This window comes from Bos javanicus, chromosome 5 (genome assembly GCF_032452875.1).
Source record: "Bos javanicus breed banteng chromosome 5, ARS-OSU_banteng_1.0, whole genome shotgun sequence".
Taxonomy (NCBI): domain Eukaryota; kingdom Metazoa; phylum Chordata; class Mammalia; order Artiodactyla; family Bovidae; genus Bos; species Bos javanicus.
Genome location: NC_083872.1, coordinates 28,017,418 through 28,155,277, shown reverse-complemented (window position 1 = coordinate 28,155,277; position 137,860 = coordinate 28,017,418). Strand labels below are relative to the sequence as shown.

The 137,860-nt window shown below is 48.7% G+C and overlaps 6 protein-coding genes across 8 annotated transcripts; 2 read left to right on the top strand and 4 right to left on the bottom strand.

Annotated features, from left to right (window-relative positions):
* The first annotated feature begins 11,781 nt into the window (after nucleotides 1–11,781).
* LOC133248653 (keratin, type II cuticular Hb5-like) lies at nucleotides 11,782–15,094 on the top strand. Its single transcript, XM_061419025.1, has 3 exons — nucleotides 11,782–11,811; nucleotides 12,211–12,240; nucleotides 14,280–15,094. Exons 1-3 carry the CDS (start codon nucleotides 11,782–11,784, stop codon nucleotides 14,718–14,720), a joined length of 501 nt encoding a protein of 166 aa, XP_061275009.1. The 3' UTR covers nucleotides 14,721–15,094.
* A 496-nt stretch (nucleotides 15,095–15,590) lies between these two features.
* Nucleotides 15,591–21,556, top strand: LOC133248652 (keratin, type II microfibrillar-like). Its single transcript, XM_061419024.1, has 5 exons — nucleotides 15,591–15,596; nucleotides 17,163–17,371; nucleotides 19,753–19,813; nucleotides 20,732–20,827; nucleotides 21,500–21,556. The coding sequence occupies exons 1-5, from the start codon at nucleotides 15,591–15,593 to the stop codon at nucleotides 21,554–21,556; spliced, it is 429 nt and encodes a 142-aa protein (XP_061275008.1).
* A 16,239-nt stretch (nucleotides 21,557–37,795) lies between these two features.
* LOC133247337 (keratin, type II microfibrillar, component 5) lies at nucleotides 37,796–113,958 on the bottom strand. 3 transcript variants are annotated; one of them, XM_061415991.1, is made up of 9 exons: nucleotides 113,212–113,808; nucleotides 42,940–43,148; nucleotides 42,306–42,366; nucleotides 42,067–42,162; nucleotides 41,245–41,409; nucleotides 40,857–40,982; nucleotides 40,245–40,465; nucleotides 39,485–39,516; nucleotides 37,796–38,797 (listed from the first exon to the last, which is right to left on the bottom strand). In XM_061415991.1, the coding sequence occupies exons 1-9, from the start codon at nucleotides 113,686–113,688 to the stop codon at nucleotides 38,604–38,606; spliced, it is 1,581 nt and encodes a 526-aa protein (XP_061271975.1). In that variant the 5' UTR covers nucleotides 113,689–113,808; the 3' UTR covers nucleotides 37,796–38,603. The 3 variants fall into 3 exon arrangements, with proteins under 3 accessions (XP_061271975.1, XP_061271976.1, XP_061271973.1); XM_061415992.1 differs by lacking the exon at nucleotides 113,212–113,808 and adding an exon at nucleotides 44,851–45,360; XM_061415989.1 differs by lacking the exons at nucleotides 37,796–38,797; nucleotides 39,485–39,516; nucleotides 40,245–40,465; ... (3 more) ...; nucleotides 42,306–42,366; nucleotides 42,940–43,148 and adding exons at nucleotides 103,514–104,189; nucleotides 106,071–106,105; nucleotides 107,649–107,869; ... (3 more) ...; nucleotides 111,486–111,546; nucleotides 112,464–112,678 and having other exon boundaries at nucleotides 113,212–113,958.
* On the bottom strand, nucleotides 56,766–63,756 carry KRT84 (keratin 84). Its single transcript, XM_061415988.1, has 9 exons — nucleotides 63,154–63,756; nucleotides 61,740–61,948; nucleotides 61,076–61,136; nucleotides 60,514–60,609; nucleotides 59,424–59,588; nucleotides 59,181–59,306; nucleotides 58,463–58,683; nucleotides 58,003–58,034; nucleotides 56,766–57,214 (listed from the first exon to the last, which is right to left on the bottom strand). The coding sequence occupies exons 1-9, from the start codon at nucleotides 63,673–63,675 to the stop codon at nucleotides 56,865–56,867; spliced, it is 1,782 nt and encodes a 593-aa protein (XP_061271972.1). The 5' UTR covers nucleotides 63,676–63,756; the 3' UTR covers nucleotides 56,766–56,864.
* KRT82 (keratin 82) lies at nucleotides 72,390–84,699 on the bottom strand. Its single transcript, XM_061415987.1, has 9 exons — nucleotides 84,263–84,699; nucleotides 82,406–82,614; nucleotides 79,795–79,855; nucleotides 79,132–79,227; nucleotides 78,600–78,764; nucleotides 75,971–76,096; nucleotides 73,979–74,199; nucleotides 73,738–73,769; nucleotides 72,390–72,770 (listed from the first exon to the last, which is right to left on the bottom strand). Exons 1-9 carry the CDS (start codon nucleotides 84,665–84,667, stop codon nucleotides 72,541–72,543), a joined length of 1,545 nt encoding a protein of 514 aa, XP_061271971.1. The 5' UTR covers nucleotides 84,668–84,699; the 3' UTR covers nucleotides 72,390–72,540.
* LOC133247351 (keratin, type II cytoskeletal 5-like) lies at nucleotides 88,775–102,267 on the bottom strand. The gene is made up of 9 exons (XM_061416006.1): nucleotides 101,360–102,267; nucleotides 98,811–99,019; nucleotides 96,134–96,194; nucleotides 95,209–95,304; nucleotides 92,829–92,993; nucleotides 91,927–92,052; nucleotides 91,260–91,480; nucleotides 90,625–90,659; nucleotides 88,775–89,444 (listed from the first exon to the last, which is right to left on the bottom strand). The coding sequence occupies exons 1-9, from the start codon at nucleotides 101,837–101,839 to the stop codon at nucleotides 89,242–89,244; spliced, it is 1,596 nt and encodes a 531-aa protein (XP_061271990.1). The 5' UTR covers nucleotides 101,840–102,267; the 3' UTR covers nucleotides 88,775–89,241.
* Nucleotides 113,959–137,860: the final 23,902 nt, after the last annotated feature.

Sequence of the window (137,860 nt, the reverse complement as noted above, 5' to 3'; positions counted from 1 at the left end):
TCCTGGAAATCCAGCAGAGACTGGAGGTATTTGGAGGCAGGAGAGGGTTGGCGTGGACACAGGGATGCCAAGGCTTGTCCACTGTGGGAAGGGGAGAGGTCACAGGTAGGAGGAAGCCCCTAATGCCCAGATTGAGTTGGGGTCAGATGTTGGTGGGGTGGAAGTCCTTCGGTTTCCTAGCAGGGAAGCTGAGTGATGACTGTCAGTGTGTATGTGCCCACTTGGAAGACTGAAAGGTGTTGGAGGTAGGGGAGGTCACCAGAGTCCTGAAATGGTGTCACTTCCTCCCTCAGAGGATCCTTGGGTGAGCAGAGGTGGGGGTTCATGTGGCTGTCCTGAAAGCCAGATTCCCTTATTTTGCCCACCTCCTTTTGAACATGGACCACTGATGACTTTGATGGGTGGACTATGGGACTGAGCCAGGAGGTTTCCCTAATCTGAGACTTTGAGCCTATAAACCCTTCCAAGCGTATGTCTCTTGAGCACCTTTGTACTTGAGGATGACTCCTCTGATGAACCTGTTTCCTGACCCACTACCACCAAATGCTGACCCAGTCTGGGCTAAAAATAGCCTTCCAAGCATCCTCCCAGAGCCTCACCTTTCGCCCTCCCTACCACCTCTCAGGTGAGTGGTCAGTTATGTCCCAGGGAGGGGCCATCTTTTCTGGGAGGGCAGGGAATGGGTGGAATGTGGAAATCTGGCAGGGAGCTGGGCAACATACACATGGAGCTGAAAACAGACCTTCCCAGCCCCTCCTCTTGAGCCCTAGGCACAGATATCCACAGACTCCTATGCCTGGAGTGGGCTCTGTGGGATAGGGGCATCAGCTGTGAGACACACAGGAGGCAACCTGGGAGTTTGGGGGTGACTGAGTCCAGCTGAATGGCCAGTGGGACTTTGGGGGCGCTTCTGTGGGAGGCATGCTGGTTGGTACTTTCTTGCTCAGCCCTTGCTGGATCAAACATCTGCCAAGACAGAACCAGATATTTCTCTCCTCTTGTCTCAGCTGGAACTGGTGAGCTTCTGGAAGTTTCTCACTGTATGTCCAGTGGTTATGTGAGATTAATTCTTGGTCAAACGCTGTGGATCCTCCATCTGTCGCCACACTCCTAATTGCCTCTGTCCTCTGATCCTGCTTACCTACCTGGATCCAGTGGGCTCGGTATCCAAATTGGACTCTTCACTGAGGGTCTCTGTGTAGACACACCCATCTCCTTGGGTTGGGGGAGCCATGAGTGTTCCCAGGTCCTGGTCCTGATGGGCACGTAGACTCTGGAGATGAAAAGCACGGTTGGAAGCTCGGCTCTGCCACTTACTAGCTTTGTGACCTGTGATAAGTTATGTTTCCCCAGATTCCTTATCTGTAAAATATGAATGCAATCCAGATCTTGCTGGACTGTTGGGAGGATGAGGAGCGTGCTTGGAGGCAGGAGGTGCTGCCCCCTACACTGTATACTAACAGGGGCCAGCAGGACCTTGCAAAGGGTCAGTGAGCATTGGCTGTGAAGTGTCATCCTTGTGTGAGCAGAAAATAGCCAGGCAGCTTTATGAGGCAATCAAGGCCACCCCAGCAAGCTTTAATTAAAGCACTTATGTGTAAGTGGTCCAGAACAAAGAGAACTGAGCCCTGGTGATCCCCTTAGAGAGGAGGCTGACAAAGGGACAGCCGCATCCTGCCAGGCTGCTTCCAGCTGGGCTCCAGGCTGGATTGGGCCCCGCCCTCACCCTGGGCTATAAAGGTTCTGGCTGAGTCCCAGGCTGGTTCGGTCGCCAAGGCTTGTGCCCTGTGTCTCCCCTTCACACAGCTGGCCTGGTTCTGCCTGGGGACTGATCTGCCTCTGCTGTCTGGAATTGCAGCTCACCCTGTAGCTCTGATTCCTGCCTACCACCCTGGGATGGCTAGCATCACCCAGCCTTATTTATAACTGTGCAGTTTTCTGGTGGTCACCTGCCTGTCTGCCTGGCCTTTGACCCATGGATGCCCTGACTTTGGTCCTTTCTTCTTGCCTTTATACCCATGAGTCCTTTAATTCTTTTTACTTTAGGTAAAATCACTAGGCGCAAGAGGACCATCCTGGCTCGGGCTGTGCCTGTGTGCTGCCGGTCTGGAAGTGACGAGGCTGTTACGGTGAAGCCGAGGATGTGAGAGTCAGGAGATGTGGATACAAATCCCATCTCTGCCTCTGACTAGCTGTGTGACAAGTAAGTCCATCTGTGTGCCTTGTTTCTTCGTCTGTAAAGTGAGGATTGGAATGCTGGCCTCCTAGACCTCCCTGAGGATGAAATGAGATGGTCTCTATGAAAGCCCCTGAGGCTAAGCCTGCATTGCCTGCGGTCCAGGAGGGAACTGCGTCCCCTCCCCTTTGCCTGCTTTGTTCTCCAGTCTTGCCGCCTCCAGTTTTGCCTTCCGGCCTTGAACTTGCAATACACTGAGGCAGAGCGGCTGGAGCTGATAAATCGTCACAGACTCTACAACTGTTTATTCAGCGAGTACTGTGTCCTGTAAGAGATGAGGAGACATTTTCCGTACTTCCCTGTCTTCCAAAAGCTGACTGTTTAATCAGGTAGGTTTGGAAATAAGTACATGTTAAATGGATAGTAGATATAGTCCTTTTTCCAAGGTAGTTTGCGATCGATTATGATTGATTGTCAATTGCCTGATAAAGTGCATCTGTTTCAGGGACTGAGCTCACCATAGGTTGGTGCAGTCAGGGCGGCTCTGTGGGAAAGGCCAGACTTGAGCTGGGTTTTGAAGGGTGGGTAGGGCTTGGGGCAGTCAGAATGGTAGAAAACGGCAGAAAAGCACAGAAATATTCAAAGAGCACTGGTGGATCTCAAAGGGTGTCATACCTAAAGGGTGAACTTTGGGTTCATTCCAATGAAGGTTGGGACCAAGACAAGCACACGGGCTCTCAAAGCCATGATTGCTTGACATACTGGAGTTCCTGGCCGAGAAAATAAATATATGCAATTAATGTAGAAGAGAAAGGAATGGTATTATCTGTAGACAGTGGGATCAGCTGCGTAAAAAACTCAACAAAAATCAACCAAAAAACTCTAGAAATGACAGGATGTGTTGAGCAGTGCTGCTGGTTTAACAAGATCAACTTACAAAAATTAAACGTGTGTTTCTATGTCAGTGTCACCAATGAGAAAATAAATAGAAATTAAAGACACCATTCTTAAGAGTGATAAAAACAGCGCAGTAGTTGCCACGTAACAATAAACTATTCATACAATCTTTATGGAAGAGGTTAGACTCTTATAAAAGAATACAAGAAAATCTAAGTAGAATTATATCATATTCAGAAATAATCTGACCTAATATTTTAAAGATATCAATTCTCTCTAATTTTAAGTATAATGCAATATAATTCCAGCTGAATTTCTTTTGAGGGGCTTGATAAAATCAATCTAATTTTTATGCAAAAGAATAAAGTCCATTTACAGTAAAGTTAGTTATGAAAAAAGGAAAGTAAAGAGAAAATCTGAGGATAGAGAATCACAGTAATTAAAAAGCCTAGTACCTGTGTAGGGGCAGGTAAATGGACCATTGGAACAGAAGAGAGAGCTCACAACAGGCCCTTTAATGTAAGATAAATTTGGTATTTGATGATGGTGGCAACAAGAGTTATTTATTCAGCTGGTGATATAAGTAAAAATAGACCCACTACACGGAAAGCATAGAGCTGGTGTCCAGTTTGTAGCATATGCCGTGGGAGACCTCAATGAATGCAAGGTCTGGACATGAAACATGCAAGTATAAAGCAAACAGAAGATATTAAAAAAAAAAATCCTTGTAACTTAGGGATGGGAAAAGACCTCTTAAGCAAACTTTAAAAGTCAAAATAACACAAAAAAAGAAAAAATCAAAACAACAGGAAAAAATAGATGGACATGATCACATCAAAATTAAGAATTCTACTTCAATGAAAGACTATAGAGAAAAAGTGGAGAGCCTGGGAAAAGCTTAATATCTGCAATATATAAGGAGCCCTACAGAACAACAAGTGAAGGACAGGAAATCCAGTGGAAAGCTAGCCAGAGTCTGCACAGACAGCCCCCCAAAGGGAAAGACCAAATGGCTTTGAGGATGCTCTTGCCAGTCCTTAGAGGATGCAGACCAGAAACATGAGATATCCTTCTACCATCAGAATGGCAAGGGTTAAAAAGCAGGTAGTACCAACAGTGAGTGGGGAGTTGGGAGAATGGGGACCCTAGGGCACTGGGGGTGGAATAAGAGCTGTTGCAGGCATTCTGGAAAGCAGGGTAGCACTGTGCATGTATTTAGGCACGTGTAAAGCCTAGGACCCAGCAACTCCACTTCTGAGGGAAGTCCGACCCCACATCTGAGAGCAGCCCCTCTGCCAGCACCAGACAATTCATGGTGGCCTTGCTTGTAGCAGAAGGAAGTGGGAGTCAGCCTAGTTGACATAAAAGGTGATAAAGGTGTATTATGGAAGTTAGAAGCAACAGAACTGATGTACTTACAGACAACACAGTGTTGAGTTAAACAGTGTCAAAACCATACCATTTATGTAAATAAAATGTACACTGTCCAGAAGCACTGCTACTTACTTCACAGTGTGTGTGTGAATGCTTAGTTGCTCAGTCGTGTCCAACTCTTTGCGACCCCATGGATTGTAGCCCACCAGGCTCCTCTGTCCATGGGATTCTCCAGGCAAGAATACTGGAGTGGGTAGCCATTCCCTTCTCCAGGGGATCTTCCCAACTCAAGGAGCAAACCCAAGCCTCTGGCAACAAAGGCAGATTCTTTATCATCTGAGCCACCAGGAAAGCCCCACTTTACACTAATAAGGCTATAATACTTTATACAATTTGGAGACATCATCACATGCATTACAGTTGGGTGCCTTTGGTGAGGAGAGTGAGAGGAGGGATAAGAAATGAGGGGGAACAGATGAGTAAAAGAGGGAAGAGCCTTCTATGGGCTGGTGAAGACACTCTGCCAAGAACTGGGAAGTGTGATGGACTCAACTCTGGCCAAGAGGTCTAAAAGAAAAACCAGAAATGAAACAAAGAAAGTGGGAAAGACCTAGGAGATAAGAAAGAGAGCTTCCTTACGGCCAACCTGAGCTGGGCTGAGGAGCCTTCAGACATCTTCTTCTGAGTCTTTGGTGCCTAGGCAGATGTATCTTGGAAGCAGATTTTTAAGGAGCTGAAATTGACAAGGCATAGGAAGGACCAGAGGAAGGAGGCCTGGTACTCAAGATCTGTTAGAAAGTTAACATGTCGGGGTGATGACTGTGGGTTGTCCAAGGAGGTTACACCATGAGGTACTGAGCACTCAGAGGGAAGCTTCTGGGACAGTGAAAAAATCCAGGCTGGGAAGAGTCAGGGAAGCTGCACTTTGTGTCCATCTACCTTTGAAGGCTTCATGGAGGAAAATGGCTTTTCCCCAATCATGGCATTGGGTGCCTTTGGTAGCCAGACTAGGATGCCCTCTAGTGGGGAAGCATGGCAATGCCGGCAGTCCAGGAGCATCTTCTCTAAGGTACCTCAGGTCCCAGAGTGGGCCTCATGCATCTCTGTCGGATGGTCTGAACCACAGAGCTCAGAGCTGTGAAATGGATTGCACATCAGGCTAATATGATGCAGCTGGATGAGAGCCTGGAAGTAGATAGGAAAGGGCTAGTTATAAGTGTTTCTGGGCCAATTTTTTTTTTTTTTTTTGGCTCCTGAAATTTCTCCTTTGGGAAGCCTCCTGAGCTGTGGGGGTTGGGGAACTCCGGAGGACACTGAGTCCCACCACATCCTCCAGGCAGCTAGCTCCTCCCTGTCTCGTGACCAGCTTGAGCAACCCCTAAGTGGAACCCGAAGCTGAGTCCTCTGTCAGTGCAGCCCCCTGGGTGTCCTCACCTCTTTGGGAGCCAAAACATCAGTCCTGTCCCCTAGCAGCCTGACAGCATCTGGGGGTACAGCTGCCTCTCATGTTCCCGTCAACTTTCCCTCACCCCAACACAGACACAAAACCTCTTCTTCTTCAGGACTCCTCAGTTGCCCTCGACCCCCATGTGCTACTGTCTTGGCCACCACTGTTTCTCCAGAAGCAGCGAGGGGGCTGGGACTGGGCACTCTTCCTCCTGTGTGGTCTGAGCAGCAGAGGGCAAGGATGGCTGCCACTCTGGGCTCAGAGCATCCGTGGGTGCTGCCTGAGAATTCGGGAGCTCCTTGAGACAGAACGTGAGCTGACCCTGCTGATTACTGCCCAGACCACAGACTCATAAGTAAAACAAATGTTGGCTTTTAAAACTGCTGTGTGTTAGACCTACAGACTTTGTGAACAAGCTTATGGTTGCTGGGGGTGGGGAGGATGGAGGAAGGGATAGGTAGGGAGTTTGGGATGGACATGTACACACTGCTATGTTTAAAATGGATAACCAACTGGGACCTACTGTATAGCACGTGAACTTTGCTCAATGTTAAGTGGCAGCCTAGATGGGAGGGGAGTTTTGGGGAGAATGGATATAGGTATTAATATAAGTAAGGCTGCATCCCTTTGCTGTTCAACTGAAACTATCACAACATTGCTTGTTAATTGGCTATACCTCAATACAAAATAAAAAGTTTTTTTAAATGCTCCTATGTTTTGGGGTGATTTACTACACTGGCTGGATTCAGTAATTTGCAACCACTCTTCATGATTAGAATCATCTCATTTCAGAATTTAAGATATTTTAAATTCATTTTAAGATTTCGGTTTTAAGCTCTGCTCAAACCTATTCTCTCACTCCACTTTTAAACCACCTCCCCAGGGCCCAGCCAGTCTGCTTACAGCTATAACGGCTTGGCTGGGTGGGGCAGGTCTCTCATAACACACCTCCACCTCCTTCTTTGAGGAGATTTTCAATGTGTGTTGCATCAAGGGGAAGCACTGTTGAGCAGGCCTCTGCCTAGGTGACAGCTGGTGGGGTGCGGGCTCCATGGTTGCCTACAGTTGAGTAGCAGTCCCACAAGCTCGTTGAGGGTTGATTCCTGTGAGGTCCCTCAATACTGGTGGGAAAACATTTGGCCACACTTTGCCTTCTGTGCTGCTGGGCACTGGGAAGACTGTGGACTTTCCACCTCGGCTTCCTCCCAGAACATCTCTGGGGCCTGTGACCATGAGGAGTAAAGGGCAGGTCCAATATGCAGCTCTCTTAGACCCTGGGGACTAACATCCTTTGGTGCTGAGCTTTGGGACTTGGCTGCCATTCTGGGGTCTCTGGAAAAATCCCCTGGATCTCCATTCCTCATGCAAAACCATAATGGATAACTTAGTTTTTTTGGACATCTGAATCATAGCCTTTTAGCAGCTATTTCACCCCAGAAATCAGAACAGCCTGTTTCTCCCTCTGGCATCAGATTCAGGAGACTCAAAGCTGTTCCCCCAGGTCCCGTCCTGTTTTCTCCAGTGATATGATGTTCTTCTGATAACCCCGAACCTCAGAAACACTGCTCCGGCCTTCCACCTGCCTAGGGCATGAGCGGGCCATGCCCTTCTTGTCCTGGATCCAGGCTCTTATTCTGTGCCCGTCTGCCTGTCCTCTCTCCATCTCAGCACATCTCACTTAGCTTGAAAACCTCTTAGAAATAGGGATCTAATCCGCAGGCAGGAACCTTCTGCTGACCTGGGATTGTGAGGGAAGGAGGTGTTACACTTAGTAAAACACTAAACACTTGAGGGTTGACCGAAAACTTCTGCATGTATGGAAGGATTTCTAAGTCTGTTACATTAAAGTCTATCTAAGGTGATGTGGGAGAAGGCAATGGCAGCCCACTCCAGTACTCTTGCCTGGCAAATCCCATGGACCGAGGAGCCTGGTAGGCTGCAGTCCATTGGGTCGCTAAGAGTCGGACACGACTGAGCGACTTCACTTTTACTTTTCACTTTTATGCATTGGAGAAGGAAATGGCAACCCACTCCAGTGTTCTTGCCTGGAGAATCCCAGGGACGGCGGAGCCTGGTGGGCTGCCATCTATGGGGTTGCACAGAATCAGACATGACTGAAGCGACTTAGCAAGGTGATGTGAGGTTGACCCAGCCCAAGGCCAAGATGGAATCGGAAATGCCCTCCAGGCTGTGAGGTCAGGCCACCTCATTTCACATCGGGCAGCAGGAGTGACTAGTAACTGTATTCCTTGGTGATTAATGCAGCATCCAACACCCACATGTCTCAGCCAGGCGAGAACTGCAACACTGATCAGAGCCTGGGTCTCTGATTTCCTGTGTGGAGGGCTATCCTACTGACCAGGTTAGACCCTCAATGGTGCTAAGCGATCAAGGAATCAACTCTTACTGTATTTGAGCCATTTGATGATGTATGGGGTGGGGTGAAGGATACAATGAGACTGATCTCCCCTGGGTGTAGGCCATAGGGGTGCATTTTTGGGTAAGGAATTAAAAAACCAATAGTAAAACTGACTAAAAATCAGTTTGTTCTTATCACCAAGCACGAGCAATTCTAAACAATGTCAGTGACAAATACTCTTCCCCACCAGAGCACACTGCTGCCACTCACCGCCCCCACCCCTCACCTTGGGGATACATCACTGGCATGATTATACACATTTCCCTTCAGCCCCGGAAGCTAACCTTCTTTACAATACAGGAATACAGGGATGCACCCAGTAATCCTGGAAGTTCTGCCTTCCCTGCCTTTAGGTCCTTCTGGGGCAAGAAGGCTCATCTCTGTGTCCTTTGGCTGCAAGATTAACGAGATTAGGTCAGAATTTGTAATTGGGCCAAAGGTATCATATATCAGGGAGCAAGCCAGGCTCCACAAGAAACTCCGCCCAAGGGATGCTCCATGTGAGATGCTGATGAACTAGCCTAATCTTCTCTACCTTTGAGAGTAAACGCGTGAGGCCCCCTGACAGAAGGCAGCAGGGACCACTTCTGAGATGCCATCATGCCTGGGTCACCATTGGTCTTGAACAGTGGGAAGCCTTCTGCCCCAAGTCCCTGCATACCCCGGAGCGACTCGGTGCCGCTGCTGACGTGCAGCCTGCCCCCCTCTAACGTCCTCCTAGGAAGTCACCATCGCCCAGACCGCTGGGACACGCATTTTCCTTAAGTCCTGAACAAGCACAACAGATACAGGGAATTAACCTAGACGGAATGTTAACAAAAGGAGATAATTGTGAGTTCATCAATTGTTGAGATGGAACTAGGACTTAAAGGGCAGTGGAAGAAACAGCTTTATATGGAAGAAACAGCTTTATGTGGAAGAAACAGCTTTAATGTAAAGGGAGGAAGTCACACTGTGCATAAAGCATTAAAAAACTCCTTGGAGTTAAGGAAGGATGTATTTCAGTGAAAAGGAAAGAGGAAAAGAAGCAAAGCTGGATGGAACCAGCCATTTCATCAGATGGTGGAGATGATGCTTTAGAAACACAGATGGAAAGATTTGAATATTGTTGAGTGAAGAATTTCATGTGTTGGACCCCAGCCAGGTGCATGAACACAGATGCTAAGATGAGAGCGTCTGTGATTTTTGGGGTCCCTCCTCAACAGTTCTGTCTCCAGAGGGTAGAGGAAACCATAGGCTTAGTTTTCTTGGTCCGGGAAGCCCTGGTTGGTGTGTGAACAAAGCTAGCAGGAAGAGATCTTGCCCCTTGCCAGTCCATGAAAGCAATGGAAGGACATTTTTTTTAAAAACACACTCATCATTTAACGAAGCTCTAGAAAAGTATATTGTAAAATTAAATTTCAAGAAATTATTGGTATGAATACATACTCAGAGCCCTAAGAAGGAATAGAAAATGAAATTCTGACAATATTGTCACGAATAATGTTAATGAAAAGAGACAGAGCTAGGCATTCAAAGAAATCAGTGTCGCTAAAGAGAGAGCTATTTTAACTCAGATTTTTTCATGTTTTTATTATTTATTTTTTGCATGAGATCAGCTGTTTTTCAAAAAAACACTTTTTATTGTATATTGAGGTACAGCCGATTAACAAACAATATTGTGATCATTTCAGGTGAAACTTAGATTTTAAGAGATTAGCTTCACAAGGATTTGAGGAGAGGTCACGTGGTTTCAATTCCAAAGACGACAAAGTAGGTTTGCTCTTGTTTCTCCCAAGCAATGCTTGGGGCCAGAAGCAGCTCAGGTGCACACAGGTAAGGGATGGGACACAGCAGAAACAGGCCTGTTGGCTGGAGAAGAGAGTTCAGCATCTGTCTATCTATCTGTCTATCATCTAAGTATTCATTATCTATCTACTTATCTATCATCTATCCAGTGTACTTAGCACGGGCCCTGTGGAATGATGAACTCTAATGGATTCCCAACAAAACTGAGATCCCAAGGCTTCCCTAGGAAATGTTGAGGCCATCCAGTCTGACCCTGGCATGCTCTGTTGGGAACACGGGGGACCAGATAGGGTGGGTGACTTGTGCCAGGCTATAGCGTCAGCAGAGCCAGGATGAGTGTCTGGGGCACTGATCTTGGCATTTTTCTCACTGCTTCACTGCTTTTCTTTGTTGTGGAGACAGGTTTGCGTGCACATGAGCTCAGTCACCTCAGTCATGTCCGACTCTTTGCGAACCTATAGACTATAGCCCGCCCGGTTCCTCTGTCCTTGGGATTCTCCAGGCAAGAATATAGAAGTGGGATGCCATGCCCTCCTCCAGAGGATCTTCCTGATGGAGGAATCAAACCCACATCTCCTGCACTGTAGACGGATTCTTTACTGCTGAGCCACTGGGGAAGCCCAGGGACAGGTTTACCCCACCTGAAAACATGGAGACATCCTTGACTCTTCCCTTTCTCTCACATCCTGAATCCAATCTGTCAAGAAATCTGCTTGGCTCTTTCTTCAGATTCCACCCAAAGCTGGCCACTTGCACACTCTCTGGGGCTTCCTCCCTGGCATGAGTCTCTGCTGTCTCCCAGGGGTCCCAATGACCCTTCCCCCTCCTTAGTCCATTGCCTCCCTCTGCAGTCTGCTTTCCAGGCTGCCATCATGTCATGGAGGTCATCTAACACTTCAGCTCATGTCCATCAAGCCCTCGATAGGAGCCCACCGGCTCCATAATTAGGGTGGAACCCTCTGCTCCCTGTATCTCCTAGGCTTGCCCACACTCAGAACTTGCTCCTTCCCCTCAAACCACACTGGCCTCCTTGTTCCTGGAGGGAACCAGCCAGGCCTGTTTGCACCTTGAGCAGCTGCCCTGACTCTTCCTCTGCCCTCATGGCTCATCCCCTTACCTCCTCAAAACCTTGGCTCAAAGTCACCTTCTCAGTGCAGCCCACTCAGACCACCCTGCTGCGAACAGCCCTGTCTTTCTCCCTACTCTCCTGATTTCTCTTGTCTTGTTATGTTTATTCTTTCCATAAGACTTATCATCTAGGGTAGTCAGTCAGTCATGTTCGACTCTTTGCGACCCTATGAACTGTATCCCACCAGGCTCCTCTGTTCATGGAATTCTTCAGGTAAGAATACTGGAGTGGGTTGCTATTCCCTTCTCCAGGGGATCTTCCCGACCCAGGGATCCAACCCGGGTCCCCCACATTGCAGGCAGATTCTTTACCATCTGAACCACCAAGTTTATTGTCAATCTCTTTCCACGGAATGGAAACTTAAAAAAAACACACGTTGTTGTGTGCTTTATTCACGGGTGTATCCCAAGTTCAAAGAATGGTGACTGGCACTGGTGCTCAGTAAATTCTTGCTGAATGTGAGAAACATACAGAGACCAGCATGAGACCCTTCCAGAGCATCCGTGTTGTATTGCAGTTTCTATTTTGTTTCCCTTAATCGGCGAGTCCACATGGAGGAGCAGCCTGGCCTTCTGGCCCAGGCAAGTCTCCTCCCACCAGTCAGGGTTGGTGCGGGAACTGTGCAGCAAGTGGGGAGGCGGAGGCAGTCTTGTGGCCACAAGAGCAAAAGACTGGAGTCGGTTGTTTCTGTAGGAATTCAGTTTGTAGGGTCTCCTTATCCCATCACTGACTGGGTTCACCCTGGGGACTCTGCACCTATGCTCCTGGGGCACGAACTGCTCCCTCTGGATATATCCCTGTGCTCCTCACATAGAGTAGGACTCTGCTTCCTGCTGTGCGGTGGGGTGGGGGTGGCGTGTATGTGTGTGTGTGTGTGTGTGTGAGAGAGAGAGAGAGAGAGAGAGGGAGAGAAAGAGAGAGAGCAGAGAGGACTCCCCCCTTATTCCCCTTGTCCTGTTTCTCTTATGCCCCTTCCCCAGGCCTGCTTCCTGAAGAGGGCGTTCTGGAAGGTTAGTCCTTGTTCTCGGAGAAGGCAATGGCACCCCACTCCAGTACTCTTGCCTGGAAAATCCATGGACAGAGGAGCCTGGTAGGCTGCAGTCCATGGGGTCGCTAAGAGTCGGGAACAACTGAGCGACTTCACTTTCATTTTTCACTTTCATGCATTGGAGAAGGAAATGGTAACCCACTCCAGTGTTCTTGCCTGGAGAATCCCAGGGACGGGGAAGCCTGGTGGGCTGCCGTCTCTGGGGTCGCACAGAGTCGGACACGACTGAAGCGACTTAGCAGTCCTTGTTCTTGGCTTTGTGCATAGGGATTTTTGTAATGAGTGTTTTACTCAAGACCCTGGTGAGCTGAGGGCTTTGGCATCATAGCAGTCAGGGCCGCCAATGGCACTTGATCCAAGAGGCAGGCACCTCCCCACTGGGCCCATTTCCCCACTGTTCTTCTGGGAGGTGTCATCTTATGAGGTGGGGGCGGGAGGCCAGGGCTGAAGGTCTTGGTTTGTTGAGGGGCCTCAAGTACTGAGCAATTTCTCTGGGTGTCTGGCTTGCCCAGTGCCTCTGCCTGGCACCCCTGCCTCTGTTCTCTCTGCCAAATCTTACTGTCTTCCAGGACCTGCCTTGGCTCCCACCTCCTTTGTGGCCCCCCCACCCCACCCCAGCCTACCATAAGTAAATGGCCCTCCTCAGAATGCCAGAAGCACCCCCTTTGCCTGATCGGTCATCTTTCCCTCTCTTGCCATCCGTCTTTCCTGCCTCTGTCTGGTCTTCCCGTGAGAATGAGGTTCCTCACGGCAAACTCTGTCTACTCTCCTTATTTCCCACAGCATCTAGACCTGGGTCCTGCTCTGGTGGGACATCAGCACTCACCCCCAAGAAGGAAGGCACCTCCTCCAGGCTGGCTCCCAGGCTTGGCACACAGCGGAGGGTCAGCCAGTGTCTGTGGACTAGATGGAGGAGCTCTCCACACATTGGCCCTTCCCTCTGTGTCCGGGCTATTCAAGCAATGCTTCCTGAGGAGCTAGTATGTGCTGGTTGCCATGAGGGCTATAAAAGTGGATAAGGCATGATGTCTGAATCGAGAGGCCACTACTAGCTTCAGTAACTCTACTATAAGGGGATGTGGCTGTGCACTACTAGCTTCAGTAACCCTACTATAAGGGGATGTGGCTGTGCACTACTAGCTTCAGTAACCCTACTATAAGGGGGATGTGGCTGTGCACTGAATGACCTGCATGACCCCGCAGTTGTCTTCCTTGTGTCAATGGAAGGGATTAGTGGCTGGCCAGCCAGCGGCACCTAAGAAGAGAGGCCAGCACCTTCATCCACGCCGGGCTTCCCTGGTGGCTCAGCTGGTAAAGAATCCGCCTGCAATGCAGGAGACCTGGTTCGATCTCTCTAGGTTGGGAAGATCTAGAGAAGGAAATGGCTACCCACTCCAGTATTCTGGCCTGGAGGATTCCATGGACTCTATAGTCCATGGGGTCACAAAGATTCGGACATGACTGAGAGATTTTCACTTTCATCCATGCCAGGCAAAGGCTCGAAGATGACCCCTCACCCGCGCTCACCCGGAAGGATGTTCCAGGCATCGAGTGCTCTGCTGGGAAGGACAGGCCCAGGGACCTTAGTGGGACATGGGACCCTTCGAGTCTCAAGAATGCACTGGTACAGGCCTCCACTCGCCCATGTGGGATCATGATATCAGGTCTGACCCCAGGGCTGCAGGGGAATTAGGGGCTTCATGGATGTGTCTAGGCCTGTGGGGCTGAAAAGGCAGGGGCAGGTTTATTGTGATGCAGGGTCTCCTTGATACATCTATTAAGGGAGGCAAGTTTCAGCTTTCTTCTCAGCCTGCCTAGCGGGAGATTCCCACGCTCGTAAATGATGTTAATGACTTTCTCCTGACTTTTATGTTGTCTGGAGGCCTGCTGTCTGCCTGATAAAAGGCAGGAGGGGTAGCGGGTCCTAGTATCCTTGGATTCTCCCCACTTCCCCATCCTGGCTCTGGCCTGGCGAGCAGAGGCATGGCGAGCCATTCCTAGCACAACAGCTCCAGCTACAGGGTCAGGGACTTCAGCTCCTGCTCAGCTGTTGTGCCCAAGCCTGGGGTGCATGGCTTTGCCAATGGCCTGGCCTTCCACGGGGGCAGCCCCGGGGGCCCCGGCTACCGGCGTCTCGGGGGCTTCGGCAGCAGGAGCCTGTGTGCAGTGGGGTCCCCACGGATCGCAGTGAGTTATGCGTGGCCCCTCCGAGGAGGGGGCAGCTTTGGTTACCGGGCAGGGGGCCTCTACGGGCCTATCCCACCCTGTATCACCACTGTGTCGGTTAACGAGAGCCTCCTCACGCCCCTCAACCTGGAGATCGACCCCAAGGCGCAGTGCGTGAAGCATGAGGAGAAGGAGCAGATCAAGCGTCTCAACAACAAGTTTGCTGCCTTCATCGACAAGGTGGGTGTCTGGGTTGTCCCCTGGGCTGCGGCTTAGGAAGGGAAAGGTACTTGGAACCTGGTGACAGACTGGGTTCAAATACCTGGGGACTGCCTTTTCCGAATTAGCACATGGCCCTGAGAACATGACTGAATCAGGGTCTCAGTTTTCAAAAGTTGCCATGAGACTCCAACGTAATCATGGATGTGAAACCACCAGAGAGAAAAGAAAGGCTTATCGCTGCTGCTCACCTTGCCCAGCAGGAGCTGACTGTGTGTCTGGGGCCCCATCTTCTGGATCTCAGCCATCAAGGGGGTTGGGCGGGGTGGGCCTCTCTACTGAGGCTGGTGTCTCACCCTCTCCTAGAGGAGATGCTGCCATCTCCCTTGTGGACAGGGGAACCACGACAGAGAGAGAGGCCAGAAGCTCCTGTCCTGCTCCTGTCTGGTGGGCACCTTGTGGGAAGCCTGGGAATTTCTAGGACTTCAGGCCCTGATGCACTCCCCTACTCAAAATATGCACAGATTAAAGACAGTGAGGTGAGAAACAGGAGATCCATGGGGGCCAGGTTGGGGGATGTAGCACGGTGCTCTTCCGATGTTGCAGTCTCCAAGCCGGACTTCTGGTTGGATATGTAGCTCTGGTTTCTCAGTGAAGCTCCCTCTGTGAGTCTGATGGCTCTGGGAAGGATAGCCACCCATGTCCATTGGAGGAAAGCCCCCCTTTCCAGGGTGATTCCTGTGCACATCTGCACCTTGGACTTTGTAGTAAGGTGCATTCCAAGGGGATGGGGGCGGGAGGGGTGGAAACTTTGTTCTTAGACAAATGCTCTCATCAGGAATAGGCAGGTCTGTAAGCAAAAGTCCTGGACACCCGTTCTTAACATGCTGTTGGCTGTCCAAACCATTCTTCCCTCACATCGGCAAGATGAAGGTGACGTTGGATCATGCAGGTCACTCTTTGCCCAAGGCCACCCACCAGGGGTTGGGCAAGGTTGAAATCCAGCTCATACCCAGCATTGTCCAAGTTTCAGGGTTGTTAAGGTGAGGTAAAGCTAGATTCTTGCCCCAAATCACTCTCTTATTAGATGCTGGTGATGAATCGAATTTTTATAAAACAGTGTGAAGGCCAAATAAAACATGCCTCTGGGCCAGATCACACCTGGGGGCTGCCAGTGTGCCATTGCTGATGTGTTCTCACTGCCTCAATTTAAAATGAGGCTCAGAGGACTTCCCTGGTGATCCAGTGGTTAAGAACCTGCCTGCGAGTCCTGGGGACAGAGGTTCGATCCCTGGTCCAGGAAAATTTCACATGTCTCAGCACAGCTAAGCCCGTGTGCCACAACTACTGAGCTCAGACTGTGGAGCCCATGCTTTGCAACAAGAGAAGCCACCGCAAGGAGAAACCACACACCGCAACTAGAAAGGAGCCTCTGCTCACCACAACTAGAGAAAGTCCTCGAGCGGCAGCGAAGACTGAAGGCAGCCATAAATAAATAAATAAAAATTTAAAAAATGAATTGAGGCTCAGAAAACATGAGGCACAATGACGTGGTGAATGGCAGAGTTAAGCAATGAAAAATCTTCAGATTCCTGATGCAGTCCCTCTGGACCCCTTGCCTTGGGGTCAGAGCGAAGGAGAGTCATGGTAGGTGCAGTTTTGAATCACTGCCATAAAAATGTCCACAAACTTAGCAACTTAGAGGAACACAAACCTATTACCTAATGAGGCCAAAATCAAGGGGTCAACAGGGTTGTACTTCCTCTGGAGGTCCTGGGAAAACTTACTTTCAGGGCCATGCAGACGTTGTACAGAATTGAGGTCTGTGACTGGAGGACTGGAGGCCCTGTTCCTTGCTGGCTGACTGCCAGAGGTTGGTCTCAGTGTCTAGGGGCCGCCATATTCCTTGACTCAAGGCCTGATCTCTATCTTCAAAGATGATAGTGGTCCAGAGCTTCTCATGGTTCAAATCTCTCCTCTGCTTCCTTCTTTTGAGGGTATCTTTTACGCTTCTGCCTTCCCTTCCAGTTTAAAAGGCCTGTGTGACTATCTTGGAGCCACCTGGATAATTCAGGCTCATTTCTTGATCTTCAGTTTCATAACCTTAATTCCACCTGCAAGGTCCTCTTGCATGTAATGTGACCTATTTACAGGTTCTGAGGATTGAGACATAAACATCTTTGAGGGGCCATTTTTTGTCTTGTCACATGAGGTCTGGGATATTTTTGCAGGATGAGGAGTTATTTCATTCTGTGCAGAATAAATAAGTCACAAATAAATTGTGTATTCTTCCTGGAAGGAGAGATGGAGTGAAGGGAAGTTTTTTGGGGGAACAATTGTGTCTTTCATTTTCTGACTTGGCCAGATCATTTGGCCTCTGGGGGAAGGTCATGGGCTGCTGCGGGTCAGAGATCCATCCCCAAGGGCAGAGGGAGCTCTAGGGGACCAGTCACCTCCTGGGGCTCCTCCTGAATCTCTTTCTACCACTCTGGATGGCAGGTGCGCTTCCTAGAGCAGCAGAACAAGCTGCTGGAGACCAAGCTACAGTTCTACCAGAATCGCCAGTGCTGTGAGAGCAACCTGGAGCCCCTGTTCAATGGCTACATCGAGACACTGAGGCGGGAGGCCGAGTGTGTGGAGGCCAACAGCGGGAGGCTGGCCTCAGAGCTCAACCACGTGGAGGAAGTTCTGGAGGGCTACAAGAAGAAGTGAGTGTGGCCAGGCTGGGAGTGGTTATAGGTGTGCAGTGGGTCTTGACTGAGTTCATACAACCTTCCTGGAGATGGAGGTGGCTGAAGATTAGGGTCATCCCAGCCTACTTACCAAGGTGCTTCTGCTTTATTAGTCTGCTCTGTCTTGTCTCAGCTCTCAACACTTGCAGCCCCATTCGGGGAAAGGGGGAAAGCTTTGCAGGGAAGAAGAGCTCCCAGCCTGGGAGAGGTGGGCACACATCCAGAGCACAGACTGACCCAAAGATGGAGAAAGTGACAGTGAAAGTGTTAGTCACTCAGTCGTGTCCAACTCTGTGTGACCCCTGGGCTGTAGCCTGCCAGGATTCTCTGTCCATGGAATTCTTCAAGCAAGAATCCTGGACTGGGTAGCCATTCCTTTCTCCAGGGGATCTTCCTGACCCAGGGATTGAACCCCGGCTTTCTGCATTGCAGACAGATTCCTTACCATCTGAGTCACCAGGGAAGCCCAAGAGAGATGGAGAGTGAGGAACAAAGGAAGCAGGAGGATGGAGAACAGACACTTGGGAGCAGTCAGCACTAGGACGGGAGGAAAGGAGAGGTCTCTGGGGAGTTACCTTGAAGATGATTTGGCAGATACCATTCAAGTGTCTGATGACCTTGGATCATTCTTCTATTTATTCTGCAGAGAAGTTATCAGCTCTTGTTCTGCCAGGCTCCACAATTCAAAGGTCCATGTAAATCTTTTGTTTTCAGACCAGATCAGATCAGATTAGTCGCTCAGTCGTGTCCGACTCTTTGCTACCCCATGAATCGCAGCACGCCAGGCCTCCCTGTCCATCACCAACGCCTGGAGTTCACCCAGACTCACGTCCATCGAGTCAGTGATGCCATCCAGCCATCTCATCCTCTGTCATCCCCTTCTCCTCTTGCCCCCAATCCCTCCCAGCATCAGAGTCTTTTCCAGTGAGTCAACTCTTCACATGAGGTGGCCAAAGTACTGGAGTTTCAGCTTTAGCATCATTCCTTCCAAAGAAATCCCAGGGCTGATCTCCTTCAGAATGGACTGGTTGGAGCTCCTTGCAGTCCAAGGGACTCTCAAGAGTCTTCTCCAACACCACAGTTCAAAAGCATCAATTCTTCGGCGCTCAGCCTTCTTCACAGTCCAACTCTCACATCCATACATGACCACAGGAAAAACCATAGCCTTGACTAGATGAACCTTTGTTGGCAAAGTAATGTCTCTGCTTTTGAATATGCTATCTAGGTTGGTCATAACTTTCCTTCCAAGGAGTAAGCGTCTTTTAATTTCATGGCTGCAGTCACCATCTGCAGTGATTTTGGAGCCCAGAAAAATAAAGTCTGACACTGTTTCCACTGTTTCCCCATCTATTTCCCATGAAGTGATGGGACCGGATGCCATGATCTTCGTTTTCTGAATGTTGAGCTTCTTTTGTTTTAATTCGATTTATTTAGTCTGGCCATTACCTTGTTTAAACTTACTGGGTCACTTGCTCATCTTTACATGGCAGATATGGACAGAGTGATGAGTGATTTTGACATAACCGGTGCTGGTAATTTCACCGGGAAGTACTTGAAATTCTGGTCTTGGAAGATCAGGCTCTACCATCCAGATGGATCCAGCAATGGGTTTTTAAACTTTGCCTGGGGGGATGCAAATGCAGACACAATTGTGTTTGCAGGTGTCAGGGTCTGTCTCCCACTCTGGGGGTGTGAGGGCTGGTAATTATAGAGCTCAGAGTTTATAGCAGTCCCAATTACCCTGTCATTAAAAAGTTGTGAAAACCATGTTCTGGGAACTCTGGTGCTCCTTGTCAGGTTGGGGCAGGACTGCTCCAGGGATAAAACCTCACAGGCAAGACAGAGAGACTAGACCAGGCTGGCAGAGGAAGGCTGTGGAAATGCTCCCAGCAATCTGGGCACCATAGATGACTTCTCTGATTTCAAGGTCTTGGATGGTGGGGGAGGAGGGAGAGAATGGCCTCCTGGTCGCTACATTTTTTACAGTTTTAGAGTTGAAAGGCCCCCTGGAGCATCTTTCATTCATTTGAAATGAACAAATAATTACTGTGTACCTGATCACACATCGGGCAATTTATCCCAAGACCAGAGAGATTCAGTGACTTGCCTGAGGTTTTGCAGCAACTAAAGCCCAAACTTGGACCAGAAATCAGGTATCTAGACTCCATATCCGGTGTCCTTTGGTGGGTTCTTTGTGGCTGAGAAACAGAAGTATAGAGAGGCCCAGACGCTTCTCCTAAGACACACAGAAAGTCCAGGGCAGGACCAGGGAGTTTTGATAACCTAGGACTCGGCTGGCTAGCCCGAGGCCCTTACCCCTTGGGTGGGGCCTCTCCAACTGTGCTGTCTCTCCTCAGGTATGAAGAAGAGGTGGCTCTCAAGACTATGGCCGAGAATGAGTTTGTGGTGCTGAAGAAGGTGAGTGACTCGTTGCACGTGGAAAGGAATTAAATATTGGATGCTGCATGCTTGGACACTGGGCATCTTGCTAATTTCGAGTCAGTCCAGTTGTGGTCAGACCAGGTTCCTCGGCAAACGGATGCTTGTCGGTGGGTCAGGCTGCCAAAGCCATCTTGGTGCCATGCAGGAACCCAGCCTGTGCTGATGGAAGCTTCTTAAAAAGAGACCTCATCATGCTGCTGTTTGGCTTTTTGTAAACTTCCCGAAAGCTGAAATGGTCGCTTTCAAATCAGTTTCACTCTCCTATGGCCTTTGCTTCCCAGATTGGGAAGTATTAGTTCTCAGCTTGGTAGTGACTATGGGAGCTGTGGTCCTTATTCAGTGCAAGTGGAGACGGTGTAAAAACCAGGGGAGAAAACTATTAATGATTTCTCTTTGATTTCAAATTGGTGAGTTGAAGTGTATGCTAATGCTCTTCATAAATACTGTGCTTACCTTACACACCTCATTTGTTAGTAATCACAGAATGGAGAGAAGGCTGGTAGAAAATCTGCCAGGACAGGTGTGGCCTTGGTTTCAGATGGGAGAGCCAGCTGCTTGGGTGCTGAGTGGTGCCTGACCTGGGCGCCAAGGACCACCCCTGGCTCTGTGCTCACCACACGGCCATGCTCTATGGACCAGTTTGGCTTGGCGGCTGCAGCCTGACATGTTGGGTTGTCATCTTAGGCTACCTGCTTCTGCGGGATCCCTAGTTCCGGAGGAAGTGGAAAGAAGTCTCTAGGAGTCTGACTCCTCCCCACTTCTATCCCAGGGGGTCCCACTGATGTTTGTGTGATGGCAAAGGGGTGGGCTGGGAGATGACCTCAGGGCCTCCACAGAGGCTGACGGCTCCCCTGGCCCACTCTCCTGTCCCACCCTCCCGTGTGTCTCCACCAGGACATTGACTGTGCCTATCTGCGCAAGGCTGACCTGGAAGCCAACGTGGAGGCCCTGAAGGAGGAGATGAGCTTCCTGCAGTCGCTGTACGATGAGGTGAGCCTCTTCCCATCTCCAGAAGGGCAAGGGAAGGAGAGGGCAGAGGAGGGTTTTCTAGGTTTTCTGTCATGGTTCCTTGGTTCTAGGAAAAGTTATGCATTCCTTACTCTTCTAGGGCCTCAATATCCTTTCCTTTTATGACAAGAGATTTTTCTCTTGCTCAGATCTTTCAAAATAGAAATGAGTAATGCCCTACCTTTTTGGAGTGAACAGATATACACTACTATATCTAAAATAGATAACCAACAAAGACCTACCATAGAGCACAGGAAACTAAACTCAACATTTTGTAATAACCTATAAGAAAAAAAAATCTGAAAAAAGATATATATGTATGTATAACTGAATCAGTTTGCTATACATATGAAGTGATCATAACATTGTAGATGAACTATACTGCAATTAAAAAAGACAAGAAACAAAAAATAATTTGAAAGACTGATTCATTGCCTATCTACACAGCATGACATGGAGATCTGACACTGTAAGTTTAGGTATATGAATATAATAATCATATCTTATTAATTCAAATAGTATGAAAGCCCAATTAGAAAATTCAGGACTCCAAACCTATCTGTTATTTGGTGGATTAGGTTTATACAGACAGTCACAGCTGATCTGGGTAGTTGGGGCCCCAAGTGGAGTGACCCAATTTGACTTTATCCACAGAAATCTACCTCTGTTGATCTAGGCATTAATGAAATTCCACCTTACTCACTGCCTTGATATTATGATTCGAATTCTAGCCTTTTATTCTTAAAGCAGCATTTAAAAAATTTTCCTGACTTGTCAGAAGTTTCCTAATTAATTTTATAAAATTTCAGAGTTGGGGTTTGTGTTTTGAATTACCTGTGGAGAGGAGAATCGGTGAGGGCTTTGGAGATGAGGGCAATGGTTGTTGTCTCCTACAGGAAATTTACCTCCTTCAGTCGCAAATCTCTGACACCTCGGTGGTGGTCAAGATGGACAACAGCCGGGAGCTCAACATGGACTCGGTTGTGGCTGAGATCAAGGCTCAGTATGATGGCATCGCCAGCCGCAGCCGGGCCGAGGTTGAGTCCTGGTATCAAACCAAGGTGAGCTGAAGGGCAGACTTCCCCACTGGGCAGAGAGGACCACTGGAGCTGGAGCTTCCCTGGAAAATGCACCCATGCACTCAGAGGGGCTATGGTGGAGGTCCACGCAGAGCAGGGCAGGAGGTGGGACAATCCCAGAAGAAATGTGGGTTGACTCTGCATGACAACATCTCAGTACCTGCAGCCACCTTGTAGTCATTGGTGCTTTCCTCCTGTCTGTCTCCCAACCTGCAGTGCGAGGAGATGAAGGTCACAGTAACACAGCAGGGTGAGAACCTCCGCAGAACCAAGGAGGAGATCAACGAGCTGAACCGTGTGATCCAGAGGCTGACGGCCGAGGTGGAGAACGCCAAGCAGCAGGTCGGTGGGCTGCTGCTGGGGTCTGCTCTCTGCTTTCCTCCTGCTGCTGCTAATTTTGGAGGGGCAAAGCCTATATATAGGCTTTCCAGGTGGCGCTAGTGGTAAAGAACTCGCCTGCCAAAGCAGGAGACGTAAGAGATATGACCTCGATCCCTGGGTTGTTAAGATCCTCTGGAGGAGGGCATGAAAACCCACTCCAGTATCCTTGCCTGGAGAATCCCATGGACAGAGGAGCCTGGCAGGCTATAGTCCATAGGGTCGCAAAAGAGTTGAACTGAAGCAACTTAGCTCACATGCACAAGCATATAGATTTCATTTCCATTATGGTTTATTAAAGGATATTGAGTATAACTTCCTGCACTATACAGTAAGACCTTGGTGTTTATCTATTTGATACACAGTTGTTTGTATCTGCTAATCCCAAATTTCTAACTTATCCCCTTCCCCATCCTCTTCCCTTTTTGGTAACCAGAGTTTGTTCTCTATGTCTGTGACTCTTTTGTAGATAAGTTCACTTGTGTCATATCTTTGATTCCACATGTAAGTGATATCACATGGGATTTGTTTTTGTCTGACTGACTTCACTCAGTGTATAGCCTCTACGTCCATTCATGTTGCTACAGGTATTATTTTACTCCTTTTTTATGGCTGAGTAATATCCCGCCCCTCCCGCCCCCCACCCCGCCCCCCGTATGTATGCCACATCTTTATCCACTCATCTGTCGATAGACATTGAGGTTGCTTCCATGTCTTGGCAATTGTAAATAGTGCTGCAATGAACATTGGGGTGCATGTATCTTTTCAAATTAGGGTTTTCTCCAGATACATACCCAGGACCGGGATTGCTGGATCACATGGTAACTCTATGTTTTGTCTTTTAAAGGTGTCTGCATACTATTTTGGGCTTCCCTGATGGTAAAGAATCTGCCTGCAATGCAGGAGTCCTGGGTTTGATCTCTGGGTTGGGAAGATCCCCTGGAGAAGAGAATGGCTTCCCACTCCAGTATTTTGGCCAGGAGAATTCCATGGACCGTTTAGTCCATGGGTTGCAAACAGCTGGACACAACTGAGCAACTTTCACTTTCCGTACTGTTTTCCATGATGGCTGCACCAACTTACATTCCCACCAACAGTGCAGGAGTGTTCCCTTTTGAAGAGTCTTGTGTTTTAACAACCTGCATCTGAATGACCAAGAGTGCCTAAGACTTCAAAGACAGGATGCTTGGTCTCCCTTCTCTGAATTCTGTTCTCATTGCCCTCTATATCCCTTCACAGTTCCTTTCCTCTAAACACACCTTAGACAACACAGTCTAGTGCTGTGCTTGCCTCCTGCTTTTTCTCTCTCCCCCCACTTCTCTTGCCGGACTTGGGGTGCACAGGCCTGAACTAGTGACACACCACTCTGTTCAAACGGAGCACTACCACCCTCTGCGCATTTCTCTCATTTAAAACTGTCCATCCTTTATCTTCAGTTCCATTCCCTTTCATCCCAGCACTCATTCTCATGCATTTAATATAGTTCTTTATAGTCTCTCTTTCCTCTATATATTTCATATGTATATTAGATTCATTTAAATCTCTTAGCGTTTTAAGTTTACAAAATGATATTATAACATAAATCTCATTCAAATTCTGCCACTTTCCAGTTGGAAGTTTTTGAAATCCATGCACATCACTATAAATTGTCTGTTTCATTATTTCTGTCCTATTTATAAATCATGGTTTCCTATCCATTCCCTTATTGATGGATGCTTGCTGAGTTTGCCTCCAAGACTTTGCTGTTACAATCAGTTGTATCATGAACATTTATACATATCTCTAAAGGTTTCCATGTGTAACCACATGAGGGATGTTTTGAAGGTGTAAAGCAAGAAATGGAATTGTTGAGTTGTAAGATATTCACTAATTTACTTTCCATAAGTGCCCTCGGAGTTCTGGGCCAGAGTGTGCTCCCAATATGGGCAAGCGAGGACTTCTGTTTCAGCATTTGCTGTTACCAGACTTTGGAACTCTTGTGGATCTAATAATGTGTAAATGGCATCTAACTGTTAATTTTCATTTCTGTCATTAACTAGAATGACTGTCTCTTCATTCACTTACTACTCATTTGCATTTTCCTTTCTGAGAGCTGCCTGTTCAGATCATCTGCCCATTTTTTATTGATTTTTTTTTCTTCTCAGTGATCTCCAGTAGTTCCTTGCCCATTCTATGTAGACGTTACCCTTTATATTTATACATTTTCCAGTTAATCTTCTCTCAACCTGTCACTTGTCTGTTTTGTTCTGATTTCCTTCACTGAATAGAAATCTTTAAACTGGATGTAGCCAAATCCATCACTTTTTGCTTTAACAGTTAATACTTAAAAGGTTTGAGGTCATAGAGACCTCCTGTTACAATTTTGTCTTCTACTGATTTTATACTTTTACTTCTCAGATTTAGGTCTTTAATCCATCTGACCTTTATTTTTGGTATATACAAGGAGTAGGTTTTTAATTAAAATTTTCTACATATAGTAAGAAAATGTGTTCTGTAATCATTTCTTACTCACTGGTTTGTGATACCACCTGTATCATAATACTGAGTTCCCACATATTCCTGGTTTAAATTCTGTCCTCTCCCCTCAGTTTAGCTGTTCTCAGCCACTGTGTAAGAGGTATCAGAAGTAATTTGTTACTATTAGTAGCCAAATAATGGAATATGAGAATGATTTATTTTCCAGAAGTGAAGTTAGAGAAAGTTAGAAGTTTTCCTCACTTGCATTCTGATATGCTTTTAAAAAATATTTAATGTGGTTAGAATAAAAATTTATAGGTTTCCTGAAAGCTCAGATGGTAAAGAATCCACCTGATATGCAGGAGACCCTATCTTGATTCCTGGGTGGGGAAAATCCCCTGGAGAAGGGAATGGCCACCCGCTCCAGTATTCCTGCCTGGAGAGTTCCATGGACAGAGGAGCCTGGTGGGCTACAGTCCATGGGGTCACAAGAATTGGACATGGCCAAGTGACTAACAACAAGAACACTTAATATGAGATATATCCTCTTAACACAGTTTTAAGGTGTACAATACATTATTGTTGATTCTAGGTACAATGTTTTATAATGGATCTCTAGAGCTTATTTGTCCTGCTTTATGCCCTGCTACTGCTAAGTCACTTCAGTCGTGTCCGACTCTGTGTGACCCCAAAGATGGCAGCCCACCAGGCTCCACCATCCCTGGGATTCTCCAGGCAAGAACATGGAGTGGGTTGCCATTTCCTTCTCCAATGCATGAAAGTGAAAATTGAAAGTGAAGTAGCTCAGTCGTGGCGGACCCTCAGCGACCCCATGGACTTCAGTCTTCCAGGCTCCTCCGTCCATGGGAATTTCCAGGCAAGAGTACTGGAGTGGGGTGTGATTGCCTTCTATGCCCACTTATTTGTGATTCCCTATTTCCTCCTCCTCCTAGCCCCTGGAAACCATTACTCCACTCTTTATTTATTTTTTAATATGTATTTATTTGACTGCTTCAGGTCTTAGTTGCCGCACGTGGAATCTTCGTTGCCTCATTCAGGGTCTTGCGCTGCATGGACTCTCTAGTGTGTTTTGCAGGCTTAGTTGCTCAAGACATATGGAATCTTAGTTCCCCAACCAGGGATTGAACTCACTCCCCTTGCATGAGAAGGCGGATTCTTGACCGCTAAACCACCAGGGAAATCCCCACTCCACTCTAATTCTATGATTTGACTATTTTAGATACGTAATATAAGCTGAATTGTGCAGTGTTTGTCTTTCTGTGTCTGGCTTATTCAGTTCAGTTCAGTCGCTCAGTCATGTCCAACTCTTTGTGACCCCATGAACCGCAGCACACCAGGCCTCCCTGTCCATCACCAACTCCCAGAGTCCACCCAAACTCATGTCCATTGAGTCGGTGATGCCATCCAGCCATCTCATCCTCTATCGCCCCCTTCTTCTTCTGCCCTCAATCTTTCCCAGCATCAGGGTCTTTTCAAATGAGTCAGTTCTTCATATCAGGTGGCCAAAGTATTGGAATTTCAGCTTCAACATCAGTCCTTCCAATGAACACCCAGGACTGATCTCCTTTAGGATGGACCAGATGGATCTTCTTGCAGTCCAAGGAGCTCTCAAGAGTCTTCTCCAACACCACAGTTCAAAAGCATCAATTCTTCAGCACTCATTACACTTAGCATAATGTCCTCAGGGTACATCCGCATTGTCACACATTGGAGAATTTCCTTTTTTTAAAAGGCTCAATAATATTCCATTGTATGTATATACCATGATTTCTTTATCCATTCACCTGTTGATGGACATTACACTGTTTTCATTCTTGGCTATTGTGAATAATACAAACATGGGAGAGCTAATATCTCTTCGAAATCCTGCTTTAGATTCTTTGGGATAAAATACCCAGAAGCGCAATTGCTGGATCATATGATAATCCCATTTTTTTAAGTTTTTGAGGAACCTTTAAACTGTTTTCCAGAGCAGCTACATTATTTTGCATTCCCACCAAAAGTATACCAGAGGTTCAATTTCTCCACATCCTTAACACTTGTCTTGATTTTATAATAGCCAAACTGACAGGTATCAGGTGATTCTCACTGTGGATTGGATTGCATTTCCTTGATGATGGGTGATGTTGAATGTCTTTTTCATGTATCTATTAGTTGTTTATTAGTCTTGTCTGGAGAGATGTCTCTTTATGTCCTTAGCCCATTTAAAAAATTGGGTTACTTTTGTTTTCTGCTATTGAGTTGTAGAAGTTCCTTATACTTTCTTAAGTTGGACAAAAGGAAGGCGCTATAGTTAGTGGACAAAAGCATTGGAATGGGAGCTTCTTCCAGCATGCTGATCTCAGGGGACCAAAAATGAGATTCCCATACAGAAGCCTCTGAAAATCTGGGCTGCTGCTGCTGCTACTGCTAAGTCACTTCAGTCGTGTCCGACTCTGTGTGACCCCAAAGATGGCAGCCCACCAGGCTCCACCATCCCTGGGATTCTCAAGGCAAGAACACTGGAGTGGGTTGCCATTTCCTTCTCCAATGCATGAAAGTGAAAGGTGAAAGTGAAGTCGCTCAGTCGTGTCCGACTCCTAGTGACCCCATGGACTGCAGCCTACCAGACTCCAATGTCCATGGGATTTTCCAGGCAAGAGTACCGGAGTGGGTTGCCATTGCCTCCTCCAGAAAATCTGGGCTTGGCTCTCACTAATTGGGTAGCTCGGAGCAAGTCACAGCCTCTCCGACTGAGGTTCAATGTCTTCATCTGAATAATGGAAATAACCACACCTGTTATCTGATAAGCTCAGGAGTAACTTCAAGGTCAAATTAGATACCATCTGTGAAAGTGACTTGTAAACTAACAGCAGTATAAAAATGTGAGATAATTATCTAATATTAGCATTAGTCTGATTCTGCTAACATTTCCTTCCCCTAACAGCTCACCATGGACTTGAGTCTTATAAGATAGTTTTAAAAAATGAAGAGAGAACGCTCCAAATTGCTGTGATTTCCCTGCCTAGTTAATTTAAAAATTGACCATTTTAAATTGAGGTAAACAGTCCATGGGGTCTCGGAGAGTCGGATGCGACTGAGCGACTTTACTTTCACTTTTCATTTTCATGCATTGGAGAAGGAAATGGCAACCCACTCCAGTGTTCTTGCCTGGAGAATCCCAGGGACGGGGGAGCCTGGTGGGCTGCCGTCTATGGGGTCGCACAGAGTCGGACACGACTGAAGTGACTTAGCAGCAGCAGCAGCAGCAGGATGACCAAGGCCATGGGAGACCTTAGTCCCCACAGAGACCCAGAGTCCCCACAGCCTGCACTCTTCTTAAGCTCCTTTTCTCCTTTCCTCCCCACAGCGCTGCAAGCTGGAGACCGCCCTGGCCGAGGCGGAGCAGCAGGGTGAGGCGGCCCTTAACGATGCCAAGTGCAAGCTGGCCGGGCTGGAGGAGGCCCTGCAGAAGGCCAAGCAGGACATGGCTTGCCTGCTCAAGGAGTACCAGGAGGTGATGAACTCCAAGCTGGGCCTGGACGTGGAAATCGCCACTTATCGCAAACTGCTGGAGGGCGAGGAGAGCCGGTGAGGACGGGCCCAGGGCCACTTCATATCACCACATGGGGCTAGAAGAATGTCTCACTGACTCACCTCCAGGCAGAGAGCATTCAAACTGGTCAAATCTCTAGAGACCTAGAGAGACTAGCCATTGTCCTATTCCCAGATAGGGAAACTGAAGCTCAGAGAGGAGAAAGGCTTGTCCAAGACCATAGTTTGTTGTTGAGTCGCTTAGTCGTGTCTGACTCTTTGCTACCCCATAGACTGCAGTATGCCAGGCTTCCCTGTCCTTTACCATCTCCAGGAGTTTGCTCAAACTCATGTCCACTGAGTCGGTGACGTCATCCAACCATCTCATCCTCTGTCATCCCCTTCTCCTCCTGCCTTCAATCTTTCCCAGCATCAGGGTTTTCTCTAATGACTTGGCTTTTTGCATCAAGTGGCCAAAGTATTGGAGCTTCAGCTTTAGCATCAGATTGCAGCTAGTTAATGGCTAAGCTAGAACTACACCAGCCTCCTGGCTAGCACTCCAGTGATCTCTCTCCCTTCCTGTGCTGTCCCTCCAGTACACCTCATTCCCAGGCAACTTTTCATCTGTTGGGTGAAAGCATGTTTTTGCAGTCATATCTCTTTTGCTGCTTCTACTAAGTTGCTTCAGTCGTGTCTGACTCTGTGTGACTCCATAGATGGCAGTCCACCAGGCTCCTCTGTCCCTGGGATTCTCCAGGCAAGAATACTGGAGTGGGTTGCCATTTCCTTCTCCAAGTCATATCTCAGTGGGTTGTGAAAGCTGAATCATTCAGAAGCTTTGTTAAAGGCCATTCCACTCAGTTTGGGATGCACAGAATGCAAGGAATTCTCTCAGCCCAGACAGTCTGGTGTTCAGAACGGCGAATAGAAGCAGCACTGCATCCTTGCCCAGCAGAGAAGACAGGGGCAGGCATGCATCCACCCATCCTCTAGGTGATTGGGCTTAGTGTCCCAGGAAGACTGTCAGAGGCTTCTCAGGGGAGGAGGCAGAGGAGCCGAGGTGGGGTGGGAAAGGGATAGGTCACCTCAGGCGGTGCTGACAGTTTGAGCCAAGAATTGGGGCCAGGGGATGTCAGCATGGGAGGGAGCAATGCAGGTTTACTTCTCAGGTGGTACAAGGGTCCCTAGCCTTGAGATGGCCATGTCACCATTGCCTCTGCGCTGGGTCCTATCGTGGGGAGCAGGCCAGACTGGGGAATAGAGTGTAGAGATTACGATAACAGGCTGTGAGCCAGATCACCCGGGTTTGGATCCCAGCACTACACGTACTAGCTTCAAAATAATGTCCTAACCTGTAAAACAGATAATCATAAAATCCACTGCTTCAGGCTCTCGCAAAGATTCAACAGGTAATGGAACGCAGTAAGTTTGTGCAGGAAGAAGTTATTATCAGAATTAGAATAACTCTATGGTGGGGTGGCCCGACAGGGCTGCACCCACGGATAGACTCCATATTAACACTGTTAGTGTTAGAAGTCTGACAAGAGTGGCACCCAAGGCATCTGGCCATGCCTGACCAAAGCTGGTAAATTTCCTGTCAATTTCTGAGGCCTCTGGGTGAAGCCAACTGTGCTATCACCTTCTTTGCAGTCCCTAAGCCACTTGCTAGCACTCAGTGTGCAATGTGAAACTTCCTTTCATTATGGTAATCATCAACCATCATTAGCGTGTTGATAACTCCGTCATAATAAATGATGCACTGTTCCCTACACATGAGCTTTTAAAAGGTTGTTTAGTGTATTTGCATATGGTGGCCATTGCCCTTTTGATAGACTTTCTTCTCTTACATATGGGGCTTCCTTGATAGTGCACATGGTAAAGAATCCGCCTGCAATGTGAGAGACCTGGGTTCGATCCCTGGGTTGGAAAGATCCTCTGGAGAAGGGAATGGCAACCCATTCCAGTATTCTTGCCTGGAGAATTCCAAGGACACAGGGGCCTGGCGGGCTACAGTCCATGGCGTTGCAAAGAGTCAGACACGACTGAGCGACTGGCACTTTCACTTTCCTCTTACATATAACATATGTAATTAGATTATATGCTCATTCATTGCAGAAAACACAGAAAATAAGAAAATAAAAGCAGGCCTAATTACTCAATTTGGAGAGAGCTGCTGATGGGCATTGGCTAGAATCTTCTGAAAGGGCACAATTCTGAGACTGTAGCAAAGCCAGGTTCACGTAGCAGGAAGGTGAGCTGGAAGCATATATCCCCTGAGAAGACAAGGAGTGGGGAAGGGTTCTGAGTCAGGCAGAATGAATCAGAGTAGAACATTCCTGGAGAAAAAGTTTTGAAGTTGGGAGTTTAAAAAAAGTGAAGGAGACACAGAACAGAAAGTACAGGTGTTTATGAAGCATGCAAGGTCCTGGTATAATGACACATCGTAACGAGTGTTCAGCAAAGGGTACTGAAAACCCTTACATCAGGTTTACTGCCTGCCAGGCTCTGTCTGCAGATGCTTTACACACAGAACTTATAACAGTCTTATTAGAGCTGAGGAAACTGAGGCTTGGAAAGGTGAGGTGACTTGCCCAAGGTCATCCAGCTAGTAATTGGTTCTGCCAGCTCTAGGGTCCAGGCTCTTAACTACATACCCTCCAGCCTCTCTCTGAGTTTATCAAGTCAGGTGTGTGTCTGGGGTAGCTTTTAAGAATGCGAGATAAAAATGGATCCATCCGGATGCTAGGCAAGCTTTTTCCCACCCAGAGGTGTCCAGTTAGGCAGTAGCTGCTCCCATCACCTATTTTTTGGCTTTGCCGGAATTTTAGCAGAGGGATAAGAAGGGTCACCCCACCCCTCCTTTTCAGTATCCCAAGTTTCCATAGCCTAGAAGCAAACAGGGAATAAAGTGGCCTTTTGGATCCTGCAAATTAACCTCCCCCTGTCCTTTCGGGATCCCAGGGAACAGTGCTAGCATGGCTGCCTCTGCAGAAGGCCCCGCCCCGCATCTCTCCTCCCTGCCTTCAGGATGGAGAGCAGGCATGCCGCAAGCGCAGAGCAACCAGGTTCTAACTGCCTCCTCTCCTCTCCCCTGCAGGTTGTGTGAAGGTGTGGGCTCCATCAACATCTGTGAGTTTGAGGGTGTCGGTGGGCGTGCTTCTTTGGGTATCTATGGTCTTCATGGATTGCTTCGTAGGTTGCTTGTGATAGGGGACTGAGCCTCTGTCCACAGTACACTGAGTGAGAGGGATAGGAGTTGAGAGACATGGATAGCCCCAAATAGCTGACCACCACCCAAATATGGACCCGTGTGGAGCATCCATGAAGCTTAAGCATACACCTGTGGCAAATTCGGACCTGCTAATTGGTTCTTTAAAAGCCACCCAAGTCTTTCAGCCACGTAGAATACGCCTCAGGTGGTACAATGTTTTATGAGAAAACAAACAAACAAACCATGAGCTATATATTCGGATCAGCTGGGGCTACTGAAAACATCTCTTAAATCTGTCTTAAACAATTTGACGTGTATGCCGCCCCTAGCCTAGATGTCATCCGTTCCCCTCACCTTTCCAGCAGCATAATTTCTAGATGATTCTGTGCTCAATCAGTTTTTGCCTAAAGATTTCAACATTGCAGTGTAGTCAAGCAGAGTTCGGTGTCCAACTTGCTAACCATATTCCTTCAGGAAGATGGCAATGGGATTAGATTTTCCTGTAGTTTAAAAGGATTCATGTCACTAGTCCCTCAGTGTGTAAAGAGTTAATCACTGGTTCTAGAAAAATTCTGGGTCATGCCATGTCTGAAATGGAGAGAATTCTGAGTTGGTATCTCCTTACAGGTGTGAGCCGTTCCCAGGGAGGCGTGATCTGCGGCGACCTTGATTCCACCGTCCCTCGTGGCCTGGGTGGCACGGCCATCAGCAGCAGTGCTCTTTGCTCCCCCTCTGTAGGGGGATTCTGTTCCAGTGTGAGATCTGTGAGGTTTGCATAGTGGGGGTTAGGACTCTGGACAGATGGTGTCTGAGGGGGCCAGGGTAGAAAGTGGGGAACAGGGAAAGCTTTCTCAGGCCCAAATGTCAGTTTAGTGATTGTCCCTTACTGGGGAGCCAGAACTAACTCTCCAGGTTCCTCCTCACTGGAGTTATGGTTTACTCTTTGAGTCTCAACCCTGGGTTTGGCATTCTTGCTGCCTCCATTGATTCTCCCCCCTCCCTGTGGTCCAAGAAAAGATGTAAAGACTCTTTGATATAAACTGCTTAGTCATTTTCTTCCCTAATTTCAGGTTAGTAGACATTTACTAAGAACTGACCATGTGCCAGGCCCTCTGGGCAGGGGCCCAGGTAGCAGGTGGCAGGGCATGGATGCACCCTTGTGCTTTGCCCTTGGACAACGGACTGTTTGTGGCCCATCAGCATTGAGGGGGCAGCAGTGGGAGTGGGGCTGGGGCTCTGGGAGTCCCCTCACTTGATCTGAGAGGTTGTATGTTTCCAGAGCATCCCTCAGCCATGTAGCGGTCAGGATGGAAAGACTGAGGCTAATCCTCCCAGCTTTTTATTATTGGTGGTTTGTAATTTTATTGTATTGGGGTGATTCCTGTATGGCTTCTTCTCTCTTTTGGTGTGCATGATTAAATGTCGTGGTAAACATTTTCTCCTGTAACCAAGTCAATGTCTGTACCCTTCCTTGTTTCCCCAATTGTTTCAGTGGTTCTCCAAGTGTGGACCATGGACCACCATCTACATCAGGGTCCCTGAGGAGCGGGGGATGAAGGGATTGTTAAATATGCAGATGCTGGGCTCCATCCAGAACCACTGAATCAAAAGTTATGGAGATGAGTCCAGGAATCTGAATTTAAGCAAGCTCCCAGGGGATTCCCATAAGAATTAAAGATCAAGAGTACACTGGTTTGTGTGGGTGGCTCAGATCATTCTGGCCGTGGACGTGACTTTCCCTCTGATTTTCACAGGATCAGATTCAACTCTTTGCCTTTCTCCTCTGACTTTGTTAAAAGATCAGAGCCAGTCTTGGCCACCCACAGTGGGTGGGGTGGGGGCAAAGGTAAAAAAGAGGAGGAGAGGGGAGCCTGTGTTGACTAGCACTGGTTAGATGTCTGGAACATCATATATGTATTTCATTCATTGCTTACAGCAACAGTATTATACTGATATGGAAATTAAGGCCATGAGAAGTTGAGTAACTTCTCATACAGCTAGTCCAGGATCCAAACTGAGGGCTATGTATGTTAGTCACTCTGCTGTGCCTGACTCTTCACGACCCCATGGTCTTCTCTAAGCAAGAATACCAGAAATGGTTGCCATTCCCTTCTCCAGGAGATCTCCCAAACTCAGGGATCCAACTGGAGTCTCTGGCATTAAAGGCAGATTCTTTACCATCTGAGCCACAAGAGAAGCCCCAATAGGGAATGTCAATGCTCATATACTTTCTGCTCCCTTGCCTCAGTTTTTCCTGAAGAATAAAATCATGGCCCATGCCGTTCTAACTGATCCTACCTTACTGACACTCCAGAGAAAAGAGAAGGAAGGTGACATTAATGAGCCTCCTGGAAGTGTTTGTAGGAACATCTCACAGCTTCTGTTCTCTAAGAATCTTGGACAGACCTTAGTATGGGGCAGTTAACACAGGCCTCTTACGAGGGGATCCAGAATGAAAACTCAGACCTCTGGTCAGAGGATATTTGCCCCGATGGCCTGGACAGGGACAGTGGGCTCTGTGGGGACCTCTGGTGTTGCTGTTTAGTCACCAAGTCATGTCTGACTCTTTGTGACCTCATGGACTGTAGCCTGCCAGGCTCCTATGTCCATGGGATTCTCCAGGCAAGAACACTGGAGTGAGTTGCCATTTCCTTCTCCAGGGGGTCTTCCCAACTGGGGATTGAACCCACGTCTCCTGCATTGGCAAGGTGATTCTTTACTGCTGAGCCACCTGGGACTCTCTCCCCCCGCTATTCCTGCACTGACAACCCCCAAGAAGTGCCCCCAGGGAAGTCGGTTCAGAGTCCCCTCAGATTCGAGGGTGTCCTCCCTGGATGTGATGAGATGGAGAGAGGGGTTTTGGTGGATGACTTTCTTTCACTTGTTTTACAGGAAGAACACTTATTTCTGACACCTTATGTTATTTGGGATTTTTTTAAAAAGATTTAAAAAAAGACCCAATTGGGTGGAAGATATCTTGCCCCAAGAATACATATTTGATCTCAAAATACAAAGACCTTTGAGTAGTTCTCCCTGGCATTGCCCTCCTGATGCCTTTCAGAATGTGTCCCCACGAGACTCACTGGTCCCTGGGAAACCCGGGAGGACCCAGATATTTTTTACTGTGGTGGCCCCCTGGTCTCTCCTCCTGGGCTTAAAGGGTCTTTCAGGGGCTTCATCTTGGGCACTTCCTTGGTCTAGATTCCACCAAGTCTGAGCAGGGGAGAAAATTGGGCTCAGAGAGCCACTAGATCGCCTCTGTGAAGGGAAAGGAGTTGTACCAGGCCCCTTCTGCCCCAGAATGGGGTAGAGGAGGGGGGGGGTGGCAGAAATGGGGGAAGCTCTGCCTTTCCTTTCTGATGGTGATGGGGCAGGGTGTGTATATGCACATTTGTGTCTCCAGAGTTTCCTTCATTTCAATGCACTCAGAGGATTCTGAGTGCTGCCTTGACCCGCTCCCTTCCCTGGCAACTGACCTCTCACCACTGCTGTCCACTGCCCACTGAGGGAATAACAGTGGGGCATCCAGACAAGGGGTGATTCCCAGAAATGGTCATTTCTCATGTCCATGTCCATTCCAAAGAGGGTTAGACTTCGTGATTTCCTTGGTCATGTGGTTAATCTGCTTTTCTCACCATGCTTGGCTTCAGTTTCTGTTGCCCAAGATCCCAAGGACTGAGGCAGAGAGCAGTTGGTGACATTGGGGCTGGGAGGAGTGGCCTGGGTGTGGGTGTTTGTGAGGATGGCCCAGAGCAGAGAGGATTTGCAATTCGGTGAAGGAGCGCTTGTGGCCTCCAGAAGGGACAGAGAAGACCCCGAAGTCTAAGCAGATGGAGAGCCTTTGTATTTGAGGGAAGGGCACTGAATGTTTGAATAAGAGTAGAAAATGGACAGAAGGTCTGATTTTCTCTTGATGGAGCTCTTAGCTTTTGTGGAGTTTAAAGAAAAAGTGGGGCGGGGGGAGATTCCAGGAAAGCTCTGGAACCACCCACATGGGCCTGCTTTATTGTCTGGGCCCCTTGCTCTTCTGGCTTTTTCTTAATCAAGAGATTTAGATCACTTGACTTTTCCTTAAATTTTTTTTTTGGTAATGAAACTTTAATCCTCAGTTACTCTTGTAGTGTATCCTTGACTTTCTGCAAGGAATAACTCCTTTCCTTTGAAAAGAGAAGAGATGGCTCTGCATTTTTGCTGTTGAACGCAAGGGCGGGGGAGGGGAAGTTTCATCTTCATAAGCTGATGGCACCTCGGGCTGCTACGCACAGAACATGGAAACTTATTAAATAGCTGCTAACTCCCAGATTCTGGTTGTTTGACTTTTCAATGCATGATGTTATATTTTTATTTATCAGATTTAACTTTTTAGTTATACTTGAGCCAGACCCATGGTAACATCAAGGCATTTTTCCTAAAGCACAGGCTACTGCAGAGACCCAGAACCACAGAAAGTGGCAAGGCTGGAAAATGCTTATCTCACCCACCCTTAAGCTGATGCCCAGAGCATGGAGGCCACTTCTTGCACAGCGTATTACTGAGACATGGCAGAGCTGATGCTCAAATTTTGATTTCCTGACGTTTCACCCCTGGTGACTTAACCTTTCTTGTAGATGAATGACGTGCCCTAAATTGAATGTTGGCCTACTGTGACTATGACCATGCCCTGGAGACCCATAGAGGTGGGAGAAAGAAGGGGAGGGGGCCAGAAACTTGGAGGAGTCCTGTCTGGTATCAGCCAGCAAACCGTAAACAGCAGCCGCCTCGGCACTCAGGAAGGGCCAGCAGTCTCCCTGGAGGTGCAGCCCTTTGGTGTTGGATTCATCAGAATCCAAGTGAGGAATCCAAGAATCAGAAGTGAGGATTCATCAGAAGGCAGGGGACCTTAACTTTCCTTCCAGGGACAGGCTAGGGGATGGGGCAGCAGAGGAGGCCAGCAGGTGGAATAGTGATGGCTAATCTGTTCTCTAATGGAGAGATGGAGATGAGTCCAAGAGGGCTGATGTCTATACCTCTGCTCGACCAGCCTGAGTTCACCCAAACATCCCAGGCCTGACATGTTCTGGAATCCCATCTGGAACTTAGTTGGGGGCAAAGCCAGGAAGAGAAATTGCCTGGAACTTCTTCCAGAAACTTCCAGCTTGATCTAGTGTCCAGACACACCCAGTGATAGCCGTGGTCTGAGCCACAAAGAAAGAGTCAGAAGTCCTCAGGGTTTGAGACACTGTCGGGCAGGAAAGGGAAACGTGTGTGTGTGTACGAAGCAGGAGGGAAGGTGGGCAGAGGGAGCACTGAGCAAAGGCAAATAGGAAGAAGGGTGTGGAGTAGCCGATATGTCCAGGTGGGATGGTCCCTGGAGGCCTCAGAGAGCAGTCTTTCCACAAAGTAGAGCCTGAATCTGAGAAATTGAGCATCCAGGTGGAGGGGTTGTACAGGACTGAGGAGCAAGTGCGGGAAGACGAGCTGGAGGAGACTGTGTCTGGCCTAAGGAGCACGTGCATATGCTGGGAAATTGTTTGAACCAGGTGGTAGGGGATAAGAGCCATGAGTTTGGGATTCTGGCTGCTGGGGGGAGGTGTGTGTGAGGAATGAGAAGAAAGTGGTCATGTGGGAATCTGGAGCTGTGGTCCAGGACTGAGGGGTCTGAGCTGGAATCAGGCTATGGAAGTGGAGAGGAAGAGGCAGCACCACTGGGGGGCTGGGGCTGGAAAGGGCTGGTCAGCTAGAGATGGAGCAAGTGGGAGCTGAGCGTCAGACATGTTGGAGAGTTGGATGTAGTGGGAATTCCTAATAATGTGCTTTCCCAACCTTGAGAAATTTCACAGAAGTAGCACTTTGAAAAACAGCAAATGTTACGAAACTGTGTTGTGATTTTTCTTCACGTTTTTCTTAGAATAATGGCCTTGTTACAAACCCCAAGGCCAGACCCATAAGGGAGTATGACTGGGATCATGAAAGCATGGACCTTGGAACACCAAGTCAGTGTCAGGTATGAACACTGCCTATGCACTTGCTGACTGGTCCTGAGACTATCCTAGAGGAGAATGGCCTGGGGTAAAAACAAGGAGATCTGGACTATGTCACGGTAGTGTCTTGGGGAAGAAAGATCAAAGAAAGTTTTGTAGTCTGCCATTAGAAATAAAAGCTGGACTCAGAGTGGACTCTGCACCTCAGTCCAATAGAGGCTGCAGATCCCCTGACCCATTGCACCAGATTTTGTGTTCTGTCTTCATTCTCGTTGCTCACTCCCAGGCCATTAGGGCAACAGTCGGAGACATTGCCATTCACAAGATCACATGTCTTTGCATCGCAGCAGCATTTATTGAAACACAGAATGAGACAACCCAGAAGGCACGGCACCCACAGACAGTCATAATAAGAGGGAGACCCAGAAAGTGGCCTCCCCTTCTCCAGCCCACCTGCTCTGGATTGGACAGATTCCCCCTGCGCCGGCAGGGGGCGATCTGGAGCAACCATGGCGTTTTCTTTGAAATCTGTTAAGGTGTATTGAATAGCAAGACCTGTCCAAAGTCAAAAGAATTCCCCCCACAAGAGGCCTCTCAACTGGGACGTCACAGGAGGAGTTTGGCTGGAACAGGTTAACCCAGAAGAAGGCAATCAGTTAGAGAGACAAGCAAAATACAAACTCAAATGACCAAGGGGCAATTCCTGCAGAGAACTTCCCAGCCAGGACAAGGGATCTGCTGGAGTGGGGGCGGCTTCCTCTCTGATTCTAAGGTTGAGGGAGACCTGACTGGATGGTTCGGCTTATTCCTTGTGCCAGAGGAAGACAGTTTTCATGATGCCCAGCTGCCCTGGGTGATTGGGAGGGTCCCAGAGAGCTTGGTGAATAACACAAATTGGCCGCGGGAATTTAGCATTCAAATCGGAGTTGAGTGAAAGGGCTGGGAATGACTCTTTCTAACTGAAGCCTGTTGGAGAACCAGGAAAAAAACTCCCTAAAAGGAGAAGGTGGTGCGGAGAGCGGCGGAGGGTCCTTCCCTTGTAGGAACACATGGAAGATTCTGGAAGCAAGCACACAATTTTTTTTTTTTCCATTCACACACCCTTCCGTGCTGGGGGGATGCAGGCGGGGCCTCTGACTCTACGCAAAACGGACAGACCGGCTGCTCCCGCAGCTGAAGCTGGAGGCACGGGGCTGACAGGGGACGCAGGAGTCGGGCGCCAGCACTGTGATGCTGCCCCCGGTGGCCACGGGGCCCGAGGCGATCTGGCGGCCTGCGGTGGTGCTATACGTGAGGCCCCCACAGGTGACTCCACCGCGTGAGCTGCTGACACCTGTGGGAAGAGAGGGGACAGGGAGGGCTGAATGGACCGCAGTGATGTCACCAACCCCAGGACAGGCCCCCAAGGGCTTCTGCATGCATGAGCTTCCTCCTCCCCGATGAGTTTAGTGGTTCATAACTCAGATCCTGTTCTCAGCACCTCAGCCTTCTAGGGCACCCAGGCGAGAAGGAAGCAAGTACCCCCAGATTCAGTGGCAAAGCTGAAGTGAAGTGAAGTCGCTCAGTCGTGTACGACTCTTTGTGACCCCATGGGCTCTAGCCTGCCAGGCTCCTCTGTCCATGGGATTTTCCAGGCAAAGGGGTACTGGAGTGGGTTGTCATTTCCTTCTCCAGGGGGTCTTCCCAACCCAGGGATTGAACCCGGGTCTCCCTCATTGGAGGCAGACGCTTTGCCATCTGAGCCACCAGGGCAGCCCAGGGGCGAAGAGGCTGCATTCTTATTTCCCGGGCATGCAGTTCACACATTCACCAGTGGAGGGCGCCCAAAGATGCCTTTGCTTAGTGCCTCCAGGGAGAAGGTAAGGGGGTGGTGGCGGGGCGTAGCGGGGGAGGGAGCAGGGGGCATGAAAGGCCCCCTCCCAGGTCTGGAACTTTCCAGGTCCTGTAGGTTAGGCTGTCCGGCTCAAATCTGCCCATCAATAAAGCCAGTTTTCTAGGGGGGTTTCAAGCAGGTACTTACAGACATTCACAGAGCCCACTCCTTCGCACAGCCTACAGGAAAGAAAAGTCTAATTAATTCCAAGCACTGAGCTGGATTCCTTGAGGCAGCTTCCTTGAAGCTTAGGCACAGAGAGGGCCCTGCTGTGTACAGATCCAATTCCCCAGAGGCAGGAAGTGCTCCCTAGAGTTTGCCTTAAATGCTCACACTCCTTTAACTATTCACTGACCACAGAGACAAGGCCTTCTGCTTTTCAGCAAAGGTGAGTGAAGCTATGAAATCCACGTGCTGCTTCCAATCGGAATGACTTGGCCCACCCTGGATAGTGCCGATCAGGCTTACAGAAAGCATGTGAAAGGGCCTGGTACCAATGAAGAGCTATAGCATAGACTGCATCGACCTTATAATGTACCGGCTTCCAGGGCAGGCCAAGCGGCAGCCTCCTGTAGGAAGCTACTGGAAGAGAGTGGATTTCAGAGCCACAAGTCTTGCATGAGGGTCCTGGCTCTTCTGCTTATTAACTGTCTAGCCCCGAAAAGGTCGCTGAACGCTGGGCCTTATTTCCTTATCTTTGGATGGGAAAAACAATACCTGGTTTGTGAGGATTAAAATGAGCACGGAGCACAGGCCTAATAAAGCGTTCATAAATTATTATTTCTATTGAAGCCTGAGCTGTACTAGCAGTGGGCAAAGATGCAGTTCCCACTTGGGTTCAGGGAAGTTCACCCCCAGAGGACCAGGGCCGCCTCCTTCTAGACTCCCAAGGTTTCCTCAGCCTCACCTCTGCTCCTCGCCCTCCAGCAGGCGCCTGTAGGTGGCGATCTCGATGTCCAGGCCCAACTTGGAGTTCATCACCTCCTGGTACTCCTTGAGCAGGCAGGCCATGTCCTGCTTGGCCTTCTGAAGGGCTTCCTCCAACCCAGCCAGCTTGCAGCGGGCATCGTTAAGGGCCGCCTCACCCTGCTGCTCAGCCTCAGCCACTGCGGCCTCCAGCTTTGTCCGCTGTGGGGAAGGAGATGTGAGGATGGGAAGGTGCAGCTAGGCTCATCTGAGCCAAGGGAGCTGGGGCAAGGATCCCAGAGAAAAGTTAGGTTAACCTCCTATGAGCAGGTAGTTAATGGGACTATGAACACAAGGGAGGTGATGGACACTTTTCATCATTTCTTCTTGATGGTGCTTCAGGGTGGCCAGAAGGGGGATATCAGTGATCTGGCTCGTCTCAGCTCCTGTGCTGTGTGAAGTGCCAGGGCCCCAGCCCCCTCTCTGGGCCCCTGCTTCCTCACGGGCACACTCTGAGGCCTGATTAGGGCTAGACCTTTGTTCTTCTGCGGGCAAAGGGCCTGGTGCTACAGTTTTCCTGTGCTGGGTATTCAAGCCCTCCCAGAACCCATACCTGGCACTTGGCATTTTCAATCTCAGCTGTCAGCCTCTGGATAATGCGGTTCAGCTCGTTGATCTCCTCCTTGGTGCGGCGTAGGGTCTCCCCATGCCGGATCACCGTGGCCTTCATCTCCTCACACTGGGAGGAAGCAGAGAGGCTCCTGAGGCTCAGAATGGGACAGCTCATCCACTCAGGACAACTTGGATAATTGTGCAGGTTGCACAGTATTCAGCCTGTGCAACTATACATGGCCACCTTGCTCTGACACCCAAATTGAGATCTGTCTCTTTCTCGACATCCCTAAAGATCAAAGTCCCCAGGCAGAAGAAGCCTTTTCTAATCCACACTTCATATCCTTTCCAGTGCCATGTCCAGGAGGCAGTTGTTCTGGACCACTCACCTTGTTGCGGTACCAGGACTCAGCCTCAGCCCGGCTGCGACTGGCAATGTCATCGTATTGAGCCTTGATCTCGGCGACAACACAGTCCATGTTCAGGTCTCGGCTGTTGTCCATCTTCACAATGACTGAGGTGTCTGAGATGTGGGCGTTGAGGATCTGGATCTCCTGGGGTGGGTGCCAAAAGCCAATGCATTTGGTTCTGGTGTCTGGTCTGGGTCACATGCTCTACCCCTGGGGGCTGTCCACTCCCTGGGGGACCCACTGGCCATGCATGATTCATGACTCCCACTTGCCTTCGTTCACACACAGGTACATCATCAGTGAAGCTGGAAGGGGCTCTAGAGATCAGCTGGGGACAGACTTAACAAATGGGGAAACTGAATCCCAGTGTATGAAAAAGGCCTGACTCAACGTCATTCAGCAGGGAAGCTCGGGTATGAATGCCAGGACTAGTGATCTGTCCAGGAATTAAGACCCCTCTATCACTGGAAACCCACCCTACCCACCCCCTGCACTCTCCACCCCACGTATACACTTTCATATCCATGTAGAGACCTATACGCACTCAGACCAGCCACAGGCACACACACGGCAACACCCAGAGACCACAAGCACAGAGAAGCCCAAGCACATACGTGCTCCACAGTCCTCGGTGCTCACGTGCACGTGTCTGTGACAGCCTCACAGTACGCCCACTTGCATGTGTGTGCGTGTTCCTTACATGCTGTCATCCCTCAGGGGGTGAATGTGCACACAGTCTCCGCTCTGGGTCCCCTCACCTTCCCTCCCCTCTTCCAGGCTGGTTGGCAGGGGCCCCCTCACCTCGTCATAGAGGCGCTTCAGGAAATTAGACTCCTCCACCAGGGCCTCCACGTTGGCCTCCAGGTCTGACTTTCGCAGGTAGGCACAGTCCACATCCTGGTGGTGGGGTAGAGAGGAGGGGGCGAGCGTGTGGGAGGAGGCCCCGGGAAGGTGCTCTGGGTGGGTGTGGCGACCCGTCCCACTGGAGGTTGTGCGCACAGAGGTGCCGCTCCCTCCCTCCCGGAGCCCAGCCCCTTTACCTTCTTTAGAACCACGAACTCATTCTCTGCTGTGGCCCTCAAAGCCACCTCCTCTTCATACCTGCGTGTGAGAGAGTCAGAGGCTGGAGCTGAGGAGTCAGGGTTTGGCAGCCATCCTGGGCAAGCTCTTCTGGGAGTCAAATGGGGTGAACTCTGCAAACGTCATCCCGTTCTCTCCCCATTCTATTTGTGCATTGTTTGTGGGCTAGCCCTGTCCCAGCCTGGCTCATTCCACTTGAGTCCTGCTGCCTCTGGGATGAGATCAGAGAATGCACATTCCATGCCCAGGTCTACAATCATCTTTCCATCCATCCTAGATCCAAAGAGAGCTGGTGCCACGGGCAGAGAGGATGTGGAGCCTGGGTCAGGAAGGGGAGCAGGAGGAGCAAGAAAGCCATGGAACCCCATTGGGCTTCCTTACTCCTCTGAAACCATCTCTAAGACCCATGGGCCTCCAAGGAGTTGAGGTGGAGCCAAAGAATCTGAAGAAACCTAGGCTCCTACTGCCCATACTCTTGGGTAGCGGGCAGCCCCTCTTGGCAGACAGGCAGGAATCTTAATGAAGCTGCTTCAAGAGGGTTGTGGGCAGAGCCTTCCCCCTTAACCCTGTTACCACAGGTGGTGCCACACTCACTTCTTCTTGTAGCCCTCCAGCACCTCCTGCACGTGGTTGAGCTCTGAGGCCAGCCTCCCGCCGTCGGCCTCCACATGCTCAGCCTCCCGCCTCAGCGTCTCGATGTAGCCATTGAACAGGGGCTCCAGGTTGCTCTCGCAGCAGCGCTGGTTCTGGTAGAACTGCCACTTGGTCTCCAGCAGCTTGTTCTGCTGCTCCAGGAAGCGCACCTGCCGCCCAGAGTGGGAGAAAGAGACTCAGGAGGAGCCCCGGGAGGTGTCTGGTTGCCCAGAGTTCTCTCTTCCCCTGCCCTGGTGCCCGCTGAACAGCCGGGGCCAGGCGGGGGTTGAGCCCTGGAATCCCTGCGACTCAGGGGGCCTTGCTCCCAGCCCCCCAGGGAGGCACTGTGGGTGGGAGTGACCCGGGCTTGAGGCCAAAGGTCAGATTCACATCCCAGGTCTGCCACTGTAATGGCAGCTGTCTCACCTCTGGGTGCTTGGTTTTCTCATTCCAAAACAGAGATGATAATAGTACCTTCCTTAAAGTTGTAAAGATTGAACAAGTTGCTACATGCAAAGTGTTTAGAAGAGTTTCTGACACACAGGAAGTGCTCAACCAATTTAACTATGACTTTAATTACAAGTTCTTCATTTATTCATGTAAGCAACAAACATTTATTGAATACTTACTGTGTGGTCCCAGGGCTTGTGCTAAGATACACACACACACACACACACACCTTTATCTATGACTGCACCTACCAATCAATTTTATTCAATTCTCACAACCCTATGGGGGGAGATCTTATTTCCCCTATAGTACAGGAGGGGAAAAGGAGACCCCAAGGTATGAAATGACTAACTTATCATCTCATAATTAGTCAGGAGTCAGGATCCTACGTTCCTTGAGCCTCCTTCACCTGCCTGTCACCATGATTTATCTAGTTCAGTTCAGTTGCTCAGTCGTGAGAACCCTATGAACAGTCTGTCTAAGCAGCTCCCTAAGCTCTCAGCTTCAATTTGTTATTAAAAAAATAGAGATGGTAATATCTACTCCAGTGAGTCATTTCAAGGATTAACTGAGATCACTAAAGAAAGTGATAATAAGAAGGTCCCCCTTACTGTCCTTCACCCCGGGTCCCAGATCTGAGTCTGGTCCTATCTCCTCTGCTGGAGTAAGGCCCCATGGACAGAGCCCACACGAAGGGAGGTGCAGCTGTGACCTTTGTGGGAGGCAGCCAGAGGGCAGCTGGGGATTTCTCACCCTCTGCACCGGTGGGTCTCTTCTCGCCAGTCTAGTGGCCTCCCCTCCTCCATTCCCAGCTCTGCACCCATGAAGCAGCCTGGCAAGCCTGGTTGGTTGCCTACCACATCTCCTCGCCCACTACTGTCCTTGGAAGAATGCTAACAGCTAACATTTATCACTTTCTATGTGCCGGCACTGATTGCACAGGAGCCCAGTTAATCTTCAAAGCAAACATATGAAGCCGGTTCTATCAAGGGGACAAGCAACAGGCCTGAAGATTAGCACTGTGAACAGAGGCAGGGAGGTGGGGAGGTGGCAGGGCTCTGAGCAGAGCTCCAACTGCTTCCCAAGCTGCCCCACCACGGGCCTTCTTTTCTCCCCACTGCCCCTCTGCTCGTCCAGCACCCAGCGCCCAATGTTTCACGGCAGCTCGGATATTCCCATGTTGTCTTGTCTCTGGAAGCGCAAACCCTTTACAGCACAGACTCAATTTCTGGACCATGCTGGGCTGCGGGTATAGATACACTTTGCTGGAATTACATGAGAAAAATAAATCCTTCTGTGAAGATTGGCCTGCATTTCCCTCCGGTGGCTGGCAGCCATACGCTGGCTCCCCTGAAGACTGGGACCTTCCTGAGGGGAAGGCAGGGCCGGGGCCATCTCTGGACCATCCCAGGCCTCACTGACCTTGTCGATGAAGGCAGCGAACCTGCTGTTGAGGTTCTTGATCTGCTCCTTCTCCTCGTGCTTCACACACTGCGCATTGGGGTCGATCTCCAAGTTGAGGGGCGTGAGGAGGCTCTCATTGACTGACACGGTGGTGATGCAGGGAGGGCTGAGGCCGCCCACGCCGCCGGAGCGGTACCCGAAGCTGCGGCTGCAGGAGCCAGCACGGAAGCCGCCCACCGCTATGCGGGGCCCACAGGAGCCCAGGGCCGAGACGCTGCGGCTGCCAAAGCCCGTCAGTCCCCGGTAGCAGGACACGCCTCGGTAAGGGGCGGCGGTGATGCAGCAGCGGCTGCCCGTTTTGGGGGCCACAGCCGAGCAGGAGCTGAAGGTCCTGGTGACGGAATATCCTGGACTGATCCTGTAGGAACGGCACGACATGGTGTGGGTCTGAGTGGATGGAGGTTTGAGCAAGGGAGTGTTGAGAGCGGCGGGTGCGCTACGTAGGATGCTTCTGGACCCTCTGATCCTCCTCGGTCCTTTTATTGGTGGAGAGAGCTGGGGTTGGCTACATGAAAGAAGTGAAAAGTCATTTTATGTTGTTTATTGGCTTGGGGAGTTTGCCAACAACTCTCCAAGGACTCGTCTTAAAGGTGAGCTCAGCAGTGACTCCCGGCCTCCGTAAAAGTATTGAAGATGTTATTAGGGACACTGTGCGTTTGCACTTTTCATCTTCAAAGCTCGTTTACATACATTAGGGTAATTAATTTTCCCGCAGTCTCCTTGTGAGATGGCCTCAACCCACACCTGGAGACGGGTTTGAACACAACAGTCTGGAATGGCTGAGTGTGGGGTAGGGACTGGGGCCACCATCTCCAGGAAGAAGCTCTAGGGCCCCAGGTTGGGGGAGACCACCAGAGATCATCACCTCTGTCCTCGGGGCTCCATACAGGATACATTCTCAGGTATATCGTTGTGTTTCAGGGGCAGATAGATCAAGAGAGCCCAAACCCACTCAAGCAGCATGGCTTGGAGGTGGTTCAGGTCCACAGAGGCTGTTTTGATCATGCTTCCTGCAGGGCATAGGGTTGAGCCCATGGTCTCCTAGAACCTTCTGGATTCCAGCTTGAAAGGTTCTGTTCCAGGGCCTTCATTTCTCACCCACAAAACTACAAACCACTTAACTCTCAGTGGCCACAATAATGGCCTCTTGTGGATAATGGGGAGACTCCCTTTAGATACTTTCTCCCACTTGACTGAAAGGATGGGAGAACCCAGTTCCGGGAAAGCCTTGATGCTTCGAACTTGCTCTGGACACTATCTCTTGGCTCTTTAAGAAGAAACAGGTCCTGTGAGTCCCAGTTCCTTCCAAGACCACCAGCCAGGGGAGGGGCTCACCCTGTTTGCCAGCCCTGGAATTGTCACTCCTGGAAGAACATTCAGAGACTGCTCTGTGCAGAGACGGGGGAGGAAGGCGGCTTTTCTTATTCGAAGACACTGTGATTTCTGGCTCCCACAGGTTCTGAACTCTTGGTTCTTTCCAAAGTCCCCTCTTTCCTATATGTCCTGGGGCCACTTATTAACATAATGATGGCTATTCTTTAATGCTCATTGAGTACAGACCTGGGGATGTCATCTGTACCCCCAGGGAGGCTCGCCAGGCCCCTGAGAGGTTAGGAACTTCAGAAAGAAGGGCAGAGGAACTTCCTCTGAGGGTGGCAACTCCTCCAGGGAGCCTTCCAGAACCGAATGCTGTCCCTGTGCTGCTGTTCCTGGATCCTCCCTGGACGCCCCACGTTCTGTCCGGGGTCTGCCCTTGTCTTCACAGCCGGAGCCACTGCAGGTCTTTGCCCAGCACCAGGCTAGCTGGTTTCTATCTCCACATCCCACACCTGTCCTTCCGAGTAGGGCAGAGGCCTTGGGGAAGCGAGGAGCAGGTGGCCTCAGCTGGCACCAAGTAATCTTCAGATCATAGTCACCCATGGTGAAGCAGCAGGTATTTAGCAACCTGGGCAAGGGAGTCCAAATCGGAAGGCCTGGTTTAAATGCCAGCTTGGACACTTCCTAGCTGTGTGGCTCTGGGGACGTTCTTAACCTCTCTGAGCTTCTGTTTCCTTGGCTGTAATGTGGAATTCATTCTTATCTTCCAGGGTTGTTGGGGGGATTAAATGGATAATACACAAGAATGTACTTTGGGGACCAAAAGGGTTTGTGTAAGGGAAAGGGATTCTTGCTTCCTATCAGAAATACCCCTGCTGCTCCGCTCCGCACCCTCTCACTCAGCAGAGAGTGGGCCTGCTCCTTGCCCCACCCACCGGCTTCACTTCTTCTGCATGTTTATGATTTCATAATCCTTTCAAGTCTGCTTTTAATGTTTTCTTTAACCTGATTTCACTAGTGTAAAAATTTGAGGTGGAGTCTGGGGTGGATAGAGGAGGCCATACTGGGGATCAAGGAGGGGATGGTTTCCCAGCCGCCACCCCTTAAGCGGGGGTCCTGCTGGCCTGGACCCAGGGATGTATTCTTGTGCCTTGGCCAGATGGTGGTGTAGACCTGGAGTGGCGGGGTGGGGCCAAGAGGGTTTTGGGCCCTTTGAAGGGGAGGAGGGTCGGAGCCGAGCATGGGAGATGGAGGATGGGTGGGTCCTCTGCTCTGTCAGCCTGGACAGCCCATTAAACCTCACCTGCTGTAAGCTCAGCTCTCCTCAGCTTATTGAAGAGGATGGAAGACCCATTTCTGCCTCTTGGCAGCAGGAGGGAGTGGAGGCTTTGGTCCAGAGGGAGATGCCTGTGTCAGTGGTACCCCATGCCCCTAGCGCGTGCACACACACACACACACACACACACACACACACCCCTCCACCTCAAATTGGGCCTGGGCACTGAGGATGGGAAAGGGGAACCAGGGACTCAGGAGACCTGGGAATGCCACACTGCCTTCAGAAATAAGAGACCCATCCAGGACCAGCGGGACCACTCAGAACAAGGGTGAGAGTCCCTGGGCAGGTGTGCTGGGAGTGAGGGCAGGCCCTGCCAGGTACAGGGATGTGCCTGTGGCTGCTGGGTGAAGTTTGCATTACTGCAGGTGGCAGCAGAGCCCAGGGCTGGTGGGGTCTGCTCAGGAAGTCCATCCACATGGTGCTTTAGATTGAAGGGACTGGGCTGGAGGGGGAGGCTGAGTCCTTATGGGACTGTTTCAGGGTCATCCCAGGCAAGTGAGAAACTCACAGATCAGGTCAGTCTGGCACAACACCCTGGGGAGTTTGTGTAGACCCATGGGGAAACAATGGAAACAGTGGCAGACTTTATTGTTTTGGGCTCCAAAGTCACTGCAGATGGTGATTGCAGCCATGAAATTAATAGACGCTTGCTCCTTGGAAGAAAAGCTATGACCAACCTAGACAGCATATTAAAAAGCAGAGACGTTACTTTGCCAACAAAGGTCTGCCTAGTCAAGGCTATAGTTTTTCCAGTGGTCATGTATAGATGTGAGAGTTGGACTATAGAGAAACCTGAGTGCCGAAGAATTGATGCTTTTGAACTGTGGTATTGGAGAAGACTCTTGAGAGTCCCTTGGACTGCAAGGAAATCCAACAAATCCATCCTAAAGGAGATCAGTCCTGGGTGTTCATTGGAAGGACTGATGTTGAAGCTGAAACTCCAATACTTTGGCCACCTAATGCGAAGAGCTGACTCACTGGAAAAGACCCTGATGCTGGGAAAGATTGAAGGCAGGAGGAGAAGGGGAGGACGGAGGATGAGATGGTTGGATGGTATCACCAGCTCAATGGAGATGAGTTTGGGTAACTCTGGGAGGTGGTGATGGACAAGGAGGCCTGGAGTACTACAGTCCATGGGGTTGCAATGAGTCGGACATGACTGAGCAACTGAACTGAACTGATCGGACCTGGGCCTTTACCATCTGATTCTATCCCAGGGCGGGCAGAGAATCCATAGAACCACACCCATCTCTACCGTCCCCCGAAGCAGTTGGCTTAGTGAGACCAGATCCTTATCTGGGTGCTGGGATGGGAGCCAGACCTCCTTTTACTGGCCTTCTCCTGCCTTACTGCCCACATATGCCCTATAGTTTTCCCACACCCCTTTCCCTATCTCCAAGCTTTCTTCCCTGTCACACCTTTGCCTGAAATGTCCCAGAACAGTTGGCCACTTCCTCCAGGAAGCCTTTGGGGACTCTTCAGAGGGAGACTGTGATTTCTTCTCCTCTGTCTCCACAGCAGTGCACCAGTACTCTTCCTGGGGCTCCCCAGGTAGCTGCAGTTACTGTCTTGCACATCCTTTTGTCCTGGGTGCTGGCTTTCATCAGCCCTTCAGTTCTGTCCCCTCCCGCACTCACACCTTGTGAAGGCCACACCCAGTATCAGGAATGTCCATTTGAGAACCCGTGGCCCTCCCATAATTTAACATGCTCCTGAGAGGCCACTTCTTCCAGGAAGTCTTCAAGAGCTAATTGGGTGAGAGGTTTTCTGCTCCACCCTGGAGTCCCTGGCAGCTTCCTCGACTCTTGAAGTCCATCTCCCAGGCTTTCTGCAGAGGCGTCACTGCTCAAACTCACACCCGCCACAGATGCTCCATCTTCCTCCCACATGTTATCCAAGCTTGGATGCTTGCTGGGGGACACACGTGCTGTTCTCCATACCAGGAGTCATGACCTCCCTTCCCTTCTGCTCTCTTTCTTGTACTTACAATTCCCTTGCTGCTAGGAGGGCTTCCTGGACTCATCCAAAGATAGAGGAGTGCTGATACCTTCTCATCCTACCCTGTCTGTCCTAGAGCTGCCTGTTGACCCTTATAGTTTCATATATGTATCTGCCGGGGTTCTCAGAGACCATCTCACTGTTCTCCTTGGATAGTGGGATCCTCTGGGATTGATCCTGATGGCTGTGATGAGCAAGGCCTCGATAGTTTCCCACTCAGATAATCCACCTTGGGCATTGCCCATCACCTCTGCTGGTCTTCTCCACACTTTTATTATGTGTCCAGATCTACGCCACCTCCTGGTGGTGGGACACAGTTCTGAGAGGGTCTTTTGGTACTAGGACAGTTTCTCTGGCTTTTGCAAGACCGGGGTGTCACTGAGAGACCCTCTGTGAGAGGAGTGAGGCCAGAGCAACAGGGAGGCATTGAATGAATGCCAGACCTTCCCCAGTGCATCCGGGGCTGGGCGCTTCATCCAGCTGGCAAAGCCGCTCTTTGCACCTCCCCATCTTTCCTCTGATGGGCTTCCCTGCTAGGAACTCTAGACTTTTCTCCCAAACCCTGTCCACATGCCTTCCTGCAGGCAGCTTTCTCTGGTGGCTTTACTGTTTCCTGATGGCTACTTTGGGTCAGAGCAGATGCTCAGTAAACACAGAGCCTCGAATTTCAAAGCTGGACCACATTAATGGTTTTGAAGTTTTCTTCCTCTCCTCCTCCTTGTCCTCTTCTACCTCCTCCCATCCCTTTCCCCTCTCCTTCTCTTCCTCGTCCTCCTTCTCCTCTCCTTCTTCAGCAGTAGAATCATTTCTCTAAATCTTAGGAGGAAAGCACCTATATAAATCTCTCTCTCTATTTACCTATTTGGTTATAAAAACAGGTAAGATGGACATGCTGGTCTCTTTGCTTGCTTTGGCCCCCTCTACTTCAGTGATCCCCTTAAGACATTGAGCTGTGTCACTCCTCTGCTCAAATGCCCAGATAATTCTCACTCAAAGTAAAAAGAAAAAGAAAAAGTCTAAGGCTGCACTGCCTGTCCTTGTTTTTACAGTTCTCAACTCATCCCCTTGTTCTGGGCACCCACTCTGGCCCCCCTCTGCTCCTCGGACACACACACTGCCTACTCCTGACCCAGAGCCTTTGACTGGCCCTTCTTCCCTGAATGCTCTTCCCTCTGCCACATGGCTTGCCCTGTTGCCACCTGCCTTGTGGGTCTTTGCTCAGATACAGCCTCTCAAAGAGGTTTCTCTGGCATTTCTTTTAAAAATGGCAGCCTGCCTTTCCCTCTAGAGCATTCTCCACCCAGCTTATCTGGCTCTAATTTCTTTTTTCTGTAGCACTTAACACCTTGTAACATACTGTAATTGACTTGTTTAGTCTATTTCTTGGTTATTGTCAGTTTCCTCTCACTCCAAAATAAACTCTATGGAAGCAGGGATTTTCAGTCTTTTTGTTCATTGATGGTTCCCAAGCACGCAGAACAGTGTTGGGAATATAGTAAGTGCCCAATAAATATTTGTGGGCTGAGTGAATGTGCAAATGAATAGATGTTTTGGATACTTTGAATATTTTGTGCTTGGCAGAAAATGCCGCAGACGGGAAGCGCTGGCCCTTGAGCCCCAAGGAACATAGTTGGTATGAAAAGCATGGAACTCAGAAGCCTCCATTGCTCTTTTCTGCTTCGGGGTTGTGGTTTTCTGAGCATCTCTGAGAACCAAGACCGACAGGGACGCAGCATGGTGAAAGCGACGCTGTGGTGGGCTGGTGAATGGGGGGTGGGTTCCTTTCCTTAAAGTTGCCATTCAGAGTTGCAGTGTTTGTGTCCTAAACACAATTTTGGAGGAAAAAAATTTGTTTTTAAAAGACTCCCCTCTGATAACACAGGGAACTACACTCAACATTTAGATGGGGAAACAATGGAAACAATGACAGAGTTTATTTTCTTGGGCTCCAAAATCACTGCAGATGGTGACTGCAGCCATGAAGTTAAAAGACGCTTGCTCCTTGGAAGAAAAGCTATGACCAACCTAGACAGCATATTAAAAAGCAGAGACATTACTTTGCTGATGAAGTTCGGTATAGTCAAAGCTATGGTTTTCCCAGTAATCATGTATGGATGTGAGAGTTGGACTATAAAGAAAGCTGAGCGCTGAAGAATTGATGCTTTTGAACTTTGGTGTTGGAGAAGACAGACTCTTGAGAGTCCCTTGAACTGCAAGGAGATCAAACCAATCAGTTCTAAAGGAAATCAATCCTGAATATCCAGTGGAAGGACTGATGCTAAAGCTGAAGCTCCAATACTTTGTCCACCTGGTGTGAAAAACTGACTCATTGGAAAAGACCCTGATGCTGGGAAGGATTGAAGGCAGGAGGAGAAGAGGATGACAGAGGATGAGATAGATGGCATCACTGACTTGATGGGCATGAATTTGAGCAAGCTCTGGGAGTTGGTGATGGACAGGGAAGCCTGATGTGCTTCAGCCCATGGGGTTGCAAAGAGTTAGACATGACTGACTGACTGAACTGAACTGAATTGCTAAGGGAAAAGACTCTGAAAAAGAATCTATCTATCTCTCTATATTGTGTGGTGTGTGTGTGTGTGTGTGTGTGTGTGTGTGTGTGTGCGCGCGCGTGCGCATGCGCGCTTAGTTTGTCTGACTCTGCAACCCCATAGACTTGTAGCCTACCAGGCTCTTCTGTCTGTGGAATTCTTCAGGCAAGAATACTGGAGTGGGTTTCCATTCCCTTCTCCAGAGGATTTTCCTGACCCAGGAATTGAATCTGGGTCTCCTGTATTGCAGGCAGATTCTTTACCAACTGAGCTACTGGGGAAGCCATATATATGCATATATATATATATATATGTGTGTGTGTGTGTGTGTGTGTATACACACACACACACACACACACATAAACAAGTTGCTGTGCTGTATACCTGAAACCACTGGAGAAGGAAATGGCAACCCACTCCAGTATTCTTGCCTGGAGAATCCCAGGGACAGAGGAGCCTTGTGGGCTGCTATCTATGTGGTCTCACAGAGTCGGACACGACTGAAGTGACTTAGCAGCAGCAGCAGCAGCATATCTGAAACCAAGACGATTTTGCAAACCAACCATACTTTAATTTAAAAAATAAGCGTAAGGAAATTAATAACAAAAGGAGAAAAAAAAAGACTTCCTTCTCTCTCTCCATAATACCCTGCCCTGGAAATGCTTTGAAAAGGCCCCGGGGAAGTTGGTGGCCAGCAGAGGGCAGCAACGCCCCACAGGTAGCCAGGCAGAGGCCCAGTCCAGGTTGCAGGAGCAGGAAAGGCTGGGGAGCTGCCTGCCTGCCTGCCTGCAGTTCAGGGCTGAGGGCTTTGCGTGCAAACACTGGCAACAGCCTGCTGACCCTTGGGCATCCACCCGTGTTTGGTAATGGGGTGACTGAGCTGCTGAACACAGCTCTTCTCCATTAGCAGTAGAAGTAGACCTGCCACCACCATCACCATCAAAACAATAGCAACCGTTTATTGTGCACCACTGTGTACCAGGCTATGGCTAAGCACTGTAGTTATGCCAGTGTGTGTAATCTCCACAACAACTTTTTGATATAGAAGCTATGTTCCTATTTTATAGATGAGGCAAGAGACAGAATAAATGACAGATCGAACAGCATGGTGGTGGTGAGTGTGGGTTCTGCACTCAGAATGCCTTTGCTTTGACCACTGGGCCTTGATTTTGTCATTTGTCTAAAGTGCAGTTATTAAGGTGACTACTGCATAGGATTGTTGAAAGAATCAAGTAAGTTAAAACACAAAACACACTAGAAACCCTGCTCAATTCAATCTATATTAAGTATCATTCTTGCCTGTTATTACTTTTGGCCACACAGCTATTAAGTAGAAAACCTGGGATCTGAACTGGGGTTTGCACAAACCAGAGTTCACAAGTTTCATTGAACCTTGTGTCATCTTTGTGGGAGAATCAATGTCTTAACAATATTGAGTCTTATGATTCAGGAACATAGTATATATCTCCATTTACTTGTCTTCTCTGATTTCTTTCATTATTGTTTTGTAGTTTTTAGCATATTGATCATTTTTAAAGCCTTATGCTTAGGTATTTCTCTGTTTGGGTGCTATTATAAGTGATACTTAAAATGTTTAATTTCTAACTGTTTTTGCTAGAATTTAGAAATGCAATTAGTTTTTGTATATTGGCCTCACATCCCTTAATCTTACTAAACTCACTTATTAGTTCTAGCAGGTTTTTTAAAAAGAGAAATTCCTTGGGATTCTCTATGCAGAAAATAATGTCTTCCAAAAATAGAAAGAGTTTTATTTCTTCCTACCCAACCCATTTGACTCCCCCGCCTTTTTTTTATATGACTTTTATTTCTTCTTCTTGCCTTAGTTCATCGGCTAGGCCAGCTTGTGTCATACTGACTAAACATGATGTGAGCAGATACCCTTATCTTTTCCCAGTCTTAGGGAAGACATCATTCAGACTTTCACCATTAAGTAGGTTGTTAGCTATGGGATGTTACTTTGTTGATGAATTTAGTAGATGCTATTTAAATTACTGAAGTTCTCATCTATTCCTAGTTTGCTGTGAGTTTTTTTTTTTTTTTTAATTGCGACCAGATGTTGAATTTTGTCACATCCTTTTGTGTGTCTGTTAGGTAAACATGATTCTTCCTTTTCAGTCTGTGTGGGTTTTTTTCTTGCTGCACTGAATCTTTGTTGCTGTGTGGGCTTTCTCTAGTTGTGGCGAGCGTGGCTGCTGTCTGGTAGCGGAGTGTGGGCTTCTCGTTTCGGTGGCTTCTCGTTGCGGAGCATGGTCTCTAGTGTGCGGGCTTCAGGAGTTGCAGCTCACGGGCTTAGCTGCCCTGTGGCATGTGGGGTCCTGGTTCCTGGGCCAAGGATTGAAGCCGCGTCCCCTGCACTTGCAGATGGATCCCTAATCACTAGAGCACCAGGGAAGCCCCCCTTTTCAGTCTGTTGATATCATAAATTACATTAATTACATTAGGTTTTTGAAAGTTGAACCTGCCTTGCATTCCTAGGATAAACTCTACTTGTCATGATGCGTTATCCTTTTCTTTGTTGCTGTATTCAATTTACTAATATTTTATTTTTTACATTAAGTTTCATAACATGTATTGATTTGTAGGTTTTTTTTTTTCTTATTACGTCTTTGGCTGGTTTTGGTATTAGGGTAATGCTGGTCTCATGAAAGGAGTTGGGAAAATTTCCCTCCTCTTATGTTTTCTGGAAGACTCTGAATTTTTCCTTAAATGTTTGGCAAAATGCACCAGTGAAGGTATTTGGGCCTGAAGTTTTCTTTGTAGGAAGATTTTAAACCGCACATTCAATTCCCTTAGTAGAAATATAGCTATTCAGGTAGGACTGGCTCTACAGTTTATGGGGCTTAATGTAAAATAAAAATGCAGAACCCCTTGTTAAAACTATTAAGAATTTAATGATGATGAGAATAGTCATTAAACCTAGTGTGGGGACTTACTATGGTGTGGGATCCTCTGCTGTTGCACAAGACACACACTAAGAGTTCTGGTCACAGTTCCAATGTGTGTGCGTGTGTGTGTGCACACACACACAGGCACATGGGGTTTCTTGTACCAGTGAGCAGCTGGGTGTCCTACAATTCAACTCAATTCTGACACTGTCGACCTGGAGACAGCATCAGATTCCACAGGTCAAGGGTTCAGTCCTACAAGACTGCCCACCCCAACTCTGCTTTAGATGCTAGTTGCAAACCCAGGTTATCATCCAGACTTCTGATCAACTGGTTATAGATTGAAAGTTTCAAAACCTCTCCTTGGGTTTGATTACTTTGCTAGAGTGGCTCACAGAGCTCAGAGAAACATTTTACGTAATAGATTGCCAGTTTATTACGGAAAGATAAAACTCAAGGTCAGATGGGAGAGATGTATAGGGCAAGGTGTGGGGAAAGGGGCTGGGGGCTTCCATGGTCTCACCAGGCACACCCCCCCTCCATATCTCCACATATTCACCAACCTGGAAACTCTTGGAACCCCTAGTCCTTTTGGAGTTTTTATGGAGGCTTCATTACATAAATCATGATTGATTGATTCAACCTCCAACCCCACTCCCCTTCCTGGAGGTCAGGGAGGGTGGATTGAAAGTTTCAACCCTCTAACCACATGGCTGGGTCTCTTGGCCCCTACAATGATCCCAGAGGAACTGGGGGTGGGTGGGACCTGGGAAACAAATGGAAGGGTTTGCCTTGGTGGAAGGAGGGTGGAGGGCAACACATGGAGAGAAGTGGGCTGCTTGGCATTCTTTTTCAGAGCTTTTCCTGTATGTCTCATCTCCCTCGCTGAACTATGTGCCCCTCCAGGGAGGGGCTTGAGGGCTCTTTTCTTAGTACATCCTCTGTCCCAGGACACCAGCCTCTGCCCTTAGCAAGTCCCCAAGGGATTGAGCTAGTGGAATCTAGGAGGCAAGATCCCCCACCCCCAGCATGACTGGTAAAGAGAGGCCAGAGTCCTAGACATGTTAGCTTGCAAGTTTATTGAAATTCCAGCAACACAAAGAGCAGTACAAACAGGCACCCACCCCAGCCCAGGCCTCCTTGGAGCTTGCAGACATAAACCCTCTTGCAGTGGAAGGCTGGACTTCCCTCACAACACCAGCAGGGGCATGGAGTGTTGCAGGGCCCGCCTCTCCACCAGTACCCATCCACCTCGTGGACTCGCATGCTGGAGTTAAACCAACACCCCAGGAAGAGCAGCAGTCAGGACCGATGCCACTTGGAGAAGAACCATCTCTGGGGACTCAGGGATCCCTTGGGCCACTGAAGATTGTGGCTCCTTCTGGGTCAGGAAGAGGAGAAAAGAACCTTCTGCCAGGGAAAGTTAGGAGAGGGAAGCAGAGGCTGGTGGGCTGAGGACCCCTGGTCTGTGGACAGCCAGCTCTCCATTCTTGAAGTTAATCCAAAGTTAGGATGGTGATGGTGCCCAGGCACATTCTTTCTGGCATTGAACTGGTCCATTTCTCCCCCAACATACTGGTTTTTGTACTTTCTTTAGGCTGTTGGGCTGGGTGGTGAGGAGTGACCCAAAGTTAGGAAACTGGGAGTCAGGGAGAAAGCCAGTCCTTTGGGGCCTGTGGATGGAGCATCTAAGGGGTGTAAAAAATCCCCCCAAAGGACAGAGACCCAGGCAGAGCAGCCCGTGGCTTCCCCGCAGGAGGGGTACCTAGAGCACCCTCCAGCCTGACTCAGGGCACCCTGGGGACAGAAGCAGAAGGCGTGGAGATGGTTCTTCTGAGAGCGGTGTCTGGCCAGCGCTTGCTCTCAGTGCTTGGTCCGGTGGGAGGTGGTGGTGGACACGAAGCGGACGGTGGAACTGCGGCTGCTACGGCCGCCACTGCAGCTGCTGAAGCCGCCCTCGGTGGGCAGTGGGCAGGGGACGCTGGGAGAGCAGACTTCACCCACCAGCACCGAGCCCCCTCGGGAGCCAGCGCCCAGCAGGTCCCCACCGCCCACGACCCGGGCCCCGCCCACGCTGGAGCTGCAGAAGCCGCTGGACCGGATGTTGCTGCTGCTGCCGCTTCCGGAGATGATGACCCCGCCACGGCAGAGGCTGGAGCTGCTGTACAGGGACTCGGGCCCGCACACCAGGCCGCCCCGGGAGCTACTCACCGCTGCAGGAGGAAGAAACCCTCAGAGAGGCTGCCTCACCCTCCACGCTCCCTTTGTGGGAGGGGAGAGGACAGACAGAAGTGGCCTGGGCCCCAGGGGTTCCTACTATCTACGTAGTCAATACCCACTTTTCCGTCCTTTTGCCTGGGTGACTCAAAGGTTGTGACTTCACTAAAGCCCAAATGGACTTTGACTTTAGTGGAGTCACTAAAGTGACTAAAATGGAACATTTGGACTAAAATGGAAGAGTTCAGCCAGTTCCCCAGGTGTTGGCATACAGCGGTAAGTCCACTGTTATTTATATATGGCCAAAGTCTGGTTGGGTTGTGTGAGGGTGCTGGTGAGCTGAATTATCCAGTAGCCTCCATAATAAAGCCACAGGGCTTCTTCCAGTTACATCTTGCCCCTTGGAAATCTCCACATTGCCCACCCCTAAAGAGGGCCTGTTTTCAGTTCCTCCTGACTCACTAAATGGCTGTGCTCTCTAGCCCTCTAGTCTCCACTGGACACACCTCCATGACCCAGGTCTCTAGTCTGATTAAGCTTTACTTAGCTCAACCCCAATTGGTGATTGATTGCTTAGCTCTGGGGAGGCAGGCGCTGGGGATGTCTTAATACCTAAGTCAGCTAAGGATGTTCTCAGTCCAAGGGCCAGATGATCCCTGCTCCTCTGGCTGTCATGGCCAGTCCAGCCATGGGCTCCTGACCACAATGTGGGCTTGAGTTTAAAGGAAATTTGAAGGGTTCTAGCAGAGACATGTGTGAAGAAGAAGAGACTGAAGGGTCTTACCTATGTCTACTGGTCCAACACCTTCACAGATCCTGAAAAGAGAAAGAAGCAAGTCAGTTCACAACCATGTTGTTCTCTGAAAACCTCCCTGCTATGAGAGGGCTTTTTTGGCTGTGTGGACAGTGGTTCTCACCCATGTCTGCATAAGCATCTGGGGAGTTTTTAAAACTCACATGTCCCTAAACCCTCCACAACTATTGAAGCAAAATATTTGAGAGAATGTCTTCTTTTTCTTTTTTTAAACAAGCTAACCAATCAAGCAGAACTCTCTATGATTTGATGCAGTCTGTCTACAAGCTTGCACTTAGAGGCACAAGAACTAGAGGCATCTTCTAAACCCCTGCCAAGGGCAATCCAATGAGGTTTGTAGGAAAAATTGTTCCTGGTTCCTTCCCCCACTTAGACTTTCTAGAAGCTAGAAGTCTGACCTCACTCCAGTTGCTGCACTGAGAGCACTCACCGGATCTCCTCGCCTTCCAGCAGGCGCCTGTAGGTAGCGATCTCGATGTCCAGGGCCAGCTTGACATTCATGAGCTCCTGGTACTCCTTCAGCTGCCGTGCCATATCCTGCTTGGCTTGCTGCAGCGCACCCTCCAGTTCCGCCAGCTTGCATTTGGCATCATTGAGGGCAGCTTCTCCCTGCTGCTCGGCCTCAGCCACGGCGGCCTCCAGCTTGCAGCGCTGTGGGGAGGGCAGTTTGCAGATGGGCTCTGGCAGGAACTAGGGGATCCTCAGGTTGGGCTAGAAACACTGCCCCTGTCTGTGGGGACACAGCCTGGTGCCAAGCCAGGAACGGAGCCCATGGAGGGGCTTGTCATCCTGTAGTTTGATGTTGCCAGGGAGTGGAACATTGCTTTTCTGCCATTTTCATCCTCACTGAATTTGCACTTACTGATTTCTGTTGCTCTTAAGACCCAGGGGGTCCAGAGAATAAAGCCATTCTTTTTGCCTTGCCTGCCCCTTTAAGTGAGCCCAAGAACTTTCCTTGTACATTTTCGGAGATTAAGAGTCTCTCCTTTCCTTCCACATTTTCCTTCTCCAGGAAGTCTTCCGGGACTAATTCTTCCCATCCCTGTTTCTGGGTCCCAGTTGCCTCCCCCACGTCAGCCACCTTGGGCTCCCCAAAGCTTGGGGCTCTGCCTGTGTTCCTTATGGGGCTTTCTTTTTCCTTTGCCCACCTGAGCCTTGGCATGCTCGATCTCTGCCTTCAGCCTCTGGATCAGCCGGTTCAGCTCATTCATCTCATCCCGAGTGTTGCGCAGGTTGTCACAGTGCTGGCCAGCTGTCACTCGCATCTCCTCGTACTAGGGGTTGGTGGGAGAAAGGGATGATTCGAAGATTGGGTCAAGATCACAACCCACTTTGTCATCTTTGTCATCCCAGGGCTGCCTGCACCCCTTCCCCATCACCCTCCTGCCCACCTTGGTCTGGTACCAGGCCTCCGCATCAGCTCGACTGCGTCTGGCGATCTCTTCATACTGGGCTTTGATATCGGCGATGATCCCGTCAACATTCAAGTCCCGGCTGTTGTCCATCTTCACAATGACTGATGTCTCTGAGATGTGTGACTGTAGTAACTGGATTTCCTGTGTTGGAAGATAAGTGAGACAGATGGACTGACTCCCATCAATGGGTCCCAGCAATGGCCGGGGCTTTGTCACAGGGTCCCCAGAACTTAGAGTCAGGAGACAGAGCATTGCTTATTTCTTCAGGGCAAAGCAACAGAGCAGATCATGCAAACTGAGGGCAAAGAAGAGGAGGTGACCCCAAACCATTTCAGCTTGACTTTAAACCCTTGTTGTATACTAGGAGACATCCCTTCAACACCCTAACTTGTTTAGGTGACTAGTAAAACTGGGCGGGGGGCGCTAAGGATTTGTGGAGGGGAGTAAGAACCATGATAAAGCTTAAACATTTCTTTGGTTTAGCCACACAGTGACTGTGTCAGTCGTGGATCATTGAGAGCTGACGACGTTTTAGAACATGATGATCCAGGAGTTCCTGTATCCCAGGTCCTTAAGAGACTTGGCAGTGGGGATGGGAGAGGGCTGAGAACTGGTCTGCAAGGCAATGGCCTGCAAGGGAGATTTCTTCAGCCTTTCTACTCAGAGCCAGACATTCAGTTCTGGAATTAGGTCTATCCCAGACCAAAAAGACCTTATGAAGCAAAAGATAGCTAGTTCATTTGACTAATTAGGTAACACATCTTACATGTCCCAGCAAGTCAGTTTTCCAGAGTCTTCTCATCAGAAGATAGAAGTGACATTCCTAGACCCAAACCTTTCCTGGCCATCAGTAGATTGGCCAAGAAGGAGTTGATTCATAGACCTGAGTCAGGCTCCCCTTACCTTCTCCACTTGTATATTTATCAGCATTTACAGAATATAGATTTGATGGGAAGAAAGATGTATGATACCAAATATTAGAAAATACACTAGTCCAATGAATCCCCCAGGGAGTCCAGGCCACACAATGATCTCCTTGGATGGCTCAGAGGGGATGAGCCCTTACCGCCTCATACAGGGTTTTCAGGAAGTCGATTTCCTGAATTAGGGTATCCACATTGGCCTCTAGATCAGCCTTGCTTAAGAACGCTGTATCCACATCCTGCATCAAAGAGAGAAGAATAAAATGCTCATTATCTGTGTACTGTTTAACCTCCCCACCTTGGCAGGGTCTGGAGATGGCTGGGAAGATCAGACTAATCTCCACAGGGGCAGGCCAAGTGGGAGAGGTGGGAGAGTCATGGGGTGGAAATACAGCTTAATGACTCTTGTTCTCCCTTGGGCAACGTCAAACCCCCAGGGATGCTGGACCTTTCTCGATGCTTATTTAGAGGCCAGAAGAATCTGGATAATCCAAGACTCCTAAAATGTTATCTCTTCAAACCTCTCTTCTCATGAAGACCTTAAGTCATTGGAGACCAAATCAGAACTTCGAAGGGAAGCAGTTGTGGCCTTCGGGGGTCCACTGTGTGTGAGTAGTCACAGGGCTGCCCGGGCAGCATCCTGGGATGTGGAAAACTTTTGTCTGTCTGGAGGGAAAGTCTGCCTGTACCTGTTACTCTCCTTACCTTCTTCAGAGCCACGAACTCATTCTCAGCACTGGCCCGAAGACCCACTTCCTCTTCATACCTGAGTGGTAAAGATGAAGAGGGTGCGTTCTCCCCCTGAACCCAGAGCTGATTACTCCCAGCTCCCCAGTTACCACCTTTTATGACCTCTCTTGCCCCAGCCAGGAGCCTGGCTCCCTGTTTCCATCCTCATGTTCTCCACTCTGCCCCATCTTTAAGACCTTTTAGACTTTGGTTTCTCCAAATCCCTTTTACTTTCTCAAATTGGGTGTGGGATCTGAAAATCTGAACCTTGGCTGTGGTTCTCTGCTGGAAATGCCTTAGGGTCACTGCACTTGACCTTAGAGGAAGTAGCATCCTGCTTGTGGCTGGACCTGGGCACTGTTTACAGAACCAGGGGTTTCCTTTTTCTGGAGTCAACTCACCCATGTGCACAGGCAGGATTAGGAACAGACTGTGCCCAATCCCAGGTCTCTTTATTCCTCAGGACCCGAAGGGGCCTCACCCTCCCGTACATATCACTGCCCTGCTCCTGTCTCCAGGCTGGGAATTGAAACCAGCATTCAACTCTGATCCTTCCAGGGGCTCCAATCTGAGCTTGGCTGCTGCACTGGGGACCAGCCCTATGCCCGTCTTTGGTCCATATGGTCCAGATGCCACTCACTTCTTCTTGAAACCCTCAAGGACATCCTGCATGTGGTTCCTCTCAGCCTCCAACCGGGCCTGATCACTGTTCACTACATCCAGCTGCCTGCGTAGGTTGGTGATGTAGTTCTCGAAGAGGGGCTCCAGGTTGCTCTTGGCACATTTCTGCTCTTGGAGGAAGTTCCACTTTGTCTCTAGGAGCTTATTCTGCTGTTCCAGGAACCGCACCTAAATCCACAGAGGCAAGGACATGGCGATTGAGTGCTCAATATGATCACCTATGTATGGACTAGTTGCTCAGATGGTCAGAGGTGACAACCTCGTGGTGACCATTGTTCCCTTTTTTGTTTGACTTTCAGTCCTTCAAACTCAGAAGAATCTGGCAGAGCAGGTCTGGGACTCCTCCTCACACCAGGCTGAGCTACAAACAGAAGCTTTGAAACCAAAATCTTCAACCATTTCCCCTTTAACACTCAGAGAGGGGAGGGCCAGCTCACTGGGAATTCAGAAATCGATTCTACCTGAGCCGAGTTGGCCTACATCTGAAAACCAATGTCAGTTATCTCTGGCAGGGAATGAAGAACAGAGTAAAGTATATTTGGGCTGGGATGTGGCTTTAGGAGGTGGAAACTCTCAGGTCGTAGGTCATACCCATCACCCCAAATATTCCATCAGCTGAGACTTACAGAGCTGGAGGAGAATGCAGAGACCATTTACTCCAACCCCTCATTTCACATGAAATGAAGCTCACAGAGGTAAGTTTACAATCTCAGGCACAATCAGAGAATCCCCACTTCATGGAGACATAAATCCCCGCTTCTGGGATGTCAGTTCCACCTCTTTGTTCCTCTCATCAACCTGAAGATCAGTGACCACTAGTGATCATTCCCTACTCAATCTAGGCGACTTGGCTGAATCTGGATATCCCTCTTGGGGGGAGGGGTATGAATTCCTTGTTTTGTATAAATTTTGTACAAATTACTCAACTCCATTCTCCATTTCTTTAAGCCTGAACAGGTGTGGCCACTCATCCTCAGAAACCATGAAAACTTCAAAGAGAGCATGAGGGTATCAAAGGACAAAATCTTTTAAACCTGTCCCAGCCAACACCTGGCGGAGGTGTTCGTGTTTCTAACCTGTTTGGAAGATATTTCTGAATGACTAGGTTGTTCAGATCCCTTTAGGCATCTAGTCAGTGGCTGGATGTTCCACCACCACCGTCAATCTCTCCCTCCATGTAGTGCTTCCTCAGGCTCATCCTTGCTCTGCAGGAGAGTGACCCAGAAATCGTACTGCATGCCTTTGGTTGATCCCAAAGGATGTGGGGTCAAGATCTGTGTCCTGGGTCTAGATCAGTTCTTCCTGAGGGAAAGTAACCCCAGTGCATTTAGCTCTCATCATCCCAGACCCAGAGGCTGAGCTGTCTCAAGTACCTTGTCAATGAAGGAGGCAAATTTGTTGTTGAGGGTCTTGATTTGCTCCTTCTCATCCCTCTTCACTCTCTGGGCATTGGGGTCAATCTCCAGGTTGAGCGGGGTCAGGAGGCTCTGGTTAACAGTCACTGCTGTGATGGATGGGGCTGCTGGCCCTCCAATTCCTCCAACTCGGTAGCCAAAGCCAGGGTTGCAGAAGCCATAGCCAAGACCACTTCTGGCTCCAAACCCCAGGCCAACACAACTGCCGACCCCAAACCCTAGACCAGCACCACTCCCATCACCGAAGCCAACTCCATAGCAGGTGGGTCGAGGGCACACAGCTGCTATCCGGGGTGAGCATGATCCAAAGCTGATGACGCTCCGACTGCCAAAGCTGCTAAGACCCCGGAAGCTGGGCCCACTCCTGCAGGAGACAGAGCTGGCCCGGAAGCGGTTCAGGTTCTGAGGTGTCACTGCTGAGCAAGAGCTGAAGTTGCCCACACAGCGACCAGAGCTGACTCTGTAGGAGCGGCAAGACATGATGGTGTCCTGGGCAAGAGCAGAGCAGCAACTGCAGAGCGGGGAGAGCTGGAGCTGAGAGTCCTCTGGGGCTAGTGGATCCCTCTCACCCCTTTTATGTGTGTGGGGATCTGAGGATTGGTCCCATAAAAGTGAAAAAAGCCATTTGGAAGCATTTATGAGCTTGGGTAGTTAGCAGAAACTCTCTATGCCTGTAACCTCCTTCACAGTGAACTAATCTCAGACACACCTATTCCCCTCAGAATCAGAGCCATAACGTCAAACCTATAAACATTAAAAACACATAAACACATAAACATTATTGTCCTATTTTTCCCGCAGGTCCACCATAATTGCCATTATGGGGACATTAATTTTCTTTGGTCTTAAATCCAATAGACTTTCCATTGCAAGTGCGGCTAACCACCAGAAAGTTAGACTGGTAACAACTCCAGCAAGAGGCTTGCAAGGAATGCTGCTACACAGATAACCCCTAAATAGATGAGGAGTGTATAGAAGAGAGGCAGGGTCTTCATAGCTCTGAGTAAGAAATGATATGGTGAGAATACAGTTTACTGCATCCTGTAGATGGATTAAGCAGTCCAAAACCCTTTTGCAGTGTTTCATCTATCTTCTGTAATCTGATTTGACTGTTCACATAAGAATTGAATCATCAGTGAAGCTCATCTGGGTTAATGTAATACATGTCTGATTTGAGACTCTCAAAGGACATTCATTCATTCATTCAGCAATTACCAAATACTCTATCTCAGGTAATGTGCTTGGTGCGGAGGTATAGAGATAAAAAAGATGGTTTCTGTATTCCTGCTGGTGTGGGGAGATTATCTTGAAGACTTCCACCAACCAATAGTTTTGTGACATAATTTGAGGCCAAAACATGCCGATGATTTGGCCATGTATCTGTGTGGAAAGTTAACCACATGATTTTGAACCCCTAAAATACACATTAGGGATATCTGTAGTAGTACCTATGTGGATTCCTTGCATTATAGATGGAGAGACAAATGTTGACCTTTTCTGTTCTAGAAAGTGGCATGATTTGTCCTGCTTGTCTGGGTCTGAGGGAACTTGTGCTTGCTTGGATGCTTACTCACGATTCTATCCATACTTTGGAAGGGAATATGAGCTTTTGAATAGAGTCATCCATCTCAGGTCTTCACTATTTCCTTCCTTCTGGTCTCTATACCTTATATTTCTTTTTCTTGTCTTACTGTATTAGCTAGGATACCCAGTATGATGTTGAAAAGCAGTGGTGAGAGAGGGCATCTTTGCCTTATTCCTGATTTTTGGTGGAAAAGCTTCAAGTTTCTCACAGTTAAGTACAATGTTAGTTGTAGGTTTTCTGCATATATAAATTTTTTATCAAGTTGAAGATGTTTCCGTCTGTTTCTAGATTACCACTGTACTCCATAGATCAGGTATCAGGTGCATGTCTCAAAGGGAGAAGTAGAAAATAATAATAACACAGTAGTTCTTGTGAAGATAGCCAGCAACCTCCATGTTGCTAAATTCAGTGGTCCATTCTCGGCTATTATTTAATTTAGCAGAATTTGACATAGTTGATCATTCTCTTTTCCTTGAAATAATTTCCTTTTTTGGTTTCCAGACACCCATTCTCTTGATTTTCTTTACATATTATTGACTGCTTCTTTTCATTTTTCTTGACCAGTTTAGCCTCATATCCCTGATCTGCACACATCACAGCATCCTTGGGCTCAGCTCTTGTACCTGTTCATGTCTTTACACTTGTCCCCTGTGTGACATCATACAGCCTCATGACTTTAAATACTATCTGTCTGCTGATGGCTGCCAAGGTGTATCTCTATCCTGAACATCCCTTTGAATGTCCCTTCTGTGCCCCCATGCACGTATTTGGATCAACATCTCTATTTGGTTATCAACTATGTATCTCAAATTTAATCTGTCCAAAACTGTTCTCCCGATTGCTTGTTCCTGTGAAATTCATTCTACTTGCCAGGCTTGCTGTCTCTGTACTGGCTCAGGCAAAAAACTTGGGGGCCATCCTTTGTTCGTCAACTTTTTCCATATCCCACATTCAGCCCATTGACAAGTCCTACCTTCAAAATATACCTGGAGCCTTACTGCTGCTCACCACACCATTGCTCCCATATTGGTCCAAGTTCACCACTCCTCACAGGGTCTATTGAAGTATCCTTCCAGCCAGTCATCCTGCTTCCTCCTCTGCCCTCTCTGTCTTTCCTTAATACCATGCTCAGAGTGGTCCTTTAGAAACAAAACATGTCAGATCATGCCATTTCTAAGTTCAAACATCCAGAGTAAATGCCATACAGGACTCTACATAGTCTGCCCTCCTCTTTCATTGACCTCCCTTCCGTCTGTCTGTCCTTTGCTCACTCTGCTCCAGCCACTCTGTCTGCCTGTATGTCCATCAGACAGGTAGGAAAGCTCCTTCTCAGACACTTTTCGCATTTACTGTTTTTCATTTGTGCTGGGAAATCTTTTTTCCTCAAATGGCCGCATGGCTGGGTCCCTCAACTCTTCCAGGTCTTTGCTCATAGGTCCCTTCTCTTTAAATTCCCCTCCTCCACGTACTCTCCATCTCCTCTCCCTGCTTCCTCCTCTCCCTGCTTCCTCCTCTCCTTAGGAGTTCTCACCATCTGAGGTCCTTGCCTGCATGGATTTGCTGTTTAACATCATCATCCCAGGCTGTAATGTAAGCTCCAGGAGGCAGGCACCTGTGTGTGTGTGCGTGTGTGTGTTTCTCCTCTTCATCCCTCCTTAGGAGAGTGGAGGCAGGTGGTAGGCAGGATGTGTGTTTTTGCTGAATGAATGGAGACACTGGAAAGATTAAAAGCAGGAGGAAAAGGGAGACAGGACAGGGGGTAAAATTTTATTATCACTGTGCAAACACTCGCCCTCCTTGGTACATAAATGACCTGGGGAAATTTTCTAACCTCTCTAGCCTCAGTTTCCTCATCTGTAACATGGAATTATACCTACTGCATAGTATGTGAAGGACACATGTGGAAATGTTTGGGCGGGGTGTACGTTGTGTGGAGCCTCGTGTGGTTATCCATTTCTCTCCTCTCTTCATCCCCTTCTTTTCATCTCTGCCTCTTTCCCCCTTTTTTGCCTCCCTTCACCTGTAAGCTGTCATTCCTGGTGTGGTCCAGAACCCCACCTCATTCCTGCTCCAGTGGTTATGGCATCATTACCCCACCAGTCATTACTGGGGCTGACCCGTGTCTCAGCTTCCTTCAACCCTAACAGCTGGGGCGGGATGGGGGTAATTGAGACCAGTCATGCATGACCCCTGTTGTGAGATGAGCTGTCACCATTAGCAGTTTATAGTTCTGAGGTATTATTTCACCAGACGATGCAAAATACAGTCCTCAGCCATTTTTAAAGGGTAGCAGGTGGGGAGAGGGGAGGAGTAGTCCTGGAAACTCTGGGCTGGGGCTTTTGCTGCTCTGACAGTTTCTTCTTCCTGTTGAGAGTTGGTCTGGATGTAATCCTGAGATCTGCTGGCTGAGCTAGTGTAGATAGATTGCTGGCTCATCTTGATGCTAATTGCCCTGGGAGGAGGGGGAACTGCTGATGAGGGAGGGGGCCATGCTGGTTGGCTGGGCAGAGCCTGGGAACCTTGGCTGCTCTGTGTGTGTGTGCATGCCTGTGGGTGGGGAGGAGGGTGACAGGGAAATCCCAGAGGATGAGATGACTTTCTAAAGCCACCGCCTCCTTCAGTGTTTCCATTTTGCCTGGGGACAAGTCTGCACTGGAGAGAGGCACTCACTGGGATGTGTTCATGCTGAGACCTGCCCCAGTGGGAAGGGAGACTCAGGAATCTCCCTGCAGAAGGAGGGGGTGATGGGAAGGAGCCGAGGCCCTCTAGCCCTCTGTCCTGTCAGGTTAATGATGCTGAGATAGAATCTAAACACCTCTCAGGAGAGACAAAGCACCCCTCTTATTTGAGCCCATCCCCACCCTTTCAAGCAGCATGGCTTTTCTCTTTTTTTCAGGTTTAGCCCAAATTCCTCACTTGTCCACACAGTTTCAGGGCGAAATGATGCTCTTCATAGGCATGCAAGTCAGTTCACATCAAAAACCCTTCACTGGGTGCTGATGTGAGCCTGGCATCGAGCTAGGTGTGGGGATGCCAGCCAGCTGGGTGCAACCCTCTTCCTTCTACCAGACACAGGGATCCTAGGTCCCCTCCTCCACTTACAGCTCCATTTCTGTGGCCATTTCCCCCAATTCAAGCCCCAGGAGGACAGTGGCAGTAGTGAGTCTCCCTGGAACCCCTGATGGGACCAGGATGAGGAAGGGGTCCCAGGGGACCCAGAGTGTGGGGCAGAGCACAACTGAGGGAGAGGGCAGTGGGGCAAGGAAGGGTCTCCCGTGGGTAAGAGGAACAAGAAAATGGAAGACATTCTGGGGAGACAGAAACAAAAACAAGGAACCTCATTCCAGAACCTCCACCCAGGCCTCTTTGGGCTGTTCGCCACCTGTCCTTGCGGGGGCGCTCTGGGAAGGGCTGCGATTTGAACTCCGGAGACGGAGTGGAATGCAGGGAGGCTCTGGCTTCAGCAGACATCTCTCCCTTCCTCCGGGGGGTAGGGCGGGGGCCTAATCCTCCCTGTATCCCTGCACCTGGCGCAGGGCGGGTCCTGGGAGAAGCTCGGGAGGTGTTTGCCCAGCTGATGGAATGAAATTCTGGAGCACCAGCAGGAGGCACTTTCATCCCGCCTGCCTGGCGTCACCTCCTTTCTGGGGAAAAGAGGAGAGTGAGGGCGCAACTGCGCAGCGCTGAGGGGGCTGTCCTGGGGGATGCTCTGAAGGGGCATGCTGGTGCCTCTAGCTTACATCCAGGACAGGGCCACCCTGGGATGGGAATTCCTGCAGGGATGGTCACCGGGCCGGAGCCCACCTCTCTGTGAAGGTGGAGGGATCTTCCTTTCTCCTTTACCCCACTGGGGTGTTTCCTGGGCCCTGGATAGTCATCTTCGGGACAGAGGTGGCCTGTTGTCATCTCTGTTTTTGCTGACTCCAGGCTGGATTGTCTCTGTAGTTTTCAGAGCTTTGGGTTTTTAATCAGCAAGCGGCTTACTGGCTCTAGGGCAGGTCCAGGGTGGCAGGGCTTCAAGTGGGAATGGAAGCCGTAAGGCCCTTGTTGTCCCATCTTCTCTTTCCCTGGGTGTGGATGTGCGTCCCTGAAGTCCCCGGCTCTTGCCTGTCTGACTCTGCGTGTGCCCTGACTCAGGGTTGCTGATCCCTCAGCCTTGAACCTCACCCCCCGACCCTGCTGCCACGGGCTTCCTTGCCTCCTCTCAGTCTTGCTGGCTTTTGGGGTCCAGCTTAGCTGCCCCTCCTCATGCGACCTACCCGAGGCCTGTGACTAGGGTGGGAGCCTCAGTTCTGTCCTCTTTCACAACAAGCCTGACATCTATAATTTCGTGTCTAAGTCTGTATCCTCAGGTAGGCTGTAAGCCCCAGAGGCCTGGATTGGAGCCAGGGCCCCATTTTTGAAAGACAGTTTTTTAAAGATATAATTCATGGATCATATAATTCACTCATTTAAAATGTACACGTCAATGGTTTTAGTATATTCCCAGATAAGTGCAACCAACACTATAGTCCATTTTAGAATATTTTCATCACCTCCAAAGAAACCTTTAGAATATTTTCATCACCCTTACCCCATCCTCTCCTTCCTCCAGGCCTAGGCAACCACTAATCTGCCTTCTGTCTCTATAGGTTTTCCTAATCTGGAATTTTGTATGAACGGAATCAGACTATCTGGTTTCTGTGTCTGATTTCTTTATCTACCTTATGTTTCCGAGGTTCATCCATGTTGTAGCACACATTAGTACTTCACTCCTTTTTATGGCCAAATAATATTCCATTGTATGGATAGATCAAATTTTGATCACCCATTAGTCCATTGCTGGGCATTCAGGTTGTTTCACCTCTTGGGGATTGTGAATAGGGCTGCTGTGGAACATTTGTGGATGAGTTTTTATGTGGACATGTTTTTTTGTTTTTAAATTTTTTTTTTCTTTTTTTCTTTTTCTTTAAAGAAAGGCAGACTGCCACGTGCAGCGCCTCATTTGGATGTGTCTGGAGTCTTGGAAGCTTGACTACCCTACGTTCTCCTACAAATGGACCTTGAGAGCTTGTTTGGAGGTTCTAGCAGGGGAGCGCGGCTACTCGTATACCCTTGACCGAAGACCGGTCCTCCTCTAGCGGGGATGGTCGTCCTCTTCGACCGAGCGCGCAGCTTTGGGAGGGACGCACATGGAGCGGTGAGGGAGGAAGGGGACACCCGCCTAGCCAGCCAGATCAGCCGAATCAACCCTGGCGATCAATGGGGTGACAGATGTCGCAACCAGATCGCCCTCACATCCTGTTTTTAAATTTTTATTGGCGTATAGTTGCTTTGCAGTGTCGTGTTAGTTTCTACTGTACAACAAAGAAATCAGCTAATGTGTACATATATCTCCTCTTTTTAAAATTTTGTTCTCATTTAGGTGACCACAGAGCATTGACTAGAGTTCCTTGTATACAGCAGGTTCTCCTTAGTTATCCGTTTTATACATAATATCAGTAGCGTGTGATGTCAGTCCCAGTCTCCCAGTTCGTCCTGCCTCCCCTCTCCTCCCTTAGTGTCCATACATTTGTCCTGTATGTGTTTTCATTTCTCTTGGGTATCTACCTAGGCGTGGAATTGCTGGGTCACGTGGTTACTCTAACGTTTAACATTTTGAGGAATCGCCAGACTGTTTTCCATAGTTTACAGTCCCTACTGTGGGCTCTAGGTACCATGTCTTCTGCCCCTACAGGTAGGTGCCACATCTTCTGTCCCTAATGGGGCTGCCTGGTTCACCACTATGACACCAGTTGCTGGGTGGCCTGACCCACAGCAGGTGCTTGATAAATACATTGAGTGAATGAAAACTGAGTGGATGGGTCCTTTGGAATAAGATGCCCATAAATCAGTAACCCTTGTCTCTTCAAACCCTGTCCTTGCAGTCTTCTCTGTGAACCTCTCTCTGACACCCCTGCCCAGCATAATCATCAGTTGCTTTTTCTTGTCACTTCCATCCTCTCTGGCTGTCACTACTTATGACTCCTCTCTGAGGCCGAGTCCCTCCAGGGTTCCGAGGGTGTGTAGTCACCTCTCTTTCACCAGCTCCTAATGCAGGGCTTGGCGCAGAAGAGCTGCCCTGTGGGGCAGGGCTGTGCGGTAAGGGAGTGTTCAGGACACGGGAGCACAGGGGGGCATCTATGGTGGGGGGATTGTTACAGGGAAGCAACATGGAGGGTATCAGGGCCCCTCTGAGGGAGGAACTGCTGCCACCAAGTCTCAGCTCCAGGCCTTGGGGCTGTGGAGAGGGAGAGGCTCCTCGAGGATGCCCCTCCCTGGCCAGGCTGCTACCCAGCTTCCCTGTCAGCCCCAGGCCTGACTCTGTCCTGCATCGAAGGTGGATGTGGTACACGTAGTCCAGGTTGTGGAGGCAGAGTCCAGCCCTGGAGGCTGCTGAGTACAGACATGATATAAGGGCCCCATGGGCTTTCTCTAGGACGTATGCAGGGGACCATGTGGTGAGGAGGCCTGTGGGGAATCAGACCATGGTTTTTAACATGGCAAGTGACTTCTAAACTCTTGTGGTATGATGCGCAGGCTTTAAGTGTAGTTTGTATGGCTCCACACTTACTCCACAGGCCACTTGCCAATCATTCACATGTAGTTTTCCCATTTGTATAATAACCTCTGTTTCCACTCCCAATGCTCCCAACTGGCCCCCAGGCCCCCAAAGCTGTTCATCGGTTTCACTTCAACCTCATTGTCCTCAGAGCAGGGTGAACAGTCCTGATTCCTGTAGCCTGGGAACAGTTTATTGGGAATAGACAAGCCCAGAGGCTCATGGAAGAAACGTGGATCCCTGGGTGGGCAGGAGGCAGCACTACTGGGAGGGGGTGTGCTCTGGGGAGGTGAGGCCAGTTCAGCACCTTCTCCTCCCTCACAGCCCCTGAGGCAGAGCCTCCAAACCTGCTGAGGCAGCGCCTTAGCACTGTAGCCAGGAAAACATGCTCACATCAGACCCAAAGCAAGAGGAACTCAAGGGAGAGGGAGCTGGCAGGGGGTGGCTATGTACAAGAGGTGCGGGCATGACTGATTCCCTGGAACGAATAATGTCAACTCTTGATTGTCCCTTTGTTTTAGGCATTTCTTTGCCATCAGCTGCCAATATCAGCTCAGGAAAGAGATGTATTTTTATAGTGCCAGTTCAACACAGCTGAGCTGGTAAATCTATTGCCCAAAGACCATCTCCTGATTCTGTGTGCTGAGAGCAGCGTTGACATATTCCCAGTGATTCTGAAATCCTGGCATTTGGCTTGGGAATTTGGGATGGGATTTTGGGGTGTCTCCTTTTGATATTTGCAATAATGCATGTATTAGGTGGGAGCTAGAAGGAGTTAACTTTTCTCATGCGGCAAGTTCCATGGGGTGATCCACAAAGCAGAACTGTGATGTGCCCCTTTGACCTCCTGGGGGAGAGAAGTGTTAGGGGGCCATTGCCATTTTCCTGGTCACACTAGAGCCTGACTGTCAGCAGTCCAGGGAGACGGGACATGTGTTTTCTTCCTTTGTACCTTACCCTCACCCGAGGGCCTCGCTCAGGGTCTGCACGCAGCTAAGTGAAAAGAGACTCTTGAAGATACCTGAGGGGCAGCTCCCAGTGAAAACCCAAGGGGAATCTTTGATCAGTAGAGAAAGGTGGGATCGTGGAACAGCCTTGTCTTGAACTCTGGTTGTGGGGGACAACATCCCAGCCTGGAGCTTGTGCCCTGTCCCCTGGGCTACTAGCCTCTGGGGCTGTACTAACACTTGTGGCAGGAGGCGCTGCCCCCAGCCCCTAGCTTCACACCGGAGCTCCGCCTGCTCCCACAGACGAGGAGCCCCTGGGGCTCACAGGGGATGTAGATTTCACTAGTGCCCACGATGCCGCAGCCCCCACTGCTCTTGAGGACACCGGTGCTCCCTGGACAGTACACGGGTGTGCTGACCACACATGGCTCATAGAGGATGGCACCTTTGGAGCTGCTCACAGCTGTGGGGACAGGAAGGGATGTTGAGGGCCCTGCCAGGCCAAGCCCTGTGCCCCCACTGGCCCCGCACCCTCACTGGCCCCGCACCTGCTGTCGTCATGTCTAAGGACACCCCCATCCCAGTTACCAACTTCCAAGTCTCCTATTGTTGTTTAGTTGCTCAGTCGTGTCCAACTCTTCTGTGACCCCTTGACTATAGCCTGCTAGGCTCCCCTGTCCATGGGGTTTTCCAGGCAAGAGTACTGGAGTGGGTTGCCATTTCCTTCTCCAGGGGATCTTCCTGACCCAGTGGTCGAGCCTTGTGTGAGGAGTCACTTGTGTCTCCTGCATTGGCAGGCAGATACTTTAGCACTGAGCCACCGGGGAGGCCCAAGTCTCCCATTCCAGTCACATGAAATGCGTAGCAGTCCCCGCGTGTCCTTCTTCTTGCCCCAGAGCCCTGTCTTCTGCTTTACCCTCTCTTTCTATTTGTCCGCATGTGTGCATGCGTGCTAAGTTGCTTCAGTCGTGTCTGACTCTTTGTGCCCCGGTGGACTGTAGCCCACCAGGCTCCTCTGCCCATGGAATTCTCCAGGCAAGAATACTGGAGTAGGTTGCCATGCCCTCCCCGAGGGGATCTTCCTGACCCAGGGATCGAAACTCTGTCTCAGGCGTCTCCTGACCTGGCAGGCGGGTTCTTTATCCCTATCACCACCTGGGAAGCTCCCTATTTGTCTGCTTCAAGTCTTGTTTCTCCAGGAAAACATCCTCTTGTCGAGATGGTGCCTGGCAGACCACGCTGGGTGTATGCTCCTGCTTCTGACTCCCATAGACCTGGGCAGCCCTGAGGGAGAAACTCTCCATCCACCAGGAGCTCTTTCCTTTAGGGTGAGGGAGGCAGGCTAAGGTTTGGGCAGGGGCAGTGTGGTCTATGTTTGGGTAGATCCGTTCCCAAGATCCCAGAGCCCCTGCAGAGTCCTCAGTACTCACAGATATTCACGGGTCCAACACCTTCACATAGCCTGGAGGTGAGAGGGAAAGGAGACACGAGAGACCTGCATCAGAGAACGAGAAGAACACAGCACCCCCTGCCCCTGCCCGCACCATGGACCTGCCAGTGAGGAGGGGCTGCAGACTGCATGCTGTCTCAGATTTCCTGTGGATGGGCTGAGAGGTGGGCAGTGGCTGTAGCAGCAATCAGAGGGCAGGAGAACAGACATCCCTGACCCACCTCTGCTCCTCGCCCTCCAGCAGGCGCCTGTAGGTGGCGATCTCGATGTCCAGGCCCAGCTTGGAGTTCATCACCTCCTGGTACTCCTTGAGCAGGCAGGCCATGTCCTGCTTGGCCTTCTGCAGGGCCTCCTCCAGCCCCGCCAGCTTGCACTTGGCATCATTGAGGGCTGCCTCGCCCTGCTGCTCCGCCTGGGTCACTGCAGCCTCCAGCTTGCAGCGCTGGGGGAGAAGCACAGAAAAGTATTACAGGGGCCCCGGGACCCTGGGCTGATTTTCAGAAGAACAGAGAGCAAGGTCATTGTGGGATAATTGAAAATAACATATATTGGTCTCTTCCCCCAGTTCCTGGCACAGAACTCCTCCAAACCTTGTAGTTTAAGTGATGAGCACACCAGAGCATCCTTTGCCCTAACCTTTGGTCTTTGACCCTGTGTCTGATACAGAGTCCCAAAACCCCTTAGAATTTCCTGAGTATTGACAATGTCTTTTGTTTAAATAAGGTGATTCTAGGTGGGCTCCTGGGTGGGGGCTGGTCACCAGAAAAACTAAGCCTTGATTAGAAGCTGGGAATTTTCAGCCCACCCCACCATTCTCCTAAGAGGGGAGAGCAGCTGGGAATGGAGGTGATAAATGATGATGCCGATGTGAGGAAGCCTCCATAAAATCTCAATAGTAGAGGCTTCAGAGAGCCTTCAGGTTGTTGAACACGTGGAGGTACGGGGAGAATGGCATACCTGGAGTGGGCATGAGAGCTTCGTGCCCGTCCCACACACTTTACTTTATGCATCCCTTCCACCTGGGTATTCATTTATATTTCTTATCATATTCTTTTATAATAAACCAGTGTGTGCATGGGTGCTCAGTCATATCTGACTCTTTGTGACCCCATGGACTGTATCCTTCCAGGCTCCTCTATCCATGGGGATTTTCTAGGCAAGAATACTGGAGTGGGTTGCCGTTTCCTCCTTCAAGGTATCTTCAAGACTCAGGGATTGAACCCACATCTCCTGCATCTCCTGCCTTGGCAGATGGATTCTTTACTACTGTGCCAACTGGGAAGCCCATAATAAACCAAAAAAGTAAACTATTTTCCTGAGTTTTGTGAGCCACTCCAGCAAATTAATTGAATCCAAGGAGGATGGTCATGGAGCCCTCCAATGTACAACCACCTGGTCAGGAGCACAGCCTGGACGTGTGATTGGCATCTGAACTGGGGGCAGTCTTGTGGGACTTGGGGGGCAGCCCCTAACCTATGGGATCTGATGCTATCTCCAGGTAGGTAGTGTCAGAAGTGAGTTCAATTGTGGAACACCCAGCTGGTGTTGCAGAGCTGGTTGGTGTGGAAACACTCTTCCCCACTATCTGGTGTCAGAAGTGTTGTGAGTGTGACTGTGTGAGAATGAAGGAGGGACACAGAAGGAAGAATGAGTTCTTCCTACAGTCATGGTTATGTGCCAGGTTCATGTCTGCTGTGGGTTTCAGCCTAGAATTGTGACGTCTGGTTCCCCCAGGGGATGGAGGCCAGTGCTCCTGTCTGTGACACTTCAAGGAGATCTGAGAGTTTCCTCTTATGCCAAGCAATTACTTTGTGGTTAATACATTTTAAGCATCTGCCTGGTCTTCACTAGCCCAGGAGGAAAGGGTGGGTCTGATTTTATGGACTCTACAGCATCACCTTGAATTTCAGGATCATAGAATTAGAGTCTTTGGTTGGAAGGGGGTGTGGAGGACATCTTTTCTATACCCCCATCTCGTGAAGTATTCTTGCTATTTCATCTTGATGAATATAGGCTGCCTAGTCTCTGTTGGGGGCCTCACTATTGCCTGACCCTGCTTATCCTGCTGTGGATCAGCTTTTCTGAACAAAGGGCTCGCTCCCTCTTGTGGGAAACAGTGCAAGTTTACTCCCTCCCCCTCAGGTCCCCCAGGGAGGATGAGCCTGCCCTGTACAACCAGGACCAGATGGTGGGTCAGCCTGTGATGGGCTCACCTGGGCTTTGACATTCTCAATGTCTTGCTGCAGCCGCTGGATCAACTTGTTTATTTCCAGGATCTCATTCTTGCGGTCGCGGAGGTTGTCACAGTGATTCCCGGCCGTCAGCTGAAGCTCCTCATACTGCCAGACAGGGAGGTCAGAACCTGGGCACCCACACCGTGGTGCCTCTCAGCCCTCATTCCCACTGTCCCAAGGCTCTGCTCTCCTGACCTCCTGCACTGGGTACTCTGGATTCTTATACTTGTTATGCTTCCCCAGCCCTTTTCCACTTCTGGTCCTTTTCTGGGCTGCTTCTCATTCCCTTTTCACCTCCCAGCCCCGAACCTTCAAGCTTATTAAATTCTCCCCTAAGCTCCAAGCTCCCTTCCTCTTTTTCATGGGTTCTGTGTCTCATCCTTTTCTCTATGCCCTGGAATTTCCCTCCCTTTTGCTCCGTCTGTGCTCTGGAACTTGGAGGGGATTTCTGCCCTCACGCTGGGGTACCTAACAGACCAAGAACTGAGAACGCAGAACATCTGCCCCCTCAGGGTAGATTTGCATGTTCTCCCTCAAAACAATTGAAAACAAAATTCAATGTTACTATCTCGGTTTAACACTTTTTTTTAAACCTCTGCACATAAAATCTAATTTCTTAATAGTGAATTATAGATGACATCAATAGATTTTTAAAAATTAGCCAACTATATGTTTTCTGCATATAAAAATGAGCCAACTGTATGTTTTCTGCATATAATGCATTTTCTATGCAAAACAAGATAAGCATAAGTCACTCTCTTTGGTTATTGTGAAATAAACTGGTAGTTGCCTAATCACTATCCATACTTCTTTTCCTCAGACAGAACCCCAGATAAAAGAATGTTTCTCAGCTTTCTCTACAGTGAGGTGTAGACTCTTGCAGGGTAGGGCTTCTAGGAAAGCTGTTTCAAGTCAGGGATGATTCACCTGGCATGTTCCTTTTGCCCTCTCTTCCTTCTGCTTGGAGTGGACATGGGAGACTGGTGGTATTGCAGCCATCTTAGGGCATGAGGGTACCACGAGGATTAAGGTTCTTAACAGAATGGCAGAATAGCAAGCTCGAAGGAGCCTGTGTTTCTGATGGTAACTTGGGGTCGTCTAGGCAGTGTATTTCTGTACTTCAAGTTATTTGAGAAAAAAATAAAAAATAAAATTTGTTTTAACCATTATTACTTAAAATTTCGGATCTTCACAGCCAAGTACAATTGATAAATAATAGAATTATCGTTCTGGTTCTAACTTAGAAGGATGGGTAATTAAGATTGTTTTCCTTAAGGCCTGATGGGTGGCCCAGGAGAGCAATCAGAGGAGGAGCTCGCCGGAATGAGACCTGGCCATAGATGGGCCACAGACTGACTTACAGGGAGCTGACCCCAGGTTAGGGTTTGATACCTTGATTACCATGGATCTGAAGGAAAAGGACAGAACATTTCTTGGGACACTTCCTGAAAATTGGCCTTCAGAAAAATGTCTAGAGCCTTCAGGGAAGCTCTGCCGATTGCTGTGATCTAGCTGTGTCTCCAGCCCCATATCCTTCATGGTGCTTCACACTGGGGACACCTCCCCTTCATGCTTCTTGGACTGCTCCTGCTGGCTCTCAGCCAGACACCCTTACCATGCTCTGCTTATGGAAACCATACTTGGCTTCCAAGACCCAGATCAAAGGCCAGTGCTCCTGTCTTTCCAGACACAATCTGTCACTTCCGCATCATCATGCTGTACCCGGGCCTATGGCTAGACTTTGGTGGCCACGTCATGCCACCTCGTATCCTTCTGGCTGTTTATACCTCTCTCTCTCCCACGGACTGTGACTTCTTTGAGGATGGGGATGGTCTGACTCTTAGTATCCTCATGGTTCCATACAACCCAGTAAGGCCCTCCTTCCCTGGCCAACCATTTAAAAACCGAATTCCCGCCGCACTCCCTGTGCTTCACCCTAATTTATTTTTTTCCATAGCACGTGTCCATCTACTGTACATCCGCTGTACTTGTATGTCCTGTTTGGCTGTCCTGCCCCTGCCTCTGGAAAATGAAAGTGACATAGAGGCAGCTATTATTGTTCTGATTCCTGTTGGATCTCAAGCATCCAGAATGCTGCTTGGCACATGATGAATGTGCAATAAATGAATGAATAAATGAGTGAGTGAATGAATGAATGGTACCTTTCATAGATGGGGTAGGTGAGACTGAGATGATAGTATCTGTTAAGTCAGATTGCCCTTGGGGGACAACTGCCCTCCCAGCAAGCCCCTAATTACCTAAGTCTGGGGCCACCTTAATCACAGTTTCTGCCCCACCATTAGTAACCATTCCACGCCATTAGCCTCCTCCCACACCCGGAAACTCTGAGCCAATTTGCCATCACTGCCAATTAGTATTCCTTGAATGCTACTTAGGGAAGCACTTCCTGTGAGTCTATGAGTGTATAAAGCTGGGGAGCTCTGATGAACAGGTCTGGGCTGTCTGCGGGGTCTCTCCCACACTCATGGGGACCTGTCCTGAGGCTTGGTCAAAACAACAGAGGCTGGAGAGGCATGGCGTACATTTTCTCTCCTGATTCCTGGAGGAGAGTGGTTCTGGGGTCTCCCAGGCCCTGCCCAAGACTCACCCGGCTCTGGTACCAGGCCTCTGCTTCGGCTTTGCTGCGGTTGGCAATTTCGTCATACTGGGCCTTGATCTGGGCAATGATGCCATCGGTGTCCAGCTCCCGGCTATTGTCCATCTTCACAGTGACTGAGGTGTCCGAGATCTGAGACTGGAGCAGGTTCGTCTCCTGGGGGTGGGGGCCCCGGGTGAGAATGGGTGAGCTCTTTGAGGATAAAGTTGGTGAGGGAGAGGGGAAGAAATGAGGAGACCCAGCCCTGACATTCCTATGGCAGATTTGCCTGGCCATCCCAGCCTTCAGTCACCGACCTGCTCCAGCCCCCACCCTCCAGTTGCACTGAGACCGAAGAGCCAGGGTGTGGGCCCTCTGACTTCTGGGAGTCTCTCTGCCTGACACCCAGCTGTTCCACAATGACTTCTTCACTTGCCCACTTTTAAGCCACAAAAGTACCCACAGGGCAGGAGCTTTCCCTGCCCACCATCCCTCCAGAACTGGCCCCTGGCCAACCACCTCTGGGCAGCATGGCTGCAGGTACCTCGGTATACAGGGTTTTCAGGAAGTTGATCTCGTGGATCAGAGCTTCCACATTGATCTCCAGGTCAGAATTTATCAGGAAGGCTGTGTCCACATCCTGCAGCCAGGAAAGTGACAGTCATAACCTGGGGCCACCCCTCTGCTAGCTGGGCCACCTCCCAGGCAAGCTGGTAGCAGGTGACAGGTGTGGGACCCACGTGGAAGTGAAGGGGGTGACAAAGCCAAGGACCTCATGCCTGGGCCTGGCATCCCACTGGGGAAGGATCTGAAGGGAATGGGATTAAAGGAGATGGGAGTCCATTCCTCAGAGCTGCTATGGACCCTGGGCAACAGAACACATAGCTGTCTATGTGAGGGGTTGTCAGGATGGTTTTTATCTCTGGGGATTTGAGTCAGAGCTTTTGTCTTTTGATTTGGCATTTGCCACATCTCCAGCTTCTTGGACAGATGTAAATACAACACTTAACACGAGTTGGGCAGTGGAGGCTCAGTCACTGCCCTTCTGGAGCAGGAGGCTGGGCCTTTCTCTCCCTTGGGGTCAGTGGGGCTGGTATCGGGGTCAGCAAGGTGGGCTGGCTGCAGGCCCGGTCCAGGGGTTGAGTGTCCCCAGGCCCACTAGGCCAGCTCAGAGCGCCTTCTCCCTCCATGGGCCACCCTCCCTCACCTTCTTCAAGGCAACAAACTCATTCTCAGCAGTGGGTCGCAGGGAGAGCTCCTCTTCATATCTGGTGGAAGGGGCAGGGGGAAAATGTTTTAGTCACGCTGGTGAGATTTGGAAGGGTGTGGGCATGGGGTCTGAGAGTAGGAGCCTCTGGGGACAAGTCACAGATTGAATGCCCTATGGAGGTCTGGCCCTGTCTCTGGTCACCTCTGGCCCCTTCAGCCACTCAACACAGATTTTTTTTTTTTTTTTATCATAGCCTCTTATTAGCCACTTTGTAAGTTTATGTTCCACTCCAATGCCTGGTAGCCTTTTCCTGTAATGAATCATTCTCTGGGAAGACATTCTTTTTTTTCAATTAAAAAAAGTATTTACTGGCTGTGCTGGGTCTTAATTTCGAAATGTGGGTCCTTAGTTACATCATATGGGGATTTAGTTCCCTAACCAGGGGTCAAACCCAAGCCCCCTGCATTGGGACATGGAGTCTTAGCCACTGGATCACCAGGGAAGTCCCTGGGAAGTCCTTCTTAAAGCTACCTTTATTCTATCTTGCTGCTGAGGAAGCTTACTTCATCCAGTCATTTCCTCTGGGAAAATGGTGAAGAGTTGGCTGCCTGTTGCTGGCACACCTGTCTTTTCTTTTTGAAAAAATATCTGTTTATTTATTTGGCTGCGCCAGGTCTCAGTGGCAGCATGTGGTATCTTTCAGTCGCAGCATGCGGAATCTAGTTTCCCGACCAGGGATTGAACCCAGGTCCCCTGCACTGGGAGCATGGCGTCCTAGCCACTGGGCCACCAGGGAAGTCCCACAACTGTCTTTTCTGAGTTGTTCTGAGAGTTGGCTGCGGTCACTGCAAGCCCAGCTGACCCGTGCCCCTCCTCGCCAGGAGAGCGCTGAGCCTGGCCTCTACCTGCAGCTCACTCGCAGAGGTAGCAATTACCCACTTTACCAGATCCTCAGAGAGAGCGGCCTATTTCCTCTAGGCTCCAGGGAGCTCTTCGCCCACTCACTGCACCCCAAGGCAACGGAATCAGGGTCAAGGGTTTAGTCTGGTCAGAATGACTCAGTTTGATGAGCGACATCAATCCATTAAAAGCTTCTCTGTGCTTCCTGACGCCCGAGCTTCCGTTTTCCTGCAGAACTCAGCCACTGCACAGGTGCTGGATGCTGAGCCTGCTGCTTGGGTTTCAATCCCACTCTCCTGCACTTGTCATGTGACTTTGGGTGGGTGGCTTGGCCTTTCTTGGCCTCAGTTTCATCTGTAGAATGAGAATATCACTGGTCCTGTCTCACAATTACAAACATCACACAAGTTAATGTCTGCAGGACACCAGGTCAGTACCTGGAACAGGGTACGGTGTGCTTGCTATTGGTGTTAAAATACCACTTGGCCTCATCCTTCTCCAACAACCCCACTTTTAAAATTCAAAGTCCTAATCTTGAGCTGCGAAATATGTCTCCTGATCACCTTGTATCCATGAAGAAAGGCATCGCTCCTGCTGAAAGGGCTGATCTCGCCACACCCACAACCTTGCCACATCTCCCCTACCAGTCTGCTTGAGTCGTCCCCTCCCACTTGCACACTCTGGTCCTTCCTTGTCACCTGCTTCTGTCTCATCTCCTTTTCTGTGGTCTAACTCTGAACTTCTCTTTTAGAAGAAGCAACTGGAATGAAACAAATCCTTCAAGGCCTTGAGCAAACTGACACCTCCCCTGGGAAGCCTTCCTGGGCTGCTTCTGCTCTCTCACTCTCTTGGGCTTCCTCTTCCCTCCTGCCTTGTACCATGCTGTAGCTGTTGGTGTGCATACCGGGGTATCTTGCTGACTCTACCAGGACATCTAGAGGGAAAGAGCCAGATTTTCCCAACTTTATCAAACCCAAACTGCCCAGCACAGCATCTGACTTGGACTAGACACATGCGTGACACCTGAGCGTGTGTCCCCAACATGGCTCCACTCTAATGAACCCTCGTTCTTAGTGTATTCACACTGTCCTTGGAGACGTGTTTCTCTCGGCCCTCTCCCACCAACATGAGAGGCTCACCCAGGACCACGAGGCAGTTTATCTGGGCCTCAGCTTCTTGAAAGAATCACTAAATCTGTGAATTCTTGCAGATGATGATTTCGAGTTGGACCAGGAAGATGCGGGGTAGAATATATTAGCCCGGATGTTACAAAGAAATGCCGAGGTGGGACTTATCAGGAAGAAGGAACAGCAGGAGTCCAAGCTGGGAGGAAGGAGGGCTTGGGAATCTGTTTGGAGGCTTAAGAAGTGTTCAAGATCTGTCAAGGGACTTATGGACGATGACGCACAACAGGTATGAGGGCAGAGCCCTGGAGCACTGGGAACAGCAGGAGAAAACTTGTTTTACATGAAGAGAAGTCGAGCGTGGTGGGAAGGGGGATTAATACACATCTAAAATCTCAGAGCTTGTACGATGTGCCTAATGGGTAGTAAGGATGCTCTGCCTACATTATCCCACGTGACTGTGGGACCCCCCCGAAAGGTCTACATTTTCAACTTCCCATTTTATAGATGGGGAAACCCAGTGCCCAGATTGTTTATGTCACTTGCCTCAGGTGCCCGGCTGGGTAGCAGTGGGGCAGACTCACTTTTTCTTGTAGCCCTCCAGTGTGTCATGGAGGCAGTGGAACTCTGACTCCAGCCGGTCTCGGTCCCCGGTCAAGAAGTCCAGCTGCCTCCGAAGGGTGGAGATGTAGCCCTCGAAAATGGGCTCAATGTTGCTCGAGCAGCACTTCTGCTGCTGCATGAAGTTCCACTTGGTCTCCAGAAGCTTGTTTTTCTGTTCCAGGAACCGGACCTGCAGCCAAGAATAGGATATCATGGGGCGGCAGGGACCCTGGGGACCACAGCTTGTGAGAGTAAGTGCTGGTGCAGGCAGTGGAATCCGTCTGTGCTCCGACCTCCATCACATTGCTGCTGTGTCTCTGTCTCTCCTGCTTGGGGCGGCTTAGGGGACCCCCAGCTTCCACCAGGGGTTGTGTTGTAGTGGAAACAGGGCTGCCCCAAGAGGCCTGGGGTGTTTCCTCCTTCCAGCCCTGCCTGCCTGCCACCAGCCTGGTAACCTGGGCCAAGCCACTCAGCCCCTCAAGCTTGTTTTGCTGCCTCAAACTCATACTTAGGATTGCATAGGGAGAGCTTTGTACATCTTCATGCTAATGGAAGCTGATGAGGCTACTGGAAATTGGGGTTTCTTTAATTACAGCCCAGGGGTGCTCAGGGAATAAAGCTCAAAATTCGGTCCTGGCACTCATTGCTACTCTGCCCCATCTCCATCCTACATGGCCAAGTCCAAACCATGTCCCTGCCACAGTAATGCGGAGAGCTCCTGGCCTACCCTTCATTTCCGTGGCTTGGAGATGGAGGTTAAGAGACACTGAGTGAGTTGGCTGTGGTCACCCAGCTAAGCTAGTCACTGGCCGGCACACACTGTCTCCAGTCCTCACCCTGGGATTTTGCACCTGGTGCACTGTCTCTCAAGAAAACGATAGAGGAAGTCACATCATCTTCCTCCTGGTCAAAGGCTTGCTCAGCAGAAGGCCCCCAGCCTCCCAGATGGAGATGTGATGCAGCTGACGATCAGGGCTCACAGTGTTGGAATGAGTTTACAAGCAGTGCTTAATGAGCTTTCAAAATAAAACTGTAAGTTTAACATTTTCCATTTACTAAAACAAGTTCCTTTTGGGAGCACTTTTGTGAGTATTACCTTCTTTAATTCTCCCTCCATCTCTGCCCGCTTTCCTGGGGCTGGGAGTCAGGGTCCAGGTCTCATGACTGCCAGCCCAGGACTCTGACCTAAACTTGGGATCACCAGGAACACCAGCTTAGTCCTCGGTGTGTATCCTGATCCCAAGAGCTTCCCTGGAATATAGGGACAGGCCCAGAAGCAGCCGAGGTGACAGGCCAGGAAGACGCTGAACTTCCAAAGGCAGCACATCACCCTTCTCTCAAGGCTTTCAGAGCCATGACTTGGGGGTTGAAAGATGTGAGACTTGGTCATGGCCACTTTGTGTCCCTAGCTCTGACTGCTCCACCTTCTCTTCATCACAGACCTAAGTTGATGGCAAATTCCAGGGTCACAGTGCCAAGGGTCTCACCCCAGTTCATGTCATTGGAAGGAAGATCTTTCATTAAAGCCTCATCAGAAAGGGCAGGTCTCTGCCTCTGATTGCCCCGTTCAGTATCTATCACGGCTTTGGGAGTTCCTCTTATAGTCTGACCTCAGGCCCTCTTGGTGAGTTTATCAGATAATACCCAGAGAGAAAGATAACATATTATAAAAAAAGACAGACAAGCAGAAATGTCCACTGCTGAGCCTGATCTAACCGGCTTTCAGCGACTAGGGGTCATGGAGCAGCCACACCAGCAGCCCCAGGTTGTGGCTCCTGGGACAGCCACAAAGTGCTGTCTGTCTCCCATGGCCCTGCACCCCGGCACCCACGTCCTACCTTGTTGATGAAGGATGCAAAGCGGTTATTGAGGCACTTGATCTGCTCCTTCTCGTCCCTCTTCACCCTCTGGACAGTCGGATCGACCTCCAGCTCGAGTGGGACCAGCAGGCTCTCATTGATGGTTACAGGGGCGATGCAGGCTGAAGACCCGCAAGTGGTGCCTGCTCGATACCCAAAGCCAGGCAGGCCACACCTGGAGGCCACCCGGGGCCGCCCGAAGCCCACGTTGCACAGGCTCCGGGAGCCGAGGCAGCCCAGGGCACGGAAGCTCCCACTGCCCCCAGTCCGGCATGGCCCCTGGCTCACTGCATAGTGAGTGACCACCCGGGGGAGGACAGCTGAGCAGGAGCTGAAGCTCTGGCCGCCACATCTGAAGCCCTGCTGGAAGGAGCGGCACGACATGGTGGCTGTGAGAGGTGGAGAGACTGCGCCCTGGCGGGAGGACAGAGGTGAGAGTTATCAGGTGAGCTCAGCCTCCACCCTTTTATCTGGTCAAGGATGGAGGGCCGAGCTGGGCCGAACCCCATGAAATCAGGTTTATGAGCTTGGCATATTGGCAGCTGCTAAGTACCGAGGTGGATAATTAGGGTAGCAGAGAGCAAAGGGTAGGAGCCAATTGTCCATGCAGGTTGGACCCATAAAAATCCTACTTGTCCTCTTCCTTGGTGATGAAAGGGGCCAACCAGACAGATGTTGGGTCGGCCAAAAAGTTTGCTTGGTTTTTTTCTATAAGATGGCTCTGGTAGCACTTAGTTGTCTTTAACTTCATTTGAAACCATTTTGTTCAATTGTACTGTGACAGCTGTCATATCAGCATGCGTTAAAAAAAACTTACCAAAACCAGTGAATTTTTGTGTAGCTGTTTTAATATTGAAGATGGAAGGAAAAAGCAGCATTTTCGGCAAATTACCCTTTATTATTTCAAGAAAGGTAAATTCGCAACTGAAATGCACGAAAAGACTTGTGTAGTTTATGGAGAAGGGGCTGTGACTGACTGAACATGTCAAAATTGGTCAAAAGTGGTTTGTGAAGTTTCGTTCTGGAGACTTCTCACTGAATGGTGCTCCATGGCCAGGTAGACCAGTTGAAGTTGATAGTGATCAAATTGAGACATTAATTGAGAAAAATCAACATTACATCATGCAGGAGATAGTTCACATACTCAAAATAACAGATCGAGTGTTGAAAACCATTTGTACTGGCTTGGTTATGTTTGTTGCTTTGATGTTTGGGTTCCGTATAAGTTACGTGAAAAAACCTTTTTGACCATATTTCTGCATGTGATTCTCTACTGAAATGTAATGAAAATGTTCCTTTTTAAAGAAAATTGTGATGGGTGATGAAAAGTGGACACTGCACGGTAATGTAAAATGGAAGAGATTGTGGGCCAAGAGAAACGACCCACCACCAACCACGCAGAAGGCTAGTCTTCATCAAAGAAGATAATGATGTATATATGGTGGGATTGGACGGGAGTCCTCTGTTATGAGCTCCCTCTGGAAAACCAAGTGATTAATTCTGACACGTACTGCTCCCAGTTAGACCAGCTGAAGGCAGCACTCAGTGAAGAGCGTCCAGGGTCAGTCCAGAGAAAACATAAAATCTTTCATCAGGGTAGTGCAAGACCGTAGGTTTCTTGATGACCAGGCAAAGACTGTTACAGCTTGGACAGGAAGTTCTGATTCACCTGTTGCATTCACCAGCCATTACACCTTCAGATTTCCATTTACGTCAATCTTTACAGAATTCTCTTAATGGAAAAAAATGTCAATTCCCTGGAAGAATGAAAAAGACATCTGGAACAGTTCTTTGCTTAAAAAGATAAAAAATTTTGGGAAGATGGAATTATGATGTTGCCTGAAAAATTGGAGAAGGTAATGGAACAAAACGGTGAATATGCTGTTCAGTAAAGTTCTTGGTGAAAACAGAAAATGTGTTCTTTATTAATATTTTTACTTAAAAACCAAAGGAACTTTTTGGCCAGCCCTATATGTTGGTTTATTCAGTTGCTTGGCCTCAAGGAAAGTTAGAGTTGGGACTTTAGGCCCTTTTGTCGGGGTGGGGCAAAGGGTATGAATTATCTACCTGGCTGCTCTGGGATGCGGAGAAGGCAATGGCACCCCACTCCAGTACTCTTGCCTGGAAAATCCCATGGACGGAGGAGCCTGGTGGGCCGCAGTTCATGGGGTCACAAAGAGTCAGACATGACTGAGCAACTTCACTTTCACTTTTCACTTTCATGCATTGGAGAAGGAAATGGCACCCACTCCAGTGTTCTTGCCTGGAGAATCCCAGGGACAGGGGAGCCTGGTGGGCTGCTGTCTATGGGGTCGCACAGAGTGGGACACGACTGAAGTGACTTAGCAGCAGCAGCAGCAGCTCTGGGATGGGCTTTCCTGATAGCTCAGTTGGTAAAGAATCTGCCTGCAACGCAGGAGACTTCGATTTGATTCCTGGGTCGGGAAAATCTGCAGGAGAAGGGATAGGCTACCCACTCCAGTATTCTTGGGCTTCCCTGGTGGCTCAGCTGCCTTCAATGTGGGAGACCTGGGTTCAATCCCTGGGTTGGGAAGATCCCCTGAAGAAGGGAAAGGCTACCCACTTCAATATTCTGGCCTGGGTCACAAAGAGTCGGACATGACTGAGCCACTTTCACTTTCACTGCTCTGGGATTAGAGGCCAAATTAGATGTACTTGAGGATCCTCTATTTCCCCAAAGTGGTTTCCATGTTTTTCTGCAGATGCTTCAGACCCAAGTACCCCCATGGGCTCCCAAGTGGTCCTAGAAGCTCCCTAGAAGAGGGAGGGAGGCTTTGGGCATGAGAGAAGCCTCCCTAAGCAGGCTGGGCCCTGGCCTTCTCAGGCCGGGTAGGGTCCTGACTCTGAATCAGCTACCCACCCCTCATCCCTCTAGGGCTCCTGAGATAGAAGGCTCCAGACACAGACTCTTGTCTCCAGGGGCCTGGTTACTCCAAAGGAGGCTTCAGGGGACTCAAGAGGGGGTGCCTTGTGCTTGAGGAGGGGAGAGGAACGGCCTCCCTAAGACTCTTTGAGCCCCAGATGGCTGTTAGCGTAACTGACGGCATCTTGACGCTTACAGTTCCTCCTGTCCTTTCCCTGACCTGACCTAGGACAGTACTGTGTGGTAAATCACTCTTTGCCATCAGGGGCTTTGTGGTTAATAGATATTGCTTAATAATCATTAAGGCCAGGTGGCCCTATGCTCTGTTGATCCTCAAGCAGTGATGACAACCTTCCCTGAAATATTCTGGGGCCCACAAGACTAGTTACCCATTCATAAACCTTAGTATTGCATGTCCTGTTTCAAGCACCTACCCCTGAACCCCAAGTTAAATCTAACATTATCCCTGTGGCCACTTGGTGGTGTAGAGTGCAGTTGTGAAAGCTTCCGTACTGTTGTCGGCCAGATCTTACCGTGTGAGTAAGTTACCCTGTAATAAACTGATCCATTGATGATGTGGAGCTGCTTGCCTTGTTTTTTTGGCTTCAAGATACCTTCTCAGTTAGGTGGGCATGTTTTGTTCCCTCCATCCCCCAACAGGCCCCCCAAGTATGTACTGATGTCAGTCATTAGGTCAGGGATCCTTTCCCTGTCTCTGCCCTCCCCATCCTGAGCCTCCCAAGGACGGATGCTCTGACCTGAGGACATTTCTGGGAAGGGTCGTTGCCCTCAGGAATTGTTCAGGTGGAAGCAGGTTACAGGCTTTCTCCCCAGCACCTAGGACACAGCTCTTTGCTGATGCCTGAAATGCCTTCTTTCCATCAGTCCCATCAGTGAAGCCACTGTAGCCACCTTGTCTTTCCCTTCCACACTGTGACCTTTTTCTAGGTTAAAATCAAGTCAGCAACCATAATAGTAACATTTACTGGGTGCCTACTATGTGTTGGAACCAAACTGAGCTCTACATCCATTATCCCATTGAATTCTTATGATAACCATGATATAGTTTCTATTTTATGGACAAGGAAAGTGAGGAGCAGAGTGGTGGAGTAAAACTCCCGAGACACACAGACAGGCTGGGATGGGCGGGGATCCAGTCCCAGCATTTCTGATGTCACTGCGCTCTACTGCTCTGGTAGGGAGGAGCCTGGGTTAGGACTCAGGGATCTACTGTCAATATGCATTCTATCCTCTCTGTTTCTTGGCTTCCTCACCTCTGGATTAGGAGACTGAACTCAAACCTTCTTGTGCTTGGCCTTTCTTAGTCTAACTGTGACACTTCACACTGGCACCTTTTGCATTGTCTTGGCTCGGGTCCTGGAGCGCTGGCGAGGGAAGACTGGGGCTTGGGGAGGTAAGGGGTGTAATGAGAGACTCTGGGAAATGGCAAGAGGCAGAGGTGGGTGGAGGGTGCAGGATGTCCGGGGGAGGGGATTCTCATTCTGCCCTGGAGTAAGCCCTGCAGGTGGATAGAACCTGCTCCCAGAGAACTCCATTTCCGAGGTCGTCCTCTGAGTGTGGGATAGGACACAGACTCAGTCAAGACCTAGAGAGCTCGGTGACATTTTTATTGAAGCAATTTGAGGGGATAGGCAGGCACCGGAAGCAGGAGAAGTGTTCTGTCTATGGTGGGAAACGCAGGCCTGGACTGTACTCAGCGTCTCTGGGGGCACCAAGATCAGCTCTAAGCAACCCCAAAAAGGACTGTGGCTGCCGGGGATCTGGGTCAGACAGGAGGAAGCTTCTGAAGGAATGCCCCAGCCCAGATCTTGGCATATGGCAGCTGGAATGGATGCCTATGGGCCCTGGAGTGCTCTGGGATGAGAAGCAAGTGGGGTACCTTTGCGGGAACCTGTTTGGAGTCAGAGGGATGAACAGGCGAGCTGGGGACTCACAGGCTACTTCCCTGCTCCCGGTGCCTCTTGTGATTCAGTGCATGGGGATCAGCAAAGCGGCGGGTCTTAGGCCTGGGGGCTGGGGGCCTTAGAGGGGAGGCAGAGGGGCAGGGGGCCCTTTAGCTCCTGTAACTCTTGCTGGACGAGGTCTTGGAGATGATGCGCATGCTGGAGCTGGTGCCGCTCATGCCGCGGCCGCTGGTGGAGCTGAAGCTACCGCCGCTGCTGCTGAAGCCGCTGCTGCCAAAGCCATAGCCGCCCCCGGTCATGCAGAGGCCGCCGCCCCCGCTGTAGCCCGAGCCCCCAGAGGAGGAGACCACGGCTGTGGAGAGAAGGCACAGGGCACACTGGCAGCCTTGTCCCTGGGTCTTGTGCCCAGGCGCCTCCCTCCCACAGGCTCCCCGGGGAGCCTCATGGTCCCCATCACCTGCTGCCTCAACGAACACAGGACATGGCAATTTTTATAGCTTGCCCAGCTGTGACCACAGATGTCTCTTCGACAGGCCTGAGAGGATGCCTTTACTATGATACCCCTACTTTTCAGGGGAAGAAACAGGTGCAAAGACACCAAGTGGCAGGCCCAAGGTCACACCTGCCGGAGAGCAGGGCTTGGGTCCCTGAGTCATGTTGGTCCCTCCTCTCTACCCGGGGCTTTCCCACTGGGTGAGACAAGAGGCCCCAGATATTGTGCAGGCATCACGGTTCCCAGATGGGTGGGCCCGAAGGCTATCCAGGTGAACCTCCTCCAGACTGGAATCCCCTCTACTGCCTCCCTGAGAGGCGATCCTTTTGTTTCTGCTCAAATCCTTTCTGCAATGGGAAGCTCACTGTCTTGGAGTACAGCTTCCCACAGCCTGTTGAATGTTTGAAGATGCCTCTTCAACCTCCCCTCACAGTGTCTGATTCTCCAGGCAAGGCATCTCTGTTCCTTTAACTCACTAGTTTCTAGCTCTCTCGCATCCTCGTTTTCCAGCCTCCCTCCCAGGGCCGGACCCAAGGGGGCCCCAGGGAACTCTACATCCCATGCCTAGGACTCCACACTCTATGCACGCCGCTGGAGCCTGCTGAGTCCTTCTGCAGAATGAATCCCCCTGGCTTCCTTCCTGGGACCTGAGGGCAAACCTCTCTGCTTTCTTGTTCAGTTAATTTGCTTCAATTTTCAACACAGGTCTTTAGCTTTTTAATAGCCTCTTGTTTGAATTTCTGCCAGAAATAGCTGAGAAATCAGGTGTTTGGATGAGGGACCCATTGCTTTGTGAGTAGTCCTGTCCCATAACTGAGGTCCTCAGGGATTTGGGTGGAGTGGATTTATGACTCCACCATGAACCTCTCTTGACCCCACTGGGAGGAAGGGCCAAAGAAGAAAGAGGTCTCCACAGAGCCTCTCAGAGAATCTTAATGATATCCCTGCCCCTGCTCATTCACTATCTGTTCACCAAAAATGATGCTGTTAGCTTCTGTTTCGTCTCCCACTTTTCTGTCGTCCCAAGACATTTACTCACAGATATTCACGGGCCCGACACCTTCTCCGGTGAGTCTGTTGCAGGAGGGGAGAGAAAGACATGTTTCATTTGCTGAGAAGTTAGAGAACCCTGAGTTCTATGTATTTAAAGCTATCAGCACAGAGGGCTGGCTGTGCTCTCGGCACTGTGCTGAACAAGCCTTTGAATCATCCTATTAGCTGTAGGAAGCTGATGCGACTCTGGGAGGGGACATTAGAAGAGAGATCAAATCCAAATATATGGCGAAATGGGGAGACAGACTGGTGCTCACTATGTTGGGAGGGACAGTCAGATGGGAGGCCTCTCTGGGCAAACAGAGCCCCTGGGCCTCGCTTTGTCCTGAGTGTGGCCTCCTTGATCACAGGGCCTGGGGAGAAACGACCCTGCCGCTGGCCTTCCAGGTAGTCATGGACCACCTCCTCCTGACACCTTCTATCCTGGCCCCTGCTCTGGGTCCCATCGGAGCTCTGGGAATGACTTCAGGATGCCTCAGGAGATCATCCGAGTTTTAACTGTTTCTATTCTGAGCATTTCTATTTGGGGCCTGACACCGTGGGGATCTTGGCCGCTGTAGCATAGCTACAGTGCTCTGGTGGCATCTATCTGAACCACGGCAGGAGGAGGAGCTTGCCCACCTGCACTCCTCGCCCTCCAGCAGCTTCCTGTAGGTGGCAATCTCGATGTCCAGGGCCAGCTTGACGTTCATCAGCTCCTGGTATTCACGCAACTGCCGCGCCATGTCCTGCTTGGCCTTCTGCAGGGCGTCCTCCAGCTCGGCCAGCTTGTGCTTGGCATCCTTGAGGGCCAGCTCCCCACGCTGCTCAGCATCGGCGATGGCAGCCTGGAGCGTGGCACACTGCCAGGAGGACACAGGAGTTTATGAAATTGTCCACAAGGAAGGATGGAAGATATGGGCTTTAGGTTAAAAATGTGGAAGAATTTCCTGAAATGGATTTCATGCAAAGGAGGTTGGAGTATTATCTTTAGAAATAAGATTAATCTATGTTCTCCTTGGATACTTTGTGACTTAGAATGGAGAAATGGTTTTCGGGGTCCTGTTCAATATGAACTTCTCTGAATAAGTAAAAAGTGAATCAGTTTTGCCATGTATGCCTCCAGAAGACAGCATCTTTCCAAGAGGAACTGATGTTGGACAGATCTCAGAAAGAAGGTCCTGGCCTCCCTGGTAGGGGCAGAAGACTGCAAGTTTATATTACTGGACGATCATTCATCTGGGGAGAACTCTCTGCATGGGCTGAGGCAGGGGAATGGATGAGATGGCCAATGGTTGCTCAGCCCTACCTGCTTCTTCACGTTTTCAATCTCAGAGCGCAGCCTCTGTATCACTCGGTTCAACTCAGAGATCTCCATCCTGGTGGAGCGGAGGTCTTCCCCGTGCTGGCCGGCAGACCGCTGCAGCTCCTCGTACTGGGGGTCAGGAGAAGGAGGAGAAGTGGTGGTGACGCCAGAAGGTGGTGGCTTCCCAGGGCCCAACAGGGCCTCTGAGGCGACGCTTAGAGGCACCTCCCTTTGCACGAGCTGTCTCCATCAAATCCATCGCACTGTCTCTTGGCCCTGCCCCTCACTCTCCATACCCAAAGTCTCCACTCCACAGGTGGACCTTCCTATACCCCAGCTTTGGTCCTTCGTCTTCATATTCAGGTGCCTCACCTCCACAAACTCAGCATCATTCGGGGGTGCTTGTCACTTTCTAATTTTAAAGCTCATTCATATTTGTTTTTCCTGGCACCAGGTCTTGTGTTCCCAGGGACTCCTCAGCTCTAATCTGGAAAATGTCATTGGGTAAGCCCTAACCAGCCTTTGCTCAGCCTCTCAGCCCCAGCTATTTCTACCTCTCATCTCCGGATGCAGGAAGCTAAACCTACCTCTTGCTCCACCCTCCCTCTCTTGTGCCTACTGGGACTAGTGGCGGGTACTGTCCAGCTGTCCCTTGCCTCTCCTCTACAAGGCATCAGAGGGGTGTTCATCCTCCTCGGGGCAGGACTGACCACCTTTTGCCTCTGTCTGGCTGTTCCCCCAGGTCCTGACGATGCATCCTGAGGAGTGCTCTGACAGAGTGAGCCCCAAGGTGAATTCAGATCTCTCCAAGTCCATCAGACTGGTAGGACAAGGCTTTTATCAAATCTGCCTTTGAAATCTCAGTTCTCTGAGACTGTTTCATGAAATTGACCTTGACACCTCACCTTGATCTGGTACCAGGACTCAGCCTCGGCCCGGCTGCGGTTGGCGATGTCCTCGTATTGGGCCTTGACCTCAGAGATGATGCTGTCCAGGTCTAGCTTGCGGTTGTTGTCCATGGACAAGACCACGGAAGTCTCAGAGATCTGGGCGTGAAGCTGAGCCAGCTCCTGCGAGGAGGTCCACATGGGAAAGCTGAAGCTGGGTGTGTTTGCCTGCTTGTGTGTGTGTATCTGCATGTGTGCTGGGTGTGCATGTGTGCACTTGTGCGTGTGTGCTGTGAAACTGTGCCCAGCACCCCAGAACAGACCCTGGCACTGAGGGCCTCCCTTGCACCACAGGACAGAGCAGTCTATTGAAGACTGAAAGGGCTGGGGGGACAGTAGGCCGGTCACTGGGATAACACCTGTTCCCTATCTGCACAGAAGGAGCAGTAGCTCAGGTAGCTGTAGCCAAGATTCTCCAGAAGTCACTCCCACTGTCAAGGGCACGCACCTTGTTATAACCTGTCAGTTCTGCGATGTCTCATGTTCTGAGAAAATGCAACCTTTCATTCCAAATAAAGTAATTATCTTGGGAAAGAAAGCTGAGTCAGAAAGAGCCGGAAAGCTGGGCTGTCCCAGCCCCATTTCCTAACCTTGCTCCTCCCTGCTCCCCGGGGAAGGGAAACGGAAACCACCTGGAAACAGCAGAAAGACCTGAAAAATTCAAGCCTAGGATCTGCCAAGCAGGTTAGATGGCACCTCTGAGCCTCAGAGAGACTACTGCCTCCCATGATTTCTGTGAGCGTTAAATGCATTCACGTTTGTTTGTATGGGGCTTCCCTGGTGACGCGGATGGTAAAGAATCCTCCTGAAAGGCAGGAGACCTGGGTTCGATCCCTGGGTCGGGAACATCCTCTGAAGAAGGGAATGGCTACCCACTCCAGTATTCTTGCCTGGAGAATTCCATGGACAGAGGAGCCTGGTGGGCTATGGCTATGGAGTCGCAAAGAGTCAGACACGACAGAACAACTAACACTTGTATAAGATGGGTTTTGAAGCAGAAAATCCACAAGTAATTTGTTAATGATGACTTTACAGAATCATCTAAAACAGTGGGTCCCAAAATGTGACCCTCAGACTAACAGTATCACCTACTGAATCAGAATTGGTGTTCTCACAAGATTTTTAGGAGATTCTAATGAGCTGTAAAATTTAAGCATCACTGATCCAAAGCCCAAATCTTTAAGAACAATATCAATTGTTAATTAATTGTTAATTCCTTTCTTTATTAACAATTGGTTCATGCATTTCCTGATTCAAGAAGTTATTCTTTTGTTGCTGTTAGGTTGTAATTTGCGTTTCCAAAATCGTTTTTCCTGATAGCTGACCTAGCTAGGGGAGTCTCAGCCCACAGGATTGCTGTTCAGCATTGGGGGCCAACATCACCCTGGTTTTCAGCATTGAAGTGAATAAGCAAAGAAAATGATGGGGTCTTTTTTTGCCCCCAAGTGGGTGGTCATTGAAGTCACCTGAAGACCCAGAGCCCATGTTCCTGCTCCTGGAACATGACCAGATTGTGTTGGGCATCACACACATGCAACCCCATGAGCGGATTACCTGTTGTTACCAGGCCTACCTGCCATGCACACTGCACCCTGTATCCCTACCTCCACATCACTAACCTCATCTCAGCTGCTCCCCACTCATTCATTCTACACCGCTCACATGGGCCTCCTTCTGGCTTTTCTGGATCCTCAGTTCCTTCAGGTTATCACCCACCATCTGCCTGCCCCTGCTCCCTGTTGTCTATTTCTCCATCACCCCTGAAATGGGGTAGTTATTTGCTTCTCTCCATGCTACCCATCTCCTGGAAGCTCCAAGAACTTAGGGCCTTGATTGCGTTTGCCCAGCGCTGTATCTTGCAGCCTTGAGCTCTGTGTTGGGCTTATAGAAGCACCCAGCAAAACGCCTCTTCAGGGGAGCCAATTCAATATTTTGTGTGCTTCTAGAAGCACCTGAGGGTTCACTAGTTGCCACTTGATCTGCATAATTACATCATCCTGCAGTTGCCATAGGAAAAGTAACAGGTAAATCTGAACTGGGCCGGGTGAGCTGGGTTGCTCAGATCATTCTATGGAAACTGCAAGTAATTTGCTGACAGGCAGCTCTTTTGTCTGACCAACAGAACATTCTTGAATTTTTCACCTTATCTGATCCACCAGCTGCCCTGGGAAAACTCACATTCTCCCTTGGTAGGGGAAGCAACATCTACTCCATCAATTCCAACTCAGGCATGGGGTGAGGAGCAGAGGGGTGACCAGGGAAGGGGCCAGCAGCCTCTGTGCTCAGCCGCCGCCCCCAGCCTCCAGCCCTTTGGAGGGGAGCCCCCGGCCATGCTTACCGCTTCATAGAAAGACCTCAGGAAGTTAATCTCGTCCATTAAGGCTTCCACCTTGGCCTCCAGTTCCACTTTGTTCATGTAGGCAGCATCCACGTCCTGGGCACAGAACATGTGTCACTCTAGTCCCACCCTTCTTGGGTTAGCCAGCCCCTCTGTCTGTGAGTTAGGTTGGAGGCCTTCAGCTCCTGGGGACAAGAGCATTTCTCTCTCCCAGGCTATGAATAGAGTGGAACTTACAGGGGGATCCAAACTGCATGTGGACCAGGTTCCTGGGGATCGCCCATCTGCTCATCAGCTGGTGCTACGTGGAGAAACCTCTCATGTCACCTCCATGCAGTGAGGACAGCCTGAATCATCCTGGGCCCTTGGGCCTATGCTGCCTGTGGCCTCACCTTCTCCCTGAGGCTTCCTTCCTCTCTGCACTCTGTCCCTGCCTCCCCTTCCCACATTGCTGCTCCCGCTCTTCCTCCCTCTCCGGATTAGCTTCAGGGCTGGATCTCCCCCTCCTTCTGCCCATCCACACTGAGCAGAAAGGTTCACAGTTTCTGGAGCTGGTCCCCATCCTATGCCCATTTCTGAGCCTGACTTGAGGTCTCACAGACTCAGCTCAGCACAGGGCCCGTTTTGCTTCTCCTTTCCCTGCATAAGATCCATGTTGGAGAGGGGACTGGGGTTAAGATTTATAGCTCGGACTTGGGTGTCCTGGATCCTGACTCACTTCTGATTATCTGGGTAACCTGGGGCAACTTATTTAACCTCCACGCACCTGACTTTTCTCACTTCTAAAGTAAAATGTGCTTCCAGGATTGGTTATGCAAATTAAATAAAGCCTCGTATACAGGGCCGCAGACTTATGTGGCAGCCGTCACTCCTGGGAGGGGTTCCCTGGGCCCGGAGTCAGATCAGAGCACCCCTGTCTCCTCACCTTCTTGAGCACCACAAACTCGTTCTCAGCTGCTGTGCGCCTGTTGATTTCCTCTTCGTACCTGTGGGGAGAGGGAAGTGGGTGGATGTTCAGAGCGGGGCTTCTAGGAGTGAGGTCCAGTGTGGGGATGTAGGTGGGAAATCAGAGCAGACTTGGAAAGCACGCTGCTGAAGTGTTGCTCTCCTATTACACACGTTACCCAACCCCCAATCCATCGCACAACCAGCCCTGTCCAAACAAAACCCACACTTGAAACAACACAAAACAGAACTGCCCCTCATTCTTTCTGAGGTCTTTCTCATAGCTGTATTCTCAGAGGTCCCATGAAGGGGCGCGATGCTTCCTTTTACCCCACGGTCTCGCCTAAGCCAAGAGGACGGACAGAGATCGGTAGGGGGGGCAGTCTGGGCCAGGCCGGCGCCTGCACCCCATGGCGCCCTCATGTTGCCTCACCGTTCCATTCTCAGCTGCTGACCTGCTGCCTGGGAAGCAGAGTCTTTAGGCTAATAAGAGATCTCCCTTTTGTCCCCTCCACCAAGTTTTCTCATATTCAATTTGCCCGAGTAGCAACCCCACTCTCCCTAGCCCCGCCCCCCGCCACTGATCTCTGGGAAGGAAGTCTCAAGTCTGCTCTAGGTAACGTTCCCCACCCTACCTCTTAAGCATCAGCCAATCCCACCTTCTCGGAGGCTTGGGATGGCTGGGCTGTGGAGGGGGCTTCATCCCTTCTCCCTACTGGCTGAATAACCCAGGGCAGGTCCCTTAACATCTCAGAGGCTCTTTCCCATCCACGAGTCAGCTTGTTGTTAGCTCTATACGAACCCACAGGATGGATACCGCCAGACTCTCCCCCACTTTTCTATTGCACCTTTTGTCTACAGAATCTTCAGTCCTGTGCCTTCTTCCAAGTTCTCTGGGAAAACGAATCTGATTTTCCTTGTTGTTTCCCAAAACTGTCTTTTCATTAAACATGGTCATCTTTGCTTCACCCAACTCCACACAATTGTCTTTCTCTGTTTCCCAGCTCACAGTCCCTCTGGCCAGAGGGCAAGCCTAAGGTGGCCCTGCACAGGCCTCTTAGACACCTACCATAGGAACACTGCTGTCCTCTAACCAGCAGCACACTCTCCAGCAGATCCCCCATATCCCTCCAGTGTGCATCTTCTCTTTGCACCCTTGAGTTTTTTGTCTCTTCCTCCTGGAAGCCTTCTTGGATTGAAATACTGTTATCCCATATTTGCATGATATTATAAATTATCTGTCAGCACTTGCTTCTCTTGTCTATGTTTGCATCACTACATACATTGTACTTAGTCGTCAATATAATAAAAATAGCTAACACGTGTTAACAGCTTGCTATGTACCAGGCACTAGATACCCTATTGAGTACTTTACAAGCAAGTGTTGCTTGAATATTCTCAGTCTCCCTGTGAGGTGGGTACTATTAATATCCCGTTTAACAGACAAAAGAACTAGGACTTAGTTTCGCTTTCTTTAGATATTGAGTCAGTAAATGATTAAGCCAAGATTGTAAATCTGAGGATTTCACTAGTGGTCTAGTGGCTAAGATTCTACACTCCCAGTGTGGAGGGATCCGGGTTCAATCCCTGGCTGGGGAACTAGATCCCACATGCCTCAACTAAGACCTGATGTAGCCAAATAAATAAATATTTTTAAAAATCTTAAAGAAAACTGATTGTCAACCTGACTAGGTTCTCTAGCACTGTTTAGCAGAACTTTCGCCTCGATAGAAATGCTCTATACTTGCCTGTATTATGGGACCCATTAGTCATATGCGGTGACTGAGCATTTGAAATGTGGCTAGTGTCCTCGAGGGCCTGAATTTTAAATTGAATTTAATTTTAATTTAAATTGTCTCATGTGGCTTGTGGTTAACATGTTAGAGCAACTCTAAAATCTGGGCTCTCATGACCTTATACAAATGGTAACAAAAACTGATTTGTTTGGCCCAAGAACAAACATTAAAACTAAATTAAAACCGTAGAAATAAGAAATTATTTGTATCTTTAGATGTGAGCATACCATTATGTTTAGCAGAGTGTGTGTGTGGTTCCAGGGAAAAGGCAGTAGTCACACCTCCTTGTTCTTCACACCCCAGCCTTGGCCAGGGCTTACACATAACATGAACGTTGTGTAAGTCAGCAATCAGATTGAGGTGAACAAATGTGAGCATGAGGTTCTATGGGTTCAGCTCCTCGATAATAATGTGTTGCTACTTCTGTAACCTTGGATGGGTCAGTTGCTATCTCCGAGCCTCACTTTCCTCATTTCCAGAGTTTGCAGGGTTATATGAATCATGCTCTGTGTGCCCATATAAGTTATCATTTCTAAGCCCAGCCCCTCCCCCAAACCTCAACATTCTTTTTTTTTTGGCTGCACAGCACATGTGTGGCATGCAAGATCTTAGTTTCCCAATCAGGGATCGAACCCCTGCCCCCTGCATTGGGAGCATGTACACAGAGTGGGACATGACTGAAGCGACTTGGCAGCAGCAACAGTCTTAACCACTGGACCCGTAGGGAAGTCCCTAAGAGTCCCAGTTCTTTTCCTGGGTCCACCTCTGTGTCCTGAGTGTGTGCCCTATTCCCCATTGGCTTGGGCACTTCAGGAGAGCCCAGGGCCTCCCCTGGAGCCTCAGGGCTGAGCTACCACTCACTTGTTCTTGAAGTCCTCCACCACATCCTGCATGCTCTTCAGCTCCACCTCCAGCCTCGAGCGCTCTCCCCCCAGGCTGTCCAGCTGCCGCCTCAGGTTGTTGATGTAGCCTTCAAACATGGGCTCGAGGTTGGCTCTGGTTGCTTTATGCTCCTGCAGGAGGCTCCATTTGGTCTCCAGGACCTTGTTCTGCTGCTCCAGGAACCGCACCTGCCGCCACCAGAGGTGAGAACCCATGAGCATGTCTTTACAGCCATTGCCTCGAAGAGGGCTCTGGGATACAGGACCCCCGACAGTGTAGTGGGGAGCCCTGCAAGATCTCAGAGTCCAGGTGGCAGGCTCCTCCTCCTTGTTCTCAGGCTGGCAGGAGCCTGGGATGTAAATAGCCAAGCCCATGTTGGTGCGATGGGGCTGGGAGACTGGCTAGTGGCTGGGTTTGGAGGTGAGAGTAGGCAGGAGGGCCAGAGGGCCAGGAAACCATCTGAATACATCACACCATGCTGACGTGTGATAGCTGAAGAAAAGAACACTCTACCATGTTACTGAGTGAGATCTTTGGTTCCCAATAAATGGGCAAGAGGTTCCTGGCAGAAAATTCACCCATTTGCTTTCAACATGATTTCTCTAGATCTAGAATCTGGACTCAGTTGCCACCACAATCCAGGAATGCTGGAGTAGATCACTCTGGAGTCACCTTAGGGGGACCTGGATACAGTTTCAGCCATGTCCCTCATGAGCCGTGTGGCCTTGCACAAGCCTCTTCTTGTCTCTATTCTCTCAGACCTCAGGTTCCTGTGGTCCTGTGCTACTAATCTGGTTTTCCTGAATTGCACTCAGCTGCTCCTCAGGCTGGGAGACAGCCTCGGGAACATGTAAAACCTTTTTCTCTAAACCAGTCCTTCTGTTGGGAGCAGCTGGAGTGATACACAGCCTCAGAGAATGAAGGAACAGAGCCTCCAAGGCTTTGGAATTGGCAGTGTGCCTACAGAGGGTCTTTAACAAATGCGTCCCACTCCTGCTTTCTCTTCCCTCGTCCTGGCTCCAAGTCCTCCCTAGACACATGCCCTCATTCCCCAAGACCCCTCCAGATGAACTGTGGAAAAGCAGGGCCCACATCCTTCCCCTCAGAACGGGGTTTCTGGAAATCTCCCATCTGTTGGAACAAACATCACATCAAGTGGAGGACATGGGTGATAAAAGCTTCAGCAGTCCCTGTGGTTAGGTTTATCCATTCAAAGGTCTGAGTCCATATGATGAGGCATTTCATAGCCTGTTAGACCTGCAAGAGGACCTTGGAGTCCATCTGTTCAACCCAACTGAGACCTAAGAAGTTGGGGATTCTCCCAGCAGGAGAGCTGACGGTAGGAGCTGGTTGCCCCTCAGTTTAGCACTCTTTCTTTCAGAATCCAGGATTGGAGCCTGAATGATCTAGATTCTTGAGCTGGTTCTTCCCAGATGAAAGCAATTAGCTCCAGTGTGAACTGGCAGTAGTGCACACCAGAACTGGGGAAACCCCTAGGGTTCCAGGCCAACAGCAGGGGAGACTCAGGGCTGAAGTCACAGCTTTCCTCTCACCAAAAGGAAAGTCTGAAACCCTGAGTGCCTCCCTTGCCAATCAAATCAATAGTGAGGCTGCCACAGGACTTGCCCCTGTTGACTGGCAGGGAAAAGTGACCTCAGCCTGTGAGCTGAACTTGTAACCTTCCATTTCTTGATCCTCTGCTCTCTGAACCAATCCCTTTTGCTGTCTAATTTTAAGCCATGTTCATGGCTATCCATCAAGAGAGCAATACAATACACTGTTGGTGGGAATGCAGACTAGTACAGCCACTATGGAGAACAGTGTGGAGAGTCCTTAAAAAACTGGAAATAGAACTGCCTTATGACCCAGCAATCCCACTGCTGGGCATACACACCAAGGAAACCAGAATTGAAAGAGACACGTGTACCCCAATGTTCATCGCAGCACTGTTTATAATAGCCAGGACATGGAAGCAACCTAGATGTCCATCAGCAGATGAATGGATAAGAAAGCTGTGGTACATATACACAATGGAGTATTACTCAGCCATTAAAAAGAATACATTTGAATCAGTTCTAATGAGGTGGATGAAACTGGAGCCTATTATACAGAGTGAAGTAAGCCAGAAAGAAAAACACCAATACCGTATACTAATGCATATATATGGAATTTAGAAAGATGGTAACGATAACCCTGTATGTGAAACAGCAAAAGAGACACAGATGTATAGAACAGTCTTTTGGACTCTGTGGGAGAGGGAGTGGGGGGATGATTTGGCAGAATGGCATTAAAACATGTATAATATCATATTAAAAAAATAATATGAGTGTAAAAAAAAAAAGAGAGCAATATTCTCGCAGTGGGTCAGACAGCTCTGGTGCCCAAAGATGGACATTTTTCTCATCTCAACAAGGTAGGAAACCGCTTCCTCCACACTCCTGGCCCCCAGGACCTCAGAGAAGAACAGAAAGCTGAGATACTCCTGGGTGCCACATGCTTTCCTGGCGGGAACCCCATGGCCCTCTCACCTTGTCGATGAAGGAGGCGAACTTGTTGTTAAGGGTCTTGATCTGCTCCTTCTCCTCCTTCCGTACCCGCTGGAGGGATGGATCAATCTCCAGGTGAAGGGGGGTGAGGAGGCTCTGGTTGACGGTGACCTCATGGATACCTCCAGCGCCAGACATCATCCCACCTCCAAATCCACAGCCACTGCCAACTCCTCCCACTCTGTACCCTATGCCCCCAAGACCCAACCCATAGCCAGCACCCCCGAAGCCGGTCCGGTTGGAGCGGTAGCCACTGCTGATGGAGATTCTCTTGTTACCCCCAAAGCTGTGGAGGCTCCTGGTTCCAAATCCACCTCCAAAGCCACCCCCGAAGCTCTTCCCACTCTGGATCATGGAGATGGAACTGAAGCTGGGCCTGCAGCCTGGGAGGAGGTTGGCTGAGGAAGCACTGAAGTTCCGAGAACCCCCTGACTTGATGGTGATAGAGGATCGTTGGGTCATGGTGGGAGCCGGTGTCAGCGGGTCAGAGGAGTGGAACTGTCACAGGGATGAACAGCCTTCCAAGTCTAGCTCTCTACAACTCTCCTTGACTTTTATCCCTTTCGAGAACTGGGTTTGGCCAGAGAAGATCAAAGACCACTCTGTTGAGTTCATCTCAATGGTATGTCTGGCCATGACCCATCTTCCTGCACTGCTCATCATCACAGGGAACACCCCACCCAGGGCAGGACCAGGCCTGGGAATTGGGACCTGGGGCAGGCCTGGTCCCAAGCCCCCCCACCCCCAATCATCCCACGTTCTCAGCCATATGCTGCAGATATTCCCATGGCTTTTCTTCTCCTCCCCTTTTCTTGAGTCTTGGACTCTGAAACCATACACTTGATTACGGTCTTCCCATCATGGTCACTTATGAGGGAAAAATTTTTTTATTGAGGATTTCATCTGTGCCAGACCACAGGCAGGTCAGTTATAAGCATTGTTATTTGATTCTCATTGTGAGGTTGGACAACAAGAATAATAATTGCCAATATTTATGGAGCAGCAATTATAAGTAGTGCTTTACACCTGTTTCTCATTTGAACTTCACACAGCAGGAAGGGGTAACTCTTATTATTCTTGCTTCGCACATGAAGCAGTTGAGGTGTAGAGTAGTTCCGAGACTTAGGACCAGCAGTCTGACTGCAGGTCACCAGCTCTGCATCACTATTCTCGTACCGATGGCGAGCTGGCTTGTTCGAGGGAAGGAGCAAATTCAGGATTTCACTCCGAATTCCTGTGCCCTCTACCCCTCATCCCAGCGTCTCATCCCGTGGTCACCCCGAGGACCAGGGACATATTCTCAGTGTCATTTCTCTCCTTCCTTCCGTCCTCTCCCTCCAAACCTTCCAAATTTTAGCCCCTGGTTTTACATTCATCTTTTCTCATCCTAGTTCATGGCCCCTTCCTTCCCTTCCATTTAACTTCTTGCTCTTTCACCCTGGACAGCTGTGTTTGAGATCCCTGGTTCCAAGAGCCCACCAATGTGGTCCTGAGCACTGACCCCATCCCTCCAAGCCCACTCGGGCTGCCTCAATTCTGGGTGATGCCAGGGGCTGAGGTCTGATGGGAGGTTTCCAGAGGCTGTACACTCAGGAATGTGGGAGCTGCCTGCAATTATGGGCCTAAATGGCCCTTCTGTTGGGTGAAAGCACTGCCCCCAGGGCTGACTTCTAACTCCTCTCCTGGCCTGTTATTTTCCTGCTCACATCTGCAAGTTGGAAGCTGTCAGGAAACAATCAGCCCTTTGCTGGCAGAGGGCTGGGCTGCCCACCCTACGTCAGTGTCCTTGGAATTCAGTCTGGTTTGGGGAGGGGAGGGCATTGCCCTGCATGACATACAGAGTGGGGAGTCTGAGCAGAGCTTCCGCCCAGGGGCTTGGGCTTCTCAAAGAAGGCATCCTGACGGGAGGAGGGGGTAGGTGGGCAGAAGGAGGGAGGGAGGGAATCTGGCCAGTGCTTGGCCCTCCTGCCCCTCCCATCTTCTCAGCCCAGTCTTCTTAGCTCTGAGGGAAAGGGAGGGAGGTCAGATGCGCTGAGCCCTCCCTGTGCCAGGATCCCATGCTGAGAGGAGGTTTGGATGGGGAGAAGGATCACTCTGTGCTCCATCACCATTCCAAATAGAGGGCTGGACACCTGACACATTATACATGCATTTAATAGACACGGTCCTGGGAGGAAAGAGAGAGAGGCTTCACTCTCATCCAGCAGGCAGCTCGTAAGCATCGTGAGACAGGTGGGCTGACACTGAGATGGTCTGGGAGATACAGAGTGCATTTGGAGGAAGGGAGGAGGGAGGCAGAGCTGATGGGGAGTCTCTGAAAGACAATCTGACGGTGAATTTTGAAAGAGAGCGGGTTTGGCACAGAGTGGGTTCTAGGAGCAGTCTGGGGACTGAGGGAGGGCAGAGGCTGGCTTAGGCTGGGGAATGGGATTTAGACAGGATGCCAGGCTTCCTGGCAGCACAGGTGGACCTCGAGGACAGGAGACAAGGAAAAGTACCTAGGTGAGCAGGGATGAGTGCAGACAGGCCAGGTGAGCGGGCGGAGCTGGCTTCAGGGTAGGGGTGAGGGAGCAGGGTGACTGTGTTTAGTGCTTATAGCTCTTCCGGCTGGAGGAAGTGGTGGAGACAAACTTGAAGCTGGAGCCACTGCCCCCGAGGCCCCGGCTGCTGCTGTTGCTGAAGCTGGAGCTGCCCAGGCTGTGCCCACCACTGGTCGTGAAGGAGCAGCCGCTGCCCCCACTGAGGCCCAGGCTTCCACTGCCAATACTGCTGCCACCTCCGTAGCCACTGGAGACGGTGGAGGTGACCACAGCTGCTGGAAGAGAGGAGATGTGGTCAGAACCAAGGGCAGGAGAGAAGACACCTGGGGCATCATGGACAGCTCCCTGAAATCCACGGGGTGGGGATGGGTGGTTTGCCTCTTTCCAGTTTCCTGCCCACTTCGTGAGCTCACTGTCCCGTGGCTCAGTCTAGTTTCAGCTGCCCCACAGCACCAGGTGTCCTCCCAGTCCGAATGGCTTCCTGCCTCTCCCCTGCTACTTGGTGCCTCTCTTCTCCTTCCAGAACTTACTGGGATGCCCGTCCTCTGGGAAGCTCTTTTACCCGCCTGCCTTCCCTTTGATTCCCCTGCTGTTTTGTCGCCACCTCCCCCTGGTCTTGGTGTCTCCCTTCCTTCTGGAAGCTCACAGCTGGTTGTGGGTACATTTCCCTTTGTGCCCTCCAGTCCACGCTCTCTGAATCCCAAGGCAGGGCTGGAATACTCTTGATAGACCAAGTGACAGATGACCCCCTGGCTGGCTAACTCTGTCCCTTTTCTCCTCCCGAACTGCTCTCTCCCTAACTTTCAAACCACCCATCATCCTAAACATCTAGTACCTTACTTCGGGCCCTTCTGAAGGAAAGCTGAAATAAAATATAGACTCTGTTATTGGATGAACTGTATGCTCCCCAAAATGTGTTGAATACCTGTAAAGTGTCTTTACTTGGAAATAGGACCTTGTAGTTGTAATCAGGTTAGGATAAAATCATTAAGGTGGGCCCTGGTCCATTATGATTAGTGTCCTTTTAAGACGAGGCAAGATGTCCAAGTGAAGACAGACACACCGAAATGGCCACATGATCATAGAGACAGAGGCTGGAGTGAGGCAAGCAACACCAAGGCTGGACAGCTACCACCAGAAGCCAGGAAGAGGCAAGGAAGGTCCTCCCTACAGGTTTAGGGACACACGGCCCTGCTGACACCTCTGTTTGTAATCTCTAACCTCCAGAACCACGAGACAGTATACTTCTGTTGTTTCTCACCACTCAGTCTGTGGTACTATGTTATGGCAACCTTAGGAAATAAGCACAGACTTTAGGTGCTTTCAAGAAAGGAAACTTTAGATGTCATGCCAGCCAGTCCCCAAATTAGCTTTGAGGGTCTCTGGAGCCACTAGACAAGGACCTTAGGGAAGGAGGACCTCTGGGTGGTTCAGAGGGATCTGCCTCATTGAGTCATTGGTTAATATCATCAATCGCTAAGGTGACTGTCACGTCAAGAAAACTGAACTCACTTGCAGAGTGTAAGTTGTAAGAATCGTCTCTTGGCCTCACGATGCCAGCACTGAGCTCTGTAAACGGTGACTTCTGTGCTTACCAGTGCGGGCTGTGCAAGCTTGCTAACGAATGCCTCTCCTGCTTCTGGGAAGTGGCGCCCAACTGCCAGGCCTCTTAGAACTCTCACTGCCTTGAAACCCCTTGGTAGCTTTCTGTGTTACACTCCATAGAGTTAAGCCGAGCAGTGGGGCTTCTCCCAGACTGTTCTGGAAGAGGCTGCCTAACTGGCAATGCCCTAGTGCCCAGCATGAAGGCTCTCTCTAATGCTTGAGAGCAGACAGTATCTCTCTAGTGTGATCCAGTCTGGGCAGGGGAAGGTGTGGCCTGAGGATCCTGCAACCCATGTAGAAGGATGAGCACAAACTTCCCGTTACTCCCTTCGTGGTGCCCTCTCACTTGCAAAGAGGTAAAGTCGATGACTGTAAGGTCTCTCCTAATAGAAACTCAGAATCTCAAACCTTCTCAAAATGAACCTCCCTCCCATAGGTAGGATCCCCTCCAATGCCCCATACATCCCTGGCACCCTCTGACATGCCCACCATCTCCCCAGTCCCCAGCCACATACATTCCAGATGACATGAAAGGATGTCATACTCACAGATATTAACTGGAGAAACGCCCTCTCCACTCAGCCTGATGGGGAGGAGGGGGGAGAAGGAAGGTTACTGTGGTGTCCAGCAGCTTGTGGTCATTTGAAATGACATTTGTGCAATTGTTTTAAATTCACTGAGAAAGCCTTCAATTATTTTTATTGCGGAAGTAATGGAGGTTGAAATTATTTAAATACCAGTAGTATTAAAAAAATAATAATAATCTAATGAATGAAATAATGCAGAGTTGGGGTTCATAGGAGTCAAATCTGTAATCTCAGAATTTTTAGTGTAAACGAGATAAACACCTTAAGAAAATTAAAATTAAAGCGAATCATATGTTAGAGTCAGCTGGAAAGGCAGGGCTGTCATAGAACAAGAAGATCGCTCTTTCAACAATGGCCTATTGTCAGGTACGGAGGTTATTACAGGTGTGGAGAGGAGTCTGAGTCATAAATGTAACAATAGCAATCATCGGCCTAGCCTTGTAACAACTAGAGTAGTTTTGCTTTAGCATTTTGAGGACAGAAGTGGCATTCATCATAAATGCAGACCTAGCCCTTGAAAAGGGCTACCTACCTATTACCCACATTATGCCACTTAATTCTCTCAACAACCCCTAAGTAGGTATTACAATCTCGGTTTTACAGATGGGGAAATTGAAGATCAGAGAGGTTAACTAACTTGCTCATGATCACAAAGCTGGATTTGAGGCCAAATTAATTTGACTCCAAAGCCCACATCTTTGGCCATTAAAATCAGGGGGAGCTAATCATTTGCCGTGTCCCATCCATTGTTCTGAGAACTTCACTGGTAGCCCCTCACTTTAGCCCTCTTAATAACATAGAAGATAGAAACTCTGGCTGTCCCATTTTACAGATGAGGACTGGAGAAATCACACAGCTGGTCACACAAGTGGTACTGGAGTACAAAGCCCCCACTGTGCTTTGGGGATCATGTGACCTGGCCTCTTTATTCCATCACTAAAGACATAGAAAGCGGGAGTGGGGAGCATTGGTGGGAGGAAGATGCTGAATTTCCTAAGCTTATGTAGCTAGTTTGGAGAAGGCAATGGCAAGCCACTCCAGTACTCTTGCCTGGAGAATCCCAGGGAGTGCAGAAACTGGTGGGCTGCTGTCTATGGGGTCGCACAGAGTCGGACACGACTGAAGCAACTTAGCAGCAGCAGCAGCAGGTAGCTAGTTAGTGGTAGACCTGTTGGCCCAAATCCTAGGACAATTTATTCTCAATTCAGAGTCATTCATACTACATATCCAGACCCATTGTGTGACCAAATTTCTCCTTTGATTTGATTTTACCTAGATCCAATCAGCTTCTAGATTTCTATAGGGTGCTAAAAGCAGTTGCACCTCAAATTTGGGATTGTTGATTATGATTTCCCTGGAAAGAAACTGCACCTGTATTCTTTGTCAGAGTCCAGTTCTACCAGCATTTTGCTCCCTTTTCCAGGCAAGGAAGGGCCTGTATCAACCTGCGTGCATGCATGCATGCTAAGTCCCTTCAGTCATGTCCAACCTGAGCCCCTAGGAATGCCCAGGTTGCTGGGATGGGTGATCTGCCCTCACCTGCACTCCTCGCCCTCTAGCAGCTTCCTGTAGGTGGCAATCTCCACATCCAGGGCCAGTTTGATGTTCATGAGCTCTTGGTACTCGCGCAGGAGCCGGGCCATGTCCTGCTTGGACTTTTGCAGGGCCTCCTCCAGGTCCACCAGCTTGGCCCGTGCATCCTTGAGGGCCAGCTCCCCGCGCTGTTCTGCATCGGCGATGGCTGTTTGCAGGCTGGCACACTGTAAGGAAAGGAGGAAGCCATGAACCTTACTGATAACCCCTGGAAATCTGGTGCTTCTTGGGTAGGAGTCCTGTAAGTGAGGCAGAATGACCCGGAAGACATAAGTGTGTGGGGAGCTCTGGGTCCTGCCAGAATGTACCTGCTTCTTGACGTTGTCTATCTCAGCTCTCAGCCTCTGGATCATCCGATTTGTCTCGGAGATCTCTTGTTTGGTGTTGCGGAGATCATCACCGTGCCGGCCGGCTGTGACCTGCAGCTCCTCATACTGACAGAACCAGAGCAGAGTCAGTCACCCCATCAAACCCTGGCCTGGGCACTACCTGCATGCCCAGCCTGGCCCTCAGTGCTCTGAGCAAGCCCATCCATGCACTCATCATTCACCCATCCCCTTGCTTGTTACTTGACCACATCTACTCACCAGGCATGTCCTGGGCTCTGGGAATATCATGAAGAGAACAATCAGACTCCTGCCTACAATTTTTTTGTTTTGAGATGGAAAATAATTGAACCAGGCTGGCATTTGATACCAGCAGTTATCAGTAAGACTCATGGTTTACTCCTTTCCTTACCAGCCTGCATATTATTGAATTTATAGCTCCAAATTGAGATGAGTGTCCCTTAGGAAATAAACTGAGTCCTATGGGGCTGTGATAAAGGAATCTGACTTAGATATGGAAGTGAGGGATGGGGTAGGGAATGGACAGGGATGTCCCTCTAGAGATGGAGATATTGACACTGGGCACTGAAGGCTGGGAAGGATTGACTGGCTCAGGGGAGAATATTCCAGACAAGGGAAACAACCTGTACATGAAGCCCCCAGAGCATGCAGAGCATGAGGAGGGAGAGATGATTTGGCACTGTCCTTGGGGAGTTCTTGGTTATGGGGCATACGTCAAAGACCAACTGTGACCATGAAGTTTGGTGGCCCTCCTGATGCCAATGCTGGGGAAATGGAGGCACTGCAGAGAAACACCATTGGAAGGAGCTCAGGCTATAGAGGACCCCGTTCTGAAGACTTTGTAACAGAATCCTCCATCTCAGGTGGCTCTCTGTCTAATGGTGTGGGTCTAGGACACCATCATTTAGGAGAAACAAACGCACCCTGTGTCCTCCAGCAGACTGGAGGAAACTCACACCTTGCCCAAAGGAAGAAGAGTCCATGCCTGAGCGAAGATCTGTCCAATTTAGAAAGTGCTGAATGGTTCGGCTTCTTCGTTTCTGGACACACATGGTTAAAGGCAACAACAGTCTTCGCCAACTCTACACATTGCAACCACCCGACTTGGAGTTAAGTGCATCCCACCTCCACTCACTACCAAGGAGCTACCTCCACTCTTGTACCCCTGGCACCTGACACCTGCTTCTTTTCTACCACTTGCAGTGGCAGCGACTAAGGCAGTGCAAAGACCAAGGCAAGGAATGAGAGCCAGCTTGTAGGTGAGCAGCTGCCCTGGAAAAGCATCTGCATTTGGCCGATAACTGATCTCATGGGTTGGACCATTCAGGCTGCTACACCCCTCCAAACCCAAACCTTCTGTCCATCTGCACCTTTGGACAATAGTTCTCTGCAGTCATGCCAACCTCCCTCTTCCCAGGGCAAGCTCTCTTGTTCAGCAAAGTGCTCATTTCTGCCCCCCAACCCCCCAGGACTGCTTGCTCAGCCTTTCAGGCCCTCCCTGCTCCTTGGCAATCTTTTGTTTCCCACCACTTCCAAAACAGACTAAAGCCCACCTCTTCTTGGAAGTGTTTTATTAATGCTTTTCCCCTTCTATGACTGTTCACTCATCTCATGCCCTCCCCAGACCTTGGATTCCTTTTGTATTTTGTTCATTTACAACTTTGTAATCTTGCTTGGCATACAGTAGGAGTTCTGTAAATAAACAAGCCCTTTGGAAACAGTTTTATGAGCATTTCTTGGTTGTTTGAGTCTCATCCAGCTCCCTGTCAGTTGGTAAGTGGTGGGGGTACTGTGGCTGTCCTTCTGAGCATCCAGCATTGCCTGACCGCTTATCAGCATATGTGTGTATTGGGATTTCCACATCCATTTCAAGCTAAGTTTTCATAGCCTCCAAGACACTTCTGCCAAGTTGAAAGAAACGGGAATGCTCACATGGCTCCTGAGGCTTGTGGCTAGTAGTTAAACAATGATCTAAGGCTTCAGAGAACACTAGACCCACAGCCTATCACGAAGGTGCCCATGCTCACCTTGGTCTGGTACCAGGACTCAGCCTCCGCCCGGCTGCGGTTGGCGATCTCCTCGTACTGAGCTTTGACCTCAGCAATGATACTATCCAGGTCCAGGCTGCGGTTGTTGTCCATGGACAGGACCACGGACGTGTCGCTGACCCGCGTCTGCATCTGACACAATTCCTGCAGAGCCAGTTAACTCAGCGTCACCGCCACAAAAAAAGAAGGAGTCTCGAAATTATGCAATTGACCACCCATCTAAGTCAGGAATCCTTCTTTGGCATCCCCAGCAGGGAGTGCCCAGCTCTTGCTATGCCAGCCGACCCCTGAGGAGTTTCTGGGTCATAGATCAGTGGAATGGGAGTGTGTCCTCAGTATCCATTCTCAAAGCTCCCCTCTGTGCTTTTTCTCTGAATATGAAGGATTAGCAAGTGTTCTCTGAATCCAAATTAGATCACGTTGAATATGACATATGTGATTCATATGCCAGCATTAAAGGTTTCTTCAGGATGGGGTGATTTTTAGGACCCCTCCCCGCCACACAGTGTGACTTCATTGCTCTCTACCTCTCTGTCCCCTTCCACAGGCCCAGGTGTCTGCCATCAGAGTGGAGATGCCCAGAAAGAGGCATCTTCAGGGGCCAGGAAGCACCCTGACCAATGGGCTGAGAGGCAGCTTGCTTTCTGAATTTCTCTGAGACGGGGAAGAGAGAGATGGGTCTTGATTCCTTGGGGATGTTACCCAGTGACATGCGAGTTTAGGAATCAACACTTGCTCCTTGCTCGGCCATGGGATTGCAGGGAGAATACTCAGAGCTGGGGTGGGGTTAAGTGTGGCAGGATTTCAAGCAATTCTTCCCAATCTCCATGACCTCTCCAACCCTCCATCCCAGGGAGAGACACTATATGGATAACACTCTGCAACATCCTTCTCTGTCAGGCTTTAGACATAGGGGGGGACAAACACACATGCATGATCTTACTGCCTCAAAGAGCATCTGGAGGAAGCTGATCTCATCAGTCAGAGAGTTGGCCTTGGCCTCCAGGTCCACCTTGTTCAAGTAGGCAGCATCCACATCCTGAAAGGACAGCACAAGATGCTCCTCTGAGACCCTGGCCCCAGGCAACAAGCCCAGAAGAAGCTGGGTAGACTCCCTGACCCTTCTAGTTTGGATTTTAGCAAACTCTGTATCTGGGGTTTGGGGCTGGGGATGAGTAATTGCTGGGAACTGTGGCTTGAATCTCCTGGGCTAACAGAAAACCAGCAAGGTCATTGGAGCCATAAACATGGAGGGAGAATTTTGGCAGGTTTGAGCTCTCTAGATATTCCAAGGGCTGAAGTCACTTTTCTTGGGTGGCCCAAGGGTCTGTCACCCCACTCCCAGATTTGGTTTTGAATCTTCTCCCCTGAGAGACATTTCCACTCACCTTCTTTAGAGCCACAAACTCATTCTCAGCAGCTGTGCGCTTGTTAATTTCATCCTCATACCTGTAAGTACAGAGGAGAGGGGGCGAGCGGTGAGTGAGGGTTTGATTGAACTCTTCTCAGGCTGGGGTGGACTACTTGTGTAGCAAGAGACCTCTGTGTGACTTCAGGTGATTCACTTAACCTCTATTTCTCCCCTATAAAAGGAGAATAATTTCTTCTGCCAGTTTCTTTTTCCTTTTTTTGCTTTTGTAAGACTGGAAAGTGGGCATGGAGCTGACAGGGATAGTAAAACATATTTATGCAACTCCATCCTCGTAGAGATGCACAATTTCAATCTTGAAAAACTTTTTGCTGTCTTAAGTGCCTGCTGGAACTGTGGGATAAACTTTGTTCAGGACACTGCTTCGGTTGATTTTGATGTATTTCCACTGAACCTCAGGGTAGCCATTTAAATAGTGTGTTTTTCTTAGTAAGTAGGTGTTGCTTTAAAATAGAAACCAAGGGTGAGCCACCTAAGGGGTTGGCGAGGACCATCTTTTCTGTTGGATACCTCACCTGTTGCAGCCCGGGTGATGGCAAGTCAAAATTGACTCCCTCAGGAGGATCAGATTGCCTGGTTCATACTCTAGGGTACACCTTGGCAATGCAGGCATCTCAATAATAGAGCCCATGTCCAGTGTAATTAAATAATAAACTGTAAAATAGTATATTGCTTTCAGAACTATAATGTTTTGTTAGATGACACAGATGTCCCTTTGCAGCCATGGACACATATAAGAGTCAGCTTCTTGTTGGTAGTGATGCATGAGATGAGAGTCCCTTTGTTACTCTATACCTTGCTCTCTTCTTCTCATGAGATGATGACCACAGGTCCAAACCTCTCTGACACGGGCATCTGCTCCTTTGTTCTCCTCTGGCCCTCATCAAGAGGAGTTTTGGGATGACTGCATGTGATCAGAAGGGTCTCTCACTCTCACCTGACTTTGAAATCCTCCACGACATCCTGCATGGTTCTCAGTTCAGCATCCAGCCTGCCTCGCTCGGTGGTGATGCTGTCCAACTGCCGCCGGAGGTCGGTGATGTAGGCTTCGAAGAAGGGCTCCAGGCTCTGCCTCACAGTCCTGGTGCCCTGCTCCTGCAGGAGGCTCCATTTGGTCTCCAGGACCTTGTTCTGCTGCTCCAAGAACCGCACCTGGATGGGAGAAGAAGAGAAGAAATTCTGGAGAAACTGGGGAGGCAGAGCCAGACACCACCCCAATGAATATAGGAGAGGAAAAGTACTTTCCACCTGATACCCATCTGCCAATGATATAACTGACAACCCCTGTCAAAATGGAAAAGCCCATCAAGTTACCCTGACATTCTCTGGGGCTCCAGAGAACTAGTGTAGTGGCTCCTTGATGGGGAGCCGCCATTCTTAGGGTGTCTCTACCAGCCCTGCTCTGGGTTAGGTTGGTTTTCTCAGGGAACTTAAGAACTTCACATTTCCCTCTGTGTTGACTGAACCAGCCAGCATGGCTCCCAAGGAGAATGAAGGGAAATACCCACAAGTCCTGTGGGGCAAGCTGGCCCCACCTGCAAATACTTCTGCCCCTGAGGGGTGCTTGCTGAGTGAATGTGCTTTCCTGCAGAGAAGCTGTTGGGCCATGGCTGCTCTCTGGACTGGGGCCTCCCCAAGAGTTCCTGGCACCCAACCCCGTGGACCAGAGGCAGCTCCCAACTCACCTTGTCGATGAAGGAGGCGAACTTGTTGTTGAGGGTCTTGATCTGCTCCCGCTCCTCTTTCCGCACCCGTTGGATGTTGGGGTCGATTTGCAGGTTGAGGGGAGTCAGGAGACTCTGGTTGACGGTGACCTCTTGGATGCCTCCAGGGGGACAGACGGAGAAGCCGTGGCCCCCTCCAATTCCACCCCCATAGCCGAATCCACCGCTGACCCCAAACCCGCTGCTGGCCCTTCCACCAAAGCCACTTCGGAAGTTGCTGCCACACCCACTGATGGAGACCCGCTTGGTTCCCCCCAGGTTGTAGAGGCTACGACTGCCGAAGCCGCTGATCCTTCCCAGTCCTCCACTGCCCACCGGGGAGTGGGTCACGGACGCGGAGCTGAAGCGAGAGCGGCTGGTGGCTGGGGTGGTGGCTGAGGCTGTGCTGAAACCCCTGCGGCTGCTGGTCTGGAAGGTGATAGTGGACTGTCTGGACATGGTGTCTGGGAGAGGCCGGTGAGGAGCGCTCCTGCTGTGGGTACGTGTGGAGGGGGATGGAGAAGACAGGGCGTCTGGGGTGCCCCGGCCCCCTGGGCTTTTATGGGCTCCGGGAGGGGGGTGGGGCACGCTCCTGCAGGCCTCTGATGGCATTTTCTCGGCATCCACCAACCCTGAGCCCACACTCGGCTCCCCTCCGAAAAAGGCGTAAAAGCCACGCGCTTGTTCCCTGGCATCCCTCCCCCACATGGAAACTCCTTTCCAGTTGCAACTTGATCAGCAGACGAATGAGAAGCACGTTAATTGCCTTCAGTCATGTCCTAATCATGCATTTTAAAATGGACTCAGAAAACACTGCCTCATTTCCAAACCGCTCTCTTGGGCCTGGGACCAACTCCCTCCTGTGCAAACATCTTGTGTCAGCCCCAGTGATGGTGGTTCACTGTTCCCTGTTCCTTCTTACCCTTAGGTGTGCGTCTTACTCCTGAACTCTTTCTCGGCTATTAACTCTCAGAGCCCCCTCTCCCAACCCCAACCCTGGCCCAAGCAGTCCCTCCAGATCTTGAAAATCCTGCTCTCCACCCATCTTTCTCAGGAATCCACCCCATTTTCATGGCCCCTTTGCTTTACTCTAAAGCTGCCATCTGTATTGTGCGGGTCACACTGACATTCTGGGGTGTGAGTGTGTGTTCGTGTGAGCACATATGTCCTGTCCAGTCCAGTGTAACGTGACCCTTAAGGTCAGGTCCTCTGCCTATGTGGAGAGAAGCTGCAAGAATAGGAAGATGGGTTTGAATCCCAGCCCTGCCACTGCCTAAAGGTGAGACATGGGCCCAGTCATGAAACATCTCCAGGCCTCCATTTGAGTGTCTGTAAAGTGGGGTTTGTGATGACTATTCATGGGAAAATGGATTTTGTAATGCCAAGGACATGCAGATGCTGAGCCAACTCAACAGAGTCTTCTCTCCTGATATAATCACATGTTTGTGAAGGAAATGCCAGCAAGGTGCCCATCCTGAGACAAGTACTCAGTATTTGAAAGCAGCACAATACACATTCTTTTTTCTTTATTAACAGGCTTATGGTCCTGTTGGGAAGACTAAATTGAGACACATTGAGGAACTTATGAAACGGTGATGCTCCATAAAACACTGACTCTTGTCTCTGTTTGAAGCCGCCTCATCCCTGAAGTGGAGAAGGCAATGGCAACCCACTCCAGTACTTTTGCCTGGAAAATCCCATGGACGGAGGAGCCTGGGAGGCTGCAGCCCAGGGGGTAGTGAAGAGCTGGACACGACTGAGCGACTTCACTTTCACTTTTCACTTTCATGTGTTGGAGAAGGAAATGGCAACCCACTCCAGTGTTCTTGCCTGGAGAATCCCAGGGACGGGGAGCCTGGTGGGCTGCCGTCTATGGGGTTGCACAGAGTCGGACACGACTAAAGTGACTTAGCAGCAGCAGCAGCAGCAGCAGCAGCATCCCAGAAGTCTCCTTGACCAGCCACTCCTCCTGTTGATGGCCAAGGATCCTAATCTTTAATCCTTCATCAGAAAGTCCCATGGCTACACCGAATAGAGGGCTTGTTTATTTTCCCCCGTTAGTCTTAACATTTTTTTAAATTGAAAACTTTTATACAATTTTAAAAGGTTGCTTTGCATTTGCACTTATGACAAAATATTGGCTATATTCCTCACGTTGTACAACACATCCTTGTAGCCTATCTTACACGCAATAGTTTGTACCTCCCACTTCCCAACAGCTATATTGCCTCTTCCCACTGGTGGTCACTGGTTTGTTTTCTGTATGTGTGAGTCAGTTTCTTTTTTTTTTTTTTCATAGCCACTAGTTTGTTGAGTTTTTTATATTCCACATATAAGTGGTATCGTATGGTATTTGTCTTTCTCTGTCTGACTTATTTCACTTCAGCATAGTGTCCTCCAAGTCCATAAGTATTGCTGCCAATGGCAGAATTCTGTTCTTCTTTATGGCTGAGTAGTATTCCATTGTGTATATATATACATTCTTTATCTTCCACATCTTCTTTATTCATTAATCTGTTGATGTACACTTAGATTGCTTTCATATCTTGGCATTTGGAGATAGTGCTATGAGCATAAACATGTGGAGGCTAAACAATATGTTACTAAACAAAAAGCAATCAATGGATCATGGGAAAAATTAAAGAGGAAATCAAAAAATTCCTAGAGTTGAATGAAAATGAAAATAAGCTGATTCAAACCCTTTGGGATGCAGTAAAAGTAGTTTTTTTACATGCTTTAAAAATTGCAGTAGAGTTGATTTACAGTGTTTCAGATGTATAGCAAAGTGATTCAGTTTTGTAACTGCAAAAGCAGTTATAAGGGGGCAGTTTATAGCATCCCCGCTGGTCTTGTTGACTGTGTCTCCAACCTCCATAAATTTCAATTGATAAGAAAGCTCCTGGTTCCCTTTCTTCTGCATCTCATCTCCCCATGGAGGGTGGAGGTGAAGTCAGACAGAAATTGTTAGATCTTCTTTTGTCTTGCTGACTTCTTGCCTCTTGCAGTGGCTTTAAAGGATGGGAGAGGGAGAGAGGAGCTGAAATGTATTCTGTTTGTGTTTTGTGCATGAGAAGCCAAGTCCCCATGTGGTAAATGAAAGAGATCAGCATTGTCTAGCTAGAGAGAAGCAGAGCCACATTCTGTGGTCTCTCCATGCAGGGGTCCTTTCAGAGGTGCAGCCTGTGGCTTGGCAGATTCTCCCCAGCCTGAAATGGCAACTTGGCACTCGGAGCAGTGGTTCTCTGTTCTCTGTACTATTTCCTTATTGGGGCTGAGGCCAGGGAGTGGGCCTCTCCTCTATTGAGAGAGTGTTTGAGAGTCTCAGTTTCCACCGGGAACCTGTGAATCATAGCTTTTGTTGATACAGGCCAGGAGGAGTGCAGGAGTTTTCTCGCTTGGTTGCCAAAGTGTCCAGGTCCCAGCTGGGGTGGTGCATGTGTCTGTGGAAGAAAGAAAAAAATGTCTTTGTTTTCTGTACTCATGGCATGATAATCTTTCTCCCAAAAGAAAGGATACTTGTTTTCTGAGCCATGCTGAGTAAGCTCTTCAGAGCTTTCCATGGAATAAAAGCTGGTAAAGGGTCAAGGCTGGAAGGGCTTTCACTGACCCATGCTGAGTAAGCTCTTCAGAGCTTTCCATGGAATAAAAGCTGGTAAAGGGTCAAGGCTGGAAGGGCTTTCACTGACCCATGCTGAGTAAGCTCTTCAGAGCTTTCCATGGAATAAAAGCTGGTAAAGGGTCAAGGCTGGAAGGGCTTTCACTGACCCATCCATGAGAATGGGGTCACCACAGCCCTTGCCCATTGAGCTTTCCATCTGGAAGCTGCTCCAGGCTGCCTGCCTCCTGGGTCATGCCTTTACTGGCCAAACCCTCTCCTGGGAGCCTATTCCAGGTGTTGCTATTCATCCCATTTCCGATCTTGTTTCCCTCGGCCATCACCTCTTGTCTGGGGTTGCCCACTTCCTTCCTTCCCTCCTTTCTCTCTCTAATTCTCCCACCTGGACCATTGTTTCCAAAGCTAATTTGTCTTAGGTGCTGACTTTGGTGAAGAAAATGGAAATAGATGAGACTTACCCCTCTTCCTCCTCATTCCCTCTCCTGTAACCATTGACCTTCACTGTGACCTTAACTCTGATGGACAACGTCTATATGAATGCGTAGGACACCCCGGCCCCACAACAGCCTGTGCAAACTTCAGAACTTAGAGACTACTAACACCTCTGCTTTCCTTCCTGCCAATGAGTTTTTTTTGTTTTGGTTTTTAACCTCCTTTATAATTCTGCTTTGAACCTTCCCCCGAGAAGACTTCCTAGTAAACTGCGCCCAAGGACTGCCCCTTCACACCTGTTCCCAGAGCAGGCCTGTGCTTGTGCTTGGCTTGCACATTGGCATGTTTTTCGCTTGCTTTGGCTTCCTGGTGGTCTCTGGAGGGGTGGGGTGTGTCCCCTTCCCTTGCCCTGTCTCCTAGCCCCCTACAGGGAATTGTGACTGCAGTTCACTGGATGTAGGTTATCTAGTTTTAAAAAAGAGCTTTAAGGAACACATTCCTTTCTGTTCCCTGAAACTCCTGAATCTCTCCAACCCTGTGTTGTTGGGTTTGTCTGGGAGGAGTTCTCTTGAGGTTTGGGGAGGGGTGGATTCAAAAGATATGGTATGGGCTCTGGTGCCTGAGGCTGGGGGCGACAAACTCCTCTACTCCCTGGTTCCTGCACCTCTGCTCAGGGTGGTCTCTCCTATCCTCAGAGGGATGCTGTCACTCTTGGCTGTGGTAGATTTCAAGGAGACTGACCTGTAGTGGCAACAGGGCTTGAGGCTGGTGGAGCAGGGGAGGAAGGCATGGAGGCATGCCTCCCAATGCTATGGGAGTAGAGAACACAGCAAGGAGCTTGGGCTTCCATCCAGGCCAGAGCCAGAGGAGGGCAGGCTGGAGGGGGCAGAGGGGATTGGGCCATTCTCTAGAGCAGGCTGCCTGGTGCTTAGAGCCCAGGGTCCTTGGGCACAGTGTCTCCTGGGACTGAGAGTAGGGAAGATAATTCTGTTGGATGGTACCTGAGATATCCCAATGGAAACACTCTTCAACCTTGACTGTTCTTGCCTGTGCAGCTGACTTCCTCTGCCTCTGGCACCACCCAGCTTCCCTTTACAGGTGTCAAACCCTCCAGTGCATGGCACCTTTGCTCTCACATTCTGTGGAAACAATGCAAGGATGAAACTTGCCAGTTGACTTCAAGAAACTACCAAGATTCAGGGCTTGAAACACGTACTTGTGCACAGCCAGACCTCACCTGATCTGTTCCCCTCCACTGCCCACATAACCAGGCTTTCACTTGGGCCCAGATTTGATGGGCAGGTAGAGTCTAGTGTAAGTAAGCAGGTGGCCCTCAAGGTCCCTTCACCAATTTTTAGCACAAATTAAGGTGTTTTCCCATTCAAACTTGTGCTTAACAGAGGCAAGATGGAGCAGTCCCTTCCCTCTTTGATCAAGTGCTTCAGACACACCCAACAGATGTGCCTGTACAAGGCACAGATGGACACAAAGATACTCACGTCCTAAGAACATCCACAAAACAATGATCTACACATGATGTAGTGTATACTGAGTGTGTCAGGATCAAGAGGTGAAGCAAAGGAACAGAGGCAATGTTTAGAGCTGCAGAAGACTTAGGGAGGAGGAAACCAAGGGCAGGAACCATCAAAGGCCACACAGCCATCTGGTAGACCAGCCAGAGCTCCTGCTCCCTTCTGATGCCACATTTGGCCTGAGCCTCCTTCATATCACAGTGCCTGTGAGAAAAGCTCCCTGTTGCCTGGGCCACAGAGCGGGGGTTCTTCCTGGAGGAAGGGGTGGTATGACACCAGTGTCTCAAGGGCTGTTGCAGTGCAAGCCTATAGGAAGCCTCTGGAAGGATTCCCATGTGTCTTGGCCATCTGCCCCGACCACACTAATGGCCGCCCTTGTCCCCAGGAGGGGGGCCTTCACCAAGTCTCTCTGGTTGGTGCTGAGGAGGAGCTGCCAAACAAGGGCCCTGTTGTGAGAGGAAAGTGGTGGGGGAGAGCCCCTGTAGCTTTTCCTGGGCTCTCTGTGAAGAGAGAAACATACTACATAGGACTGCACTTTGGCGAGGGAATCATGGCTCGTTGCCATGGCCTGTGGGCACAAGCTGGGTGGGCTGGGTGATACTTGAGCACCAAGGGAGACTCTTTACACCATCCCTTTGCCTCATTACGGGGCTTGGGGCTTGCTGTCGAGGGTGGGTGTGTGTGTCACCAGCTGGGAAGTGATAGCCAAAAGTGTCAGCCTTACCCCCGCACTGAGTTCGCTACCACCTCAGTGTCTTGTGAACTTGAACATCACAGAAACACTCTCCTCCTTCCTGCTTTCTAGCCTCATCCTCTCAGCCCCAGTTATTCTGAAGTGAGCCATCAGACAAGGTGTAGTTGTTCATTTATTTATTCATTCAACAAATATTTGTGGAACTTACAATGTACTCAGCACTGGGATATGAGAGTGAAGAGGGTCCCATCACTCACACTGCATCCAGGGGACAGACCACTATGATAGTGTCACCGTATGGATAGGAGAAGGCACAGGACATGTCTGGGGAGCTCTGACAGACCTGCCAGGTGTCTAGGAGGCCAAGTCACGTCCCTGGGGTATAGACCCCAGGCCCCTGATGTTTGCCTGGGACCCAGAAAACTTCACAAGGTATGGTTACAGAGGTTCCTGTTTTATGGATGAGGGGAGTGGGGCCAACATCCCATTGGAAGCTGAGAGTAAATCTGGAGCTGGCACTCTTGTCCCCTGTCCCTTAGCATAGGGTTTGTGCCCCTGCCACCCTAACCCAAGCTGGATAAGAAGTTCTGCATGATTCCTACCCCCAGGTGCTTACTGGGCTGTGAGGAATATAAAATTGGTGTATGTATATGAAACAATAAAAGTCATACAAAGTGGCACATAGAATTTAAAAAGATGCAATTCTGAGCAGCATGGCTGAAGGCAGGCTGGATGCTGAGGGATGCAGAAGAGCCTCCTGAGCACGCGAGGGGAGGCTGGGGGAGCTGCCTTGACTTAACATTTCTCACAAAGAAATTGTAGAGTGAATCCATCCGTGGATCCTCGAGATGGGATTGCAACGATCTGCTGAACGCATACCCACCTGGTCTGTAAAGCTGTGTTCCTGTCTGAGACATCTCGGTGTCACATTATTTACCTGGATATTGCCATGAGCAGGAGCTTCTGGATGTGGGGCTGTGTATTCACCATCCCCTGGAGGGCTGGGTACGTGGACATCCAGACTGGGCCTTGGAGTCTCTGCCTCATTCTGAACTCTCTGATACCCAACTGACTTGCTGGCACTGAGTGAGTACACCTTGATGATGAGGATGGCATTGGGAAACCAAGAGCCATTAAGCTAGGAGCGACTGCCTCCAGGTAACAGGGGAACAGGTAGCTCTCCGTGCTCTGCCTAAAGATAGTAAATTTCCGAAAACCCAGACACAAAGGGATGAAATATAGGACCTGTGATTTGTTACTGCAAAACAAGTTTTCTTTTTGAAGGGACTCAGCAGAAGACACCGTCAGCTGGTCGGCTCTCCCCGTGTACACCCAAAGTGTGATTGGTTGATACACAACCACCCAGGAGGGCTTCTAGGAAAAAGCCCACTGCAAAACCCCATGTTTTTCTGGAATATGATGGGATGAGATAGTTTCCACAGAACATACCAGCACCATATTTGTGATACAAGTTTCACTGAGTGCCCAGAACATCGCTCTCACCTCCCTCCCTGGAAAAGGGCTAAAATGGTGTGTGACCCCACTGGCAGATGCCCCAGCACCCTCTGTGATTCTCCCTGGGGGATATTCTGAATATGCTCCCATCAGGCCAATGAGAGACACTCATTCCTTTTAAAGGAAGGCTTCAAAGTGCTTTCCATTTGCCCCAGGCACTGGTTTGTTAAGCAAGAGTTGGCCAACCTGGAGTGAGCCCAGAGACCAACGCACATGATGAAAGTGTTGGGAAATAGGAGTTGTGAGGAGAGGGAAAAGGCAGGATGTGAGGAGGCCGTCTGCTTCTTGGACTCTGTTAGAGCCACCAGGGAATACACTTCAACTCAACAGGACGAATTCAACTCAGAATCAAAGGGCTTCTATGATCTAATGGTAAACACAGACATCCTCTCTCCAGAGAAATCGTGCGATTTCCGGAGATTGTTTCAGGAATGATTGAGAGGGTGTGATTCTATAATAAATGGAGTTCTTTTTGTTTGCTTGTTTTGTTTTTCTGGACATTAGTCTCTTTGACATTAGTACCTATATGCTTCACCTTGATAAGGTTGTTTAGATATTGTGGCATTTTATGGATTTAGTTCTAAAATGTAGCCTATCCATATTTTTAAAAACTTGCCCTTCACTCGAAGGAATTGACACTCATGCAGCCTCTCAGAAGCTGGACCCGCCATTGTTCATGTACCTTCATATTTTGCATTCACCGCTTTTGCCTTTTAGTTCTCATGTTGTATAGTATATGTGTGTGTTTATGGGTATAGTTCTAGCTCTGCCAGATGAGAGGGTTTTTTTTTCAAGAGTAGGCACATAATTCAGTTGAATCCAACATATGTTTAATAATGAACTTGCATGTGTGTGCTAAGTCACTTCAGATGTGTCCCACTCTTCACGACCTCATGAACTGTAGCTTACCAGGCTTCTCTGTACGTGGGATTCTCCAGGCAAGAATACAGGAGGGGCTTGCCACGCCCTCCTTCAGGGGATCTTCCCAACCCAGGGATCGAGCCCATGTCTCCTGGGGCTCTTGCATTGCAGGTGAATTCTTTACCACTGAGCCACTAGGGAAGTCTAACAATGCACTTCCCTGCCTTTAAATTATCTATAGCGTCCAGAAGCTAGCTCAACCACAGGTAACCTTACACTGTACTGCTGAGTGACTTTGCTGGGTTGCTGAGTGACACAGAGCATTTATGAGAAAATAATGAGGTTTCAAAAACATGTTTTGAGATAAGGGTAAAGATAGTCACACTGTAGTCATCACTGCCCCATCACTGAAGAATAAGTGAGAAGTCAAAGTGGAGAAAATAGGCTGCAGAAACTGCTAAGGCTCTCAGGAGGAGGAAAGACAAAATAAAGCTTGGATGAAGTTCATATCCAGGGGAGGAGCGAGCAGGGCATTGTGCCAGCTTGGGCAAAAGCAGTCATTCCTCATCTTGCCAGTGTGGGCTGGCAGTCTCAGGCTCAAGGGCAATCCAGCTTGGTTTTTGCTGTCGGGGTGGGGTATGTCACCAGCTGATGTCATGAGCCAGCAGACATCCCATTGAGGTGAGGAGCCCACTCCCGGGTCTGCTCTTAGCACCCCAACTAAGCAATGGCAGCAAGCAAAGTCAGGAGGGGCTGGAGCCGTGGGAAGGAAGTCCCTCCTGGTCCACACCTGCACCTCTCCCCACAGCCAGAGGGGGCACTGATGGAGCCAGAGTCCGTGGGCAAGACTGCACCACCCTAGCACTGGGGAAGAGCACAGTTTATGCCAAGGGACGGGTCAGTTCTTGGATCCTGGCTCCGTCTTTTTCTTGCACGTCATCATTAGAACTGGGGAAAAGTTTAGCAAGGTGGTCGGGTACAGGAATTAGTAACTCTCATTCACTACCTTCCAGTGATTAGAAAACATGACGGAAAAGAAGAGGTTCTAATTCACAACTGTGAAAGGAACTGACGCTCACGCAGCCTCTCTGAAGTTGGACCTGCCATTGTTCATGTACATTCATACTTTGTATGCACAACCTTTGCCTTTTAATTCCTATGTTGTGTGAGTGTGTGTGTGTGTGTGTGTGTTTATGGGTGTAGTTCTGGCTCTGCCAGGTGAAAAGGTTTTTTTTTCCAAGAGAAGGCACATAATTCAGTTGAATCCAATATGTGCTTGGACTCAAGCACGCACGCACATAAGTGTGTTGTTAGAAACTGTAAAATCCCTAGGGAAACTTATTAGCAACAGCAACCACGAAACAAAACACATAATAATTACAAAAAGAACAGTGAAAGCAAGCAATGAGTAGAAATCAGTGTATCAAAAGCCATCGTGGAATAGAAAGCCTTAGTAACGACAATGGTGTGATTGCACAAAGAGGTAAATGGGACACTACAGAAAAAGTATGAATTCAACATGTAATAAAAGTAGTATTTCAGTGTGGTAAAGGAGCATATATATATACACATACATATATAATAATGTAGCAAGAAAGTTCAAAAAGGAAAAGAACATTTACTCAAATTTCTACTCATTGGAATCTATCACTATTAATATTTTGACTTATGTTTGCTTTCACCCTTTATCCTCATTAACATCATTTAATAAATCACATACATAGTAAATAAGCACAACATCCTTTAGAAAAATCTATGGCTACAGTTCTGGCTAAAATGGTCAAACAGCTGGCTGTTTCCCTCCTCCAGGATCAAGTCTAAGCAATTACAGAAACCAATGGAAGTCCTGATGCTAGGGATCACCAACGGTGACACATAACTGTGAGAAACCCAGGAAAGCCCAAGGCTGTTTGAACTGATCTGTGTGGGAGTTTGGTCTTTACCTATTGTCTGTCTCTTCCCAGTGGGAATTTGGAGCAGCAGCTCAACCACCTGTGTCCTTGTCTGTGGTTCAATATGTCTGTAGTTCACAGGTAGGATTGCCCTATTTAATAAATAAAAATAAAAGATATGCAGTTCAATTTTAAGTTCAGAGAAACAGCAAATTATTTTTTTAGTATAGGTAAGTTCTGTACAATATTGAGGACATGTGTGCATGTGTGCTAAGCTGCTTCAGTCATGTATGACTCTGCGACCCCATGGACCGTAGCCTGCCAGTCTTCTCTGTCTATGGGATTCTCCAGGCAAGAATACTGGAGCGGATTGCCATACTCTCCTCCAGGGGATCTCCCCGACCTAGGGATTGAACCTGTCTCTTATGTCTCCTGCATTGGCAGGCAGGTTCTTTACCACTAGAGCCATCTGGGAAGTCCCACTGCGGACAAACTTATGCTAAAATGTTTTTGTTGTTTGTATGAAATTCAGGTTTCACCAGGCAGCCTCTGTTTTGTCTGGTGGCCCTATTCACAGTTGACGGGGATAGTGATGCTACCCTCAGTGGCAAGCTGCTGGTACGTAGTTGGCTTCCCCAGAACTGGGGACATACCTGACCCTCATTCCAGGGTGGTGAGGAAGGCCTGTAAGTTAACTGCTGTCATGGAGAGCTTCACGTGGGGAGGGGAAGCAGAGTCTGTGCCTGGCTCATTAGTAAGTTTCCCCACCAGCTTTTGGGATTTTATGCTGCTTGGAAGTTCCTAACCTCTACTTCCATCCCTTGACTCAAACCCTACAGCTGCATTTTGGCAGGGTAAAGAGGTCACTAATCCTCAGAAGTGTTAATTTAAAAAAATTCCACACACACAAAAAATAAAAAAATAAAATTGCACAACGTGAGCTGTGAGTTAAGTTTTATTTGGGGGCAAAATGAGGACTATAGCCCAGGAGACAGCACCTCAGCTGAGAAACTGTTCCAAAGAAGCAGGGTGGAAGGTCAGTATATATGTGATTTTGGTCAAGGGGGAATAATATGTGCAATCAAACACATATTTTTCCAGAAGGTTTCTGCTAGTCTCATGAAGCTTTCTGCTCATCATGAGAAACAGTCATCACTGTGAAGGATTTTAGTGCTTTTCTAGATACGAGGAGATACAGTAATTGGGCGCATAAAATCAGCTCCTGAAAATATTTAACTCTCTGATGACCTGCCCTGCCAGTTTCTCCCCAAGCACAGGGTGCCTTGTTTCTGCTCTCCACCCTAAACTCCTTTCAGGGAGTGTTGAAGGTCAGCAGCACACGACTTAACCCTTGTAGAGGTAGATGGCAAGTGCCCATGGCAAGTGCCAATTTGCAGTTGACAAGAAGTCCCCCCTAGCTCCAAAGTTTCTGCCTAGTGACCTGCTCAGCTGAAAGACCCTTGCCCACCTGTAGACAACCACAGAACAAGGCTAGATTGCCACTTGATCCATGACCCAGGGCAGAGGGTTCCTGCCGTGGCTTCAAAGTAGCAAATTATTGTAACAGAATTGGCTCTTGTTGTTCTTAGGGAATTTTCCTTTACTTTTTATTCTTTTGCATATAGATAGGACCTGGCTGAAAAGCCTGACTAGCCAAATTCTAGAATAAGCTTGTGTAAACTTGGCTGTTTCTGTTTAAAAGTAAAAAATCATAACCTCCAAAGAAGACATACAGATGGCTAACAAACACATGAAAAGATGCTCAACATCACTCATTATCAGAGAAATGCAAATCAAAACCACTATGAGGTACCATTTCACACCAGTCAGAATGGCTGCGATCCAAAAGTCTACAAGCAATAAATCCTGGAGAGGGTGTGGAGAAAAGGGAACCCTCTTACACTGTTGGTGGGAATGCAAACTAGTACAGCCACTATGGAGAACAGTGTGGAGATTCCTTAAAAAACTGGAAATAGAACTGCCTTATGATCCAGCAATCCCACTGCTGGGCATACACACTGAGGAAACCAGAAGGGAAAGAGACACATGTACCCCAATGTTCATCGCAGCACTGTTTATAATAGCCAGGACATGGAAGCAACCTAGATGTCCATCAGCAGATGAATGGATAAGAAAGCTGTGGTACATATACACAATGGAGTATTACTCAGCCATTAAAAAGAATACATTTGAATCAGTTCTAATGAGGTGGATGAAACTGGAACCTATTATACAGAGTGAAGTAAGCCAGAAAGAAAAACACCAATACAGTATACTAACGCATATATATGGAATTTAGAAAGATGGTAACAATAACCCTGTGTACGAGACAGCAAAAGAGACACTGATGTATAGAACAGTCTTATGGACTCTGTTGGAGAAGGAGAGGGTGGGGAGATTTGGGAGAATGGCATTGAAACATGTATAATATCATGTATGAAACGAGTCGCCAGTCCAGGTTTGAGGCACGATACTGGATGCTTGGGGCTGGTGCACTGGGACGATCCAGAGGGAGGGTATGGGGAGGGAGGAGGGAGGAGGGTTCAGGATGGGGAACACAGGTATACCTGTGGTGGATTCATTTCGATATTTGGCAAAACTAATACAATATTGTAAAGTTTAAAAATAAAATAAAATTTAAAAAAAAAGAAAATGTTAAATTAACTTTTCAAAAAAAAAAATCATAACCTTGACACAGATATATGGGAAGATCTGAATAAACCTCTAACACTGATCTTGCTTATAAAGAATTTTACGGTGAAAATGGTTTTTGGATATCCTGTCACAAAAGGAAAATGTTCCCAACCAGAACCACCTTCATGCTAATCTGATGTCATCTGTCAACTTGGACCGTTTTTCAATCTCTTTTTTCTTTTTTTCGCCAATAGCATTTCAAAGCAAAGTCTCTAAACAACACTGTTCAGAGGTTTTATTAATTTATTTCATTGATTTTTTTGATTGCATCATTTTATTTCAACATTATGGAGATATAATTTACAGACAGTCAAATTCACTGTACCCCTCAGGGTACAGTTTTATGAATTTTAACCAGCATTTGTTGAAAGTTCTTCAGTTGATACCAAATATCTTTGGGTGAAAGGAAATCCATTCCAACTCATTAAGCACCACATGGTTTTAAGCCCATCCACCAAGATCTGGAATATTCCTTTTCTGTACCCATCAGCTTGACTGATGCATATTAGATGTTGTAACAAAGCGATAGCTTTATGGCAAAAATTGGTATTATCACAGAGAGGGATCAAACATTTCACCTTCCTACCAACTATCCTCTGTTCCACTGGATCAGTGCAGAGATTTTCCAGTGATGGGTGGGGGCTGTGAAGGGTATCTCTGAGAGAGTCTCAGAGATCAGATGGGGACCAAGTGGAGATGGAAAAACAAACATCTCAGTTAGCAGATCATGCTGATCCAGTTTGCAGGAACCCAGCTAATGTATTTTCAAAGATTTCATTTTAAAACTTATTTTTTACTGAAATATAGTTAAATTACAAGTTCTGTTAATTACTGCTACACAGCACTGATTTGGCTTTGTATGCATACGTATACATTCTTTTGCATATTCTTCTCCATTATGGCTTATCACAGGATATTGAATATACTTCCCTGTGCTACACAGTAGACCCTTGTTATTGTTGTTGTTGTTCAGTCACTCAGTCGTGTCCGGCTCTTTGTGACCCCATGGATTGCAGCACGCCAGGCCTCCCTGTCCTTCACCATCTCCCAGAGCTTGCTCAAACTCATGTTCATTGAGTCAGTGATGCCATCCAAGCATCTTGTCCTCTGTCATTCCCTTCTCCTCCTGTCTTCAGTCTTTCTCAGCATCAGGGTCTCTTCCAATGACTCAGCTCTTCCCACCAGGTGGCCAAAGTATTGGAGCTTCAGCTTCAGCATCAGTCCTTCCAATGAATATTCAGGGTTGATTTTCTTTAGGATTGACTGGTTTGATCTTCTTACAGTCCAAGGGATTTTCAAGAGTCTTCTTCAACACCACAGTTCAAAAGCATCAATTATTTGGTGCTCAGGCTTCTTCATGGTCCAACTCTCACATCTATATGTGACTACTGGCAAAACCATAGCTTTGACTATATGGGCCTTTGTTGGCTAAGTAATGTCTCTGCTTTTTAGGATTGCTGTCTAGGTTTGTCATAGCTTTTCTTCCAAGGAACAAGCGTTTTTAAATTTCATGGCTGCAGTCACCATCTGCAGTGATTTTGGAGCCTAAGAAAATAAAGTCTGTCATTGTTTCCATTGTTTCCCCATCTATTTGCCATGAAGTTTGCATTTACTAATCCCAAACTCCCACTCCTACCCTCTGCCACCACCCACCCACCCTCTTGGCAACCACCAGTCTATTCTGTATGTCCCTGATTTTGCTTCTGTTTCAAAGATAAGTTCATTTTTTAGATTCATATTTTAGATATTAACATTTCTAAAATATTTAGTCATATTTTAGATTCCACATACAAGTGGCATCATATGGGGTTTGGCTTTGTCTTTCTGACTTATTTCACTCAGTATGATAATCTCTAGTTGCATGCATGTTGCTGCAAATGGCATTATTTTATTATTTTTTATGACTGAGTGGTATTCCATTATGTATATGTACCACATCTTCTTTATCCATTCATTTGTTGTTGGACATTGAGATTGCTTCCATGTTTTGGCTATTGTGAATAGTGCCACTATGAATGTAGGGATGTACATATCTTTTTTAAGTATAGTTTTGTCTGGATATATGCCTGGGAGTTGGATTGCTGGGTCATATGGTAATTCTATTTTTAGTTTTCTGAGGAACCTCCATACTGTTTTCCATGGTGGTTGAACCACCAACAGTGTAGGGAGGGTTCCCTTTTTCCACTCCCTCTCCAGCATTTGTTATTTGTAGACTTTTTAATGATGACCATTCGGACCATTCTGAGGTGGTACCTCATTGTACTGATAACTTTGATTTGCATTTCTCTAACTATTAGTGATGCTGATCTTTTCATTTGCCTATGGGCCATCTCTATTTCTTCCTTGGAGAAATGTTTCTTTGGGTCTTCTCTCATTTTCCGATTGGACTGTTTTTGTTGGTTTTTTTTTGTATGAGCTGTCTGTATATTTTGAAAACTAAGCCCTTGTCAGACACAGCATTTGCAAATATTTTCTCTCATTTGGTAGATTTTCTTTATATTTTGTTTATGGCTTCCTTTGCTGTACAAAAGCTTATAAGTCTGATTAGGTTCCTTTTGTTTTTGTTTCTATTGCCTTGGGAGACTGACCCAAGAAAATATTAGTACTATTTATGTCAGAGGATGTTTTGCCTGTGTTCTCTTTTAGGGGCTTTATGATGTCATGTCCTGTGTTTCAGTCTTCAAGCTATTTTGAGTGTATTTTTGTGTATGGTGAGAGGGCATGTTCTAAATTCATTGATTTACACATAGGTGTCCAACTTTGCCAACACCACTTGCTGAAGAGACTGCTTCAAAAACTCCATTTTGAGAAAAAGCTGAGTGGCAGAGAGCCAAATATTTGGCAGAGAGCCAAATACCCTGTGGGTGGATACTCATCCACCCACAGGACTGAGTATCACATGATGTTAACCAACAGAGCTGGGTATGAGACAGGTTAAGTCATCAGTGGGGCTAAGAGGTGGTTCTACAAAGATGAGGATCTCTGAGTGGGATAAGAAAATTTCAGGACCAGTATATGATCATAAATACAGTCTAACACAGAATCTTTTTATTATAAATCTGCTTTCTTCAACACAACAAAAGAAAGCAAAGAGAGCAAAGCATCGCAGGGATATCTGAGAGGGTGGCGTCAATACCATGTAGAGACACTGCAGAAGAAAATAACTTATTCATTCTTGTGAGGAACTCTTGAGTCTTGTTAGAATGGATAGGATAATTAAAATTAAAGGGAAGAGTCCCTGCTCTGATAGCATGATGTAGATTGAATTTCAGTTTTCAAGGCGGGCGTAAGTCATTTTCTTCCCAGAATCATGGTAGACTGACGAAAATGATGGTAAGATGGGAACATCAATAGGATGTCTACATATCTCCACGACACTGACTGTTGACCTTCTGATGGTGAATAAGGGAAGCTCAGATGAAGTTGGTATAGAGAGAGGAAATGAGAACTTTGCGATTTCAGCTCTAACTCATAGGCCAAGAGAAGTCGGAGGCAGGAGAGAGGCGGCATCCTAAGGAATGAGCAATGCAGCTGGACAGGGGACCTGAGACAATGTGGGACCAAATACCAGTAGGATGACTTTGGCGCTTTTAGATCTTCCTGCTGGAGGAGACGGAGGTGGTGGTATATTTGATGGTGGAACTGCTGCCCCCAGAGGAGCTGAAACCAGCCCCCTATGGCTCTGCCACTGCCAGAACTGAAGCCACTTCCAAGGCTGTGAGTGCTGCTGTAAGGCTCGCCACTGCCACTGCACAGGCCTCAGCCGCTGCTGACACCATTGACACTGCCATAGCCACTGGAGACGGTGAAGTGCACGTGGCCGTTGTCTGTCTCAGATCGGTCTCCGGATTATGGGGGTTAAGCTCAGCAGTCTCCTGCTTGATTTCATGCAGTTCATCCCTTTGTGTGTCTATCTCGACCTGCAGCGACTTATACTGTATCCAGAAGGACAGAGAAGCTGTGTGCACGGGGGGAGATGCAGTGTTTCTGGCCTTTTATGTGCCAACAGTGGCTTTCGATCCCCAGTCCTCTAATAAACTCATACCAAATGATGTGACTTCTTTTCTAGAAAAAAATAGGTGGTACAAGAGTGTTTGCTGCTTCACAATTGAATAGTTCTGTTTGATCACCGAGCATCTAGTTTTTCAATTACCTATGATGTTCTTTGTGATATCTAAGGGATTTCATAATCAGAAAGAGGTTGAAGGCAAAACTCAGTAGGGCAATGTCATTAAACTTTTTTCTTTTTGTTCAATAGGCCTTATTGCAAATTCTTTAATTGTCTACTTGAATGGAGCAATGACAGACATCCTATGAGATCACCCAGTGTCTTTGTATTTCAGACTCCACACAAAAAACTGCAGTTAAGCTGGTGCAGCTGAGTGTAATCAACTGTGAGCAGGGAGTGAGGGGCACAGAATTCCTCTCCCATTGCTGGAAACTGCTCACTCTTTTTGGTATAAGGACTTGGCCTCATTTGAGCAATCTTCCCTATAGGCTTTCGCCCTCAGAGATGATGCTATCCGGGTCCAGATTATGCTGGTTGTCCATGAAGAGGACTATGAAAAGGTCTAAGTTCTGAGATTGCATCTGAGGGAACTCCTACGAGATATGGATTGTCAGTACCTCTGCTCCCAGTGATACATCTATGAGATCCACCCCCCAGCATTCCATGCACTCAGACCCTTAAGCAGAAAAACAAACAGGGTGAGGAGCTCACCATCTCAAAGTAGGAATGTAAGAGAACAACTTGATCGATAAAGGTACTTATCTTGGTGTGCACTTCAGCCTCATTCATGCAGCATCTACCTCCTGGGAGAGGAGAAACAACTCAGACTCAGCTGACCCCCACTCCCAGCCCACCCAACATCTTCTCTTCCCAGATGTGGGCTCTTCTAGCCTTCAACAAAAGGTTGGGGACACCTAACCTTGCTAAGCTCAGTTTCTTCAGTGTTACAAATTGATTCGGTGCTTATTTATTTCTTCATTTCCAGAAAGAGAGGATGAGGAGAGATGCTTGAGCCAATTCATAAAGGATTTTGAAAAAACCTGTTCTGACCCAACATTTTTTCATTAAAATGGATAATTGTTGAATGGAACTATCAGTCCAAGGAGCCTAAGAAGTGACTATTCTCTCATCTTTTCCCCTAGTATTGGGGATATGTACTTGATAATGAAGTCTATTGCCCATTTTGTTCATTCGTATTTTTCTTAGGCAATTTATTTATTTTTAATTAATTTTTATTGGAATAAAGTTGCTTTACAATGTTGTGTTAGTTTCTACTACTGCCAAGTGAATCAGTTATATGTATACATATATCCCCTCTTTTCTGGATTTCTTTCCCATTTAGGTCACCACAGAGCACTGAGTAGAGTTCCCTGTGCTGCACTGTAGGCTTTCATTAGTTATCTATTTTTTTAAAAACTTTTTATTTTGTATTGGAGTATAGCTGATTGACAATGCTGTGATAATTTCAGGTGAGCAGTGAAGGGACTTAGCCATACATATACATATATCCATTCTCCCCCAAACTCCCCTCCCATCCAGGTTGCCACATAACATTGAGCAGAGTTACATGTGCTATGCAGTAGGTCCTTGTCAGTTATCCATTTTAAATATAGCAGTATTACAATACGACCTTCCCGTACTTTCTTGCTGTCCCTTCCCCCATCTTCCCCCCCAACCCCAGGAACCAAAATTTCTTTCTCTAAGTCTGTGAGTCTGTTCCTGTTTAGACAACAATTTACAATTTTCATTTCCACTGGATATTTTTTTAAGCCATCATGGCCACAACTGAACCTAGTCACTCAGTAGACTAAGTGTGGATTTCAGAAAGCTTAAGTATTTCCTGTAATCTACTTGTTCCTGAAGTTCTCCACCAGATCCTGCATGAGCTCTGAATCTGGGCAGTCACTAAAAAAAGAGAAGATAATCCTTCCACTCCCTGAGGTTGTTGATGTACTACTCAAACATAGTCACTAGGGTCAGCCTCACGGGCTTGGGTCCCTGCTCCTGAGGCAGGGTCCTCTTGGTGTCCAGGCGCTTGTTTCTCCAGGAACTACATCTGGAGGAAGGCAAGAGAGCCATTTCTTGGAAATAGAGAGCAATAAGCGTCCGTATTACTAGGTTTCCAAGAAGGCTGCAGTGGTGTCCATGGTGCTGGGCTATTAAGAGAATACAGAGACTCAGATTGGGAGGTATGCTCCCCTAATCTTCTTCCTTCTAAACTGACAGATCTTGCTGATGAAATTCCCCCATGGATTTTTGAGCTGTTCCTGCCCTATAAGTAAGTGTGCCTATATCAGTGAATTTTCATCACTTCCTCTCTTTATTTTGGCAAGCAGAATCAAAATTTCAGTTTAAAATGGTTTCTATCCTATATAATATACAAAGCTTTTATTTTCTAGTGGATTTCAGTCAAAGGGATGTTAAATGTTGTCTAATGATTAAATACTAATCTAAACTCACATTTAGTGCTTGTATCTCTTCTAAAGCATTGTTATAGGTGGCCATGCTCTGTTTCTAGAATAGCTTCTTTTTAAAAGCAAATTATAAATATTTACACATCTCAAACATTTCTTCTTCTCATCTGTATGGAATTTTTTTTTTTTTTTTTTACTTTTCTTCTCTTTTTTTTCCCTTCCTACTAGAAAGGTGGGCCAGAACCTCAGAGTAGGTGGTGACTGGCCTTTTCTTTGTATCCCATTGTAGACCTATTAGTGGTAAGTGTTAATCTATTTCATTCTTTCCTTTCTTTTTCTCTGCTTCAGGGTTATCAAGAGTTGACAATGTTTCCTAGGCAGGGATGAGAGAAATTTGCAGGATCTAAATAATTTCCATCATCTCCTGCCTGTGATACACATGGAACCTGTCCTGCATGCCTGTAGAGAGCTCCTCTGAGTCCCCTCCTCTCTTTTCCCCAAGTCTCCCCGGATAGGACATTAGTTGGCTCTCTTGGGCACTCTGCAATCCCCATTGGGGCAGATGCTCCCAGCTCACCTTGTCGATGAAGGAGGCAAACTTGTTGTTAAGGGTCTTGATCTGCTCCCGCTCCTCAGTCCTCACCCGCTGGATGGTGGGGTCGATTTGCAGGTTGACGGGAGTCAGGAGACTCTGGTTGACGGTGACCTCTTGGATGCTTCCAGGGGGAAACACAGGGAAGCCAGAGCCTCCATAGCCACCTCCAAAGTCAGCTTCTCCACCGAGCCCAAAGCCGCTACCAGCCCTAGTACCAAAACCAAATCCACTTCCGGCTCCACCCCTGAAGCCATAGCCAACTCCAATTCTGCCGCCATAGCCACCACCGATGACACAGCTGCCCCCTGTGATGGAGATCCTCTTGGAGCCTCCCAGGTTATAGAGGTTGTGGCTGCCAAAGCCAGCTCTTCCACACACTCCAGTGAGGCCGCCACTGCCCTTGGAGAGGGACAGGGACACGCTGCTGAAGCCAGAGTGGCAGACCCCAGGGACTCTGGCTGAGCTGGCACTGAAGCCCCTGCAGCTGCTGCTTTGGGTCTTCACGGTGGATTTGGTTCCTGAGGAAGAAGAGGTTAAGAAGGGCATGAGAGGAAAAGTATGAGATGGGCTTCCAGTAGCTAGAGTGAAAGGAAGAATGGGCTGGGCTCAGCCCTGGAAGGTGAGCCTGAGACTGGGAAGGGCTGGGCTTTATAAACAATGAGATGATACTTTGGTTATTAGAAAGGATAAGAAATAAGAAGGCTGCTTCTTGGCTTCCTTTAACAAAGGAAAAAATTCTCCTGCATTTGATCTTTGATATCAGTACGAGACTATTCTCAATTAACTGAGGCTAGGAGTTAGAAAAACATCTATTTCTGCTTTATTGACTATGCCAAAGCCTTTGACTATGTGGATCACAATAAACTGTGGAAAATTCTGAAAGAGATGGGAATACCAGACCACCTGACCTGCCTCTTGAGAAATCTGAATGCAGGTCAGGAAGCAACAGTTAGAACTGGACATGGAACAACAGACTGGTTCCAAGTAGGAAAAGGAGTACATCAAGGCTGTGTATTGTCACCCTGCTTATTTAACTTATATGCAGAGTACATCGTGAGAAACACTGGACTGGAAGAAACACAAGCTGGAATCAAGATTGCTGGGAGAAATATCAATAACCTCAGATATGCAGATGACACCACCCTTATGGCAGAAAGTGAAGAGGAACTAAAAAGCCTCTTGATGAAAGTGAAAGAGGAGAGTGAAAAAGTTGGCTTAAAGCTCAACATTCAGAAAACGAAGATCATGGCATCCGGTCCCATCACTTCATGGGAAATAGATGGGGAAACAGTGGAACCAGTGTCAGACTTTATTTTTTGGGCTCCAAAATCACTGCAGATGGTGACTGCAGCCATGAAATTAAAAGACACTTACTCCTTGGAAGGAAAGTTATGACTAACCTAGATAGCATATTCAAAAGCAGAGATATTACTTTGCCAACAAAGGTCCGTCTAGTCAAGGCTATGGTTTTTCCTGTGGTCATGTATGGATGTGAGTTGGACTGTGAAGAAAGCTGAGTGCCGAAGAATTGATGCTTTTGAACTGTGGTGTTGGAGAAGACTCTTGAGAGTCCCTTGGACTGCAAGGAGATCCAACCAGTCCATTCTGATGGAGATCAGCCCTGGGATTTCTTTGGAAGGAATGATGCTGAAGCTGAAACTCCAGTACTTTGACCACCTCATGCGAAGAGCTGACTCATTGGAAAAGACTCTGATGCTGGGAGGGATTGAGGGCAGGAGGAGAAGGGGACGACAGAGGATGAGATGGCTGGATGGCATCACTGACTTGATGGACTTGAGTCTGAGTGAACTCCGGGAGTTTGTAATGGACAGGGAGGCCTGGCGTGCTGCGATTCATGGGGTCGCAAAGGGTCGGACACAACTGAGCAACTGAACTGAACTGAGGAGTTAGACTTTGTCTCAAACAAAGGTTTAATATGCATTGAATTATGGATTTTATGGATTTTATGAATTTATGCATTGAATATGCTTTAGTATCAGAATGTACATGCCCATTACCTTGATTTTGCAATTATCATGTCAAGGCTAGCTTTGCTTCATCCGTAATTCCAATCTGATCTTTTGTAATAGCTGAGAACTTGGAAATCTAAGAGCAGTCTATTGTTTATGCTCTAACAGAAAGATTACCATTTTCCCAATGATTATAAATACATTAAATTTGACTTGCTCTTCCCATTATGTAAAAATTAACAGATAGAAAAGTATAAGAACAACATAATAGGTCCTTATTGATCTATCATGGATGGGTGCCCATTATCCAGATTTTGTGATTATTATCTCAAGGTCAACTTTATTTCATCCTTAACTCCACCCACTTTCTTCATCCATCTTAAATTATTTGAAAGGAAATTCCAGAAGGAAGGTCATAGAGTTTCATATTCAATTCAGTGTTTATGTCTAAATGGTAGACTTTTTAGAAAATGACCAAAATGCTATTTTTATACCTTAAAAATTTAACAATATTTGTTTAACATCAAGAAGTTTAGTGAACATTCAAATTTCCCTTCATTCTTATTTATTTTCATAATTTGTTCAACTCAGGGTCTAAATAATGTCCATGCATGTTTATTTGGGTGATATATCCTTTAAATAATACATCCTTTATATCATTTCGATCTTAAATTTTTGGCCATTTATTTACTAAATAAACTAGGTTGCCTATTTACAAAGGTCCATATAGTCAAACCTATGGTTTTTCCAATAGTCACATATGGATGTGAGAGTTGGACCATAAGGAAAGCTGAGCGCCAAAGAACTGATGCCTTCAAATTGTGGTGCTGGAGAAGACTCTAGAGAGTCCCTTCGACAGCAAGGAGATCAAACCAGTCAATCCTAAAGGAAATCAACCCTGAATATTCATTGGAAGGACTGATGCTGAAGCTGAAACTCCAGTACTTTGGCCACCTGATGTGAGGAGCTGACTCATTAGAAAAGACCCTGATGCTGGGAAAGATTGAAGGCAGAAGGAGAAGAGCACAACAGATGATGAGGTGGTTAGATAGCATCACCAAGTCAATGGACATGATTGAGAAAACTCTAGGAGAGAGTGAAGGACAGGGAAGCCTGGCATGCTTAAGTCCATGGGGTTACAAAGAGTCAGACATAACTTAGTGACCAAGCAACAACAACAACCTATCCTATAGAGTTTTCCACTCTTTGGCTTTTGTGATTGCCTTCTCTGATATCATTCCATATGAACCCGGGTCTCCTGCACTGCAGGCAAATTCTTTTTTTTTTTTCTTTAATTAATTTTTTTTTTATTGAAGGATAATTGCTTTACAGAATTTTGTTGTTTTTTGTCAAACCTCAATATAAATCAACCATAGGTATACATATGTCCCCTCCCTTTTGAACCTCCCTCCCATTTCCCTCCCCATCCCATTCCTCTAGGTGGATACAGAGCCCCTGTTTGAGTTTCCTGAGCCATACACCAAATTCCTATTGGCTATCTAATTTACACACGGTAATGTAAGTTTCCACGTTACTCTTTCCATACATGTCACCTTCTCCTCCCCTCTCCCCATGTCCATAAGTCTATTCTCTATGTCTGTTTCTCTACTGCTTCCCTGTAAATAAACTCTTCAGTGCAATTTTTCTAATTTCTGTATATGTGCATTAGAATGATATTTATCTTTCTCTTTCTGACTCACTTCACCCTGCATAACAGATTCTAGATTCATCCACCTCATCAGAATTGACTCAAATGCATTCCTTTTTATGGCTGAGTAATATTCCATTGTGTATATGTACCACAACTTCTTTATACATTCATCTGTTGATGGACATCTAGGTTGCTTCCATGTTCTAGCTATTGTAAATAGTGATGCAATGAATGATGGGACATGTGACTTTTTCAATTTTGGTTTCCTTGTGGTATATGCCTAGGAGTGGGATTGCTGTGTCATATGATGGTTTTATTACTAGTTTTTTAAGGAATCTGCATACCGTCTTCCATAGTAGCTGTATCAATTTACATTCCCACCAACAATGCAATAAATAGCATTCCCTTTTCTCCACACCCTCTCCAGCATGTATTGTTTGTAGGCTTTTTGATGATGGCCATTCTGACTGGTGTGAGGTGATATCTCACTGTGGATTTGATTTGCATTTCTGTAATATCCTGAGTGATGTTGTGCATCTTTTCATGTGTTTGTTAGCCATCTGTATGTCTTCTTTGGAGAAATGCCTGTTTACGTCTTTTCCCCACTTTTTGATTGGTTGTTTGCTTTTCTGGTATTGAGTTGTATGAGATGCTTGTATATTTTGGAAATTAATCCGTTGTCAATTTTTTCACTTGCTATTATTTTCTCCCATTCTGAGGGTTGTCTTTTCACCTTGCTTATAGTTTCCTTTGCTG

Bases quoted from the DNA above. Each gene is read 5' to 3' on its own strand.
- LOC133248653 (XM_061419025.1), top strand. From the start codon at position 11,782: ATGGAGGAGCAGCCTGGCCTTCTGGCCCAG. The intron at 11,812-12,210 runs GCAAGTCTCCTC...CCCCTTCCCCAG, and splicing joins AGCCTGGCCTTCTGGCCCAG to GCCTGCTTCCTGAAGAGGGC. The intron at 12,241-14,279 runs GTTAGTCCTTGT...AGCCATTCCTAG, and splicing joins TGAAGAGGGCGTTCTGGAAG to CACAACAGCTCCAGCTACAG.
- LOC133248652 (XM_061419024.1), top strand. The intron at 19,814-20,731 runs GTGAGTGACTCG...TGTCTCCACCAG, and splicing joins AGTTTGTGGTGCTGAAGAAG to GACATTGACTGTGCCTATCT. The intron at 20,828-21,499 runs GTGAGCCTCTTC...CTTTATCCACAG, and splicing joins TGCAGTCGCTGTACGATGAG to AAATCTACCTCTGTTGATCT.
- KRT84 (XM_061415988.1), bottom strand. From the start codon at position 63,675: ATGTCTTGCCGCTCCTACAGAGTCAGCTCTGGTCGCTGTGTGGGCAAC. The intron at 61,949-63,153 runs GTACTTGAGACA...CTGTGGATTTAG, and splicing joins TTGCCTCCTTCATTGACAAG to GTGCGGTTCCTGGAACAGCA. The intron at 59,589-60,513 runs GTAAGGGCTCAT...CTTCCAACACAG, and splicing joins TGAAAACCCTGTATGAGGCG to GAAATCCAGTTACTACAGTC.
- KRT82 (XM_061415987.1), bottom strand. From the start codon at position 84,667: ATGTCGTGCCGCTCCTTCCAGCAGGGCTTCAGATGTGGCGGCCAGAGC. The intron at 73,770-73,978 runs GTGGGTCAGGGA...TCTCACCTCCAG, and splicing joins CTGGAGGGCGAGGAGCAGAG to GCTATGTGAAGGTGTTGGAC. The intron at 72,771-73,737 runs GTGAGTACTGAG...CTGTCCCCACAG, and splicing joins TGTTGGACCCGTGAATATCT to CTGTGAGCAGCTCCAAAGGT.
- LOC133247351 (XM_061416006.1), bottom strand. From the start codon at position 101,839: ATGACCCAACGATCCTCTATCACCATCAAGTCAGGGGGTTCTCGGAAC. The intron at 92,053-92,828 runs GTGAGGTGTCAA...CCTGACCCCCAG, and splicing joins AGTCCTGGTACCAGATCAAG to TACGAGGAGCTGCAGCGGTC. The intron at 89,445-90,624 runs GTGAGTAAATGT...TTCTCTCCACAG, and splicing joins TGTCGGGCCCGTGAATATCT to CCGTGGTCTCCTCCTCTGGG.
- LOC133247337 (XM_061415989.1), bottom strand. From the start codon at position 113,937: ATGTGGGGGAGGGATGCCAGGGAACAAGCGCGTGGCTTTTACGCCTTT. The intron at 111,137-111,485 runs GTGAGTGGAAAT...CTGTCCTTTCAG, and splicing joins AGTTTGTGGCTCTAAAGAAG to GATGTGGATGCTGCCTACTT. The intron at 106,106-107,648 runs GTGAGGGCAGAT...CCTCCCCATCAG, and splicing joins CTAGAGGGCGAGGAGTGCAG to GCTGAGTGGAGAGGGCGTTT.